This window comes from Cervus canadensis, chromosome 26 (assembly GCF_019320065.1).
Source record: "Cervus canadensis isolate Bull #8, Minnesota chromosome 26, ASM1932006v1, whole genome shotgun sequence".
NCBI lineage: Eukaryota > Metazoa > Chordata > Mammalia > Artiodactyla > Cervidae > Cervus > Cervus canadensis.
This window is the reverse complement of record NC_057411.1, coordinates 31,187-175,365: the sequence shown is the minus strand read 5'-3', so window position 1 is coordinate 175,365 and position 144,179 is coordinate 31,187. Positions and strand designations below refer to the sequence as shown.

The 144,179-nt window shown below is 40.0% G+C and overlaps 4 protein-coding genes, 1 non-coding gene and 2 pseudogenes across 5 annotated transcripts; 2 read left to right on the top strand and 5 right to left on the bottom strand.

Annotated features, from left to right (window-relative positions):
* Window positions 1-26,354: 26,354 nt before the first annotated feature.
* On the top strand, window positions 26,355-106,199 carry LOC122427987 (kinesin-like protein KIF11). Its single transcript, XM_043447579.1, is given in 11 exon segments — window positions 26,355-26,492; window positions 64,386-64,462; window positions 68,904-69,036; window positions 69,260-69,357; window positions 69,444-69,522; window positions 70,616-70,801; window positions 70,938-71,061; window positions 73,338-73,429; window positions 73,987-74,088; window positions 75,543-75,638; window positions 106,117-106,199. Coding segments are annotated over 11 exon segments (1,191 nt in total). The 3' UTR covers window positions 106,183-106,199.
* LOC122428525 lies at window positions 52,644-52,781 on the top strand. Its single transcript, XR_006265743.1, has one exon. It is a non-coding gene; the product is annotated as a U4 spliceosomal RNA (small nuclear RNA).
* Window positions 101,099-104,307, bottom strand: LOC122428357 (probable ATP-dependent RNA helicase DDX23). The gene has a single exon (XM_043448332.1). It carries the CDS (start codon window positions 104,254-104,256, stop codon window positions 101,797-101,799), a length of 2,460 nt encoding a protein of 819 aa, XP_043304267.1. The 5' UTR covers window positions 104,257-104,307; the 3' UTR covers window positions 101,099-101,796.
* Window positions 106,200-110,378: 4,179 nt separating the features above from the next.
* LOC122427986 (olfactory receptor 5L1-like) lies at window positions 110,379-111,356 on the bottom strand. Its single transcript, XM_043447578.1, has one exon. It carries the CDS (start codon window positions 111,354-111,356, stop codon window positions 110,379-110,381), a length of 978 nt encoding a protein of 325 aa, XP_043303513.1.
* A 5,420-nt stretch (window positions 111,357-116,776) lies between these two features.
* LOC122428459 lies at window positions 116,777-117,715 on the bottom strand (annotated as a pseudogene).
* An 11,219-nt stretch (window positions 117,716-128,934) lies between these two features.
* LOC122427985 lies at window positions 128,935-132,211 on the bottom strand (annotated as a pseudogene).
* A 4,552-nt stretch (window positions 132,212-136,763) lies between these two features.
* On the bottom strand, window positions 136,764-137,708 carry LOC122427984 (olfactory receptor 5D13-like; the record flags this gene model as incomplete). The annotated part of the gene is made up of 1 exon (XM_043447577.1): window positions 136,764-137,708. A coding segment is annotated over one exon (945 nt), but the record flags the coding sequence as incomplete, so codon positions are not given.
* Window positions 137,709-144,179: the final 6,471 nt, after the last annotated feature.

The following is a 144,179-nucleotide window of genomic DNA, read 5'->3' as shown; positions in this document are numbered from 1 at the left end:
CCCTGCAAAGGAAACTCAAAGGATAGAATAATACTAAAGGAACTTCATATCTATAAATTTAATCCTACTGTAATCATTCAACATTGCATATTTTCTTTTAAACTAACTTTCATATTTGGTCTACTCTAACCTCTTCTGTGTTCACATTATGCTATACTTATTGCTAACAGTAAAAATACCATTGGAGCTCTAATTAATTTTTTTTTTACTTGCAATACTAGTGATAGAACCAAAGGCGGATATCTACATCAAACAGGAGAAATGTAATGGAAACTAAACAATTTTATGTAATAATATTGCTGTGCTCATATACAGTCAAATGGACATTCAAAAGGACATGATTTTTCTGAATGTTTATTTCAGAAAGTTAGAATTGGATGACTGCAAACAATAAAACTAATAATACATTAATACATAATGTTAATAATATACAGTTGGTCTTTCTTTTTCCTATTCTACCACAGCTAGCTGACTGGAAGTCAGTTTTAGTAACTACTACTAATATAAGACCCTCATCAATAAGTGAAGATATATAGGAAAATCCATAATATATCTAAAAAACATCAAAGATAAAGTGATGATAAAAAAATACAGTGACATCTTAGTTGCTATAAAAAACAGGATGATTATGAAAGCAAAGCCCGTGATCATGTACAGGCCATGGAAGCCTGTGACTGTCATGAGTGTTGCTTTCTTCTTCATCTGAGGTTGTAAAAAGTGCTTTGTAAAATCCTGAGGTTTGCAGCACTTGTAACCTCCTGAAGAGACTGCAACAAAAAGGGTTTCTAGAATATCCTGATGATTTCCATCCACCAGGCTGTGATGAGCTCAAGCAATACATACTCCAGAGGACAGAAGACAGACATGTTGGGAAGTGGGGATGACTTCTACTGCACTTAGGGAGAAAGGGCATGCTGCTACTCAGCCTAGTACAAGTGTAGAAGCAACACCTCAGTGACTGAACCTTTAAAGACTCAATAAAAATGACAACGACTGGTAGGAATAAACCTTCAGAAGTGCCTTCTCAGACCTCCTGTCATAAGCGCAAGCATAATAAAAGCACTGAGTTTTCATGGTCTCACACAAAATTAGACTCACTTATGACAATGGCCGGAGAGGCTCCTATAAGACATCAGGGCTGGGCTTTACTGGAGGATGCACATCGGTTGAGTGCATCACTATGTGTTATGGAAATATGTGTTACTGGCAGGGTGAAGGCATATTCTTGAATAACACAGCAAATAACACTACAAATTCAAGGAACTTGGCTACAATGACAATAGCTGATTTCGTGATGGCTACTGCTTGGTAGAGCTAGGATTGCCTCTCCCATTAAGTACCTCAATGGCCAGCTGTGACAGTAGCCATTCGTTTCTCACTGGAATTCTCACTTAGAAACCGAACCTAACACTTGCCATGTTGACTAGCGCAAGAACAGTGAAAGCTCCTTGGAGAAGCAAGTCAGACAGACATGCTTCTGTTTTCTCACAGAAGCTACTTATGACCGGTCCTGCTCACAGACAGATAGCTAATTCCAAATTGATAGACAGTTATGCAGATATTCTTTACCAACTGAGCCACCAGGGAAGCCCTAATAGCTCAGTTGGGAAAGAATCTGCCTGCAACGCAGGAGACCCCGCTTTGAGTCCTGGGTCGGGAAGATCCCCTGGAGAAGGGATAGGCTACCCACTCCAGTATTCTGGCCTAGAGAATTCCATGGACTGTATAGTTCATGAGACCGCAAGGAGTCAGGCACGACTGAGCCACTTTCACTTTCACATGCGGATATTACTTAAAAAAAAAAAAATGTGGTAACAGATCTAGTACCTTTGTCAAGCTGATGAATGAGTAACATAAATATGAATAATCAACTTCGTCCTTCATATTTATTACCATCTGGTATTTGCTTTGAGAGGAGTTGAACTACTCATTGTTAAAAAGAAATGATCCTTTCCTCTCTGAAACATTTGTGAATCATTCAGTTGGGTGTGGTGAATAAAATACTTAAGGATCTAATATATAAAAATGCAATAGGCAAAACACATAGATTTGCCACTCCCTTTCTCAAAGGATAGAATATTTTGTATTTGCCCTGATTTTATGTCGTGACTTCATGTACAATTGTATATTGATATTTTTAGTTGAAATGCAATAGGACTAAAAATATTGATATAATACTAATAAATCATGTTGGTATGTGTGGTTGTCACATAGTATTCACAGGAGATTTAAATTCACAGTTGTCAACGTAAAAGATTAATGCTATTTAGCTTCTTCATGAATCTATACCATGAATGAAGAGCTTTTCTCAACCTATCTCGCTGAGGGAACTACAAGTATGATAGGCATAATATTATGCTTCAACTCATGGATTTCTAAGCATCGCTCACAATACAGATCTGATTTTCAACATTAGGGTTCTTTCAGTGTCCTTGAACAGTATTTGTTTTTCTGTTCAGTTCAGTTCAGTTCAGTCGCTCAGTCGTGTCTGACTCTTTGCGACCCCATGAACCGCAGTACGCCAGGCCTCCCTGTCAATCACCAACTCCCAGAGTTTGCCCAAACTCGTGACCATTGAGTCAGTGATGCAATCCAACCATCTCATCCTCTGTCGTCCCCTTCTCCTGCCTTCAATCTTTCCCAACATCAGGGTCTTTTCAAACGAGTCAGCTCTTTGCATCAGGTGGCCAAAATATTGGAGTTTCAGCTTCAACATCAGTCCTTCCAATGAACACCCAGAACTGATTTCCTTTAGGATGGACTGGTTGGATTTCCTTGCAGTCCAAGGGACTCTCAAGAATCTTCTCCAACACCACAGTTCAAAAGCATTAATTCTTCAGTGCTCAGTTTCTTTATAGTCCAACTATATATTCTGTATACAGAAGAAAAAAACTCATAAGTATAAAACTTGTTCACATAAAACGAGTGTATGTATTGTTATCTTCCTGACCCAGGGATCAAACCCACATCACTTTCATCTCCTGCACTGGAAGGCAGATTATTTACCAACTGTGCCACCTAAGAATCAATATACATTTCAAGAACCACTGCCATCAGCTTCTCCTGTTCATGACTGAAGTAGGAGAAAGAACATTGGAAGAAGTACTCATAAGTGTATTATATAGTCAAGGAACTGTTATGCTGGGTACTACAGTTATTACTGGGACAAGTCAGTTCCTCCAATGATGATGGGTATAACTGAAAAATTATTACAAATTCATGGGATGCGATGTCTACATGATAAATGTGTTCATCTTATGCTACTGCTTCAGGTATGCCTACTTCAGCATGAAGGACTACACTTAAAGGGTTGCCTACTATTCCAGCTCAAGCAACAGATAGTGAAGTGCAGATCATTGTCCTTTGTTGAAAATAATCAGCAGTTTGTCAACATATGTAACATGCCAGAGCAAGCCTTGGGATGGAACTCTAAAAACAGTTTAGGCCCTCTTTTTACCAAGCCCTGTGATAAAATACAAATCAAAGAAAGAAAAATAGCAACGATTTTGCCAGGACTTCCTCACCTTTTCTTTCTGGATGTCATGAAGCAGACATTGAGGCCGGATGACTGCAGGATTTAATTGTGAGCTAACATTGGGTGGGGTGGAAGCTCATCCCTCTAGTAAGAATGTGGTTCCGTTAAACCATTTGACTTTCATTCGCTTCATGTACGTAGAGTTCTATAATCCTTCGTTAAGGAATTAAATAAGTTATACTTCCTTACACCTTCACAATCTCTTGGTTTACATGAATGTAAATTCCTAGTCCAGCACTTATACAATGAGTGTTACAGGTAGTAATAGTGCATAAATTATGATGAGCAATGACAGGAAGTTTATTTATTCTCTGTTTGAATTCTCTATTTTTATATAATCAAGCAGTGAAATATACTTAAGGATGTGAATATTTTAGTGGTGTGTATAAATACATGTTGGCTAGTGCTATGATAACTCATAGTATTGGCACAAAAATCATCATGGTATTATGTCTTTTTCATATATTCCTTTTGAGATTCTGTTCCATTATACATTATCATAAGATATTCAATACAGTTTCCTAAACTATACAATAGGTCCTTGTGGTTTCTTTCATATATAGTACTATGTATTTGTTAATAATTCAAACAAAAACTGGTACACAAATATTCATAGTGACATTATTCACAATAGCCCAAAGGTAGAACCCATTCAAGTGTCCATTGGTGGGTGAATGAATATGTAACACAGGGTATATTCAAAAGCTTTAACAGTATTCTACCATACAAAAAAATAAACTGAAATGGTTCTGCCACTGTGCAAGACGTTACAGAAATTACTCCAAAACTAACACATGGAATATAGTTCAATTCTAATTCATGCTATGTACCCAAAAGGTTTGGAAAAAGGGGCTGAAAAAAATGCTTATTTCTGCAGTCATATTCACAACAGCATGATTCACGCTGGCCAACAAACAAGCAATCTAAGTGTCCATGGACAGCCAATTCCATAAACAAACTGTGGTATACACACAATGGAATATGATTCCGCCCTTCAAAGACAGTAAATCTGACAGTGCTACAATGTGGACGAACCTTATGCTCATTTATATTAAGTGAAATAAACCAGACCAAAAAAGGAGAAACTTTCTGTGATTCCACTAGTATGAGATATCTAAACAAGTCAAATCCAAAGCCAGAAAAAGCAGAAAGTGATTCCCAGGGATCGAAGACAGTTCATGTTTCACAGAACCTACCCAGTTTCCCTTGGGGAAAGTGAATTCCCATGACATCTCCAAAACCAATTATTCAAATAATTGGAAGACATATCCAATCAAATGAATGTAGACATAATTTTACAATCGACACCAACCTCACTCAAACTTCTCAACAGACAAAAGGCAAAACTGTATCTAGGGTACCTCAGCTTTGCTTAAAACTGTATCTACAGTACCTCAATTTTGCTTATGAAATTTAACCAAAAAAGAAAAAAAAAATTAAGTCTATCCAAAAAAGAATATAAAATTTATAAAACGAACCTTAAAAAATTATAAATTTAAACTGTGAAAAACCTTATTTACAAAACTTAAACACAAGCCAAAGAAAAATATATTTACAAAATATATATTTGATAAAGGATTGTACTCCAACTGTACCAAAAAATTTGGAACAAATAACCTCATTAAAAAATGTATAAATCTGAATGCCTGGCCAAAGAAAATATACAGATAGTAAATAAACATATCAAAAACACTCAAAATCATATATCATTAGGAAATTACAAACTAAAACAACAGTGAAGTAACACTGTACACTATTAGATCCAGTAAACTAAAAAAAAGGAGGGGGGCAGGGCTTCTCTGGTGGCTCAGTGGTAAAGAATCTGCCTGACAATGCAAGACACTCAAGTTCAACCCCTTAGCCAGGAAGATCTCACATGCCAGAGAAACTTAGCTGGATTTTCCCACAGCTGAACAAGGCTCACCTGTGATCTGAACACTACACATTTAGCACTTAGTAAACAGCTTTGAAAAAGTGTCCAGACAAAAACTATCACACAATTATACACAGCAGCTCTACTTGTAATAGCTAAAAGCTTTCAAATATCAGGATGTCTTTTGTAGATGACTGTGTAAGCAAATTGGGATACATCCAAAGTGAAGGGGAGCAAATTTTACCCCAAAATATACCTCTTCAGCATGAGAATTAGTTGGACCTACTTAACTTTTTTATTTTATTTTATTTTTTCATTTATTTTTATTAGTTGGAGGCTAATTACTTTACAATATTGTAGTGGTTTTTGCCATACATTGACATGAATCAGCCATGGATTTACATGTGTTCCCCATCTTGAACCCCCCTCCCACCTCTCTCCCTATCCCATCCCTCTGGGTCATCCCAGTGCACCAGCCCTGAGCACTTGTCTCATGCATCCAACCTGGGCTGGTGAACTGTTTCACACTTGATAGTGTACATGTTTCAATGCTATTCTCTCAGATCATCCCACCCTTGCCTTTTCCCATAGAGTCCAAAAGTCTGTTCTATATATTTGTGTCTCTTTTTCTATCTTGCATATAGGGTTATCATTACCATCTTTCTAAATTCCATATATATGCATTAGTATGCTATATTGGTATTTATCTTTCTGGCTTACTCCACTCTGTATAATGGGCTCCAGTTTCATCCATCTCATTAGAAGGGATTCAATTGTATTCTTTTTAATGGCTGAATAATATTCCATTGTGTATATTTACCATAGCTTTCTTATCCATTCATCTGCTGATGGGCATCTAGCTTGCTTCCATGTTCTGGCTATTATGAATAGTGCAGCAATGAACATTGGGGTGCATGTGTCTCTTTCAGTTCTGGTTTCCTCAGTGTGTATGCCCAGGAGTGGGATTGCTAGGTCATATGGCAGTTCTATTTCCAGTTTTTAAAGGAATCTCCACACTGTTCTCCATAGTGGCTGTACTAGGTTGCATTCCCACCAACAGTGTAAAAGGGTTCCCTTTTCTCCACACCTTCTCCAGCTTTTATTGCTTGTAGACTTTTGGATATGACTGGCGTGTAATGGTACCCCACTGTGGGTTTCAATTTGCATTTCTCTGATAATGAATGATGTTGAGCATCTTTTCAAGTGTTTGTTAGCCATCTGTATGTCTTCTTTGGAGAAATGTCTGTTTAGTTCTTTGGCCCATTTTTTGATTGGGTCATTTATTTTTCTGGAATTGAGCTTCAAGAGTTGCTTGTATATTTTTGAGATTAATTCTTTTTCTGTTGCTTTGTTTGCTATTATTTTCTCCCATTCTGAAGGCTGTCTTTTCACCTTGCTTATAGTTTCCTTTGTTATGCAAAAGCTTTTAAGTTTCATTAGGTCCCATTTGTTTATTTTTGCTTTTATTTCCAATATTCTGGGAGGTGGGTCATAGAGGATCTTGCTGTGATTTATGTCGGAGAGTGTTTTGCCTATGTCCTCCTCTAGGAGTTTTATAGTTTCTGGTCTTACATTTAGATCTTTAATCCATTTTGAGTTTATTTTTGTGTATGGTGTTAGAAAGTGTTCTCGTTTCATTCTTTTACAAATGGTTGACCAGTTTTCCCAGCACCACTTGTTAAAGAGGTTGTCTTTTCTCCATTGTATATTCTTGCCCCCTTTGTTGAAGATAAGGTGTCCATAGGTTCGTGGATTTATTTCTGGGCTTCCTATTCTGTTCCGTTGATCTATATTTCTGTCTTTGTGCCAGTACCATACTGTCTTGATGACTGTGGCTTTGTAGTAGAGTCTGAAGTCAGGCAGGTTGATTCCTCCAGTTCCATTCTTCTTTCTCAAGATTGCTTTGGCTATTTGAGGTTTTTTGTATTTCCATACAAACTGTGAAATTATTTGTTCTAGTTCTGTGAAAAATACCATTGGTAGCTTGATAGAGATTGCATTGAAAATACAGATTGCTTTTGGTAGTATACTCATTTTCACAATATTGATTCTTCCAATCCATGAACACGGTACATTTCTCCATCTATTTGTGTCCTCTTTGATTTCTTTCATCAGTGTTTTATAGTTTTCTATGTATAGGTCTTTTGTTTCTTTAGGTAGATATACTCCTAGTATTTTATTCTTTTTGTTACAATGGTGAACGGTATTGTTTCCTTAATTTCTCTTTCTGTTTTCTCATTGTTAGTGTATAGGGATGCAAGGGATTTCTATGTGTTAATTTTATATCTTGCAACTTTACTATATTTATTGATTAGTTCTAGAAATTTTCTGGTGGAGTCTTTAGGGTTTTCTATGTAGAGGATTATGTTGTCTGCAAACAGTGAGAGTTTTACTTCTTCCTTTCCTATATGGATTCTTTTTATTTCTTTTTCTGCTCTGATTGCTGTGGCCAAAACTATGTTGGATAGTAGTGGTGAGAGTGGGCACCCTTGTCTTGTTCCTGACTTTAGGGGAAATGCTTTCAGTTTTTCACCATTGAGGGTAATGCTTTCTGTAGGTTTGTCATATATAGCTTTTATTATGTTGAGGTGTGTTCCTTCTATTCCTGCTTTCTGGAGAGTTTTTATCATAAATGGATGTTGAATTTTGTCAAAGGCTTTTTCTGCATCTACTGAGATAATCATATGGTTTTTATCTTTCAATTTGTCAATGTGGTGTATTACATTGATTGATTTGTGGATATTAAAGAATCCTTGCATTCCTTGGATAAAGCCCACTTGGTCATGATGTATGATCTTTTTAATATGTTGTTGGATTCTGTTTGCCAGAATTTTGTTAAGGATTTTTGCATCTATCTTCATCAGTGAAATTGGCCTGTAGTTTTCTTTTTTTTTGTGACAACTTTGTCTGGTTTTGGTATTAGGGTTATGGCGGCCTCATAGAATGAGTTTGGAAGTTTACCTTCTTCTGAAATTTTCTGGAAGAGTTTGAGTAAGAGAGGTGTTAACTCTTCTCTAAATTTTTGGTAGAATTCATCTGTGAAGCCAACTGGTCCTGGGCTGTTGTTTCTGGAAGATTTCTGATTACAGTTTTGATTTCCGTGCTTGTGATGGGTCTGTTAAGATCTTCTACTTCTTCCCAGTTCAGTTTTGGAAAGTTATGCTTTTCTAAGAATTTGTCCGTTTCTTCCAAGTTGTCCTTTTTATTGTCATATAGCTGCTGGTAGTAGTCTCTTATGATCCTTTGTATTTCAGTGTTGTCTGTTGTGATCTCTCCATTTTCATTTCTAATTTTGTTCATATGGTTCTTCTTCCTTTGTTTCTTGATGAGTCTAGCTAACAGTTTGTCAATTTTATTTACCTTTTCAAAAAACCAGCTTTTAGATTTGTTGATTTTTGCTATGGTCTCTTTTGTTTCTTTTGCATTTATTTCTGCCTTAATTTTTAAGAATTCTTTCCTTCTATGAACCCTGGGGTTCTTCATTTCTTCCTTCTCTAGTTGCTTTAGGTGTAGAGTTAGGTTATTTATTTGACTTTTTTTCTTGTTTCTTGAGGTAAGCCTGTATTGCTATGAGCCTTCCCCTTAGCACTGCTTTTACAGTGTCCCTTAGGTTTTGGGTTGTTGTGTTTTCATTTTCATTCATTTCTATGCATATTTTGATTTCTTTTTTGACTTCTTCTATGATATGTTGGTTATTCAGAAGCGTGTTATTTAGCCTCCAAATATTTGAATTTTTAATATTTTTTTTCCCTGTAATTGAGATCTAATCTTACTGCATTGTGGTCAGAAAAGATGACTGGAATGATTTCAATTTTTTTTAAATTTACCAAGGCTAGATTTATGGCCCAGAATGTGATCTATTCTGGGGAAGGTTCCATGTGCACTTGAGAAAAAGGTGAAAGTGATTGTTTTGGGGTGAAATGTCCTATAGATATCAATTAGGTCTAGCTGGTCCATTGTGTCATTTAAAGTTTGTGTTTCCTTGTTAAATTTCTGTTTAGTTGATCTATCCATAGGTGTGAGTGGGGTATTAAAGTCTCCCACTATAATTATGTTATTGTTAATTTCCCCTTTCATACTTGTTAGCCTTTGCCTTACATATTGCGGTGCTCCTATGTTGGGTTCATATATATTTATAATTGTTATATCTTCTTGGATTGATCCTTTGATCATTATGTAGTGTCCTTCTTTGTCTCTTTTCACAGCCTTTATTTTAAAGTCTATTTTATCTGATATGAGTATTGCGACTCCTGCTTTCTTTTGATCTCTGTTTGCGTGAAATATTTTTTTCCAGCCCTTCACTTTCAGTCTGTATGTGTCCCTTGCTTTGAGGTGGGTCTCTTGTAGACAGCATATATAGGAGTCTTACTTTTGTATCCATTCAGCCAGTCTTTGTCTTTTGGTTGGGGCATTAAACCCATTTACATTTAAGGTAATTATTGATAAGAATGGGACTGAAGCGACTTAGCAGCAGCAGCAGCAGCATGGTCCTGTTGCCATTTGCTTTGTTGTTTTGGGTTCACATTTATTCAACCTTTCTGTGTTTCCTGTCTAGAGAAGATCCTTTAGCATTTGTTGAAGAGCTGTTTGGTGGTGCTGAATTCTCTCAACTTTTGCTTGTCTGTAAAGCTTTTGAATTCTCCTTCATATCTGAATGAGATCCTTGCTGGGTACAGCAATCTAGGTTGTAGATTATTCTCTTTCATTACTTTAAGTATGTCCTGCCATTCCCTTCTGGCCTGAAGAGTTTCTATTGAAAGATCAGCTGTTATCCTTATGGGAATACCTTTGTGTGTTATTTGTTGTTTCTCCCTTGCTGCGTTTAATATTTGTTCTTTGTGTTTGATCTTTGTTAATTTGATTAATATGTGTCTTGGGGTGTTTCGCCTTGGGTTCATCCTGTTTGGGACTCTCTGGGTTTCTTGGTCTTGTGTGACTATTTCCTTCCCCATTTTAGGGAATTTTTCAGCTATTATCTCCTCGAGTAATTTTTCATGGCCTTTCTTTTTGTCTTCTCCTTCTGGGACTCCTATGACTCGAATGTTGGGGCATTTCACATTGTCCCAGAGGTCCCTGAGGTTGTCCTCATTTCTTTTGATTCTTCTTTTTTCCTCTCTGCTTCATTTATTTCCACCATTTTATCTTCTACCCCACTTATCCTATCTTCTGCCTCCATTATTCTACTGTTGGTTCCCTCCAGAGTGTTTTTGATCTCATTTATTGCATTATTCTTTTTCAATTGACTCTTTTTTTATTTCTTCTAGGTCCTTGTTAAACATTTCTTGCATCTTCTCAATCCTTGTCTCCAGGCTATTTATTTGTAACTCCATTTTGTTTTCAAGATTTTGGATCATTTTTATTATCATTATTCTAAATTCTTTTTCGGGTAGATTCCCTATCTCCTCCTCTTTTGTTTGGCTTGGTGGGCATTTTTCATGTTCCTTTACCTGTTGGGTATTTCTCTGCCTTTTCATCTTATTTAGATTACTGTGTTTGGGGTGGCCTTTCTGTGTTCTGGTAGACTGTGGTTCCTTTTTATTGTGGAGGTTTCTCCCAGTGGGTAGGGTTGGACGATTGGCTTGTTAAGGTTTCCTGGTTAGGGAAGCTTGCGTCGGTGTTCTGGTGCATGGAGCTGGATTTCTTCTCTCTGGAGTGCAATGGAGGGTCCAGTAGTGAGTTTTGAGATGGGTCTATGGGTTTGGTGTGACTTTGGGCAGCCTGTATATTGACGCTCAGGGTTATGTTCTTGCTTTGCTGGAGAATTTGCATGGTATGTCTTGCTCTGGAACTTAGTGGCTCTTGGGTGGTGGTTGGTTTCAGTGTAGGTATGGAGGCTTTTGGATGATCTCTTATTAATTAATGTTCCCTGTAGTCAGGAGTTTTCTGGTGTTCTCAGGTTTTGGGTTTAAGCCTCTTGCCTCTGGATTTCAGTCTTATTCTTCCAGTAGCCTCAAGACTTCTCCATCCATACAGCAATCCTTTTGAAGACAATGGGCTGCTTTTCTGGGTGCTTGATGTCCTCTGCTAGCGATCAGAAGTTGTTTTGTGGAGTTTGCTCAGCGTTCAAATGTTCTTTCAATGAACTTGTGGAGGAGAAAGTGGTCTCCCTGTCCTATTCCTCTGCCATCTTAGCTCCCTCCAACATTTTTTTTTAAAGAGGACACATGATCATCTCTGAAACCCAAGTTCAAGATGGCTTTTCTGTGAGTCACATTTACAAAAGAAATCTCATTTCAAAGGAATCCTCAGTATCTGCCAGATTGAAGGATGACAGTCTTGTGAAACTCTTATTTTTATCAATAGGGAAAGCTAAGACTTAAATCTGTACAACAACCATATCTTTCCTTTCCTTTGGTTTTATTTATTTATTTGTTTGTTTTATTTGACTGCACCAGGTCGACCTTCGTTGAGGCAAGCCAGATATTTAGTGACAGCATGCAAACTTTTCATTGTGGCATGGAAGATGTAGTTCTTGGATCAGGGATTGAACCTAGGCCTCCTTCTTTGGGAGTGTCCAGTCTTAGCCACTGGACCACCAGGAAACCCCTGTTTTGTTTTTAGATGAAGATGGTATCTAAAGTGATATCTTGGGCCATTTCAGTCACTGACTCAGTTTCCTGAGTTTCTCCAAAGCATGCACAAGGTACACATTATTAAACTGGTTTGCAAAACAAGTAAAGGTAGTTCATACTACAACACTGTATGCTTACAAATATCTACATGGTAAATGGCATGTTATTTATTTTTAATTACTATGGGGAAAAAAAAAGAATGCAGAATTCATACATGTTACAACATGAATAAACATTAAAACCATCTTTAGTGAAAAAAATACATATAGATAAGGCAACCCAGATCCCATATTCACCATGTCTGCCTTAAATCCATCAAGTCTGTCCAAATAACTGAAAATCTCAGTAACAAAAAAAAAAAAAAAAAAGGATGTGGAAAAGGATGGGAAGAAAAGATATATTCATACAATTGAACAATTGCTGAAAGGGAAGTGGGGCTATGGATTACATTATAATGTAGAAACCATATGGTTTCCTGATTTGGGAGGTTATGTGCTGGTTCTGCAGGAGAATGCACCCATTTTGGATAAAACACATGGAGTATTTTAGATGATGTGGCAAATGCAAGCACTTTTTCCCATTGCTAGGAGTTTTCTGTACATTTTAAATTACCGGAAAGTAAATTATGTTTCAGAACAATCATGTCAATTCCATAAAAGAAAATCAGATTAGATAGGCTTGAAACTTTCTTATAGAGGCCAACACTTACCTAGACGAAGTTCAAGGGAAGCTGTGATGCTCACTGCCGTTGAAGGAGTCCACATGGAATGAAGAAGTACTGTGGGAAGTTTATTAGTAACCACCAAGTCTTGGGTCCTCTGGATGACCTATTGCAGGAGAAACATATTTTACAAATAAAAAGTTCCCCATGACTTCACGAAAAGTTGTTAGACTACATTCAGTAAAGTTGAATAATTTCGGATCAATTTACAATCACTTAAAATACTACAGTTTATAATCCCAATCAATATACAAAAATCAGTTATGTTTCTATATACTAATAACAATCAGAAACAAAAATTATGAAAATCCCACTTACAATTGCATCAAAAAGAATAAAACATCTAGCAACAAACTTAATCAAGGACATAAAAGACCAGTAGTTAGAAAACTAGAAAGCACTGATAAAGAAACCAAAGAAAACACAAATAAACAGAAAACTATTCCAGCTCATGCACTGGAACAATGAGGAATTAAAAGGTCCATTCCACCCAAAATCATCAACAAATACACTGACTGCAATCACAAAATAATATTCAATGGCATTTTTCACAGAAATAGAAATATTCCTAATATTAGGCTGCTAATATTAGGACCTTAAACAGCCAAAAAGACTGAAAGAAGAACACAGCTGGATGCATCTTCCTCTCCAACTTCAAACTACATCACGGAGCGGTAGGAAGCACCACAGTGAGGACCTGGCACGAACACAGACACGTGGACTCGAGGAAGGCATAGAGAGCCCAGGAGTGAACCCACATGTGCGCGGTCAGTTCATGAACATCAAACCAGGAACGAGAGAAGAGGAAAGGACAGATTTCTCAAGGAACAGTGTCAGGAAAACTGGCCACCTGCACTGAAGAATATCACTGGTCATGCTCTAGATCATCTAACAGAAATCTAACTGAAAACCCGCCGTTTTGCACATGGAGCTCTCCCCCCGCGCCCCAAGTCCTCTGAGATGGCCCTCCGGTCAGCACTCAGCTGGACACAGGAAACGTCTACTTCGTCCTCATTTTTCCCTCCTGCAGCGCCTCCCTGCTGGGGCACTGAGGCAAGCCCGCTCCTCTCAGCCTGGACGCAGCCCCGTTTCCAGAAGCCCGAGCCCTGACGGCCCTGAGGAGAGAAAGCTCCCGCCAGCTGGTCACCCAGCCCAGTCTGAGGGCAGAGCGTCCTGCGCCCGCGGGTCAGAGGGGGCTTTGGCGCCCCCTGCGGGCCGCCGGAGAAGAGCGGGCAGCTCCGCGCTCACACAGCCCAGAGGGCTCACCCAGAAGCAGCTCTGAGGGAGCGCTCAGACTGGAAGCCCAAACCCAAATGGAGCCGAATAGCTCCACGACCCTCCTCAAAACACGGTAAGGAACAGTCAGAGCCTGTATGGAATGCGGCCATAAAAAGGATCACATTTGAGGCACTTCTCATGAAGTGGATGAACCTAGAGCATATGAAACAGGGAAGTCAGTCAGAAAGAGAAAAACCTGGACTCTAGAAGGATGGTCCTGACGAATCTGTTCACGGAGCAGCAGTGGAGATGCAGACATAGAGAACAGACTTACGGACAAGGGTGGGGAACAAGAGGGAGAGGGTGAGATGAATGGGGAGACCAGCACGGATGCATGGACACCATTGTAACTACACAACCAGTGGGAATTTGCTGTCTGACTCAGGGAACTCAAACTGGGGCTCTCTGAGCCTGGAGAGGTGGGAATGGGTGGGACGTGGGAGGGAGATTCAAGAGTGAGGGGCCACATGTACCCCTATGTTTAATTCATGTTGATGTATGACCAATCAAATCAATATTGTAAAGCAATGATCAATCAGCTAAAAAGAAATAACTGTTAAAAAAAAGAGAAAGAAAACCAAACAGATGGAATGAAATGAACAGAAACACAAACTTTGCAACTAACACCGTAATTCAATTTAAAAAACTATAAAATTTTAGAAAACAACAAAAGATCTACATGACCTTTTGTCTGGTGATAAGTTCTAACACACAACAAAAAAGCCAACTTACAAAATTATGAATATAAATTATTTAAAACATTGACTTTTACAATTTTATACATTTACTCTGTGAAGGACCTTATTTGAGAGAACCAAAAGACAAACTGTTAAATGAACCACTGACCACGCACCCTTGCCAGGCAAGAGAGAAGAGAAAACACTTGCAGAAGTCATCTTACAATAGGAGGTCCTGGTAAGGATCAAGGAACTCACAAGCTACCACCAACCAGGATTCTGGAGAGGTCAAAAAGAGATGGGAGACTCCAGTCCAGAGGTCCTACCAACACCCCAGGATCCTCCTCGCTGGAATCCAGCTTGGCTGAGGGATGCGTGTGCCCCCAGGAAGGATCCCAATTCAGAATGACTGGCAAGAGATAAACCAGGAAGGAACCCAATGACCATAAAACCTGAGACTGTGAGGCATGTGGCAGAGCAGTTCTCTCTGTTTCCCTCGCCCTCCTGCCCTCCGCACCAGCAGCCCTTCCCAAGAGAGTCTCTTGCTTGGACAGCACTCCTCTCCTCAGACAATTCATTTCCAAGTGTCAGACAAGAACTCACTCTGAAGCCCTGGAAGGGATCCCCCTTTCTTCATCAAAACCACAATCCAGGAGAAAATATCTTCAAAATGTTATCTTGTAGAGAAGGAAATGGCACCCCCTCCAGAATTCTGGCCTCAGAAATCCCAGGGAGAGAGGAGCTTGGTGGGCTACAGTCCCACAGCAACGCATTTCTGAGGGGAGGAAACAGTCCTAGGGAAGTTGAGGTGCTCGCCAAAGGCCCCAGAGCTTTCAATGGCACAGCCAGAACTATGGCTGAGGACTGCCAGCTGCCAGGCCTCTTGATCCTGGCCTCTCTCACCAGGTACATGTGTGGGAAACTAGAATCAAAAATATGCCCGAGGGCTTCCCTGGAGGCTCCATGGTAAAGAATCCGCCTGCCAGTGCTGGAGATGCAGGTGTGATCCCTGGTGTGGGAAGATCCCACATGCTATGGAGCCTGTGTGCCACAACTGCTGAGCCTATGTGCTAGATCCTGGAAGCCACAACGCCGAGCTGACATACTGCAACTGCTGAAGCCCGTGAGCCTGTGCCCCACAACAAGAGGAGCAGCTGCAGTGAGAAGCCCGCACACCACTAGTTATGTCCCACGCTCACCCAAACTAGGGAAAAGCCCACACACGAAGACCCAACACAGCCAAAAATAAATAAAATTGTTTTCCTAAAAAATGCTTATCTGACAAAGAACCTGTACTCAAATTGCCCAAGAACACTAGAGCAAACAAGCCCATTCATAACTGGTAAAGATTGAAATAGACACCGGGCCACGGAGGGTATACTGATAGTAAACTCTCCTATAGAAACATACTCAAGATACTGGTGGGATGCATGCACAGCCCCCTTTGGAATGAAAGGTTGTTGCTGAACGATAAGACGCCAGGATTCTTGGCCTCTGGAGGAGACGAATTCAATCCGGGGCCAGAGACGAGGCTGGATCGCTCAGAGCTTTTGTGTAATAAAGTTTTATTAGAGTATAAAGGAGATAGAGAAAGCTTCTGACATAGGCATCAGAAGGGGGCAGAAAGAGTACCCCCCTGCTAGTCTTCAGCTGGATGTTATACAGTCACTAGCAGTCTGTTAATGAAAGAAAGGAATGTCTTAAAACTCAGGATGGCACCAGGCCCCTCATCCATAAATTGCATTTTGTGATAATCTTGACACCAGATGATTCATCCCAGGCCATAAAACGATTGACTTGAATCTTGTAGAAGGGCAGATTATCATACAAATAGTTTCATTTATATAGATTAGGGGAACAATATCTGAGTATAACATACTGGTTTGTGAAGTAGGTTCTGAGCCATTTGGTGGAACCCACTTGAAGACAGAGTCTGGGGTAAATGCATAGCACATTAACATAGCTTAAGACAAATATTTCCATAAGAAAAATGTATTGGTTAACTCAAGGTTTGAAAATAGTTAGCTTCAGGTGAAACCAGTTGTCATGGCAACACAGTATTTTAAGAGAAACCTCCTTTTAAATTTCTATAGAGAAGGAAAAAAATATAGCTAGTTTGTTTCCTCCTGCCGCTTAAGAGAGATAAAAATGTCTGGCACTTGCAGCCTATTTCCTCTGTTTGGAGACCCCTGGCCTTCCTGCCTGTTACCCTCTCGGGAAGACAGTCTGACAGTTTTTTCAGTAACCACATGGGACAAGCACTGAATTCTATACATGACAAGTGGTGGAAGCCAGGTATCTTACCATTGGAATGGGAAGTTATGGATAAACAAAAGGAAAGTTTACAAGATCCATGGAGACATTATCACAAATTACTTTTAACTGAATATGTTCAAAGGTAAGCTGGAATACATGTATATATTTCCAAGTATTGTCAGCTGAGCATATTTAGCTCCTACATGTATGTTTTAAATATCATTCTCTAATGAAAGGGAACAGGAAATGTCCCTGGTGGTCCAGTGCAAAGGATCTGCCTACCAATGCAGGGAACACAGGTTTAATCCTTGGTCCTAGAAGATTCCACATGCCCAGTGGCAACTAAGCCCCTGTACGACTATTGAAGTATTTGCATGCTCCAGAACCCAAGTTCTGCAACTAGAGAAAGAGCTGCAATGAGAAGCCATGGCACGGCAACTAGAGGGTAGCCTCTGCTCACTACAACTAGACATCTAGCAACAAAGACCCAGCATAGTCAAAAATAATTCAATGTTAGAAAAAAAGGACAGAAGTTCTTTGAATAAATGACTGAGACTAGGGGTGAGACAGTAAATATATGAGTCAGGATAATCTTAAAGTATGAGAAAGTAAAGAAAATAAAGACAACTATCAAGCTGTCCAAACTGATAAAAATGAATGATTACACAGTTTTATCTGTATACACTAGCAAATAATAATCTGAAAAGGAATTTAAAAAAACAATTCCCTTTCAATAATGTCAACATTAATAAAATACTTTGCCATGGATTTAATGAGGATGACAAGACTGGCACACTGGAAATTATACACGATTGCTGAAAAATATCCTGAATACACGTACAGATATTTCATAGCTATGGAAAGACTTAAGATGGCAATACCATGGAATGCATCTTCAATCTGAAATGAAGATTCAGTATGAATTACAAAAGACTGAAAGGTTGTTGCTGAACCATGAAAGGCACCAGGATTCTTGGCCTCCAGAGAAGAATTCAATCCAGGGCCAGTTGATGAACCTTGATCGCTCAGAGCTTTTGTGTCATAAAGTTTTATTAAAGTATAAAAGAGATAGAGAAAGCTGCTGACACAGACATCAGATGGGGGCAGTAAGAGTACCCCCTGCTAGTCTGTAGCCAGATGTTATACAGCCACTAGCAGTCTGCTAATGAAAGAAAGGCAATGTCTCAGGGAATGGCACCAGGCCCCTCACCCACAACATGCATTGAGATAACATTGGCAGCAGGTGAGTCACCCCGGGCCATAAAATGATTGACATGAATCTTGAAGAAAGGCAGATTTCCAAGCAAATATATTGTTTCATTAACATAGATTAGGCAAACAAGGTATGAGTAAAACATACTGGTTTGTCAAGTCGGTTCTGAGCCTTTAGGGGGAACTGACCTGAAGACAGAGTCTATCGGAAATACATAGTATATTAACATAGCTTAAAACAAACATTTCCTTAAGAAAAAATGCATTGCTTAGCTCAAGTTTTGAGAAAAGTTAAGTGCAGGTGGAGCCAGGAGTCGTCATGGCAACACAGAATTTTAAGAGAAACCTCCTTTTAAATTTGTATCGAGAAGGGGAAAAAATGTAACACTAGTTTGTTTCCTCTGGCTGCTTAAGAGAGATAAAGAAACGTCTGACACTTGCAGCCTATTCCCTCTGTCTGGAGACCCCTGGTCTTCCTGCCTGTTACCACTAGGGGCCTTTAGGAATCAATACACAAGCTGACCCTAACATACACGTGGAATGACAAGGGACTCCAAAGAGCCAAAACAATCACGTGAGTGTGCAGTTCAAAGGTCCTCTGGTATGCTGTGCTAAGTCGCTTCAGTCACGGTGGACTGTCAGAGCCCGCCAGGCTCCTCTGTCCGTGGGAATTTTCCAGGCAAGAATACTGGAGTGGGTTGCTGTGCCCGCCTCCAGGGGAATCTTCCCAACCCAGGGATAAGATTCCTGCATTGGCAGGTAGGTTCTTTACCACTAGCACCGCCTGGGGCAAAAGTGCCTAAATGGAGATCAGGGAAACCCAGTTTCCCTGAGTCTGAGAAGGGACTCAGAGGAAAGGCAGTAAGGGGAGGAGACACTTCGTCACACTCAGAGAAGCCCGGCAGGTCATTCTGCAGGTGGGAGAGGAGGAGGAAGCAGGCTGGAGCTGTGTAGAAGATGAAAGAGGGAACTAAAGCAGGGGCTCCCAACCTCTAGGATCTAATGCCTGATGATCTGAGGTGGAGCTGGTGAAATAATAATAGAAATAAGTGTTCGGTCACTCAGTCGTGTCCAACCAGGCTCCTCAGTCCATTGAATTCTTCAGGCAAGAATACTGGAGTGGGCTGTCATTTCCTTCTCCAGATCTTCCCGACCCAGGGATTGAACCCGGGTCTCCTGCATTGCAGGCAGACTCTTTACCAACTGAGCCACCAGGGAACAGAAATAGAAATAGAATGCACAATAAATGGACTGCACTTGAAACACCCCGAGACCTCCCCCCACCCCTGTCTGTCAAAAAATTGTCTTCCAGAAAAACTCCCGAGGTCAAGGAACGAACTTCAAGTGTACTCAGCTGTCCCAGGTTGCTGGCTTAGGGAGATGCTGAAGCAGGGGTGTCCCAAGAGGCAGAACCTCCCTTGCGTGGGGTCCTAAACCCACCTCCGATAGCCTTGGTGATGATCGGAGAGATTTGTTTCATTTTAAAAAAATATCCTTGTGGGATAAACTTAAAACTTAGCAATTCTCTTACAGTCTTCCTAATAAAAAGTTTTCTTTCTTTACTGATCTGTGAAGTACCAACTGTGACAATCAGGGTTCTAATATACCTCATAGTGTTGCTGACACTGTGGATATAACTATGTGAAATTGAACTTATTCAATAAAAATGATGAAGCATCTGCCCTGTGCCCAGCACTTTGCAAGGGTTGGGGAGTACAGTGAAAATACTCCATAAGATGCACAGCTGGTAGGCACATTCTTTAAAAAAGCCTTTTACATTTCCACCAACAGTATATTCTCAATGTCAACACTTGCCAATTAATGACCATGCTGGGTAGGAAGCTCATTAAAAACCCAGGAGCCAGGGTTCCTGGAAGGATATCCCATTTGCCCTTGGACAGTCCTCCACCCTCTCTGGCTCTCAGTTTCCTCATCTGCAAAATCATGGACAACTGACTATAATTCATCCCTGGAACCCAAGCCTATTGAGGGGGAGGGGAAATATTACTCAAGGCCTGGATGATAGACTAGATTGAAAGAAAAATATCATTGCTGGTTTTCAGTCAAACAGACAAATACAATGAAGAAAGGAGCCCCTGGCCCTGAGGGATTTGCCTAGGGGTCTAGTCTGGGAAATTCTTACACATCAGGAGATGGCTCCGAGCTGGATTTCCACAAACAAGAACAGCCATGCAAAGGACAAGCCTGTGGAGCTCTGTGCCCATCACAGGTCACAGGAAGAGACTGCCTCCCGATTAGTCAGCAGCATTTACAAGTGACCTCCTAAGGCCTTCGCCAAACTACAGGGGCACCTCTGGGTTTTCTGTTTCCCTCACTTTTCTGATGCTTTTCTTAAAAAAATGCACATTTCTTTAGAGAATGCCACAGTGGAAGGAAAATAGGCCTTCAATTTTTAGACCTCAATTTGCAAAAAACTTGGAGCTTGTTTTTTTTTTTTTTAATTAAAGCACCACATAATTTAAAATTTTTACACGTTCTAATTATTCAGTTCCAAAACACCACACTTATTGCACGGTGTCCCCATGGAAAGGCCCCCTTTCAGCAGAACAGCCACAGATTCCCCCAGGAAAGGGCAGCAAGGTGCCCTCCTCCCTTCTTTTCCGCCTGGGTGGACACCAGGTTTTTAAATCCATGCACCTTACTAAGTTTCTAGGGTGCAATTCGTGGACCATTCCCTTTCCCATCCCAGCAAGTGATCAAGGGCCTGCTGGGCTGCAAAGTGCCGGAAACAGGGCTGGGCCAGCCGGCCAGACTAAGCGTTGTGGCGTCCCTGCAGGTGAAATCATCAGGCAGGATAAATCCCTTGGACTTCCAGCAGGCACTAGGCTGCTTGGGAAAACCGAGCGGGTCTGAGCTTTATGCGAAGGGGTAAAGCGGTAAAGGCCTTGACCCCAAAGGCGAGGCCTTTCTGCGATGGCCAGGTTAGGGGGCTCCGAGACTGTGCCAATAGAGAGGGCGGAATATGTGGCTGCCTGCTCCACCGAGCCCAAGTTCCCTCACCTGTGGTCACAACCCTCTGCTCTGCTACTGGATGCCCATCGTTGGGGACCCAGGAGCCCACGAAATGGGCGTTCCCAGCCACAATGGCGACCCCTGAGAGCCGAGCTGGGACCCAGCCCCCCCTTCCCCGCCCCAGACGCGCTCCTGGTGTGCCCTGCCCCCACGCCCACTTCGGCCTCGCTACTGCCTCCAGATGCAACACAAAGATGACCAAATCCACCCCACAGAGACAATCCAAGCTCTTTATCAGCTGATCTGTCTATAATTTAGGGATAAATCTATGACTACAGAAAGGAAAGATGCCCTGACCTAGGACGGCGATGATATTCTACACAACCAGAGAAAATTGGTTACAATGAAACTTTTTTTTTTGTTGGAAATGGTAAAGCTGGTTCTTTTGCATATGCTATTAAAAACAATTAGCTTGTTACAAAGGCCTGCCTAGGGCAATTAACCCTTTCCATAGCCTTGAAGGGCTTCCCTGGTGGCTCAGACGGTAAAGTGTCTGGTTACAATGTGGGAGACCTGGGTTCAATCGGTCGGGAAGATCTCAGGGAAAAGCAAGTGGCAACCCACTCCAGTATTCTTGCCCCCCCAAAAAAATGGGTTCAAAGAAATATTTTAAATCTCACATGGAAAACTAGAAGATCTCTGTCTGTCTCTCTGGATTTATGTATGTCTCAGTGTGAGGCTTCTGTTTTTTGATAATATTGCTGAAGTTGTGAGTTCTTACTGAAATGGTTTAAAGAAAAGGAAGCCCTTACAAATCAAACAGTTGTAAATACAAGAAAAAATTGACCTAAATGAATTTCAGATGCACGTGAACTGGGAAATAGTCAATATTAAATATCTAGTATTTTTTTTTCGCTACTGTATTATAGACATGTCTAAGAGTCATTAACATTAAGCACAAAATTTTCATAGTGCCTAGGTTTATTGTAAGTTAAAAATTGCTATATTGTTATATCTGTCACAAGCTTATCAACAAAGAAAGTACTTCTAAAAGCAACAAAAACACTCCTAAAAAATGTAAATGTGATATAAGCTTTTAGATAAACTATTAACAATAATTATACTCTAACATATCTGTCTGTAATAGTCTCGACTGAAGGCAGAGGAGAAGGGGACGACAGAGGATAAGATGGCTGATGGCATCGCTGACTCGATGGGCATGAGTTTGAGCAAGCCCCTGGAGTTGGTGATGGACAGGGAAGCCTGGCGTCCTGCAGTCCACGGGGTCACAAAGAGTCAGACACGACTGAGCAACTGAACTGAACTGAACTGACAGTAGTTTCTGCAGATTTTGGTTACCTGAGTTTATATTGTTGTGCTAAACTAAGTGATGACAGTGTATTAAATAGCTAAGTCATTTCCAAATAAATTAGGGTTCTGAAACACTCTCTACTTGACAGGACCTTCCTCTTACACAGAAATTAAAGAGAGTTTTGACTATCCGTGAATAGTGTCTGGTGCCATCCTGAGACGTTCAGTGTAAGAGAGCAATTTTTTAAAAAAGATATTATCACTGATATGTATGTTCACCAATCTGTAGAATGCCAATATAAAGGTCAGTTCTTGGTTCCTTAAGGAAAATGTATGACTTGTTATTAAAGAAGGTATGAGGAATGAAATCGCATTTGATGAAGGAAAACGAAGTAGTTCTGACTTACAGGTGGCAGTTTCAGGATGGGAGAAGCAAAGCAATGGGTACAGAATGGGATAAGGAGGTTTTATGGAAAGTGGACCCCCAGAAAAGAGTTTTATGCCTAGTACAAGTTTTCTTGAGATGTTGAACTGCCTTTGCTAATGGATTTTAAGTTTCTTTACCTCTTAAGTGATCTGTTCTAGGTTTACCTTTGAAATCTTTTGTTAACTTTGGCTAAGTGGATAAGTATTGTTTCATGGTGGCTTATGTGATCCTGCCTGACTTATAAACCCTTTTGATATTTATGAACAAACCTTCCTAAATAATTGACTTCTAGCTAACTTTGAGATATTTCAGAGGGCCCCTGAGACCTCCCAAAGAGAGATATTAAACAACCTGAGTTCATTTGGCATGTTAAACTACACGGGAAGTGGTGTCAGAAGGAGTGATGAATCTTCCCAAGTTATATTATATGGTGGATGTTGCTGTAAGATATAGTTCAGACCAAGACAGAAAAGAAGGAGAGAGATCACATTTGTCCTTGGGCAGGGGGTGATAAGTCCCAGATAGATACAATGGGTCTGGAGCCTCAGGGCGGGACCTAAAGTTCGGTTTTATTTTCTTCAAAGTTAGATGATTCAGCAAGGGCCTTTGAGACTGTTGTTTTCTTTTCTAGGCCCAAAGACTCCTTCAGTTACTAATATAGGTATCCTAGAAATTATGTGACATCCATGAAAATCTGACATGTCCTGGTCAAATGCTGTCAGTTATAATTCTAGTTATCATATTAAAGTGTTTCAAGTCACAGCAGTGACCAGATTACTTTATCAATTTCTATCTAATCAGGTTTTAAACATGCCTTCTATGGTTTCACACTGATGCCTTTGCAAAAATACTGCTACTTCAAGATATATGGAAAAGACTTTTCTAAGCTTACCCATAAACAATTTTTTAAATTTGTTATCCAGTAAGCTGGTACCAGACTGGAATTTAGTCTCCCCTCTAGGTTAAGAGAACAAAGTTTTCTTAGAATGCAGCTTTTGATCACAGATGATGAATTTCTTTACCTTTCAGTGATTTATATTTGTTTTTATCATCTGTTTTTTTACTTTGGTAAAGTAGATAAGCATTATTTAAGATTATGGTACATGTAGGATGAACCAAGCTTTCCCCACTCCTGCAAATTCCCTTAAACCCTCAGATTCTTCTCATGGGACCAAGGTCTCACTTCCCTCCAGAGGGACAATCCAAGCTTTTTATTAGCTGATCTGCCCCTGATATCAGAGTCAATTTGAGCACGAGTTGGCCTATAATTTAGGCATGAAACTATGGCTACATAAAGGAAAGATGATTTTTGATGCAGGATGGCCATGATATTCCTTGGACTTCAGAGAAAATTGGTTAAAATGAAACTTTTTTCCCTTGGAAACTGCAAAGCCAGTTCTTTTAGCATATGCAATTGAAAACACCTAGGTTGTTAGGTCAGTTTTCATTTCAGTCCCAAAGAAAGGCAATGCCAAAGAATGTTCAAACTGCCGCACAACTGGACTCATCTCACACGTTAGTAAAGTAATGCTCAAAATTCTCCAAGCCAGGCTTCAGCAATACATGAACCGTGAACTTCCAGATGTTCAAGCTGGTTTTAGAAAAGGCAGAGGAAACAGAGATCAAATTGCCAACATCCATTGGATCATTGAAAAAGCAAGAGAGTTTCAGAAAAACATTTATTTCTGCTTTATTGACTATGCCAAAGCCTTTGACTGCGTGTATCACAATAAACTAGGGAAAATTCTTAAAGAGATGGGAATACCAGACCACCTGACCTGCCTCTTGAGAAACCTGTATGCAGGTCAGGAAGAAACAGTTAGAACTGGACCTGGAACAACAGACTGGTTCCAAATAGGAAAAGGAGTACGTCAAGGCTGTATATTGTCACCTGCTTATTTAACTTATATGTAGAGTACATCATAAGAAACGCTGGGCTGGATGAAGCACAAGCTGGAATCAAGATTGCCAGGAGAAATATCAATAATCTCAGATACGTAGATGACACCACCCTTAAGGCAGAAAGTGAAGAAGTAAAGAGTCTCTTGATGAAAGTGAAAGAGGAGAGTGGAAAAGTTAGCTTAAAGCTCAACATTCAGAAAACTAAGATCATTGTGTCCAGTCTCATCAGTTCATGGCAAATAGATGGGAAAACAGTGGAAACAGCAGCAGACTTTATTTTGGGGGCTTGGAAATCACTGCAGCCATGAAATTAAAAGACTTGGAAGGAAAGTGATGACCAAACTAGACAGCATATTAAAAAGCTGAGACGTTGCTTTGCCAACAAAGGTCCATCTAATCAAGGCTATGGTTTTTCCATATGTCATGTATGGATGTGAAAGATGGACTATAAAGAAAGTTGACAGCCATAGATTTGATGATTTTGAACTGTGGTGTTGAAGAAGATGCTTGAAGGTCACTTAGACTACAAGGAGACCCAACCACTCCATCCTAAAGGAAATCAGGTCTGAATATACATTAGAAAGACTAATATTGAACCTGAAACTCCAATACTTTGGCCACTAGATGCAAAGAGCTGACTCATTTGGAAGTTGCTTTGATTTGCTTGTGAGTGTGGGAGCCCTACCTGGACACAGGGCCTCACTTGCCATTGCCACTGAATCATGACCTCCACGCAAGCGCATTCCAGCTGTGTGACACTCAGCACGCAGGAGACTGAGAAAGCTATGTTCCTTGGAGGAAGGAAAGGCATCCACAGAGAGTGTGTTTTCAGGCCTCTATTTGCAGCAAGTGTTTTGCTTCTCAGACGTCAGACCTGCAGGCCTGCTCCAAGGACCTCAATTCCAGAGTCAGGGCGGTGTGTCTCCCTGCACATTCCGAGCCTTGCAAACACATTCGTGGGTCAGAGCAGTGCTGCCCATGAGGAAGAAGGCTGCAGGAGTGTCTGAGGGGGCCGGGTGCCATGCTGGGGTCACTGGGTAGAGGGCACCTTGCACATCTAATGGGCCCCAGGTGAGGAGTTATGGACCGGCCCCTTGCTGGAGATATCCCAACGCAAGAAGCAAAGAAAGCTCTGTCAGAAGGAGGAAAACAGCAGTGGGATGGATTTTCAAGCAGTTGCTAGGTCACACCGTGTTAGAGCTCCCCGGAGGGTCATGCGAATTTTGGCTCCTAGGTCTGGTATCCAGGGGCGTGCAGAGGGTGTTTTCACCGCAGGATCCAAGAATGTTCCAGACAGATGTAGGCTCACTAGCTGTTGCTAGGCAGCACCACTTCAGGCACTCCCGAGAGAAACAGGCGCCCTGTGGCCCCTAGGTCCAGTGTACAGGTTCACACACAGGGTATGTCCCTGTAGGAGCCAAGAATTTTCCTGACAGTCCTAGGCTCACTAAAGCTCTCCCACAGAACAATGGGAACGGAACAGACGTGTGGAGGTGGCTCTGCCTTTGCTTGTGGGTGTGGGGCCCCTCCCTACAGCCCCAGTCTTAGAGGAAACTGCCTCTGAGAAAGGACCCCCAAGAAGCCTTTTCCAGCAGGCTGGGACGCGGAGTTTGCAGGATGCGGGGAAAGCGCGCCTCCTTCAGGAAAGAAGAGGCAGTCACCCGGCGTGTGTTTGCAAGCCTGTATTTGGAAGGAACGGGTTCGCTTATGCAACGGGAGACCTCCAGATCTGCTCAGAGGACCGAAGTTCCAGAGGCAAGGCTGTGTATCTCCCCTTCCCTTTGCGATCCTTGCAAAGACATTCCTAGCTGCTAGCGGTACTGCCCATGAAGAAGCAAGCACCGGGAGAGTGTTTGACATGACTGGGTACCTTCCTGGGCTCAGCTCCTCAAGGGGCCTTTGCTCTCGAAGTGGGCCCCTTGTCCCCCTGCGGAGGGGCTTGGCCCTCTTCCTTCCACACTGCCAAAGGGTGGACCAAAGCTGGCTCTGTCAGAGGTACAAAAAGAGCAATTGGATGGATCTTCAAGCTCTTGCTAGTCTGCACCACTTCAGGCCCCACTCGAGAGAAACAGGCGCCCTGTGGCCCCTAGGTCGGGGATGCAGGTTCACACACAGGCTGTGTTCCCTTAAAAGCCAAGAATGTTCCCGATAGACCTAGGCTCACTAGAGGTCTCCTCCAGAGCAAAGGGGACGGAAGAGATGTGTGGAGGTGGCTCTGCCTTTCCCTGTGAGTGTGGGGCTACTCCCTACGACCCTGCTGGAACTTCGGTCCTCAGAGCAGATCTGGAGGTCTCCCTTTGTATAAGTGAACCTGTTCCTTTCAAACAGAGGCTTCCAAACACAGGCCGGGTGGCTGCCTCTTCTTCCCAAAGGAGGCTCATTTAGAACATACGTATGTATGCATACCTGCCTAAATATGGATAATAAAATGCCTCTGCATGCATGCTAAGTCACTTCAGTCATGTCTGACTCTTAGCGGCCCTATGGACTGTAGCCTGCCAGGCTCCTCTGTCAGTGGGAGTCTCCAGGCAAGAATACTGGAGTGGGTTGCCATGCCCTCCTTCAGGTGATCTTCTTGACCTAGGGATCAAACCCACATCTCTTGCATAGTCAGATGGGTTCTTTATGACTAGGGCCACCTGGGAAGCCCCCAAACACCTCTAGATGTGTTTAAAAATGGTAAGAATCCCCTCTCAGAGGTGGGAGTGGGACTGGGGTTCTAGGGGCTGGAGGGGAAAGGAAGGGACTTTTCTCTGCAATACTGTTTTCTACCTTTTCTATTTTATATGTATTCAAGGAAGCAAAAATAAAAAATAAACTTAGAACATTTAAGAAAATAATTTTATTTTTTTGGCTGTGCTGTGTCTTTGCTACTGCAAGAGCCTTTTTCTCTAGTTGCGGTGAGCAGGGGCTCCTCTTGAGTTGTGGTGTGCAGACTTCTCATCCTGGTGTCCTGTCTTACTTGGGAGCACAGGCTCTAGGGCGCCTGGGCTTCAGTTGTTGCAGCATGCTGACTCAGCAGCTGCGCCTCTGGGCTCTAGAGCACAGGCTCGATAGGTGTGGCTTGTAGGCTCAGTTGCCCCACAGCTCGTGGAATCTTCCTGGATCAGGGATCAAATCTGTGTCTTCCTGCATTGGCAGGTGGATCCTTTCCCACTGAGCCACCAGGGAAGCCCCTAGGACATTTAAGAAAAGAAAGAAAAATTTTTTTCTCTTCAAAGATAGAAGGTCAGAAGAAGGAAATGGATGGCTTTCTTAGTACACTGTGTAATAATCTACATGAACTAAAAGAAAATACAGTTTCTTCCTTGGCTGAATCACAGAAGGAGTGTGAAAACTTAACTGAAGACATGAAGAAAAGAAAGAAAATCCATCCACAGGTATATAGCCGATTTGAGTGTAAAAAGAAAGCTTTATGATCTTTAGATCCCTGTTACAGACTGAATGCTCTATAACTGAATTAGAAACCTGAAAATACTGCCAGCACTTTTGCTTATAACAGTAATTAATATGAAGTAACCAAGAGGACTTCTCTTGGTCAGTTAATACTTGATGATTTGCTACATTCAGAGCACAGGGAGACAAGACAGTCCTTTCTTCATATCAGGAAGAAAGAGGAAGCTGCAGAAATATGCCATTGGGAGTACAGTTAGAAGAAGATGATTATAACATTTAAAGTGAACTTGTATCTGCATTATAACCAAGGTGACTCTCGTGGTCCCGGCAGCAGCAGTAGCTGTAGCCATGGCAGAAGGAGACAAAGCTTAGCAGGAGACGAGAGCCAGAGAAGTGACAGGGAAAGCTGTAGGTTGCAATAGATTTATGAACTCAGCCAATAACAGTGGTGGCAGAGCCTATCTGCTTCAAAGAAGACACGTTTTAGGCAGTACTTATGTGTATGGGCAGAAAAACTTGAGGACTATATTTGTGACTGATTGTGTAACAGTTTATTTTAGTTTCTGTTCTGTGGAAAGTGTAGAGCATTCCAACAGAGGGTTTTAATGTAGATTTTATTTTTTTGCACCTATTCTGTTGATTGCTAGATGTAATAGTCTGATCATGACACTGGATAAATGTGTCTTTTTAAAAACAGTCTGCTATGAAGCCATTTTGGTAAACTACCCCAACAGTGTGAAGTCAGATTTCCTGCAGGGCGATGCTGGATTCCGATTTTATTTACAGCCTGCTTGGGTGGAGAAGCCCTTGTCTTCAGAAAGCTTGGTGTAGTTGAACTAACAGTTACTGTGTTATGACCTGGCATTCACAGCTAAAAAGGTCACTCAACCAAAGTCATGGAGTTTTTAGGTTACTAATACGATTGTTGGCACATCCTATGCAATATATCTAACTTGAATTATGGTGCCATGTAAGTTCTAAATGGGAGTGAAGCTTGTGAATCATCTGTTATCACACGTAATCATTTAATAACCTCTTGAGAGAATTCTTTGGTGGTATAGTGCTTCAGACACATGCTTTTACTGTTGTGGCCTGGGTTCAATCCCTGACCAGGGAACTAAGATCCCACTGCTGTTCACTGTGACCAAAGAAACCAAACCAACCAAAAACAAAACAAAACAAAACAAAACAAAAAACCCAACACCCCTCTTGGATGGAGTGAAAAAAAAAATTAAAGCAACTTTAAAATAAGATTGTTTCCCTAACTGATAAGCATAAAACTTTTCACACAAAAGGTTAATATTGAAATTCGTACAAGTAATAGTTAACATTTATTGGGCAACTCACTATGTATTTATTCCTCCCACCAGCATAGATACAGGTTCTATTACTAGCTCAGTTTTCTAATGAGGAAACTGAATCCTTGAGAACATCTGACAATATTTAGATCCCTTTATAGCTATGGTGGTGATTATACTGCCCGAAAGGAATCCATTTTTGGAGGAAATTTTCTATATGTTTCTAGAACATATTCTTGAAATTTGAAATTGCAGCAATTTCTTATACCTCTTCATAGAGTGTTTGCCTTAAACCTGTCTAGATCTTTTTAGGTATCTATTCTGAGGAACACCTAGGGTGTGAGAAGTATTTTAGCATGAGTGACTTGACTTCCCTGGCTTAAAAGAAGCAGGTTTACTAACTGAGCTGTTTCTTAGATGTTCTAGAACTGAGGTTAGCAGTGACAAACCTGTGTACATGTAGATAAATCTAATACCTGCATTTTCCTCTACTTTGAGGTTAGCAGAAATACTGACATTTTATTCAAAATCAATGGGTTCAATGTGTATTGTCAGCTGCTGTATTATTCAGAGATGTGTTTCAAGATGCCACATATGAGAAAATGATAAGTTCTTTTGACATTAAAATGATCCAACTAGGTTCTATAAAATGATTCAGCTATATTAGTTGATAATATTTTTGGATGGCTTGATCCATTAGATTTTCAGCATTCCTTTTCCTTCTAGGAGTGTTATCAGTTAAGAAGCAACTATGTGTATCTGTCAAAATGTTTCTCTTTTTGGTATATTTAGTTAGTTCTGGGGTACACTGAAAGTAACTTGTTACTTATAGTTAAAATAGCTTGCTAATTTAAAAGTTTGCTAATTATTTACTTTAAAAAAATGCCTGTAATATGATTATTCCTTTAACATCACTTCTGCTGCCTTCCTCTGTCAGAGGTGGGATTAAAGGTCTCTCATCAGGGATGTGCGTCATTCTCAACTATGGGAAAATACTTTATATCAGCATGGAGTGAAAAGGTTAACCAGTATAATTTCAGTCTTTTCCCTCCCCACGCCTTTCTTACAAGAATTTACCAGTTATTCAGTCTTTGGGAGGAGAGATTCTGTGATTTGGAGGAAAAGTGTAAAAACATCCAGAAACCAGTTAGCAGTATTCAAGAAAATACAGAGCAGTAAGTTGTTTTTAAATTTGCTTTAGCTTTTCTCTACCTGAAATTCTTTCTGAATAAAAAGTTTAAATTGTACAAATACGATCAACCCACTTTCTCATATATTTTATTATGTTCATTTTATCATCCTCATTTCCTCTCTCCCCCGTCTCTGTAATATTATATATTATATTAAATAATTATATAATACTATATAGTATGTTGAAGTGATGTGAAGTGAAAGTTGCTCAGTCGTGTCTGACTCTTTGTGACCCCATGGACTGTAGCCCACCAGGCTTCTCTGTCCATGGAATTCTCCAGGCCAGAATATGGGAGTGAGTAGCTGTTCCCTTCTCCAGGCGAACTTCCCAGCCCAGGGATCGAACCTAGGTCACCCACATTGCAGGTGGATTCTTTACTGTCTGAGCCACCAGGGAAGCCCATATAGTTGGTATATTGTATTAGATAATATTGCCTGTAGATGAACAATCTTTTGAATGACAGTGGATACAGATATATATATTATATAATATATAATACTAATATATACATATAATTCTCTGAATAAGTTAGGGTCTTTGTAATCTCCACTTTCCCCCAAATACTTCAGTGTATATCCTAAAAATATAAGATACTGTCTTATATAATAATTATTTTATTAAAAATTTTATGGAATATAGCTGGTTTACAGTGTTGTGTTAGTTTCACATGTAGAGCAAAGTGAATCTGTTATACACATACATATATCCCATTTCTTTTTAGATTCTTTTCTTGTGTAGGTTATTACAGAATATTAACTAGAATTCCCTGTGTATACAGTAGGTTCTTATTAGTTATCTGTTGTAACAATTATCTTAAATTGAGAACTACTCTTATCTAATATACATACCTAATTCAAATTTTGCCAATTCTCTCACTAATGTTTTTATAAGAAAAAAAAAAAAGATTTTCCTCCTGGTCCAGGATTTAATTCAGAATCACACATTGCAATTAATTGTCATGTCTCTTTGAGTCTCTTTTAATCTGGAGCAGTTGCTTAGTCTTTGTCTTTCATAGCCTTTTCTTTTTCCAGGAGCATAGAATATCTATTTAGTAGAGTGTCCCTCATTTGGGGTGGCCTTCATGGTTAGTTGGAGTTGTCAAGAATAACACAAAAGTAGTGTGTTCTTAGTGCATCTCAGATATCAAGAGGTTTACTTTAACTTTGATAATTTGGGTATAGTGTTGTCCTCTAGATTTCTCCCCGGTAAAGTTCCTTTGCAATTAATAAAGAACTTAAGGAGAGATACTTTGAAACTATATAAGTATGCTGTTCTTCTTAGAATCCATTGATATGTATGTCTGAAATAATTATGATAGTGGTTGTCAAATGATCTTTTTCTAACCCCATCATTCCTTCTACATGTATTAGCTGGCATTCTACTGAGAGGAAGAGCTCTTCCTTTCCCTTGCCATTTATTCTTATTCATTTATGTTATCATGTACTCATGGCTTCTTTTATCCTCTGGATTATCATCCACTATTTTTTTATTTTGATGCTCAAATTATCTCAGATTTTTGTTTTGTTGTTATCTTTTTTTTTTTTTTTTTTGGCTGTGCAGCGTGGCATGTCAGATCTTAGTTCCCTGAACAGGGATCAAACCGGTGCCCCCTGCAGTAGAAGCATGGAGCCCTAACCACCGGGCAGCCAGGGAGCTCCCTGTCCCAGTTTTGACTAGTGAGAGCCTCTTCAAGTTGTCTTCTGATATGATCTGTCTTTTTTGAGGGGTCGCCAAGAATCAGACACAACTGAGCAACTAACAGACACAATCATGGCATGGTGTTCCAGTAATCTTGTACTTTCTCAGCTCCAGCTCTACAATCACAGTAATATAAACCAAGATCTGGGCACTAGATGTTCTTACTGCTACTGGGGTGTCGTTTCTTCTAAGGCTTCTCAGGTGGACATAGCTGGAAATATATGTGTGAATGTGTACATATATGTGCACATAAGTATCTTTTCAGTCCATAGCCGTGCTGCTTTTTCAAACTGTGAGAAATTTGGCTTTCACCCACAATATGTTTACATATTTGCTTAATTTGAGAATACACATTAAGTAATTTAACAATGTCCAGCTCATATTCATGATGAGATATGTGTTTACTAATTAGAGCAGGGCTTGGCAAGCTATGACTCTGGGCTGGATGCCTGCTACTGCAGATAATTCTATGGACATAACCATGTTTGTTTACTCCATCTGCCAGTTCATTTATGTGTTGCCTTTGGCTGTATTTAGCTGCTTTTGCACCACAAAGAGTATATCAAAGACTACTTGTAAGTCTAAAATATTTGCTATCTGGATGTTAAAGAAAATTTGCTGATTCCTGCATTAGTGTTTAATGTTACTTTATAGTTCATTGCTTGCAAGTCTCATATCCTTATCATATAGCTCAATCAGACTTATGCTTTCTTTTACAAGTTTTATAATTTTATGTTAGATTTAAATCCGTGAGTTTTTTTTTTAAAAAAAAACTTTGGTCATACCACGTGGTTTGCAGTAACTTAGTTCCCTGACCAGGGATCAAATCTGAGTCCTTGGCAGTGAAAGTATGAAGTCCTAACCATTGGACTGCTAGGGAATTCCTCATGATCTGGATTTTAATTTTTTGTGTAAGGGATGGGGTTTGTCAAGATTTTTGCCTGTAGATATTATAAACTCACAAGGATAAGTATATTCTGATATCTACCCCTATTTTTGCCCATTAAATTGTTCCTTCCTGAAGTTTCGAGCTTTCTTCTGTTTGGAGAACTTCCTTTAGTCTTTAGGGTAGGTCTGCTGCCCACAAATGCTATTTTGCTTTGTCTGACAATATCTTCATTTTCCTTTCATTCCTAAACAATATTTTCACTGGCTATAGAATTCAGGGTTGACAAGTCTTTTCTTTCAGCACCTGGAATATGTTGTTTCATTTCCTTTTGGTCTCCAAGAGATGAGAAATCCATAGTTATTCAATTCTTGTTCATATATAGGCAGTTTCTCTGTAGCTGCTTTCAAGATATTTCCTTTGTCCTTAGTTTTTAAACGTTTGATTATATTGTGTTTGCTTATGGATTTCTTTGATTTAATCATCTTTCAGTTTGGCTCAGTTTCTTGAAAGTGGCACTAGTGGTAAAGACCTGGTAAGAGATGTGGGTTTGATCCCTGGGTCAGGAACATCCCCTGGAAGAGGGCATGGCAACCCACTTCAGTATTCTTGCCTGGAGAATCCCATCAACAGAGGAGCCTGGTGGGCTATGGTCCGTGGGATTGCAAAAAGTCAGACATGACTGAAGCAGCAGCTTCTTGAATCTGTAGACTTATGTCTTCCACCAGACTTTGAAATTTTCATCCTTTTTTTTTTTTTTTTTAAAACCAAGATTGATCGATTGATTTTTTGGCCTTGGCACACAGCTTGTGTGATCTTAGTTCTCCAACCAGGGATTGAACCCCAGGCCATGGCAGCACCAAGTCCTTACCATTTGCCTACCAGGGAACTCCCTCCATTATGTCTTTGAACATTTTTCAGCACTGTGTTTTTTCTCCTCTGATTCTAGAACTTTGATGACAGAAATGTTCAGGTTTTTTTTTTTTTTTTCATTTATTTTTATTAGTTGGCGGCTAATTACTTTACAATATTGTAGTGGTTTTTGCCATACATTGACATGAATCAGCCATGGATTTACATGTATTCCCCATCCCGATACCCCCTCCCACCTCCCTCTCCACCCGATCCCTCTGGGTCTTCCCAGTGCACCAGGCCCGAGCACTTGTCTCATGCATCCAACCTGGGCTGGTGATCTGTTTCACCCTTGATAATATACATGTTTTGATGCTGTTCTCTCGAAACATCCCACCCTCGCCTTCTCCCACAGAGTCCAAAAGTCTGTTCTGTACATCTGTGTCTCTTTTTCTGTTTTGCATGTAGGGTTATCATTACCATCTTTCTAAATTCCATATATATGTGTTAGTATACTGTAATGTTCTTTATCTTTCTGGCTTACTTCACTCTGTATAATGGGCTCCAGTTTCATCCATCTCATTAGAACTTATTCAAATGAATTCTTTTTAATGGCTGAGTAATATTCCATGGTGTATATGTACCACAGCTTCCTTATCCATTCATCTGCTGATGGGCATCTAGGTTGCTTCCATGTCCTGGCTATTATAAACAGTGCTGCGATGAACACTGGGTTGCACGTGTCTCTTTCAGATCTGGTTTCCTCAGTGTGTATGCCCAGGAGTGGTATTGCTGGGTCATATGGCAGTTCTGTTTCCAGGTTTTAAGGAATCTCCACACTGTTCTCCATAGTGGCTGTACTAGTTTGCATTCCCACCAACAGTGTAAGAGGGTTCCCTTTTCTCCACACCCTCTCCAGCATTTATTGCTTGTAGACTTTTGGTTAGCAGCCATCCTGACTGGTGTATAATGGTACCTCATTGTGGTTTTGATTTGCATTTCTCTGATAATGAGTGATGTTGAGCATCTTTTCATGTGTTTGTTAGCCATCTGTATGTCTTCCTTGGAGAAATGTCTGTTTAGTTCTTTGGCCCATTTTGGATTGGGTCATCAGTTTTTTTTTTTTTAAATTTTTATTGTGGCCTCATAGTTCTCTGAGACTATAGATACATAGTCTATTTTCTCTTTGATAAGATTCAGTAAATTCCATAATCTGTCTTTATGCTCACTGACCCTTCTTTTGTCCTGTTTAATCTACTGTTGAACCCATTCAATGAGATGTTTTATTTCAGTTACTGCTTTTTTCAGTTTTATAATTTTCTTTTACTTCTTTTAAAAAACTCTTCTATTTCTTTGTTAAGATTCTCCTTCTCTTTTTTCTAGATGTATTTTAATTGCTCATTGAAAACGTTTTTATGATAGTTGATTAAAATCCTTATGAAATTGTTCCAACATTTGAATTATCTCAGTGTTGGTACCTGTTACCTTCACTCATTCAAAGTGTGATTTTCCAGAGTGGTTTTCAGTTGTTTCCTGACACTTTGTTTATTATGTTAGGTGATTCAGAACCCTGTTTAAATCTTTTTTAAGTGGGAAGGTCCTGGCCCACCTTTTGGGGCTGTGATTCCAATAACAATTTAATTTTCAGAGCCTTAGTAGTTTTATGGCATGCTTCATTCCTGTGCTACCTATATGAGAAAAATCTGTATTCTGCTTTTGATGAATGAAGTGTTCTAAACATGTCATTTAGGGCAATTGGTAGTGCTATTCAGGTCACCTATATCCTCACTGAATTTCTGTTTATTTGTTCTACTAATAAAGGGGTATTGAAATTGACTTTAATTGTAGATTTGTCTGTTTCTCTTTTCAGTTCTGTCAGGTTTTTGCCTCATACAGGTGATGCTCTGTTGTAGATGCATACGCAGTAGGGGTGATATATCTTGGAGAATTGACCTTTTATCATTATGTATTAATAGGGTCCCTTTTTATCCTTGATAATTTTCATTGTTCTGAAGTCTACTTTGTCTGAAATTAATTCAAAAACTTCTGGCTCAGACGGTAGTCTGCCTGCAGTGCAGGAGACCTGGGTTCAATTCCTGGGTCGGGAAGATCCCCTGGAGAAGGAAATGGCTACCCACTCCAGTATTCTTGCCTGGAAAATCCCATGGACAGAGGAGCCTGGCAGGCTACTGTCTGTGGGGTTGTAGGACTAAGCAACTTCACTTTACTTTCTTTCAACACAAACACGTCAGTTTTCCATTGACTGCTATTTGCATAATATAGCTTTCTCCATCTCTTTACTTTTGAAGTAAGTCTTTATATTTAAAGTGGATTTCTTATAGACAGCAAATAATTGGGTCTTGCTTTTTTTAAAATTAAATCTAATGATGTATGGCTTTTATCTGGTGTGATTAGACCATTCTCATTTAAATATTGGTATGGTTGGATTAAAACCTACCATTTTGTCATTTTCTATTTGTTGCATCATTTGTACTTTGTTTTCTTTTTTCCTTTCCTAATTTAAGTCAAGCATCTTTAAGTTTTCATTTTATCTCACATTGACTTGCTATTTATGCTTTTAAAATTACTTTTTAAAACTAGTTTTCCTAAGATTAATAATATATATTTTAAAATAATTTTAATCCACACTCAAATAGTTTGCTGTTTCATGTATAATGAAAGAACCTTAACAGTATATTCCCAATTCCTCCTTCCTATCTCATATGCGTTGTTTTCACGTATTTTACTTATACATATGCTATATTTAGCCAGTACATTGTTCCTCTGGTTTATCGTTTTTGGTTCTTAATATGACTTCTAGAAATTTTTAAGTTGTGTATATGACTCATGTTTCTATTGAATGACACAGCTCTAGAATTCTGGATGTTACCTATCCTACTGCTAACTCCTGTCATCAGTTTTTCAATTCTGTTGTTGATCCTAATCATTATAGCATGTTCCATTCTGAACTCTTCTTTCTAGATTCTGAATCTAGGAAGCATTTCCCCACTTTTTATTTCTAGTGGGTTGTGATTCCTTGAGGGGATGGATTTGTGTCAATAGCCTGCAAGCTTACCACTTAATTCTCTTTTCCTTTTTCAATTATTTCCACTTTATCTGTAGCTGAACTTTGGTTTGGGGCACATTTGCTTCCCCACTTGATTTGCTCATATGGTGTACCATCTAGTGGTAATAAAGGGTAACCTTCATTTCCCAAAGTTTAACTCTGCTTCTGTGAGATGACTTTGAATGCTATTGATAGTATAGGGAACTTTATGGAGAGAAGGAAGCCATTGATGAATTTTAAATATATATTTTGATGTTAGTTTTGTATCAGCATTATGTTACATTGCACTATATGTGTTGTATGTATAATTTGCCACACCTCAATATACTTGTCTTTTAATTATTAGAAAGTTTTATAATTGACTTTGTTCTATAATATTTATAATTTTTATGATTTATTTTGTGTCATAGACAAGGCAAAACTGCTAAGAACAGAATGACTTAACTGACTGTGGACAGTTTAGGGACTATAATCTCAAGGCTACAGGCAATAGGAGATGTTCTTAAGTAACATAATTCAATTGTTATTGTTTAGTTGCTAAAGTTGTGTCCAGCCTTTTTGCAACCCCTGGGACTGTAGCCCGCCAGGCTTCTCTGTCTATGGTATTTTCCAGGTAAGAATACTGGAGTGGATCTCCTTCTCCAGGGGATCTTTCCAACCCAGGAATTGAACACTCATCTCCTGCATTGCAGGTAGATTCTTAACCACTGAGCAACCTGGAAGGAGTAAAACACTTAGTCAGAGTTCACTTTAATAACCATACAGTTAATATTCTAAGAGTATTCTTAGAATTCTAGGATATTCTAGAATATTCTAGAGTATTCTTAGAATATATTCTAATATTCTAAGAAGTAAAGTGTCACATCTGGAAAAGGGCTGAAAAGGGTTTTATAAGAAAAGAGATATTTTCAAAAGTCATTTAGCCACAGATGTGATATCAGTCTGCTGTGAAAAGACAAGAACTTGAACTCTGGAATAAGAATACTTAGGTTTGAATATGCCATTTTTGAGCTGTGTGATCTTGGGCAAGATATGTATCCTTTGAGTCTTAGTTTTTCATTTTAACAGTGTTATTCTCTTTTCCTAAAGGAAATCTAAAGATATAATTATCAAAACAACTTCTCACGGTGAAAAATTTTGTGCTGATTTTGATGATTTGTCAGAGGACCTCAGACAATTTAACCAAGAAGGTAGAAAATTGATTGAAGAGTCTAAGAAACACTGTGATAAACTCAGTAGCAACCTTGAAATAATTTCTAAAAAGACCAAACAGAGATGTGAAGCTCTGAACACAAGCACACTTTGTTTTTCTGAACAGTGGGTATCTTGGTTAAGTAAAAGGCAAGAGGAACTTCAGAATTTACTGAAGGTAATTACTTTGTAACTGGAACCTCCCTTGGGGAGAACAGGTGATCATCAGGAAATTTTATATTCTTGGCTAAGTATTGTCTTCAAAACACATGAATTACTTAAAATTGTAAGGCTAACAGTTGTATGCTTATACATGATCTTGTTTCACATATATGTTTCCTAGATCTCCAGATGATTTAACATTTCTCTGATCTGTCCTATATCTATCTTTGGTTTTTCATTTGTTAGTTACTTTGGTTTAGAGCATGCTGTCTCTTGGTGTATAATACTTTTCACTTATAAATGATTTTTACTTTTGTCCGGGTACATTCAAACCTGTTATTGCTTTAAGTATTTAGAATATTGTTCTGATTACCCAGAATATATCTGATAAGTTTGTGGGTTTGCTTGAACTTAACATTTGAATGAGCCCTTTGTGGGTTGGTTTTTCTTCTGTGCAATGAAAGGATTTTACTACTATTCTTAGAAATTAGGTAAAAGAACTTAAGTGTTTTAAGCTATTTAACCTATTTTCACAAAAAGGAACTATGACTAGTAAAGAAATAAGTAATTTCAGGTTTGGGGCAGGAAATATACTAGGTGAGCCTATAGATCTTGTCATACCAGAAAGTAAAGATGTTGTTAAAGATTAATGGAATTATCTCAAAAAGATTCAGGAGCCGACCTGAGACACTCCCTTACTTGGAGGTGGTACAATTTGAGCATCATGAGGAATAATTGCTACAATAGATTAAGATATATCAAATATGTTAAAATTTATAAATTCATAAAAATTTCATTAGTCTCCTTTGGCTCATGCTAGGGAAGCGGCAAATTATTTTAAGAAGTGGTAAATGAAGGGAAACAATTGAAAGGTCATTTGACTTTCCTGAAAGAACTCTGTCTTGGTTTAGCAGGGTAATGGATAAAGGGTTTCAAAGAAGAATTCCAGCTAGAAAAATGCAGAAAAAATGATAGAATTATGATATCACCATCTTGCAAAACCCCTAGTGAAATAATCCTTGTGGACATTAGTGAGTGTGTACACCATTTGAGCAAAAGCTGATGAGAGATCTTTATAACTAAGAAGGTGACCATACTCAAACACACTGGTTGATTTTTTTCCATGCAGCTTGTGAGATTTTAGTTTCCCGACCAGGGATTGAACCTTGGCCCTTCGCAGTGAAATCACAGCATCCTAACCACTAGATGACCAGGGAATTCCCCACACCGATTAACCTTAATGTGAGAGACACAACCAGGCATTATATACTTTCAGTACCACCTATGAAATATTCTTGCCAAAAAGTTAAAACCTGGTCTAGATCAAGCCTTTAGATCTAACTAATTTGTAGAAAATACAGAGGACAAATGAATATGTGAAAATAACAGAGGTGCAATTGAACATATCTAATAATTGAGATAATCAATAGAGCACAAATACCTGGTTTCTTCAATGAAATTTTCTTTCAAAGCAGAAAATATGAATAACCTATATCAAAAGAGAGTTAAGACCTAGAGGGCCTTGAGGCCTGGTTTGCCTAGGATAGATCTTGTTGATATTTATGGCACTGGGGTAATTATTATTAATGGCCCTTTTTACTCTTAGAATTTCTCAGTTTTGATGAGAAATTATATAGTCACTTACTTAGACATAACAGTTCAGTTCAGTTATTCAGTCGTGTCTGACTCTTTGCAACCCCATGAATCGCAGCACGCCAGGGCTCCCTGTCCATCACAAACTCCCGGAGTCTACACAAACCCATGTCCATCGAGTCAGTGATGCCATCCAGCCATCTCATCCTCTGTCGTCTGCTTCTCCTCCTGCCCCCAATCCGTCCCAGCATTAGGGTCTTTTCCACTGAGTCAACTCTTCACATGAGGTGGCCAACGTATTGGAGTATCAGCTTCAACATCAGTCCTTCCAATGAACACCCAGGACTGACCTCCTTTAGGATGGACTGGTTGGATCTCCTTGCAGTCCAAGGGACTCTCAAGAGTCTTCTCCAACACCACAGTTCAAAAGCATCAATTTTTCGGCACTCAGCTTTCTTCACTGTCCAACTCTCACATCCATACATGACTACTGGAAAAACCATAGCCTTGAGTAGATGGACGTTTGTTGGCAAAGTAATATCTCTGCTTTTTAATATGCTATCTAGGTTGGTCATAACTTTCCTTCCAAGGAGTGAGCGTCTTTTAATTTCATAGCTACAATCGCCATCTGCAGTGATTTTGGAGCCCCCCAAAATAAAATCAGCCACTGTTTCCACTGTTTGCCCATCTATTTCCCATGAAGTGATGGGACCAGGTGCCATGATCTTAGTTTTCTGAATGTTAAGCTTTAAGCCAACTTTTTCACTCTCCTCTCTCACTTTCATCAAGAGGCTTTTTAGTTCCTCTTCACTTTGTGCCATAAAGGTGGTGTCATCTGCATATCTGAGGTTATTGATATCTCTCCCAGAAATCTTGATTCCAGCTTGTGCTTCATCCAGTCCAGCGTTTCTCAGGATGTACTCTGCATATAAGTTAAATAAGCAGGGTGACAATATACAGCCTTGACGTACTCCTTTTCCTATTTGGAACCAGTCTGTTGTCTCATGTCCAGTTCTAACTGTTGCTTCCTGACCTGCATACAGGTTTCTCAAGAGACAGGTCAGACGGTCTGGTATTCCCATCTCTTTCAGAATTTTCCACAGTTTATCGTGATCCACACAGTCAAAGGCTTTGGCATAGTCAATAAAACAGAAATAGATGTTTTTCTGAAACTCTCTTTTTCGATGATCCTGTGGATGTTGGCAATTTGATCTCTGGTTCCTCTGCCTTTTCTAACACCAGCTTGAACATCTGGAAGTTCACGGTTCATGTATTGCTGAAGCCTGGCTTGGAGAATTTTGAGCATTATTTTACTAGTGTGTGAGATGAGTGCAATTGTGTGATAGTTTGAGCATTCTTTGGCATTGCCTTCCTTTGGGATTGGAATGAAAACTGACCTTTTCCAGTCCTGTGGCCACTGCTGAGTTTTCCAAATTTGCTGGCATACTGCATTCAGCACTTTCACACATCACCTTTCAGGATTTGAAATAGCTCAACTGGAATTCCATCACCTCCACTGGCTTTGTTCATAGTGATGCTTTCTAAGGTCCACTTGACCTCACATTCCAGGATGTCTGGCTCTAGATGAGTGATCACACCATCGTGATTATCTGGGTCATGAAGATCTTTTTTTATACAGTTCTTCTGTGTATTCTTGCCTCCTCTTCTTAATATCTTCTGCCTCTGTTAGGTCCATACCATTTCTGTCCTTTATTGAGCCCATCGTTGCATGAAATGTTTCCTTGGTATCTTGAATTTTCTTGAAGAGACCTCTAGTCTTTCCCATTCTGTTGTTTTCCTCTTTTTCTTTGCATTGATCTCTGAGGAAGGGCTTCTTATCTCTCCTTGCTATTCTTTGGAACTCTGCATTCAGATGGGAATATCTTTCCTTTTCTCCTTTGCTTTTCGCTTGTCTTCTTTTCACAGCTATTTGTAAGGCCTCCTCAGACAGCCATTTTGCTTTTTTGCATTTCTTTTCCATGGGGATGGTCTTGATCCCTGTCTCCTGTACAATGTCACGAACCTCCGTCCATAGTTCATCACTCTGTCTATCAGATCTAGTCCCTTAAATCTATTTGTAGCTTCCACTGTATAATCACACCTGAATGGTCTAGTAGTTTTCCCTAATTTCTTCAATTTAAGTCCCTTAAATCTATTTGTAGCTTCCACTGTATAATCACACCTGAATGGTCTAGTAGTTTTCCCTAATTTCTTCAATTTAAGTCTGAATTTGGCAATAAGGAGTTCATGATCTGAGCCACAGTCAGCTCCCCATCTTGTTTTTGCTGACTGTATAGAGCTTCTCCATCTTTGGCTGCAAAGAATATAATCAATCTGATAAGACATATCAACCAAATCTAATGATGAATTCTGATTCAAACAAGTCTGAAAAACATGAGAGAACTCGTGAAATTTAAACACTGACAGGACATTTGATGTAAAGAAAGGAATGCTAAATTTTTAAAATGTGAGTTCAGTTCAGTTCAGTCGCTCCGTTGTGTCCGACTCTTTGCGACCCCATGGACCGCAGCACGCCAGGCCTCCCTGTCCATCACCAACTCCCGGAGTTTACCGAAACTCATGTCCCTTGAGTTGGTGATGCCATTTAGATATGAGAGTGGTCTTAAAAAGTTCTTAACTCTTGGAGAAATACGTGATGTAAAAGGATAAAATGATACAGAAATTGCTTCCAAACTGTCCTGGTGCAGAGCAGGAGTAACTGGCAAGTCTTAACTGATCTATATCCCATGTAGTAATAAACGGTGAGGGTGGGTAGTGAATATAAAAGGGTTATTAGTATTACTATTTATACTTTGACGTGTGTTTCTAAAAGCTTTGTTATTCAAAATTTCAAGGTAAGGAGAAGTTAAAATGTTGCATAAAGGACAGGCAATTTTGATCTTAGTAATGAAGTCTCATTTGCATCATTTACAGATTGTAAACCAAGGATGTGACACTTCAAGTTGAGAGATTACTCAACAATTAAGTGAGCATAAAGCAGCTAATGAGAACCAGCAAAACTTTTTTCTCTGTCAGATAACTATTGATGAAGAAGAATTAATGACACGAAGTCAAGCACTTAATAAAACTGTAAAAATAAGTTTGACTGCTAACTTTAACTGCTTTCTACAATAGGATCTGAAACTGGATATCCCAACTGGTACATTTAAAGGGAAATTGAATTAAAAAAACTTTGAAGTTGAATTCAACTGTATACAGTACTACTTGTTCCTAGAAACTAGGTCCTGCCATTCCCTGACACAGATTTACCATCTCACTTGATTAACTCAAAAATGGAAAAACTGGAATCCTAAACTAGGTTTAATCAAGCATTAGATGATATACATGGCATATACTCCCAGAAACTTGGGCAAGCATAATTCAGTAAAAGTTTCCAAACCTTCAGGGAACTGGCTTTATTAAGAGATCACATTTTAGAAGTGTGCTAAAGAGAGCATAAAAAGAAAGCCTACCATCTATCTAGCACTGTTTATAAAAGGACATTTTAATACCCAAAATGGAGGAATGTAATTCATAAATCTAGTTTAATGCAAGCTTTACCACATTGTCCATTTTTTATGTGTACCTCTCCTTTTGTCATGGACCATTTATTTTTTATTTTTTATTATTTTTTTAATTTTTATTTTTTTTATTAGTTGGAGGCTAATTACTTCACAACATTTCAGTGGGTTTTGTCATACATTGATATGAATCAGCCATAGAGTTACACGTATTCCCCATCCCGATCCCCCCCCCACCTCCCTCTCCACCCAATTCCTCTGGGTCTTCCCAGTGCACCAGGCCCGAGCACTTGTCTCATGTCATGGACCATTTAGATTGGCATTCAAGAATTACCATTTTTGGGAGGTCAGAGCAGCATAAGCTATAATGTATTCAGGGAAGCCTCCATGAAAGAAGGTGTAACAAATTATTTAACACAGGCTGAGTAATTGAGTTATTCATTAGGTTGCGTTAGTGGTGACAACCTGTAAATTTACTAAAAATCATTGAGTTTCTTTTGTGGTATGTAAATTATACTTTAAAGTTGTTCTTGTTTTTTTTTTTTAAGCATTTATAAAAGGAGATGGCACTAATGGATGCTAGTTAATTTTTTTCCCCAAGACTCTTGATGTTTATTATCCATTTTTCAATGAAATTAGGAATATAAATGTTAAGTGAAAAGGCCAGAGCCTGTGTAAATTATGAGAATATGAATTATTGTAAAGAAGTGTAACTGGTTAATATTTACTTTCCACCAAATTTACAGTAAAATGATTATTCCTATCTAACTGATCATGCTGAGAAAATTGTGTCTTATTCCAATAATATTGCCATTTTTTTTTAGAATACTCTGAATCATTTTAGAGCCTACAATACATCTTCTGTAGGTGGAAAATTTCATGTTTTGGCGTAGGTTGGATCTTGCAATTGGTTGAGTTGTCAATTTAGGAAATATTTTAAGCAACCTATGCCTGACAGAAAACAAAATTGATTCTCATATGTGGCAGTGGTTATATTTTTGGAAGGCAAAGACTTATTGGGAAGTATAAGTTTTAGCATTAAAAAAAATGCTGGGAGAGTAGTCTAAGAGGGAGTGGACTTATGTATAACTATGACTGATTCATGTTGATGTATGGCAGAAACCAGTACAATATTATAAAATAATTATCTTTAATTTAAAAAAAAACAACCTTTACTCATATGCCACATTTCAATTTTTACCACTTACATCCACTAAAGGTATGACCCCACAGAGGAAAAATTATGTGTACGCATAAACACTGGTGAGAACTCAGCCCCATCAACAGCTCTTTGATCAGCTGAAAATGAAACAGCCTGAGCTGTTAAGGATGCTAAACCATTCAGAAAACAACAAAGAGACTAGCCAGGTAAGAGTTATTTTAGGCCTCATAATTTTAGAACTCTTCCATAAACTTTTTTTCAATTTACCTTTATTTATTTATTGCATTACTTATTTTGGCTGTGCTAGGTCATCGTTGCTGTATGAGGGCTCTCTCTAATTGTGACAATCAGGGGCTGCTCTCTAGTTGCGGTGGCTTCTCTTGTCGAAGAGCCACGCTCTAGGTGTATGGTCTTCAAAAGTTGGGGCACACGGGCTTAGTTGCTCCTTGGCATGCAGGATCTTCCTGAACCAGCGATCCACCTGGTGTCCCTGCATTGCAAGGCGAACTCCTAGCCACTGGACCACCAGGGAAGTGCTAGACAGTGTTTATGTTGTGTTTATTCATGTGCTGGACATTGTTCTGAGCATTCTGCATATATATATATTTACTCAGTTAATTCTCTCAGTAACTCCATAAGGTGATGCTAGTGCTATCCCCATTTTAACAGGTGCGGAAACTAAGAATTACCTTGTCCAAAATCACAAGGCTGGAGCTGAAAGTAGAACCTAGAGAATCTCCACAATCTGTGCATTTAACTATAGTAATTATAGAAAAGTTGGGAAATGGGAAAGTAACAAAGAAGAAAGTAAAATGTAAACTGTAATCTCTTTATTCTGAGGTTATCACATTTAACATTTTATTATAGGTCCTTCTCTATGTAGACTTCCCCAGGGGCTCAGATGGTAAAGCGTCTGCCTACAATTCGGGAGACCTGGGTTAGATCCCTGGGTCAGGAAGATCCTCTGGAGAAGGAAATGGCAACCCACTCTAGTACTCTTGCCTGGAAAATCCCACGGATGGAAGAACCTGGTAGTCTACAGTCCGTGGGCTCGCAAAGAGTCGGACACGACTGAGCGACTTCACCTTCATCTCTCTATGTGAAAACATAACAGGAATTATTTTTATTATTTTGTAGACTTTCTGCTAATTTTGTTGAGATTTAACTTTTAAATAATGGACATTGTGTTATTTTTCAAAGAAGAAAACTGCCTTGTGTGATTTTTTTTTAACCCCGCCCCCACCATGTGAAGATTTTTAAGCTTTGGGGTTTTATCAGTTCATCTAGCTTCTTATTTTAGGACTTGGATGAAGAAAATGCAGTTCTGGTGCTCACTGTTGAAGAACCTGTAACTTGGGAACCATCTGTAGATACTAGCTTGGATTGTTCATCAAGTGGTGGTGTTCCATTTTTCCAGGTACCTAATTGTATCTTGTTAGCTAACCTTTCCACATCTAACGTAAATCTGTCATTTACTATTCAGTATAAAGGCATTGCTCTTGATGGATGGAACAGGAAAAGTATTTTAGTCATTCCATTGGGATGGCTTGTTAACTTTTCTGGTTTAAAGAATTCACACAAGTATGATAATTGATTAGGGTTTTTTTGGTAGGATAAATAAAAGCAAAATTTGACTTATCCCATCCTTGGCTGGTAATCCTCTGTTGTTATCCTTACCCCTTTTCTGCTTCCTCCATACTCAGAGTGATAACAAAAGCAGTCATTTCGCTCTTTCCTCCACCTTTGATGTGGATGTCCTGGAGCCTATCTCTGCCCACAGTCAGACTTTGAAGACTAAGACACTTAAATTGAGACTGAATGCCTCTCTGGTTTAATGAGTGAGTCTCCTGCCTGAGGCTTTTCTCCTATTAACTATTCCCCCAGGTAGCCTGCACTTCTCACCTGCCTTGATCTTGAACATTTACGTCCTGTGCCCTCTCCTTCCCCCTTTTCACCACTTTTGGGAGTATGACACTCTAAACTGTCTAGTTTTTCCCACTCATTTAAAGGCATAAGCCTAGACAGAGTCTGTGAAGTAAGAATTTCCTTACATAGGATGTTGATGTCTACATTTTATATCATAGTTGAAGGGCAGTTTCTGATGTCTCTATGCTTCCACCATGATCTAAAGATTCTCCATTCCTATTAAGCTATTAAAACTTCTAGTTCAGATTCTATCAAATTCCCCTCTGTCTGCATCAAGGCAATTTTATCCCCCAAATCTTCCTACCTTTTGCTTTATTCTTTACTATTAGAAAACGCTAGATATATTTCTGTTTCTCAACCTTCTCTTCTATTTTATAAAATTAAGAAAAGAGGGAAAGTTAAGAGAACTTTACTGTCTGAGCCTCCAAGGAAGCCCAAGAGAACTTCAGTGACTGCTTAATCCCTATTTGAAAATTCTTTCATTACAGCATGTGATGTTCTGAAGGCCAGGCTTAGTGGTTCAGTTATGGCAAGGAAGTTCCTCCAGTACGAGAAAAGACTTGGGATTGGATTTTAGACCTCTAGCTAGAGTCCAGAAATTATTTTGTTCTCTCATGTCTATCTGATTTGGGGAAGTTTTCTAGGCTAGAAATTCTAAAGTTGCTTTACAATTTGTCTAAGAATAGATGAGTGGGTCTGAAAGGAAAGTCATCAGTTACCTAAAGCTTTCTAAGGGCAAGTTCAAGGATTCCAATGAAGTATTTCCAAATGAGAAACATGAAATAAGTTTTTTAAAAGATAAAATATAGGTTAAATAAAAAGTATCTTGAGATAGCCTGTAGATCTATGCTTAAAATAGAATTACCTCTTTTTTTTTGGCTACATCTTGCAGCCTGTGGGATCTTAGTTCCCTGACCAGGGATTGAACCCTGGCTCTGGCAGTGAAAGCACAGAGTCCTAACCCCTGGACTGCCAGGGAAGTCCCAGAATTGCCATTTTGGTACAGTAGCCCATCTTTGTTTCCCTAGAGCAAGATTTCCAGCAGCAGCACTGTTGGCATTTTGGCTAGTTCTTTGTTGTGTGACCTGGCCTGTGTATTGTGTGGTGTTTATCAGCAGCTTCCCTTGCTCCTCTCCACCGAAAGCTAGCAGTGTCCCTCAGTTTTAACAACCAAAAACGTCTGCAGACAGAAGCCAATGTCCCAAGAGGCACAAGCCTCCCTGTTGGTAACCATGGCCCTACAGTAAATCTGTAATTATTTTTCTGGAAAACCATACAGAAAATTAACATTTCCTTCTCACACACACCCCCCACTTGGTGATAAAATAAGAAGGCATTCATTTCTGCTTTCCAGGCAAAGTGTTGGCTCAAATTTGTGCTGAGTATTTAAAGTTTTCCACACCTAATTTCTTCCCTATATCCCAGAGAATTTTGAAAATAGAATATGATTAATATGTGTCGCGTTTTTCTCCCTTAAATCCACAGCTTAGAAAATCACATGGGAAAGACAAAGCAAAGAGATGTGCTGGCCCACTGGAGAGTCTAAAGCAGGAGAGATCGCAGAGAGATCTGATGAGAGCAGATCACCTCTGCGAGCACAGAACAAGTTTAGTTAACTTGAGGATTGGTGACTTCACTTTTTAAGGAGAATGAAAAATAAAACCTGTAGCCCCAGAACTTGAGCCTTGTGGGTAGATTGAAAACGAGTAGAAAATATCAAGGCAGTACTCTAAATGTAGTTGAATTTACTGTCTGCCTATTTTTCTGTCATTGCTGTAGTTTCCTCTATGTTAAGTTGGATTTCATTTGGGATATTCATGGAGTAAATATGTATTTCTAGCTTTTGATATAAAATAGATCTTTTAGAACAAATGAAAAATATTTTCTTGTATATTACTAAATAGCAGATAGATAGACGCTGCAGTGTTCTTTTAGGCTTGAACTTATATGGGTAAATATCACTAGCACTTGGTTTTAGGAAGGCCATATCCTTTCTCTTCTTGCTATGATTGAATTATGTTTATCTCTCCTTGCCTGCTTCCCTAGACTTTTTCATTCTGCCTGCTCAGCTCACTTTCTCCCTTTTTATTTGTCACCAAACCATTTGTAGAGCTAGAAAATAGTATCTATCCATTGTTGTTATGAGATAGCCAGAGTTTTATCTAGAAATCTTTGACACTTTTCTGTGGTTATCTCTAAAATCACTGTCAACAGTAAACATAACCCTGGAAATAGCCCGTCAATATTTTTGTTTCCCCCCAGATGTGAAAAAGCATTTCATTCCTTTATGAGGCCTAACACATTAGCCCCTACAGAGTTCACAAAAAGCTATCCTCTCCAGAATATAGATTGCTATTATGGGAGGAAAACCCTGAGTTCTGATTAATGGCTGTGTGACCCCATTTTGAGGCCTATATCTTGTGCAGAAGGTCACACTGACTTAAAGGCTTTTTGAAGCTATTGATTATGAGTGTAATTTATATTCTTTTGTTTACTTGGTGAAACTTTTTGTTGTTCTTTGTATATAATAAAATATGTATGTATATATTTTTCTCTACTGAAATCTTAACCCTTAATTGAAGGTCCCTTATATTTTGTTTGATCTAGCAGCCAAATTTCTGGAAGTTGGGACGTTTCAGCATCAAGAACCAGAGCACTTAGAATATATGCAAAGAATAAATTTTGTGCCCACATCAAATTAACTGTAGAAATTCAGAGTTTGATTTTGATAACTAAGTAAAACCAAGCCCTGTTGGAGAATTAGAAAATGTGCTGCTTCAAGGAACTCAATTTGCCTTGCAGAGTATTAATTATCTTAATAAAAATGATCTTATAATTTCTCTGCAAAATCAGATGTCAACACGCTAGCTATGAATAATATCTAATAAAAATAAGCTACCCTTGGTATATCCATGATTAATAAGCTTGATCTCTACATTAACTTGCTTGTCTCATTATTTCTTACTTTGCAGTGGGTATGTTTACAGAGTTAAGCAAGTTGTATTAAAACTCCTAAAATAAACTTCTGCACAGGTACTAGCAAGGAAGAAAGGCCTTGGTAAACATCCCAGCTTTCAGTTGCACTCCACAGGGCTACACCTTAGTGTGAGATGAAGGAGAAACAGATTGGCCCTCACAGGGCCTGAAGTCCAGCTTAAGTCATCTCATTCCCAAACTGTTTTAAGGTTATCTAGGAATGCTAATGCTGCTGGTTGAACAGCCTACAAAAGTAAAAATAAATCAGGAGAATTTTAACAGCTAGAGCCTTTAATTAACTCAGTACATTTTAATATATGGTGTGAAGCACTCAAAAAGTAGCCCTCAGCAAAAAGAGTAGGTAGCTTCAAGGACCCATCATTCCTCCTCAGAGATGAAAATATTCAGAAATAATTTTGTCATATCTTGGAAAAACAGAAGTTTATAGAACCAAGCAAATGTTGCATCAGGAACAGAGTAACCTAAAAATTAGGAAAGCCTTTTGGCGTTTTACTTGCCCTTCATCCATCCCCCTTCCCAGCTCTGTGGTAGTCTTGAAGACAGGCAGAAGCCCATGGTTCTCAGAGTGGGACCTTGTTCCCTGGTCCTGGAGAAGCTGAGGCAGTTTTAGTCCCCAAAAGTTGTTGAAATCTGTTTAGGCCAGCATGAAGGACTGAAGCAAGGCACTTTCCTTTGTTTCGGCTAACTCTGAACTCAGGTTGGAAAATGGTAGGCATTTCTCGAAAATATTAGGCAAATAACCTGCTGCCATGTTTGGCAAAAGATTACAGTTGAGGTAAATAAAGGTGTGCCCAAAACCTGAGAGGAAATAATGAGAGAGAATTTCCTAGGGAAATCAAGATGTTCAAAAACAACAGTGTATACTAGGGAACTGAGAAAGCCAATCTATGTTTAGGGCAAGTTGCATGCTTTGAGAAGACCTAAGTGTTCACTGCTGGCTGAACTCTGGGCTCAGCACAAGTAGGAAGTAAAGGCTAAGCAGATTTTAAAATGATCTAGCTAAGCACTAAAGGAATGCTCCAATATAGCCACTCTACAAAGACTGGGAGGAGGTTTTTTTCCCTTTTGTTTTCTTTTAATTCTTGTCTTATATATATATATTTGCCACTGGCATTCAAGGAAATCTGTCAATACTAGCTGAATACAAGCCAAAAAGTCTTCAAAGAAAAGTCAAGTGAGACTTTACAAAAATGTTGAGAAAAGTCACTAAACTGCTACAGTTCACAGCAGGAACAAAAACAAACCAGGAGGCATGAAGAATCTGATTGCCAAACTTACCATATTATAATATTCAAATGTTCAGTTTTCAACAAAAAACTGGGAATTATGCAAAGTATGGCTCATTCACAAAAGAAATTAACAGAGGGAGCATAAACTTTGGACTTTCAATCAACTGTCTCAAATATGCTCACAGAGCTAAAGGAATCCAGTAAGTTGTCTCAAGAAATAGAGAATATCAGTGAAGAAACTGTAAAAAGGAACCATACAAATCTGGAGCTAGAAAGTAACTGAAGTGAAAAAAAATCACTAGAGGCTTCCAATATGAACAGGCAATTGAAAGCCAGTAAACCTGAAGCTAAGTCAGTTGAAATTGTCCAGTTGAAGAAGCAGGAGGGAAAAAGAATGAAGGACAAATAGAAATTAAGAGACCTGTAGAACATAATGAAACATAACATTTGCAAAAAGGAAGTACCAGAAGGATGGAGAAAGAAAGGAGCAGAAAGAATACTTGAAGAAATAGTGGCTGAAAACTTCTCAGATTTGCTAAAACACTTAAACCTGCATATCCAAGATGCTCAACAAGTCCAAACAGTATATATAAACTCAAGAGATCCACAAGACACATTATAACTGAACTGTTAAAACTGAAGACAGAATCTTGAAAGCAGCAAGAGTGTAGTTTTCAGGAAAGTGCAAATCAAAACCACAGTGAGATATCGCTTCACATCCACAAGAATAGCTGTTGTAAAAACAAAATAACAAAGACAAAAACAACAAAATAACTTCCCTGTTGGTCCAGTGGCTAAGACACTGCACTTTCACCACAGGGGGCCCCAGGTTAGATTCCTGGTTGGGGAACCTCAGATCCTGCCTGCTGCACAGTGCCACCCAAAACAAAAACTAATAAGTGCTGGTGAAGACGGTCAGTGGAAACCCTCATATACTGCTTATGGGAATGAAAATTGTCAGCCACTGTTTAAAAAGAGCTTGGTGGTTCCTAAACAAGGTAAGTGTAGAATTACCATTTGACCCAGCAAATCTACTCCTAGATAGCTATCCAAGAGAAAAGAAACAATTTATCCACACACATTTGTACACAGATGTTCATGTTAGTACTGTAAATGCTATAAACAATCGAAGTGTCCATCAACATAAAATGGACAAATAAAATACATATAATGGATTATTACTTAGCCATAAAAATAATGAAGTGCTGAGACCTGCTACTGTGTGGATAAACCTTGAAAAAAATGCTAAGTGAAAGAAGTCAGATGCAAAAATTCATATATTGTATGTTTAATTTGTATGAAATATCCAGGATAGGTAAATTCATAGAAACAGATTGGTGGTTGCCAAGGTTGTTTTGAGTTGGGGGAAAGGGAGCGACTGCTTAGCGAATGTGGACTTTTGTGATGTTGGAAATGTGTTGGAGCCAGGTAGATGTGGTGGTTGTACAACACTGTGAATATACTAAATGCCATGGAGTTATTTTTTTAATTAAAAATTTTGAGGTATAATTGGCACATATTAGTTTAGTTGTACAACAATTTGATATTTGTATACATTGTAAGATCACCACTGTAATTCTCACAATTATTCATTTTATGTGATTTTGACCTAAAAATAAAAGCCATGGAAAATATAAAGTGAGTCCTATCATTTGTTAAAGAAGAAGTACTTGAATCATAAAGGCATTAACATTGTAGGCAGAACTGATAGCAAAATGTTCTTAAAGAAACATGACAGCTTTGCGCAGTGGCAGTATCATAGTCAATGAGGTTTATCCGAGGCGTGATTATTGCTAATTGAAAACTTTTCCCAAAGAAACATGACAATGTAAACATATGTTGTATACATCGTGTGCCATAAACCCCAGCTGTTTATACTCCTTTAAAAATAAGCTGGACTTTCCTGGTGGCTCAAACAGTAAAGAATCTGCCTGCAATGCAGGAGACCTAGGTTTTTTTTTTTTTTTTTTATCCTTGAATTTATTTATTTATTTATTTTTCATCAATATTCTTTTTTTTTTTTTTTAATTAGTTGGAGGCTAATTACTTCACAACATTTCAGTGGGTTTTGTCATACATTGATATGAATCAGCCATGGATTTACACGTATTCCCCATCCCGATCCCCCCTCCCACCTCCCTCTCCACCCGATTCCTCTGGGTCTTCCCAGTGCACCAGGCCCGAGCACTTGTCTCATGCATCCCACCTGGGCTGGTGATCTGTTTCACCATAGATAGTATACATGCTGTTCTTTTGAAACATCCCACCCTCACCTTCTCCCACAGAGTTCAAAAGTCTGTTCTGTATTTCTGTGTCTCTTTTTCTGTTTTGCATATAGGGTTATCGTTACCATCTTTCTAAATTCCATATATATGTGTTAGTATGCTGTAATGTTCTTTATCTTTCTGGCTTACTTCACTCTGTATAAAGGGCTCCAGTTTCATCCATCTCATTAGGACTGGTTCAAATGAATTCTTTTTGACGGCTGAGTAAAATTCCATGGTGTATATGTACCACAGCTTCCTTATCCATTCATCTGCTGATGGGCATCTAGGTTGCTTCCATGTCCTGGCTATTATAAACAGTGCAGCGATGAACATTGGGGTGCACGTGTCTCTTTCAGATCTGGTTTCCTCAGTGTGTATGCCCAGAAGTGGGATTGCTGGGTCATATGGCAGTTCTATTTCCAGTTTTTTAAGAAATCTCCACACTGTTCTCCATAGTGGCTGTACTAGTTTGCATTCCCACCAACAGTGTAAGAGGTTCCCTTTTCTCCACACCCTCTCCAGCATTTATTGCTTGTAGACTTTTGGATAGCAGCCATCCTGACTGGCGTGTCATGGTACCTCATTGTGGTTTTGATTTGCATTTCTCTAATAATGAGTGATGTTGAGCATCTTTTCATGTCAAACAAGATATTTTAAAATCAAACATTTAAAGAATTTATAGACACAATGAAATATTTTGGATGAAAACTGGAAGTTATTTTACAGAGAATCAATTGAAATTCTAGAACTGAAAAGATATAATCAATTATGAACACAGGGAATGGGTTTAGTTGCTGAGTAGACCTCGTTAAGAGAGTTTTAAAAAGTAGATGATAGGGACTTCCCTGGTGGTCCAGTGGCTGGGACTTGGTGCTCCCAGTGCAGGTGGTCCGGGTTTTGATCCCCGGTCAGGAAATTAGATCCAGTAGGCTGCAGCTAAGACCCAGTGCAGCCAAATAAATACATAGTTTAAAAAGAGTGGATGATAGGTTGGAAGAAAATCGCTACACTGAAGCATAGCAAGACGAAAGGATAAGAAACATGAAAGAAACAGGCCATGGTGAAGAGATTAAACGTGCACATAACTAGTGCCTCACAAGGAAGAAGAGAGAATAGGACTAAAGCTTTATAATCCTGAACAGGATAAGTGCAAAATCACACCTAGGTACACCAAAGGCAAACTGCTAAAAGGATAAATGAAATAAGGAAGTAAAAACAGTAGGGATAATTAAACTGCTGAAACAAAATAACTGATTGCCACCACAATGAAAATATTTTTTAGGAATGATGGTGCATTAAAGGCTTTTTATGTGTCTAAGAAATGAAAATTGATTTTTGCCATCACCAATTTGGCACTAAAGGAAACACTAAAGGCTGTTCTTTAGGCAAAAATAAATTGATATCAAATGGCCTCTCAGAGATGTAGGAAAGAATAAAGAACAATAAAAAATAGAAATGCATCAGAAAGGTAAATTACCACTGTAAAACAATAACAGTGTCTTATAAGAATCTAAACACCCTCAAGAATAACACATAAGATGGAAGAAAGTTAGGAGGAGTTAAAACAGTCAAAGATTCTTTGATTATCGGGGAGGTAGTCAAGACTCTAATATTAGACTTTGATAAGTAAAGTCTAAGTAAAATATTAAATATTAAACTTGAATATATTCTATCATTGGATAATTTTCTTGGTAAATGTCAGTAGGGCCAAGTTGATTGATAGGGTTGCAGGTCTTCTATAACATTAGTAATCCTCTGTGTGGTGCTTCTGTTAATTAAAATGTTAAAAGTCTCAGAAATTCTCTGGTGGTCCAGTGGTTAAGATTCTGTGCTTTCACTGCCACGGGGTCTAGTGAACTAAGATTCCACAAGCACTCAAGGCAGCCAGAAAAAAAAAAAAAATGCTGAACTCTCTAACTATAATTGTAAATTTAAAAATTTCTCCTTTCAGTTCTTTCTACTTCTAGCACTTGTGCTATGAAAGTGAAAGTGAAAGTCGCTCAGTCCTATCTGACGCTGTGACCCCACGGACTATACTGTCCATGGAATTCCCCAGGCCAGAACACTGGAGTGGATAGCCTTTCCCTTCTCCAGGGGATCTACCCAACCCAGGGATCGAATCCAGGTCTCCCACATTGCAGGCGGATTCTTTACCAGGTGATCCACTTGTGCTGTGAAGTACATATATATTTAGAATTGTTATACTTGATGAATCAACGCCTTTATCAGTATTGTCCCCCCCTCCCTTTTTTTGGTCCCTTTTTATTCTTGGTGACATTCCTTAAAGTGAAAGTGTTGGTCCCTTCAGTCGTGTCGGACTCTTTGCGACCCTACGGACTGTAGCCCATTGCTCCTCTGCCCGTGGGATTCTCCAGGCAAGAATATTGGAGTAGGTTACCATGCCCTCCTCCAGGGGATCTTTCCAACCCAGGGATCGAACCCACCTCTGTTATGTCTCTTGCCTCGCCACCGGGGAAGCCCAGTGGGGTGGGTAGTCATTCCCTTCTCCAGGGAATCTTTAAAAATTGAGGTATAGTTGATTTACAACTCCAGCTTTCTCTTTCTTAATGTTTGTAGACTTTCTGATGATGGCCATTCTGATCAGTGTGAGGTGATACTTTATTGTAGTTTTGATTTGCATTTCCTTAATAATTATGTTTTTTTTCCCCTTTATTTCTACCTCCTTTAGAAATAATTAAATGTTTTTATGAGTCCATTTTATCTCCATTAAAACTTTAGTTTTCTTCCCAAAGGCTTACTAAATATATACATATATATGTGTGTGTGTATATATATATACATATATATACACATATATACATACATATATATATATATGTGTGTGTGTATATTGAACTAATCATAATCTGCCCTCAAAAAATTATACTGAATCATATATAGCTTCAGAACCTAACAACAGCATACTTCTAATTATTCTCTCTCATCTTTTCTGTGGTTTTCATTTTACTCTTATATTTCCAATAAAACCACAATCCATTGTTACTGTATTTCATCTTGAAAGATAATTATCTTTGGAGAGATTAAAAATAGGAATGTCTTTCTATTTATTTTCATTTTAACCATTTCCAAAGATCTTTGTTTATTTTTATAGATTTGTCTTTGTGTATGATACCATATTCTCTAAAACACTCTTATTGAAGAGCTTCCTTTAATATTTCTTACAGTATAGGACTGCTGGTAATGAATTCTGTCACTTTTGTTTTCTAAAATATTCTTTGTCTTCATTTTTGAAAGATATTTCATCGTCTGTATAATTCTGGTTTGGCAGTTATTTTCTTTCAGCACATTAAAAATGTCACTGCATTGTCCTCTGGTTTGCACAGTTTCTATGAAGAAGCCTATGGGCTCAATACAGGACAGAAATGGTATGGACCTAACAGAAGCAGAAGATATTAAGAAGAGGTGGCAAGAATACACAGAAGAACTATACAAAAAAGATCTTCACGACCCAGATAATCATGATGGTGTGATCACTCACACTCACCTAGAGCCAGACATCCTGGAATGTGAAGTCAAGTGGGCCTTAGGAAGCATCACTCCAAACAAAGCTAGTGGAGGTGATGGAATTCCAGTTGAGCTATTTCAAATCCTGAAAGATGATGCAGTGAAAGTGTTGCACTCAACGTGTCAGCAAATTTGGAAAACTCAGCAGTGGCCACAGGACTGGAAAAGGTCAGTTTTCATTCCAATCCCAAAGAAAGGCAATGCCAAAGAGTGCTCAAACTACCACACATTTGCACTCATCTCACATGCTATAAAGTAATGCTCGAAATTCTTCAAGCCAGGCTTCAGCAATACATGAACTGTGAACTTCCAGATGTTCAAGCTGGTTTTAGAAAAGGCAGAGGAACCAGAGATCAAATTGCCAACATCTGCTGGATCATCGAAAAAGCAAGAGAGTTCCAGAAAAACATCTATTTCTGCTTTATTGACTATGCCAAAGCCTTTGACTGTGTGGATCACAATAAACTGTGGAAAATTCTGAAGGAAATGGGAATACCAGATCGCCTGACCTGCCTCCCGAGAAACCTGTATGCAGGTCAGGAAGCAACAGTTAGAACCGGGCATGGAACAACAGACTGGTTCCAAATAGGAAAACTAGTACGTTAAGGGTGTATATTGTCACCCTGCTTGTTTAACTTCTATGCAGAGTACATCATGAGAAATGCTGGGCTGGAAGAAGCACAAGCTGGAATCAAGATTGCCAGGAGCAATATCAATAATGTCAGATATGCAGATGACACCACCCTTATGGCACAAAGTGAAGAAGAACTAAAGAGCCTCTTGAGGAAAGTGAAAGAGGAGAGTGAAAAAGTTAGCTTAAAGCTCAACATTCAGAAAACTTTCATGGCATCTGGTCCCATCACTTCATGGCAAATAGATGGGGAAACAGTGGGGACAGTGGCTGACTTTATATTTGGGGGCTCTAAAATCACTGCAGATGGTGGTTGCAGCCATGAAATTAAAAGATGCTTACTCCTTGGAAGGAAAGTTATGACCAACCTAGATAGCATATTAAAAAGCAGAGACATTATGTTGTCTACAAAGGTCCATCTAATCAAGGCTATGGTTTTTCCAGTAGTCATGTATGAATATGAGACTTGGACTATAAAGAAAGCTGAGCACCGAAGAATTGATGCTTTTGAACTGTGGTGTTGGAGAAGACTCTTGAGAGTCCCTTGGACTGCAAGCACATCCAACCAGTCCTTCCTAAAGCAGATCGGTCCTGGGTGTTCATTGGAAGGACTGATGTTGAAGCTGAAACTCCAATACTTTGGCCACCTAATGTGAAAGGCTGACTCATTTGAAAAGACTCTGCTACTGGGAAAGATTGAGGGTAGGAGGAGAAGGGGACGATAGAGGATGAGATAGTTGGATGGCATCACTGACTCAATGGACATGGGTTTGGGTAAACTCTGGCAGTTTGTGATGGACAGGGAGGCCTGGCATGCTGTGGTTCATGGGGTCGCAAAGACTGAACTGAACTGAATATGATGATAAGGATCTACAATAGAGAGACAGGAGGCTGGAAAAAAATAAGTTATAAAACTTGTAGCTGTGAGATGTCACAGAAGATTTAGTATGGTCTGAACTACAATTCTGATGGATGATAAAGTTTACTGCAAGAAACTTTAGGATGAAAGATTCAAGAGTCTGATCTTGGGACTAGGCAGTGAAGTGCCGGGAGCCAACACACGAGATCCCACCCATGATAAGGTCATGAGGAGAAAATCTGACAGGCAAGGCAGATCAGGTTTTCAGGGATGCTGAAAAGCTGCCCCTAGCACTCACCTTAAAAATGATATCTGTCTTTCTGATGCTTGCTTCAATAGACTAATCCTTAATTTCTGTGACACAGGCAGAAGGCCTTCCCCAATCTCTTCTCAAATAAGAATCAATTTAGAACTTTAATCAATAAGTTTCCCAGGTGGTGGTATCTTATGAGATTATCCAGGGTGAAAGGAGTATTTTAATTTAAACTCCTTTGCTGGTATTTTAGTTTGTTTGGCAAATGCGTTTATGCCCTTGGTACTAATGTGCATGACTGCTTATAATACCTTAATCATAAAATAGCATAAAGAACCTGATCATGTAAAGGCCCTCATAGACATAGAGCCCTTCAGGGAGTGAGGAAGCCCTATTAGAATACACAGGAAAAATTATTCTAAAAGTGGTTATTGGGTTAACATTTGCATGCTGTGTTTTTGCTCTTAATGTGATAAGGTTGTGTTATGGAAACCATTTTTAATATAGTTAAAGATCTAGAAAAATAAGAGCCTAGCCCTAGTGTAGTAATAATGAGATGGTTGTTAATTGTCAGCCAGGAGTGCTAGGCAGAGGCTGCCTCACTGAAGCCGCAGAGTCTGTGTGGGGTAAACCTCTTAGATAAATTCAACTGACAACTTCTGCAGAAGAATTGACTTTTATGTTAACAAGGTTATACTTCTACTATGTTGTGACATGCTGTACTGTTGCCCTATGAGACTGTAACTTTTCTGTTAAGGTCACCATAGAAACAGAAAATAGGTTTACATTCACCTGACTTGCATAAAATGTTAATAGGCCCCAAAGCCAGAAGATAATGTACAAGACCCTTATAAACAAAGAAGTATGCAGAAAACACTCTGGTTTCATGAAGAACAAGCTGATGTAATGTTAAACTATCTTCCCCTTAGAAATGTACTAACTTAGGGTATAAAAGCTATGGTAAAAAATAAAGCATTGCCAGACTCTGCTGCACCCCCCATCTGGACACTCTCTCCCTCCATCTCTCTTTCTCTCTCTCTCCCTCACAGACTTGGCCCCATCAAGGCTGGTCTCTTGTGTCTTCTCTCACTGACGCCGTTCATCCCGAGGGTACCCCCTGGATCCTGCCGAGGCTGGATGCTGGCAGTGAAGGGGAAAGAGATTCAAAGATTACTCCAATTTTCAAGCTAAACTAAGTAATGATAACATCAACATATGCAAAACTAGGAAAATCAACAGAGAAAACCAGCTTTGAAGGAAGACCACTGATTCATTCATGGGATAAAAGTCAGGCAGTGTGATAGCTTCCCCTCAGGGAACAGCTCGTGAGTCACACTTCTTTTTAAGTAACATATTCTTAATAGGCAAAGAGAAAATATTTAATACATAGTTCTTTGGGAGGAATAAAAGCTGTTATAGCTTTTAACTCTACAAGAATTTTACAAGTACCATTTTAAAAGAACACTGTTATAATACTACTGAGTTGCTTTTCAAAATAAACTGAAAGAAGGAACAGAACACAAAAGTAGAGATGTTCAGTAAAATGTCAGAGATGAAGGAGTGAAACTACTCAATCCAATTTGACTGAATGCTCCTTGAGGACAGAATTGATCTGCTGTCCCTGCATCCCCACAGCACTGAGCACAGTGAATGATCACTACAGAATATTGATACTTAAGTAAGGCTGAATGAACAGTCAGAAAAGAGTGAGGGCAAAGACAAGCCAATTAGGAATACCCTACCCGAGCCTCCAGAACCCAACATACCTTAAAGGAGCTAACGCTATGTAAGGAGAGTGCTTTAGCCTTATCATCCTGGCTGAAAGGTAGGCTGAGCCTGTGGTACCTGATTTAGGAGAGCTAAAACACCAAACCAAAAATGGAAAGGAAACCAATTCTCAAGGAAACATACAGTGAGTTTCTGCTCCCCACATTACTACCTAATGAGACCATGCCCAACTCTAACCTTTAAGGCAGATAGTAGAATGCAACTTTTTAAGTGTGTGGCCAAAGATATTCAAGGGCATCCTGTCCTTTTAAACTGTTAAAAAGTCATTGCTTTGGTTGAAAGTGGTTTAAAAGTCTGAATCTCAATAGGTAGTCCCACCTTGCATACCATTGTTTCTTAAGCCTGTAGAACAGAGAAATGCAAATAGAGCTACTGGTAAAGTGAGATGATTGACGCTCAGGTGTTTCAAGTGGTTGCCAGTGACTGGGCTATGACCTGCAGGTTCCCCCAGGTTAAGATAATTTGGCAGAGTCCCAACTTATCCAATATGGCTACAAAGGGAACAACGAGGCTGCTTTCTAAATGAACTGATCTTATATAAATGTCTTAAGACCACCTCTTTCTCAAGAGGTTAGAACAGAAAAGAAAAGTCCAAACACTGGCAGTTGTTGTTCAGTCACTAAGTAGTGTCCAACTCTTTGAGACCCCAAGGACTGCAGCAGACCAGGCTTCCCTGTCCTTAACTCTCTCCTGGAGTTTGGTCAAACTCATGTCCATCGCAGAGAAGGCAATGGTAACCCACTCTAGTACTCTTGCCTGGAAAACCCCATGGACAGAGGAGCCTGGTAGGCTGCGGCCCATGGTGTCGCAGAAAGTCCGACACGACTGAGCTACTTCACTTTCACGCAATGGAGAAGGAAATGGCAACCCACTTGTGTTCTTGCCTGGAGAATCCCGGGGACGGGGGAGCCTGGTGGGCTGCCATCTATCGCACAGAGTTGGACACGACTGAAGCGACGCAGCAGCAGCAGCATGTCCATTGAGTCAGTGCTGCCATCCAACCATCTCATCCTCTGTCGCCCCCTTTTCCACCTGCCTTCAATCTTTCCCAGCATCAGGGTCTTTTCCAATGAGTCAGCTCTTCGCATCAGGTGGCCAAAATATCAGAGCTTCAGCTTCAGCATCAATCCTTCCAATGAATATTAAGGGTTAATTTCCTTTAGGATTGACTGGTTTGATCTTCCTTCTGTCCAAGGAACTCTCAAGAGTCTTCTCCAATACCACAGTTCAGAGGCAGGATAAAATAACAGTTCAGAGCTCATGCTCTGGCACCATACAGACATGGGTTAAATCCCAGTTCTTCCAGTAAACAGCTGTATAACTGTATCTTTTAACATATTCCTATTACGCAAAGTAGGATCGATTACCTTCCTTAAGATTTAAATATATGGTAACTTCAGATGTTAGTATGTTCCTTCCTAAAACTACACCATGACCCCTTTGACTGGACCTGCATTTTCCTTACAAGCCTCAGCCAGTAATTTCTAGTGAAGAGCTTTCTAGATGGATGATCTCAATTATTGTGCTTTGAATCTCCAATTTCCCTCTCTGAGAACCACTTTATTTTGAAGTTCTTGTTCTTCAACCCACACCCTGGGCTTCATCAGTGAAAGTGAAAAACAGGAGAAGAAAATACAAAGACTCTCAAATTATAAGTAGAACTTAAAAATTTGTAGTTGTGTAAACTTAAAATTGATGCTTTCTTTAAAAATCACAAATTCTGTACAACCTATTAGCAATAATTTTAAAAAGTGTTCTTACATGTAGGAGGCCCAGGGAGGTACCCTGTCTGTGTTCAGCACCCCGACTTCCCTCTCTCAACTCAGGGATCTTTCTGTATGTTGTAGTGGAATCTGTGGTGTAGTGGGAAACAGAAAAGGGAAAAGTTCCACAGATTCTTCATTTGCATTTGGCCTCCTTTAGAACCATTACTACTCTCCTAGTTCAGGCAGTAAAGACTAAGTCCCAACCAGTTTCAACTCTGTTACAATCCTGCACACAGCCAACAAATTAAATCCTAAACTAGCAGTCTTCATGAAGATCCCTTCCCACCTCAAAAACTCTTAATGGCTCCCTACCTTTTATTCACTAGAAAGAGCCCAACTCAAATCCAAAGGCCAGGCAGGCTAACCTCATCGTACTTTTTATAGCACAGTACTTGTTTCCTCTTAATTCCAGAAGGAAATTCTTTAAGGCTCTGACTAATCTGCTCATTGTGCACCCAGCACAGACAAACCTGCACACCCAGGAAATATTACACCCATCCCCACACACCTTTCCTTCAAAGGCTAGCCCAGACCGCTGCCCCCCACCCCCCCACATCTTTGCCCCACAACCGTGCTCCTCAAATACACTGCCCAGACTTCTGACCCTCTCAATTACACCCCTTTTTACTGGCTATACTCTCGTGGCATCTCAATCCATTCCAACCACTTTGAAGGCAGGCCACATTCATTACACAGAGGGTCATCACTGGGCCCTGCACTTTTTTAAACCAGAGGAGGAGTTCAAATAGTGTATCTAAGTAGGGCAAGACATACTGCCCATCTTTGATAATTCTCCTTTATTCACAGTAAAGGGTATTCAGCGTTCACTACAAAGCTGAAAATTACCTGTTAAGGAGTTTATTAAGCATAGTTATTCAGGGTAGAGATAAAAGAGACTTGGACTAGAGTGGAGGGCAGAAGTGATAAAACCAACAGGTCTGCAATGGACAAGGAGAACAAAGGAATCAAAGGTCTGGTTAGAACTACGTGTCTAAAGGAGGAAGATCAGGGGGGAGGTAAGGGGGGTTAGGGTGAAGAGTTCCATTTTGGATAGGTTCATTCAGATGCTGGTGAGCCAACTAAGAGGAGATATCAGTAGACAACCGGCTATGCAAGATGAGATGACCGTTCATCTAAGCTGTAGATGTGTCGATTCCTTGGGGGAAGAAGGTAGGTTAATAAGCAGAGGAACACTTAAGGAGTCCTGCAAAATTTCCACCCCATCTGGCCATCATCACATCATCACTTAGGAAACTACAAAGATACCTAGGTTCCTGTGGGCTAAGGACGGTCCCAAAGAGAAGTTCCCAAGGCCGAGTATAGCACAGGCCCATGATTCTTTATTTCCTGGGTCTGCGACCCACATCTAATCTGGTCGAGTAACCGTAAACACCGCCCAAATGCCCAGAGTACTCCTACAGAAGCAAGCGGTCACTGAGCGGGAGACCAGCCGGTAGCACTGCCTGCAGGGAGTTGTAGGCTGATGGCCGCAGGCGTTTGCGCAACCTCTTTGAGAGGCCTGCGGGATGCTGCGCCACGTAGATTGAGCCTGCAACAGCTACTGCAGGACCGTGGTCAGAAAAACGCAAATCTGACCTTGCTTTCTTGCTTGGAATCATTTGGCGAGGAGGAGTTCTCATCACTCAAGGGATAAATTCATAGTCCTAAAGTAACATTCAGTGTCTTTTTCATCATGATTTAGTACCCAAGGTAGCCTTAACGTTTCCTAATTATTCTTCAAGAGGATTCTGGACGCTTCCTGCGAGAAAGGGGCTTGCTTTGGACCTCTCTTTTCAGTGCTTCCATAGCACTATCTTACAGTTCTCTAATATCATTTACAATCACGGCTAGGTTTCCCGAGCACTTACATGGTTGTTCGAGCCTAAACTATTTACCTTCACTGGCTCATTAATTTTCACACAACTGTCTGAGACAGTTGCTATCAGTCCCATTCTGCAGATGAGGAAACTCTGGCCTAGAGACATTCATTCACTACTCAGGGACAGTTTCCCACTAGACTACCAGTTCCAGGCTGGCACCAAAGGACCAGCTTTTCCGCAGGCCACGCCCCGGGGCGGGGTCTGGTGACGACACAGCATCCCATGGTGCTTTGCGCGCCAGCGCTGCCATTGGCCAGGCCAATCGGCTCATGTTTAAAAGTGAGGCCCCCGGAGTGGTTGCTCGGTTTCCTGGGCTTGGGACAGAGACTAGATTTGTGACTGGAAGGCTCGGGCTAGTGCGGGGCAGACCTCACCGTCAGTCACGGTTCCTGGGCGATAGCCATTTCCGCGGGCACGCCAGCACCCGGCAGGGGAGGAGGGCATCCAGGTCCGCGAGCCGAGCCGCTCCAGGCCCCACTTCGCCCCAGTCCACGACCCGGCCTTCTTAGGGGACAGTGGCGTCTCTGCTGAATTCATCTGCGAAAGATGAAAAGGGGAAGAACATCCAGGTGGTGGTGAGATGCAGGTAGGGCGAAGTGCCAGATTCCTTCCTGCGCGGTCCCAGGAGAGGGATTTTGTTTGCAATTTTCTGAAGGAACCAGACCTTCCTGTTTCCCAGTTTCCTGCGTTCTGTTAGAGAAAAATGACACCAGGTTACTGTGAGGAGTCAATTAAGTGTTTTGTTTTGTTTTGCTTTTGTTTTTTCAGAAGAAAGGATATTTGTATCTGAGTTTATAGTTTAAACTGCTATTGAGGAGAAGTCCGTCGCCGTTTTTTAGTGAAATGTGTTTTTAAAAAAATACTGTCGACAAAGATTTAGGTGTCATTCTGTATGCCAATCCTTGCAGTTGATCAGTTTGGAAAGGACTGCACACAGATGTTTAGCACTTAAGTTGTTATTACCATCCTCTCCATCATCCCTAAAGAAGTAATCATTTACCTCTTCACTTTATTCTAGAAGCAGCATTTTCTTAATCTTTAGTAAACAAATAAATATCATTATTTTTGAAATATAAGTTGTAGAATGAGTTTATGTTTTAAAAAATCAGGGAGACAACTAAAGTTGTGCTACATTTTCCAGTGGGTGGGTGAAAGTGTTCAGCTCTCTCCTGATTAGTTTCCGCATCATTTCTCAGCTTTAAAATGCAGTAGGAGAGGAAGAACATACTTTAAAATGCAGTAGGAGAGGAAGAACATACTTGTACAATCTATTGCTTAACCAAATATTGGATTGATTTGGCTTTTTAGACGCCCTGCACAGTTTGCTGGTATATGTGTATTTTGTGTGTCTATTTTTGTTGCTGTGATATTAAAAAGTCTACCAGCTCTCAGAAACTTTTCTGTAAATCCAAACGTATTCTAAAATTAAGAGATTATTTAAAAAGTGTATTAACAAACTTAGTTAGGTTACTGCCTACACAGCTTTGGTGGCTTAAGTTGTATATATCAAAGGTAATAGCTAACTCTAAAGTAGGTAGGTGCCTGAGAGGACACTTGGTGTTAGCCCGAAGTCTAGCCAACTACCAATTGCACTCTGGGGCATCTGTTGATAGTTACTTGTCTTGAAGATTTAAAAAACCAGTCCATATTCAAATACAAATTTTTATATGATTTTGATCGTTTAATAAAGTTAGGCAGTATTACCTTTTCTGTGTGGCTTTATTTTCTTTAATTTCATTTTTATTGTTAGTTAAAAAACAGGTCAGACCTATGAAAAATTATAAAGAACAATATACCAAGCATCTGTGTTTAGAAACAGAAGAATCATTACAGCTAGAATCCCACTGTATCCCTCTGCATCCCTCTCCTCTCCCTCAAGAGTTGAACATTATCCTGAATTTCATGGTTATTATCTCCATATGTCTAAAGCCTTAACTTAAAAGAGATATCTTTTACTTTATCGCTAATGAAAAGTGCTTAGGTAGTGTCCAATGTTGACAATAATTTCAGTATAAAGAGATGTTTTTCTTTTCAGGTTAGCCTTTTCTTCTTCAAATAGCCCTCCTACTGCAAAGATTTCTGTTCTTGGTGTGGTGGTGGTGTGTGTGTGTGCTCAATTGTGTCCAAATCTTTGCAACCTCATGGACTGTAGCCCACCAGGCTCCTCTGCTCATGGGATTTCCCAGGCTAGAATACTGGGGTGGGTTGCCGTTTCCTTCTCCATGGGATCTTCCTGACCCAGAGATTGAACGAACCTATGTCTCTGCCGTTTCCTGCCTTGGCAGGTGGATTCTTTACCACTGCGCCACCTGGGGAGCCCAATGTGTCCTTAAACTTTACTAAATAAACAACTTATGCCCTTGAGAGTTATCAAATCTTTTCTCAAAGGGCCCAGATAGTAAATAGTTTAGGCTTTTCAGATTACATGTGGTTTCTGTCACATACTCTTCTCTGATTTTTTCCCCCAGTTTTAAACTTTTAATGGCAAGTTTGTGATAACCTAAGAGATCAGCCTAAGGGCTTCCCTTGTAGCTCAGTTGGTAAAGAATCTGCCTACAATGCAGGAGACCTGGGTTTGATCCCAGGGTCAGGAAGATCCTCTGGAGAAGGAAATGGCAATCAGTCCAGTATTCTTGCCTGGAGAATCTCATGGACAGAGGAGCCTGGCAGGCTATAGTCCATGGGGTCCCAAGAGTTGGACACGACTTAGCGACTACACCACCAAGAGATCAGCAAAATTTTCAGAGAGATGACTTCAGTTTTTGATTACAATGAATGCAATCTTTATGATGTTCTTTACTTGTACAGTAGCTATATGAATATTTATGGAGTGAATGAATGAATTTAGTGGACAGGACATTTTTTTAATCCTTAGTCTTTCTTTACCATTTTGGTTGTTTGTATTTTAATATGACTGTAGTGAAGGCATTAGTGATAGTCACTTAGTTGTGTGTGCCTCTGCGATTGCTTGGACTGTAGCCTGCCAGACTCCTCTGTTCATGGAACTCTCCAGGCAAGAATACTCGAGTGAATAGCCATTCCCTTCTTCAGGTTATCTGAAGAAATTGAACCCTGGTCTCCTGCATTGCAGGCAGATTCTTTACTGTCTGAACCACCAGGGAAGGCCAACTACAATTGATGATTTTGCTAGTGTCGTCAGCAACAACCTTGCAATTTCTAATTAAAGAAGTCTGGACAGGAAAATAGCTGGTTGACAGTACTCTTTATTGCAGTATAAACAGTCCCTAAAGCTCCTTTGTGAGAGCGTTGATAACTTTTAGAAATGTGTAGTTTGTGGGAATTTCTACTACTTTGCCCAAACAACTTGAATGGTATTCATTTGGTAACTTAGTCACACATCCAGACAAGAGATTAGACCAATTGGAAAAGCTTTAACCACAGGAGAGCAATTCTGCATACTGTGACTTGTGCATTGTTAGGAGTCAGTACATTTAACAAATGACAGCATGACAAGATATTACTTGGAAGTTAGTTAAATTTCTCAGGATCACAAATCTGGTCTGATGAGTCAAACATGGGGGTGGGGCATGCCAGAGGACATTGAGGTATCCTTCTTAACACAAATAGCAGTTTGGTTAGTCTAGTGATGAGGGGAAAGATAACTTCCTATTTGGCATTTCCTGTCACAGTATGTGATATTCAATTGGAAAAGTGAACTCAGGGCAAGAATACCTCTCCGTTAGGCTCAGACTTGTGTTAGGTATGTCAGTATCTTATGGATGCTACTCTGTGGACTGTGGTTCTTTTTAGCTTTCCTTTCGTTCCCCTAAGGATGACATTTATTAAGCAGTGTAGTATAACAGATATTAATATTTGAGTGTCTGCTAAGCAGAGGAGTAGATGCTGGGGAAACAGTAAATTACATAGGACTTGTGTCCCCACATTTTGAGGTTGGTACTGTTACTAGCCTTTTAATTTTCAAATGAGGAGACAGGCACAAAGGGCTCCATTGCCCGGGCAGACGGGATGAAGAGCCCGCCTTCTACTGAAATGCCTAAGGAGGCTTTTATCTTACTCTACTTCACATGGAGTCTTTCCCATCATGCCTCCTCTATCCTGCTCTGTCCTAATCAAGGCCCCATTAAGTTCCTGCTGTATGTTCCTACAGCACCTTTTACTTCCCCGTACTAAACATCATCTCTCATAATCACTTGTTTTATGTTCCCCAGGAGACCTCAGTGTCTTGAGGACAAACTGAATTAACACATGTGAAACACTTGGAACAGTGAGTACCTGGCACGTAGTAAGCACTCTATGTATTAGTCATTATTTTAATGTATTGTTTATTTTGTGCCAGTTATCCCTTGGCAGGTTAGTACTTTGGATGTAAATTTGTTATGTTCTTTCTACTACATTGTAACCTAACTTGGCTGGATTCTAGAAACAGTGGAAATAAGATTCTGAAAAATAAGTTTCACATTTTTTACAAATTAATTCTCTTAGCGTCTACTCCAAGAAACTGTCAGAATTGTACATATCTTTCAAAACTTATAAAGCTAATTTTATTTCTGGCAATTGAAACCCTTAAAATCCTGCTGTCTACTTTAACAGTGTCACTTACGCCCCATTTAATCTCTGTCACCAACAGTGTAGTTAAAACTTCCCATTGTTCTTCTCTGAGATATTAACAGAAATGTCGTCAGTAACCTGATAACTAAGAGTTCTTAATTCTTAAGTGAACTTACTTACAAAACAGACAGACTTCGAGAACGAACTTATGGTTGCTGGGGAGAAGGGATAGTTAGGGAGTTGGGGATCGACAGGGACACACTGCTATATTTAAAATGGATAACCACAAGAACATGGAACTCTGCTTAATGTTGAGTGGCAGCCTGGATAGGAGAGGAGTTTGGGGGAGAATGGATACATTTATATGTATGGTTGAGTCCCTTAGTTGTTCACCTGAAACTATAACAGTTTTAATTGGTTACATATACCCCAATACAAAATAAAAAGGTTAAAAAAAAAAAGAGTTCTTGAATAACCTTGTGTGTTTCCTTTTACAGACCATTTAATTTGACAGAGTGGAAAGCTAATGCCCATTTGGTAGTAGAATGTGATCATGTGCGGAAGGAAGTTAGTGTTCGAACTGGAGGACTGGCGGAAAAAAGCTCAAGGAAAACATACACTTTTGATATGGTACTTACTTCCTAAAGTGCTGCTACTTCTTATTATCCACCAATGTAAAATTATCCTAGTATGTATATTTTCTGTAGGTTCTGGTGTAGTTAGAAATTTCAGTCGATCCTTTGAGGTGTCAAATGGTTTCTAGTGGGCTGGATAGGTTAATATATTAAAAACAATTATTAAGGTAATTTTGAAGTTTTTTTTTTTTAAGAAATGCCTTTTGTTTTTTGGCTAGGTTTTTGGAGCAAATACTAAACAAATTAACATTTACTGAAGTGTTATTTGTCCAATTCTGGATGAAGTTATTATGGGTTATAATTGCACTATTTTTGCGTGAGTGAAACACTTTTCAAATTGATGAAAAGTTTTAGATGCATGTAATCATCCTTTTTGTTTAACACTTCTGTTAATTTTGACAGATGTGGCCGAACCAGCACTGGAAAAACCTTTACAATGGAAGGTGAAAGGTCCCCTAATGAAGAGTATACTTGGGAGGAGGTATTTATTGTTTATATCAGAATTCTGTCTCTAAAGTGGCTCAAGTGCAGTTGACTAAAACTTGGTTGGATGCCTCTGTCTGAAATAGATCAGAGTACTATGTCAAACATGAATTTAGGATAAACTACTAGTATAATGATATTGAAGTACATGTAATGGCTTCTGTTTAAGAAACATAAAGTCTTACTGGGGGAGAGTGGAGCAATACATATGGTTCAGTTAGGTGATGAGAGAAGGGTCTCTTTGGGGCAGAAAGTTGGAGCAGACTATTGTGGGGAAGTGGAATGTGAGTAGGACTTGAAGGGGAAGGCTTTGCAGTGAGGGAGTGAGTCTTGTAAAGTTAGCACAACCACGGGAGTAGTATGGTACTTTATTAATGATGACTTTGAGTGTGAAATTAAGATCACTGTATTGTTGAAGATTGTAGGAAGCACATAGTACATTTCACAAAGAAATGTGTTTAAGCCTAAATGAGTTTAATGATTAATATTTTCCAAATTACCAACATTTAGGTAGATCCTTTCTTCTAGTGGTTGGGGCATTAACTTACTTTATGCATGGGTAATAGTGTTATGAAATTGTAATCACAGAAAATATGAAATAGGCTTAAAGCACAGTTTCAAAATTTATAGAGTCATAATAGTTTTATTAAGGATACTTATACATTTGAGAAACAACTTTTGTTTTATGTTAGGATTAGGGAATATACTGTTAGATGAGCCACTTTTCTGATTAAAAGAATGGTACTATGTTCTCATGAGAAAAGTTGGAGAGGATTATTGAACTTGGCCTTATAAGGAACTTGATTCAGTTGGTTTCTGTATAATGCTGAGGCATGAAGTAGCTGACTGGAATGACAGATTTGAGGAAGGTGTAAGGAAGAATAATTGTTATTGAACAGATTGTTGTTTGGCTTCTCTAACATTAGATTAGCTTTTTTTTTTTTTTTTAGATTAGCTTTTTAATTTTTTTTTAAACCTGTTTTGACATATTTATGTTTAAATATACTATAAAGGAGGCCCTTGTTATATATGAGTTTTAACTATTGCAGTAAATGGTATTCTTTAAGTCTTTATTAATATTATAATTTCAGGATCCTTTGGCTGGTATCATTCCATGTACTCTTCATCAGATTTTTGAGAAACTTACTGATAATGGTACTGAATTTTCAGTGAAAGTGTCGCTATTGGAAATCTATAATGAAGAGCTCTTTGATCTCCTTAATCCATCTTCTGATGTTTCTGAGAGACTGCAGATGTTTGATGATCCCCATAGCAAGGTAACTTGAGTCTCTGACAATGAAATGTCTCCAAATGTTAATGTGTGATAATTTGAGAAATATATATATATATATATGTATATATATATATATATTTTAAACCAATTTAATGGATGCTCTTCTGGTATTTGGTCAGAGGGGAGTGATAATCAAAGGTTTAGAAGAAATTACAGTACACAACAAGGATGAAGTCTATCAAGTTTTGGAGAAGGGGGCAGCAAAAAGGACAACCACAGCAACTTTGATGAACGCCTACTCTAGGTAAGAAAGCCCTTGTTTCCCCCACTGCTCCATTTTGTTTTCAAGAAGAATATCCAAACTTGGGAAATAAAATTGGAGCATGTCAAGGTATGTGAGTCACACGTCTAGATTGTGTGCTGGATTGCTTGCCTTAGTAATTGGCTTGAGGTTTATAAGGAGAGCACCAGTATTGGGATAATGTTGAAAGGAGGACAAAGACAAGTTGAACTTTAGCAGTATTATTAAGTTTTTTTAAGTAGAAGATTTTTTTTCCCAGATGAAATTATACATGGGGGCCTGATTAAAATGTGGCTGGGGTAGTTGATTTGGCAGTGGGATACTCAGGGTCTTACCTCCTCAGCCTTCAGGAGATTTGCCCTGAGTACTTTTCTGGAGCCCCTAAGGATACTTAGAATACAGTTTGAAAATCCCTTATTTGAGTAAAGATTAGAAGAAAACCAAATGGCCTGTTTTTTTTTCCCCCAGCTTAATAGAGATATAAATGACAAAATTTTATATATTTAGGTTGTACAAGATGACTTTTTTCTTCCCAAATGGCTTCATTTTAATGTAGGAAGACACGTGATCACTAACAGAATACACATGATCACTAATACAGGCTGTCAATGGGCGAAAGAGGCATATTTGATAGTATCCCTTATAAGAATTCATCCCTTATGAATCCCAGACTCTACAAATGCACTTTACCAAATCAGAGATAATTTTTTTTTTTGCTCGTCTTTGAAGGAAACATCAGAATGTAATTGGAGGAGTTGTAGATTAGGAGTTAGATGTTTGTGCTTAGTTCCAATTCCGAAGTTAATTAAATATGTTACTTCAGGTAGTTAAACTTACCTGAATATCATTTTCCCCGAACTGCAAAATGACTTTGAAGTCTTGATCTCTTATAGTTGCTCTCTTATAGTCAGACATTTCTATAATATGCTATAGCAATTATAGTTGTAGCTCTATACAAATATGGATGTTTTTAAAGAAAGAAGAAAAATAGCATAACATGAAAATAATCAGTTTAATGGAATTATGGGTTGTTTTATAATTTAAATTTCCTATAATACCTTTCCATTAAAAATGGAGTTATAAACAAATCATAGAATGAAGTTTCCATTTGAATTAAATGTTTGCTTTATAACTTAACTTGATTTAGACTTCAGAAGAATGAATTTAAGAAAATTTCTTTCTCTAAATACTTTTCTCTGAAATATAAAATTCCCATTATTCTGTAAATTTGAATAATTTAAAATTTCCTAAATTTCACTGAAGGCTGGAGAAAAGATATCTTCTTATCAATGTATGTGATAAAGAAAAGAAATGTGATTCAGTTTTCCAAAATCAGAGTTGACTTTTATGCTTAATAGCATTAATTCTATTATCTTGGATTAGGAATGGGCAAATAATGGTAGGAAAACATGAGATATATTTTATAATTCAAATTTATAGTTTATATTTTTCCCTGTGTCCCTCCCCTTTTCTGTTATTTAAAATAACTTAAATAATTTTGTAAAAATGATACTTATAAAATTTTCCAAGTCATATGAGAAGTACAAATGAGAAAATTAGAAATTACCATATTCCAACCATCAATGACATTAACAAACAGAATGTTCTTCATCAGATATTGATACAGAAAGGAATGCTGTCTTTGGTTGTCTGTATTGTTTTTTATATCCCTAAGATAAAAGTTGAGTGTCAGTATACAGCATAAGATGGACTTTGGAAAACCTTGTAGTCTAGCAGTGATTACTTGTGGTGTTTCAGTGAACACTACTATTTACTATTTGTGCTGTTCAGAGGAAGGACCTGTCTGTCTCTGGTGACTTTCTCAAAGCAAAGCAATGTACTTTTAGGACAGTTGACACTGAGGGGGCGTGATCTGGTGGCTTGCGTGATGCTGTTCGAGTTTAAGGTAAGGATGTATTTCAAGTGGTTCTTATAAATAGATCAATTGCAGGCCATCTCTTCGGACACACCAGGCAGATGTTCAAACACTATTCCACATCCAGCTCTCGGAGGTGCCTGAGGATTCTAAGTCATTTAAGCGGTTTTCAGGTAGATTATTATTGGGTTCTTCTGTGCAGGCAGCAGGAGCAAGAAAGCCAAAACCTAGCATCATTCTGTCTATCCACTGTCTTCCAAAATCTTACTGATATCCTGTCTGATAATATCTTTCTCCACCCTGGTGGATTTAGATCTTTCTTTGCTGTTTTCATTATGTTACAGGAAGAAAACAAATAATGTTTTACATTATAATGATTGGGCAACTTGGTCTTGTTTTCTGGTCGATCCCGCTCAGATTTCTCCATTACAATACATATGAAAGAAACTGCAGTTGATGGAGAGGCGCTTGTTAAAATTGGAAAGTTGAACTTGGTAAGCATCAACTGTAATACCACTGTTCATTCTTTCAGTTTTTGTTGTTGTTGTCATTTTATTGAGGCATAATTGACAAATAAAATTATGTATTTAAAATGTACAGTATAGCAGGATATCCTTTCTCATGGCTGAATAATATTTGAGTGTGTGTGTGTGCATGCACATCATGTCACATCTTCATTCATTCGTCAGTGGGTACTTAGACTGTTTCCATACCTTATTTATTATTAACAGTGCAGTGAACGTGGGAATGTAGATATTTCTTTGAGATAGTGATTTCATTTTCTTTGCATACATACCCAGAAGTGGGATTGCTAGGTCAAATGATAGTTCTATTCCACTGTTTCTTCTTTATCACCTCATAGAGCAGTTTGAAAATTGTGTATTTAGAGGCAGTACTTTTGTAGTCCCTGGGTTACTGGTTTTGTAGTGGGTTGTTATTTGTAGAAAATTATTTTACTGGCTATTTAATATCTTTATGTACAATATGAGAATGAAAGTCTTCTATTCCAAATCCAGAGACTGAGGACTTATTTTTATTTTTAAAATTCAAGGTTGATCTCGCAGGCAGTGAGAACATTGGCCGTTCTGGAGCAGTTGACAGGAGAGCTCGGGAAGCTGGAAATATCAATCAGTCCCTGTTGACTCTGGGAAGGGTAATTACTGCTCTTGTAGAAAGAACACCTCATGTTCCTTATCGAGAATGTAAACTGACTAGAATCTTACAGGACTCTCTTGGGGGGATGTACAAGAACATCTATCATTGCAACAGTTTCTCCTGCATCTCTCAATCTGGAGGGAGGGTCTTAACTATCACTTTTTTTGGCTGTGGTGTGTGGTTTGTGGGATTTTAGTTTTCAACAAGGGATTGAACCTGGGCCCTCAGCAGTGAAAATTTGGAGTCCTAAACACTAGACTGCCAGAGAATCCCCTGACTATCATGTATAATATTTTTAGAGTTCACTAATTGACTTCATTCATTCTATACTACAGTAAAAATAATCTGGACGTTGTATGTGGTGGACACACAGAGGAGAACACCACTGAAAAATTGTCTTTCTCCTAGCTGGCAGTTTTCAATCTTAAAAAGCTAGTTACTTAGTTGTATTTTTCCAGTCTTCAAAGATAATTGCTGTGGTCATTAGCAGTGGGTGGTTTAATTGAGGCCTTAGAAGTGGGTTAAGCGAATACTAGTGCTTCAGAGGCTGCTTAGAGATCCCTAAAGATGGGGCTGGATGTGGGGGTACAGGTAGGAAAACCAAGAGAAACAACAAAGATGGTGAAGTCTACTTTAATTTTACTGGATTATCTTCTTTAAACAGAATTAGAAAAGCTTTTGTAAAGTCTCTTAACTCCTCTTTCATTTTAAAAACTATTTTTGTTGAGAAATGATTTGTATACTATAAAATTCATCCACTGAAAGTATATAATTAGGTGATTTTACTATATTCATCGAGCTAGGCAACTGTCACCAAAAATCTAAACATTTTTATCCTAGAAAGAAACCCTGTAACCTATTAGCAGTCACTCCCCATCAGTTTCCATTTCCAGCCCTAGGTCACTATTAATCTACTTTCTTTAATCTATACCTTTGCCTATTCTGAATATTTTATATAAATGGAATCACACAATAAGTGTTCTTCCGTGACTGGCTTCTTTCACTTGGCATAATGTTTTCAATGTTCATCCACGTTGCAGCAGGTATCAGAACTCATTCCTTCTTGTGGGTGAATAATATGGATATAGGACATTTTGTTTATTCATCAGTTGATGAAATTCATTGAGGTTTTTTTTTTAAAAAAAGAACTAAGACTAAAGCAAAAAAAATTATTAGATTAAATTATAGTAAAGACCCTGAAACTTGAAGAGTGACAAATAAGGATGTTTTTAACAGTCCTCTATCGTATTTATTTGCTTAATTGGAGTATAGTTGCTTTAAGAACATTCCTCATTTTTAAAGGTTGGGTATAGTAGTATTAATGGGTAAATGTTTATATTAGATATAACCAAAAATTATTATGTTATTGTATAGTACATTTTGGGTAACAGAACTACATTATTCTCAATTATTCTCATATCTTCAGTAATTGGCCTTTTCATTTCATCACAGGAAACTCTGAGTTCCTTGGAGTATGCTCATAGAGTAAAGAACATAGTCAATAAGCCTGAGGTTAACCAGAAACTCACCAAGAAAGCTCTGATTAAGGTAATTGTGAATTTTTATGGAGTAATATAAATTTGTTTGACAAATGTGAAAATGAGGAACTGAAATAGATAATTGTTTTTTTTTAATTCATTAAATTACCTTTGTGATAAGGCTTTTCATTTAATGGTTTGAACCGAATACCCTTTGTGTTAAAATGCTTTTTCTAATACTAATAGATGACCTTTCAAGCTCTATCCAGTCAGTAAAATTTAAGCATATAATGGTACTTCAGTGCAGTTTTAATTAGCATTTCCTTAATGAATAGTGATATTCAGCATCTTTTCACATGCTTATTATCCATATGTATATCTTGTGAAATGTCTATTTAAATCCTTTGCCAGTTTTTAATTGGGTAGTCCTTTTATGAAGTTGTAAAGGATTGTTCATCTTTTCTAGATTTGATCCTTTATGAAATAATTTGTAAATATTTCCTCCCAGTCTGGCTTGTCTTTTCCTTTTATTGGTAGTGTGTTTTTTTTTTGTTTGTTTGTTTCTATTGAGACAACTATAGATTCACATGCAGGTGAAAGAAGTAATACAGAGAGATCCTTTGTACATTTTATTAAACTATATAGTAAAATCACTGAAGGGACACTGTTAATAGCAATCCATTGGTCTTATCCCTCAATTTTCCTGGTACTCATGTGTGTGTGTTTAGTCAGTTCTATACAGTTTTGTCATGTGTAGGTTCATAGAGCCACTACCGCAATCAAGATACTGAACAGTCCCATCTCAGCAAGGATTCCTCATTGGCCCTTTATAATCACTTCCTTCCCACTCTGACCTCCCGTCCATAATCTTTGCTATCCAATGATCTGTCCTCTATTTCTAAACATTTGTCATTTTAAGAGTCTTATTGAGTGGAATCATACAGTATGTAAACTTTGGGGATTGCTTTTATCACTCAAGCATAATTCCCTGGAGGTTAACCTGAATGGTGCATATCAATAGATCTTTACTTTTTAATGCTGAGGAATATTCCATGGTATGTATATACCACCCGCCTGCAATGCAGGAGACCCCAGTTCAATTCCTGGGTCAGGAAGAGCCCCTGGAGAAGGGATAGGCTCCTACTCCAGTATTCTTGGGCTTCCCTGCTGGCTCACACTGAAGAATTCACCTGAAATGCGGGAGACCTGGGTTTGATCCCTGGGTTGGGAAGATCCCCTGGAGGAGGCCCTGGCAACCTCCGCCAGTATTCTTGCCTGGAGAATCCCCAAGGACAGAGGAGCCTGGTGGGCTACAGTCCATGGGGTAGCAAAGAGTCGGACGCGACTGAGCGACTAAGCACAGCACAGCACGGCACGTGTATATTCCACACAGTTTGTTGTCAGAGTCACCTGTGAAAGACGTATTGGCTGATTTCAGTTTCTCACAATTGAAAGTAAAACTGCTCTGATCATATTTGTTTATAGTAATTTGTGTACATGTAAATTTTCATTTTTCTGAGATAATTGCCAAAGAATATAATTGTTGTGTTGTATGGTGATTGAATGTAAGCTTTCTTTCTTTTTTTTTTTTAAGGAACTGCCAAGTTGTTTTCCCAAATGGCTGGGCTTTCTATTCTGTTGCATTGATTTATGTCTGTCCCTCACTAATACCACATTTTTAATAATTGTCACTTTAGAATAACTGTTGGAATCAGACTGTTTAAAAGGAAGCTTATATGAGCAAACCTCTCTTGATAAAGGGTGTCAAAATTGTCAGGATCTGAGAAAAACTAGTGATTTTTATATTCATTATTTTTTTATAAGCATTCATTTTATTTTAGACACTTGAATTTTTGAACCCTATTGCTATTATTCACGTGGCCCCGGCACCTGCCCGGCATCCTGCCCGAGCCCCCCTTTCCCCCACACTGTCTTCCAGTCTGTCTCTGAACCTTCCTCTTTTTCTGCTTCTGTCTCTCCAGACACCCGGCCTCCCGGCCCTTCCTCTGGCCCCGGCCTCTCACAGGTGCTATGGCTCTGGCTCTGGCTGACGAGCGTGCGCCGGCCGGCTGTCTCACTTCGCGTGGGTGCATGCAAGTGTCTGTGTGTCTGTCCGTGTGCCTGCCTGTCGCTCGTCTGCTCTCAGGAAGGTCCTGTGCTTGGCGGGCGGTGTGGGGGCAAGGCGGGCCTCAGTAGGGCGAAGGTGCGGGGCTGACGCGCTCCGGTCGACCGCGCTGGTGGCTCCTGGTGGGTTAGGCACCAGGCCGGATGGGCGCTCAGGGCCTCGGCTGGGCTGCGCCTAGGCCCGCAGGAGGCTCAGAGGACCGCGGGCCGGGCCGCGAGTTGCGGCCCACCGAAGCCAGACACCTCTGGGGCCACGTGGCCCTGAGCAGCTAACGGGATGGGGTAGGGGGGCGAGGCCGCCGAGCGGGGGAGGGCCTGGAGAGGCCCAGGGGGGGAGGGCGCAGAGACCTCCGCGCCCCTCACCCCACTCCCAGCCCCCGCACGCACGCCCGGCCAGCCGCTCCGGGTCCTGGAAGCCCTCCTGGTCCCGGGCCGGGCCAGGCGGGTTAGGGCCGGGGGTGGCGGTGTGCGGGCGCAGGGCAGCGTCGGGCCGGCCGCCGGGCTGCGGGCTCTGGCCGACCCGAGTCTGGTCGCGAGTCGTGCGGCTCAAGTGCAGCGTGCGCCCCGTGGAGAGCTGCGGCCGGCTGGCCCGACTGGCAGGTCAGAGCGAAAGGGAGGCGCAGCGCAGGGCTCTTAGGGCGCCTGGCGGCAGCCGCGTCCATCTAAAGCCATACCACCCTGAACGCCCCGATCTCCTCTGATCCAGGAAACTAAGCAGGGTCAGGCCTGGTTAGTACTTAGATGGGAGACACCCTAGTAGTTAGGAGCTCCAGGCCTTTGCACAAAGTAGATGACAAGCCAACGTATAGGTGATGAAAAATTTATAGTGAAAAATTCAATTAGATCTAAATTCAAAGATGGTTTATGGAGTAAAAGCAAGTCTTTTCCTTTAGCTTTTTTCCCCCCATTAACTTCCATAATGCTTTTCTAGTAGCATAATGCTTCCTTTTTATTCCTTCTATTTCCTTGTCTATATCTATCTTTTTGCACCATAATGTGGTGCCTTATTGGTATAATTTTCTGCCTTATTGTCTTCCCGTAACGGTGATGTAGAAGATAGATGGACTCCAGGTTAGACATTTACAACTAGCCTGTTTACATGTCCTGAGACAAGAGATAGGTGGGCTCCAGTTGAGGCATTTACAATCAGCTTCCTCTTTGCCCTCTGAAATGGAAGTAACAACAGAAAGAGGGTAAATAGCCAGTGTTTGTCTCTTTTTTTTTTAAACTTTTAAAATTCATTTTAATTGGAGGCTAATTACCTTACAATGTTGCAGTGGTTTTTGTCATACATTGACATGAATCAGCCATGGGTTTACATGTGTTCCCCATCCTGAACCCCCCTCCCACCTCCCTCCCCACCCCATCCCTCTGGGTCATCCCAGTGCACCAGCCCTGAACAGCCTGTCTCATGCATTGAACCTGGACTGGCGATCTGTTTCACATATGATAATATACATGTTGCAATGCTATTCTCTCAGATCATCCCACCCTTGCCTTCTCCCACAGAGTCCAAAAGACTGTTCTATACATCTGTGTCTGTTTTGCTGTCTGACATATAGGGTTATCATTACCATCTTTCTAAATTCCATATATATGCGTTAGTGTACTGTATTGGTGTTTTTCTTTCTGGCTTACTTCACTCTGTATAATAGGCTCCAGTTTCATCCACCTCATTAGAACTGATTCAAATGTATTTTTTTTTTAATGGCTGAGTAATATCCCATTGTGTATATGTATCACAGCTTCCTTATCCATTCATCTGCTGACGGACATCTAGGTTGCTTCCATGTCCTGGCTATTGTAAACAGTGCTTCGATGAACATTGGGGTACGTGTGTCTCTTTCAATTCTGGTTTCCTCGGTGTGTATGCCCAGCAGTGGGATTGCTGGGTCATATGACTCATTGGAAAAGACCCTGATGCTGGGAGGGACTGGAGGCAGGAAAAGAAGGGGACAACGGAGGATGAGATGGCCAGATGGCATCACCGACTCAATGGACATGAGCCTGAGCAATCTCCAGGAGCTGGTGATGGACAGAGAGGCCCGGCGTGCTGCGACTCATGGGGTCACAAAGAGTCGGACACGACTGAGCGACCGAACTGAACTGATGGCAGTTCTATTTCCAGTTTTTTAAGGAATCTCCACACTGTTCCCCATAGTGGCTATACTAGTTTTCATTCCCACCAACAGTGTAAGAGGGTTCCTTTTTCTCCACACCCTTTCCAGCATTTATTGTTTGTAGACTTTTGGATAGAGGCCATTCTGACCTGCGTGAGATGGTACCTCATTGTGGTTTTGATTTGCATTCCTCTGATAATGAGTGATGTTGAGCATCTTTTCATGTGTTTGTTAGCCATCTGTATGTCGTCTTTGGAGAAATGTCTGTTTAGTTCTTTGGCCCATTGTTTGATTGGGTCACTTATTTTTCTGGAATTGAGCTGCAGGAGTTGGTTATATATTTTTGAGATTAAATCTTTGTCAGTTGTGTCATTTGCTATTATTTTCTCCCATTCTGAAGGCTGTATTTTCACTTTGCTTATAGTTTCCTCCGTTGTGTAAAAGCTTTTAAGTTTAATTAGGTCCCATTTTTTTTATTTTTGCTTTTATTTCCATTACTCTCGGAGGTGGGTCATAGAGGATCCTGCTGTGATTTATGTCGGAGAGGGTTTTGCCTATGTTTTCCTCTAGGAGTTTTATAGTTTCTGGTCTTACGTTTAGATCTTTAATCCATTTTGAGTTTATTTTTGTGTATGGTGTTAGAAAGTGTTCTAGTTTCATTCTTTTACAAGTGGTTGACCAGTTTTCCCAGCACCACTTGTTCTGTCTTTTCTCCATTGTATATTCTTGCCTCCTTTGTCAAAGATAAAGTGTCCATAGGTGCGTGGATTTATCTCTGGGCTTTCTATTTTGTTCCATTGATCTATATTTCTGTCTTTGTGCCTAGACTATACTGTCTTGATGACTGTAGCTTTGTAGTATAGCCTGAAGTCAGGCAGGTTGATTCCTCCAGTTCCATTCTTCTGGAGGCTCTGGGAAAAAACTGTTTTCCCAGGTACTCAGTTTCTTGTAGCTGTAGAATTGAGGTTCCTGCTTTCTTTTCTGGCTGTCTCCAGTGTTTGTCTCTTATAAACACTTTAATAGTCATGGCAAGGATGAAGAGGGACAAAATCCTGCTTGAGTAAAGGATTAAAAGATCTCCCCTCCCCCCACCCCCTTTTGGGACAAGAGAAACACTACACATGCGCAGAAAGGCTCCTTGTGGGTTAAAAGTCAGGCGAAAATGCCAGACCATAATGAGTCTTACTTCTCCCAGAAGCCTCCACTTGGAGATCCATCTTAGCTGAGGAGTGTGTGCCCACTGGGGGAGAGTCCCAGGAATGGTCAGATGTGAAAAAAAAAAGTCAGAAAATTGGCAGAAAGGAAGACAAAGACCCAGAAGAACTGGCCTATAGAAATGACTTAACCACCTCTTTATTGTGCTCCTTCTCACTAGGGGGGCGCCCATAACCTTTCTCTCCAGGTGTGTATATCTGTTTTGCTTCTGTCTTAACTAAACCACGGAGAAGGCAGTGGCACCCCACTCCAGTAGTCTTGCCTGGAAAATCCCATGGACGGAGGAGCCTGGTAGGCTGCAGTCCATGGGGTCGTGAAGAGTTGGACATGACTGAGCAACTTCACTTTCACTTTTCACTTTTATGCATTGGAGAAGGAAATGGCAATCCACTCCAGTGTTCTTGCCTGGAGAATCCCAGGGACAGGGGGTCCTGGTGGGCTGCCGTCTATGGGGCTGCACAGAGTCAGACACGACTGAAGCAACTTAGCAGCAGCAGCATGGACTATTAGACTATAGACATAGAGAGTTTATCACGTTTCCTCCTGTGACACTCAAAAGAGAGTACAACAGAGCTATTTATACCACAATGGTTTGGAATTATGTGTGAGAAAGATGTGGGCGATACAAGGCAGGAGCACATCTAGAAAACATACATGTGAAGGAAGAACAAAACCACAGTTTTTCCTCTACTGGATTATTGCTTTCAGGCTAAAAATATGCTGTTGATTCCTCCATAAAAAAAAATCCTTCACTCCTTCCCCCGCCAGCAAGACCTTCTTTCTCTGCTGACCTCCAAGTGTACTGGCTCCTCCAGAAAGCTGCCCATCATCCTCTTCTCCTGCACCCATCTGACCAGGCATCTGTCACTGACTACCTAATGGTGGCTGCCCTTGTGCAGACACCGATTTTTCCTTCTGTGAGCACAACAGCATGTCACATGGCTCTGGTTTACACCCTTCTTCTGGACCTCTTCCACGTGGCCCACCAGGCTCCACGATCTGGCCCAGCACACCTCTGTACGGTCGTCTTCCACCCCTTTCCTCCTGCTCACTCTGTTCAGGATGCTCACTGCATCTGCCTCCCTCAGGCTTTGCACTTGCCACTCTCCCTGGCTGGAATGTTCTATCGCCATAGCCCTTCACTTCCTTCAAGTCCCTGCTTACCCATCACTTCTCACAGAATACCTCCTTCAACTCTCTCTTCCCTTTGCCCTGAGTCCCCAGAGGATAGGGCAGGCCTCTCTCCTCACTGAGCACTAACACAGCACACCTCACTCCCCGCTGAGCCTTAGTTTTCATGTTGTCAAGTGTCACCTCTGGACAACACGAGGGCTCACGCTGGGACAGTGCCCCTGCCCTGTGAGTGAAGGCAGAGTGGCCAGGGCTTGGTGGGGGAGGTGGGGAGAAAGCTGGTGGGTTCTCCAGAGAGCCAACACTGCTCAGTAAGATAAAACGGCAGATGAGACTGATGAACGTTTTCAAACTTAGAAAGATGCTCAAAACAAAAGAAAAAACAAAAAAACAAAAGAAAGATGCTCAAAGTATCGGGGATCCTGGGTGTTTTATTACTGATTTTAACAAACAAACAAACAAACAAAACATCCAGAAGCAAAATAAATCAAAATAGAATGAAATGAAATAAAATGCTCATGGGCCTCACATAAGACAACATTCAGAAAGAGCAAGCATGAGTTGGTGTAGTCACCATGGAGAACAGTATGGAGGTTCCTCAGAAAAACAGAGCTACCAGAAGATCCAGCAATCCCACTTCTGGGCATAGATTCAGGGAAAACTGTGATTCAGAAAGATACATGCACCCCAGTGTGCACCCAACAGCAGCACTACTTATAGTGGTCAGGACACGGAGACAACCTGAGTGCCCGCAGACAGAGGGACGGGTAAACATGCGGTGCATGTACATTCAATACAGTGGAGTTCTACCATTCTCTAGGTCCATCTAGGAGCATGCATGGGTGAATCCAGGGATGGGTGAATCCATACTAAATGACGTACATCAGATGGAGAAAGACAAATATCATATGAAATCACTTATATGTAGAATCTAAAATAAGACACAAAGGAACATATATATGAAACAGAAATACATTTACATAGAGAACAGACTTGTGGTTGCTAAGAAGGAGGGGGCTGGAGGACAGATGGAGTGGAAGGTTGGGACTAGCAGATGCAAACTATTATGTATAAAATGGATAAACAACAAGGTCCTACCATATAGCACAGAGAACTGTATAGCACTGAGTATATATCTCAGGATATATATTCAATATCCTGAGATAAATCATATTGGAAAAGAATATATATATATATATATATATGTATGACTGAATTACTTTGCTGTACAGCAGAAATTAGTATATTATAAATCAACTATACTTCAGTTAAAAATATAAAAAATAAAAAAGAGGAAGCAGACAAAAGCATCTGAATTTGAGTTTGATATGGATATGGAATTATAATATGCAGATAAGAAATATTATGCATGTATAATAACTTTGATGATGATGATGACAACCATGATCTAAAGCTCCTTTTAAGGAGGAACAAATTATAAACAAGAGCTTTCCACAGAAACTAAGGAGCCTAGACTGGAGGACATTTATTTGCCACGATGGCTGTTCACCTGGACAGCTGAATAGACTAGAAATGCCTGTGTCCAAGGCCATGCTGCACTTCCATGGCCAGTTCCACAGCACCAGGATGGCCAGTCCTCACTGAGTGCCCACTGGCTAGGAAGCACCATATAAAAGATCTGTCCTTGCCGCAAGAAATGTCTGCTTTCTTCACAAGGGCTTAGACTTCCTCTCCTAACCTAGGAGTTGCCCATGGTTCATGCTTCTAAGCCTGTTTATGATGAGTAGAAGCAAAGATCTTGAGCAGCGGCCTGGTCAGGGGCCCTTGGGGAGGGGTCCTAAGTGAAGATTCAGATGCCAGGCAAGGGCCCAGTGGGCAGTAGATGGGGACATTCTGGAGAGAGGGTGGAGGCCCAAGAAAACAGAAGTGAGAGATGGGGCTTTACCCCAGAGCAAAGGCGAACACACTTCTTCCTCCTTTTAATTTTTTTAGCCATTATCATAGCCACTCTTTGTTCCTAAGGATTTATCTCTTCTCCATTAGAACTACAGATTGAGAAAACTTGGACAATCTGACTTCTCTCATGGAGATTAGATCTGAAAAAAGTTTATTTGGAATAGATGAGCTATTTCAGATCACATACACACATATTACCTATTTTGTATATGTGTGTGTGTTTTAACATGACTTAAGATTTCCTGAACCTGACGTTTATACAGAGAAATACTGCTTATTTCATCACTACAGAGTCATTATTTAAACAGATGGAGATCTTTTAAATTTTGGAATGAACTCTGCTACTTGTTTTCCTACAAATTTGTGCCAGCAGAGCTATCTCTCAAATTTTGATTTAGCTCATTTAGTCATATTAGTAATTGAAAGACTTGGTTTCCTTGAGTGTATCTCCTGAGCACAGGGGAAATGGCCAGGACAATTTGAAAACTGTGACCAACCTGAACAAATTGCTGATGTTCAGTTGTGGTCCATGATTAGGCCTAGTGGCTAATGTGAGAAATTCTATTTACTTGCTTTTTTTTTTTTTAAAAAATAGCTTTATTAAGATATCATTAACATATTATTAAATGCCCACTTAAAGTGGACAGCTCACAGGACTGAACAGGGAATTTACTGGTAGTCTAGTGGTTAGGACTCAGCGGAGTCACTGCTGAGGGATGGGGAAGGATGAAGGGACTAAGAGGCCATAAGCCGCATGATGTGGCCAAAAAACCAAATAACAAAACAAAACAAACAACAGAAAAATCCATACCCACACCCCACAAGGCTGTGCAGCTATCTATTCTCAGAACATTCCACCCACCAAAGGAAGCTTGTCAGAGGTCAATCCCCATTCCTTTCTGTCCCCAGCCCTCAACAAGGGCTACTCTACTTCCAGATCCTATATAAATACATGCCAATTTTGGGTGTTTCATATAAATAAAATCACACCATACAGTCTTCTCCTGTGACCGTCTTCTTTCACTTAGCACAGCGTTTTGAAGACTTACCCATTTTATTGCATATATCAGTGCTTCATGTCTTTTCATCGTTGAGGGCTGTTCCATTGTAAGGATGTGCTGTGTTTTATCTGTCCATTCATCTGCTGATGGACATTTGAGTTTGTTTCCAGTGTTCAGACGTTATGAGTAACACTGCTATGTGTCTTCTTCCTCAGATCCCAGGAGGGAGCTGTGGACCTCATGGCAACTCTAGACTGACCTTTTAAAAAATATTTCGGCCGTGTCCTTCCAGCATGTGAGAGTCACAGACATTCAAAACTGAGTTTGATGTCTTGTAACAGTTGCTTCTTAAGTGTTAATCAGACTTCAGCAGGCAAAACAGTGAGTTAACTGCTCTTTGTCAAATAAAATGACCCAGCATGGCTGGGTCTAATGCTGCCATCAGCTCCAAATCTGTGGTAGAGACTAATACCTATGTCTTGGAGACGATCCTGCCCACCCCCATCTCTCACAACTAGCTTCTGGATACCCCCATGATCCCAAACTTTTTAAATTTTATTTTTACTTGGAGGATAATTGCTTCACAATGCTGTGTTGGTTTCTGCCACACAACAACGTCTATCAGCCGTAAGTGCACACGTGTCCCGTCCCTCTTTCTGCCATACAACAATGTCTGTCAGCTCTAAGTGTACACATGTCCCCTCCCTCTTTCTGCCATAGGAGAATGTCTATCAGCTCTAAGTGCACACATGTCCCCTCCCTCTTTCTGCCCCACAACAATATCTATCAGCTGTAAGTGCACACATGTCCCCTCCCTCTTTCTGCCATAGGAGAATGTCTATCAGCTCTAAGTGCACACATGTCCCCTCCTGCTGGGGTCCAGCCTCGGCAGGATCCAGGGGATACCCTCAGGATGAACGGCGTCAGCGAGAGAAAGAGAAGGCACGTGAGACCAGCCTTGATAGGGCCATGTCTGTGAGAGAGAGAGAGAGAGAGAGAGAGAGAGAGAGAGAGAATGACCAGACGGGGGTGTTTGCAGGGTCTGGCAGAGTCTGGCAATGCTTTATTTTTTACCGTGGCTTTTATACCCTAAATTAGTACATTTCTAAGGGGAAGATAGTTTGACATTACATCAGCTTGTTCTTCACGAAACCAGGGTGTTTTCTGCATACTTCTTTGTTTACGAGGGTCTTGTACATTATCTTCTGGCCTTGGGGCCTATTGACACTTTATGACCTAGGTGAATGCAAAGCTGTTTTCCGTAATCTATTCTTTAATGAACACAAAGGTCAGTCCTTTTGCAGAAGTTATCAGTTAAGTTTATCTAAAAGGTTTACCACACAAAGACTCTGCAGCTCCAGTGAGGCAGCCCCTGTTTAGCATTCCTGGTTAAAATTAACAATTTTAAACTCTTATTTTTCTAAATCTTTAACTATAACCACTTTTAGAATAATATTTTATGTTCTCTAATAGGACTTTCTCACCCCCGAAGGGCTCTGTGCCTATTAGGGCCTTTTGTGTGATCAGGTTCTTTATGCTGGTTATGATTAAGGTGTTGTGAGCAGTCATGTGCATTAGTACGCATTTGCCAAGCAGGCTAGAATGCCAGCAAAGGGGTCTAGATTGAAACACTCCTTTCATCCTGGATAATCTTATAGGAAAGCACCGTCCGGCAGACATATTAATTAAAGTTCTAAGTTGATTCTGTTTGGAAAGAGATCGGGGAAGGCCTTCTGCCTGTGTCACAGAAGTTAGGGAGTAGTCTATAGAAGCAAGCATCAGAAAGACAGAGATCATCTTTAAGGTGAGCGCCGGGGGCAGCTTTTTGGAATCCCTGAAAACCTGATCCGCCTTGCCCATCAGGTTTTCTCCCTCATGACCTTGTCATGGGTGGGATCTCATGTGCCAGCTCCTGGCACCCTCCCTCTTTCTGCCATACAACAATGTCTATCAGCTCTAAGTGTACACATGTCCCCTCCCTCTTTCTGCCATAGGAGAATGTCTATCAGCTCTAAGTGCACACATGTCCCCTCCCTCTTTCTGCAATACAATAATGTCTATCAGCCATAAGTGCACACATGTCCCCTCCCTCTTTCTGCCCCACAACAACATCTATCAGCTCTAAGTGCACACATGTCCCCTCCTTCCTAAACTTCTCTCCCATCCCCACTCCATCCCACCTCTCCAGGTCGTCACAGAGCACTAGATTGAGCCCCCTGTGTTAGACAGCAACTTCCCACTAGCTATCTGTTTTACATATGATTTACACACATGTGTTTCAGTGCTGCTCTCTCAGCCCTTTCCATTTCTCTCAGTTCCCCACTGCTCCACCATGTCTGAGTGTGCAGTGCCAAGCAGACAGGAAGAAGGATGTTTGGCCAGTGGGCTCCTCTGCTTGGGGGGCTCAGAGCCAGTCAGGAAGATGTCACAGGGGTTGACTGGTGGGGCCCCTGACTTTCTACATTTTTCACTACCTAAAAAATCCAGGCTCCAGTGAAGTCCACACAAACCTAAGAATTTAGTTTTAGACAAATCTGGCCTTCCTTTTCCCACAGGTTATAACCATCACATTGAGAGGCTCCTAAAGAAATTGAAAATGAACCCCAAAATAATAGCTTGCTGGTAAAGGAATAGCTTACTTTAGGAATTATTTTCAGTTCACTGTTGTTTAGTCACTAGGTCGTGTCCAATTCTTTTGCGACCCCATGGACTGTAGACTGCCAGGCTCCTCTATCCATGGGATTTCCCAGGACTAATAATGGATTGGGTTGCCATGTCCTCCTCCAGGGTATCTTCCTAACCCAGGGATTGAAACTGTGTCTCCTGCATTGACAGGGGTGTTCTTTACCACTGAGCCACCAAGGAAGCCCATTTTCAGCTCTTGTAAGCTGCATAATGTTATTCCGTTATTTCTAATGAGGAATTTTAAATTTCTTTACTCCATGAACCATAATTTGATCCAAATATATTATACTAAAAACTTTGCTAATACATTGTTATAGCCACGCTTTCCGGGAAACAGACTCACTCAGAAGGACAATGCAGATAGTGGAGTGCAGTTTATTACGCCGGCGGGCCCAAGGCAGAGTCTCCTCTTATCCAAGGACCCCGTCCAGCATTTGTGAAAATCTTTTATACCCCATGCGTACGTGCCTAAACCCACCACCTACCCCATGTGTACGTGTCTAAACCCACCACCTGCCCCATGTGTACGTGTCTAAACCCACCACCTACCCCATGTGTACGTATCTAAACCCACCACCTGCCCCATGTGTACGTGTCTAAACCCACCACCTGCCCCATGTGTACGTGTCTAAACCCACCACCTACCCCATGTGTACGTATCTAAACCCACCACCTGCCCCATGTGTACGTGTCTTAAACAGTCAATAGTCAATAAGCCCGCAGTTACATTCCAACCAGTTAATAATCGATAAGCCTGTGATTACATCTTGACAGATACGAAAAAAAGTTTATGACCTGTCCGGAGACAGGTGTGATTACGGTATGCTTCCTCTTAGGCAATGAGTAGCCTGGATGTGATCTTCAGGATTCCTCTGTCTGGAGGGGGTCTTATCCTTCCATTGTCGTCCTCACAGGCACTAAGCAGAGAGTTCAGAGTCCACTGGAGAGGCAGTCGAGCACAGCCAGCATGGACAGGCCTGAGATGGAGTTCAGGCCCTATGAATTCCTTCTTCAACATCAAAAAAACTTTTTAGCAAATGCTGAAGAGAAATTAATAATTGCTCAGATACCTTCATAAGTCTCTACAAACTCACCAGAAATGTTTAAGTCCTTTTTCAAAGCAAAAAATATCTGTGGACAAGCTCGAACCAGAACATTTCAGGGTGAGTTTTTTCCATTTTTGAGCATGAGGCTTTGAGAAAGGATTTTCCCCAAATTTAAAAATATCTCTTGAAACATGATAAGATAAAGAATCAAGTGCAATGACTTTTTTCCATCTAACCTTTGCCTTAGAGTTTTACATCATTTTTGGAGAACTAAGTTTTAGAAAATAAATTTTCTGATATCCACAGTTTCAGATCTTTTCTTAGCCATGGCTTTTTATAAATCATTTTAGGAGAAAGAAAGGGGGAAGTCTGCTTTCCTGATCTCTAAAATCTGGTTAACATAAGCTTGTCATGATGCAGCTGAGACTTAGACTTTTCTGACTGCCAAAGTTGCTCCAGTCAGGAACTTAAGATAATGTGTGTGCAGAAGGTCCACTTCCTGCCACCTCTTGCTGCCTCTCCTGGTCCAGATCATCGCACCTTTCACCTGGGCCACCTCAGTGACTCCCAACTCATTTCTCAATACCGTGGTCCCCCACCTCCTACCCACTTGGCTCAACCATCTCTTTTGTGCATGAATCACATCAGGCCATTCTCTTTCAAAAGCCTTGCAAGAACTTTTGCTGTACCCACAATAAAAGTCAGTCTGTTTGCATGACTGCAAGGGCCTGAATGGTCAGGCCCCTGCCTGTTCCCTCAGATTCATCTCATGACCTGGAGAGCAGTCAGTCTTTTCTGTCAGGTTCTGTGACCTTCCCACACCTCTGCCATCCAGGCTCACCATCCTGCCCCCCTCACCAGCCTCAAGTTCTTAATCATAAATGTTGCCTCTTCAGAAAGGCCTCGTTTGACCACACTTTCTAAGTGAAACTCTTCTGCTTTTCATTCTGCAAAATTGGTTCACTCTTTATTTTCCTCATAGTGCTAATTTCCAGCTATAATTTAAAAAATGTGTGTGTTCACATTTTTATTTTCTGCCTCTCTCACTAGAGGGTAAGATATACATGGCCAGGAAACTTGCTGAGCACACAGTAGGATGTAAATATTTGCTGAATTAATAAATTCATTAATTTAATTGCCTATTATATCTTAATGCATATGAATTACTCCTTTAATGAGTGTACGTCATATTCCTTACACATTCCCAGGCTCCACTGGCCACTGTTCTGTCTTGTCATTTTCCAGCCAAGATGTCTGCTACACGGATCAGAACTAGGAAGGTTTCTTTATAGGTCGTTTCTCTAGAAACTGACGCCTGAATTAAAGGGGTAAGTGGTTGGTCAACTTCATGTACTGCTCCGTATGACAGTGCTGAGTGGAGGTGCAAGAGGCAGCTCCACTTAGGTGTCCAACGAACACATGATTACAGAACAGTAAGTCTGTCTCTTTAGCTCAAGTTTATTTTTCCTTGCTTTGAAAATGGTTGCTTCCTTCTACTCTGATGACATCCCATTTCAATCTGAATACACAGCTCATATGCATACAAATGATAGAAAAAGGAGTGTTAACAGCGTATGAGGTACCTTCAGTTTAATGTGCAGTATCCTAAGGCAGGGAACACAGACACTTCTCCTCCAAGCACAGACCAGTGGGGTTGAGACCAGATCTCACTGCCCCTTGCCTGCACAGTGGGAGGAGTAGCTGCCCTTTTCCCTGGTTCCTTAGAGTAAATTAAACCAGCAAATTTAGTTAGATAGCACTTTAAGTACAACCCTTGCTAATGACATCACTGATTTATTAAATTAAAATGTCTTAAGCTGACTACAAATGAAATGGTGACAGGCCTCACTGCATGATGGGGCTTGAGGCCTGGCTCCTGGAGATGGGTCTCCAAGTCCAGGACACTCTTACCCCCAGGACCGCCTGGTATGCTCCTAGTCAGATCTGTGTGAACAGAATTCTGGAGGAACTGATCCCTCCTTGTTGCTTCCCCCGCCTGTCACATTGTACCAGGGCTAGGCTCTCAGCTCCAGAGAGACAGGGTCGCCATCAAATGACTGAAGGTCTCCTGGGCCTGGAAACTCAACATGGAATGAGACAATGACCACACATCACACAACTGGACTCTGCCTAAAACCCGAGTCCAGCTATAACAGAGCATTTTCCGGCAATGAAGCTGTCTTGGGCACAGCTGCCTCCCCTAGGACCGTGGTCCCTCCATCACTGTGGAAAAGCATGTGTCAACAGAGGGGATATATTATATAAACATACATATATATATACACACACACACATATAGCTGGTTCACTTTGCTGTATAGCAGAAACTAACACAACATTGCACAGTAACTATACGCCAATACAAATTTTTTTAAATAAAAAAAAAAAAAAAGAAAAGCACCAGTGCCTCCATCACCCTGTACTAAGTCACCTAGCTCCTATCACATGAGCTCCCTGGGCCTCCCGAGTGGTCGGTGATGCTGACGGCCTCCTGGAGATGAGATGGGTCCTCACACATGGACGATGTGCTTGAGCAGCATTCATGTCAGTTTGTCCCCATCCTCTGAATAGAGTCAAGCTGACATTTAAAAAAATTATTTTTCATATTTTGTGTTGCTCAATAATGATGAGTCCAGATTTCTCTGGAGATGGACCTCTAATTAATAAGTGTACAAGCCTAGTTCCACATACTAGGATTCCACATGAAGAATTTTTTTTTCTGACTCAAGGCAAAACCAATGGGTCAGGTGTCTAAAGCATCAAGAGTAGAGCATGATTTAAAACCAAGAAAGGACAGGTCACTTCAGCATCTTCAAACAAAAGTTCATCCTTGGACTCAGAATCAAGACATTTTACCAACCAAGAAGGCAACTGCATCACAATAATGCATTACATTTACAGATATGTTCCTAACATGCCTTGTCAGAATGTCACATGACCTTGTGGGTCATCATAATCAGGAGGTCATTTATATTAAATGATGGACAACAGCCACTGAATATTGATCATGGAGACACTGCCTTACATACTCTAATATAGCACCTTGTTCAGTTATAGTCTCTCTGCAGGACAGCTATTACTATCTCCACTTTGCTAACTCTGAAGCCATGCCTGCTTGGGCTCAAGCCAGCAAGCGTGTGTGCATGCTAAGTCACTTTAGTCATGTCCAACTCTTTAAGACCCCATGGACTGTAGCCCACCAAGCTCCTGTTCAAGGGATTCTCCAGGCAAGAATACTGGAGTGGGTTCCCATGCCCTTTTCCATGGGATCTAGCTGACCCAGGGATCAAACCTGAGTCTCTTACATCTCCTGCCTTGGAGGTGGATTCTTTACCACTAGCACTTACCTGGGAAGCCAATAAAAACTGTGGTCTGGAAATGCTTGTGTTTTCCACACCCCACTGATTAGAAATACAGCAGACCTTTTCCCCATAGACTAGTAACTCACCATTTCAATAAATATATCTATTAAATCATATAAGTCATCAGAAAAAGCCAAAAATACACTACTACCACTCCATACTCAAACAACAATTAGTAATGACTTTTATAGAGTATTTACAACCTTAAAATATTATTCAATGTATACATTACAAATTAGAGCAAGGAAAACTTGATCAGAAAGGAAAATTTCAACCACGCCATTAAAGCATCTTTTGAGTTTAAGACTTGCTAAGACATTCTGGTAATTACACAGGTTATTTTTAAAGGCTTAATAAATTAGGGCTAGTAGATTATCATTTACTTGCTCTTCCCTAACTCCAGTGACAGTGCCAAGAAGGGGGTTGTCACTCATGGCAATCCTCCTCTCTGGCTGTAGGACTGCTGAGCCAATCACAGTCCCCACAGAACCAACCTCTGGCCACTGTGGCTGATCCAAAGAGGAACATGACTCATCAGGAATTCCTCTCTGGGATTTCTCTAGAAGCTCGAGAATGCCCTCTTGTCCTGAGTTGGGAGAATGTGAGCCAGGGCCGGACTGGTGGCCAGGGGTCCACCCTTAAAGAAACAGCCTGGCCTGGAAATGGTGCTAAAGCACAGAGTGATTGGAGGGAGTGAGTTGAAAGGTGAGAGGAGGTGAGAATGCAGATGAGAGAGAGAAAGAGAGGAGAAGAGGGAAGACAGGAGGAGGAGAGGACACTGAAAAGACAGGTGGAGGGTGGCAGGTACAGACACACGTGACCAACGCCCCCACCCAACCCCAGGCTGCGGTTGGCATTTCTGCAGTGAGGCATCCACAGACACCTTCTGTCCTGTCCTCTGGAGGGCGAAGGAGCTCTCTCCCCTGCCCCTGCTCCTCCTCAGCCCTCTGTGAAGAGCAAACGAGCAGTGTGCATTGGACAGCACCTGTCACCTGCCCGTTAACATCACTACAAGATGAAATGAAGTCACCTCCAGTGAGTCAAAAAGCCCACTGTATTCTTTTAAGCACAGGAGGAAGTATAACAAAAGGATTGGGTTGATTGTATGAGATAGTCAGTGAGCATGTCCAATGCCTAAGATCTCATAAATAGTGGACTGTTGTTAACAGTGTTACCTGGAAACCCAGCTCTATCTCAGGGACAAGGCCTTCACCATTTCTGACAGTGAATGACTTGCTCCGGGCGAACATCATCTCCATGGGAGCTGCTCAGCACTTCTGGACAGGCCACGTGGTGAAGAGAGCTTGGATGAGAGACCCCCTGCGATCTCATGCCAGGACCTTAGCTAAGAATCCCTTGCTCACTTATGTGCCCTCAGGCCCTCTCCACTCCTGCTCTGTCCATGCCTACCTCTCGCCATTTCCACTCTGTCAGTATTGAGGTAGGAGATAGCGGGCCTCTGGGCCAGACACGTGGTATTTGTCAAGTGGAGTAAAATTCAACCTTTGTTCTCACCCAGACACTCCAAGGACAAAGCTAGTGGTAAAAGCAAAGTTCTGCTGAAGCAAAGAGAAGAAGTGCCCACTCCTGAGGTCAAGGAAGACTTCCCTGTCTGCACATATTCAGGAAGTCTTCTTTGGGGTTGAAAAGGGAAGGGACCCCACCTCATAATAAGAGTGGAAATGCACCCATAGGCCTCTATGGAGGGATACATCTTAGAAGAAAGTTGCACACACATCTTTGGGAAGGTGCGTGGACCAGTCAGGTGTGAAGAAAGAGACAAGATAAGTGGCCAAAGGTAAACAAAGACCTGGCAGGGCTGCCCCATATGAGTGATTCGAACACGTCCAGACTGTGCTCCTCCTCACACAGGACATCTGCACTCCTCTCCAGGAGTGTGTCTCTGTCCTCCTCCTGAGCGGGATGAACAAACTGTTTCCTGTGTGCTCTCCCATGCGTTGTGCTAGGCATCTAATCATCAATGCTGGACCTGCTTTTACAGCTGTTGCCTCCTTGACACAGTCCTGCTTACAAACAGGGCCAAGAGCCTGGGCCACTTTTGCTTCTCGCCTCTAGTCCCTGGTGGTCTAGTGGCTAGGACTCTTGGTTTTCATCCAGGCTCCCCAGGTTTAATTCCTGGGCAGGGAACCAGGATCTCTCCCTCTGAGATCAGCATCGTCCCAGCTGCTGTGCAAAGTGAAACACTGGTCTTTCCATATTGCTTCCCAGTGTGACTGAGCCCCAGGCCCTTCCCAGGCTTAGGGCAGAGCTGAAAGGAGGCATGCGTGGAAGCAGGGAGCACCAGGAAGGGAGGCTGTCTGCGACATGCCAAAGTTCAAAACAGTTTCCTCCTCACCATTTTCCAAACCGAGCAAGCCTTGCTCAGTGGAAAGCTGGAAACATCCACGTCTGAACAGTGGTCCAGACAGGCCCATGTTCACCCAGTTCTCTCTCCTGCCTCACCAACCTGGGCTCCTGGCAAATGTCCTATACATTAACCTGGGTAGTGCATCTTGAGGTAGAACAAGTTCACTATCTACAAGTAGATGTTCACAGTGTTTCCCTTCCATTCAGACTGCTCTCTTTTCCATCCACTAGTCACTGAGGCAGACTTCCTGCTCTGATGGAGTCGCGGGCTCTAGGTAGGTAATTCTGTTAGTGAGAACAGTCCACTTGCTCAGCAGTGTCAGCAGTTAATCTCACCTGATTTAAAGATTGATTGAAATCTACTTACAAGTGAAAACTAGATGAGCCAGCATGGTTTTGTATATAAGCAAGACCAAAATGAAGACGATAAGAAAAAAAATTGTGGAACTTTGTTCTATGATGAATAAAGTCCCTTAAGAGGTACGTTTTCTAAAGCAAAGTCCTTGTTAGGGTCAGGATGTGGGAAGCGCACTAATAGGCTCAGGATTAGGGTTTGGTTTCCCTTTTATTCTCCCTTCAGACCCCACAATTTGGGGACGTGCTTCTCAACTTGGTAATAATGCACTTGTGTAAGCTTCATAATCGAGGGACAGAGACTCTATTCCATGTACTTAAGAAGGGAAATTTCCCTTCATTTCTAAAGATATAATTAAGGAAATGTGATATGATCTGATAAGAGTCTTGAAAATATCTCTTAAGAATATTGATCATCTTTTTCTTGGTGACACCTGGGAGAATGGTGAAATGGTGACGTGTGAAATGAATGGTGAAATGTGTGACAAAATCCCATGAATTGAGCAAAAATTAAACCAAACTGATTCATCTTACCTTCTTAAGGTTTTTTGGAAATGAGTGGGCCTGTCATCTCAGCAGGGTTCTTTCACTCCTCTTCTTACCTGTCTGCTTCTGTGTGTCTTCCTCACCACATAATCTGGTCTACCAGACAGTGGTCCTGGCAAACCATCACCCCAGCTGCCCTTTGCAGCTTCACAGCCACTGCGCTGACTCTTCTTACTTGAACTCCAAGTACTGCCCAACCTCAGCACCCTCTTAGACTGGAAACCCAGAGTGAGGACCTAGTTTTTCATTCAGGCTGTGAAAGTTGACAGGTCACACCTGAGAAAACACTAGTTTTAAAATGCCACTGTGTAAATGAGAAACACCTACTTTTCTTGTAGAAAAAGTTTGTTTTCTTTCTTCCATAAATCTTTAAAGTGAGAGCTGAATTCATGCCAGGTACTGAAGAAAACATTTGGGGACACTTCCTTCTTTCCAATTTTTGGTCTCATGGAGAAATAGGCTATAGTCTCCAAAAAGCTGTGAAAGCATGCACACACACACACACACACACACACACACACACACACACACACACACACACACACGCGCGTATAAAAGCTATAATTACTTTCCAATATGGGGTATTCTTTCTCTGTCCAAAGGCTTATTTCATTCAGGCAGTTACTATTACCAAGAGGACTCAACTCCTCAGGCACCAACAGGAGTTCTCTTAAGGTTTCATGTTAGAGTTTTTGGACACAGATGTTAGCAGCGGATAAAATTCCTCCATATACTGCTAACTATGCCTGGTCTATCCATTTTCAAAATTAATCACTATGTGTCTGACCTATTTCAGAAATGAACCTGTAATCAAGATGGGACATAAGGGAAGTTGTGGGTCTATATCTCTTTTCTAGACTCTAAACAAATGAAGTATCAGCCCTCTGCCCCTAAACTAACATGTATCTATATGTGTATTGTACTGCTTCTATACTCTTTGACTTCCTATGTTGCTGATGGGGGAAAATCAACAGCCCTGGGAGACACTGACAGAGGCTCCCCCTGAAGATCACGGTAACACAGCTGAGTGGGTGTGAGCAGGGCGGCCAGCGTCCTGACAGTGGCAACAGTGCCCATCTCCAGAACGCGCCCTCAAGGCCGCCTCATATTACACGTACACGATGCTCAGAAGAGTTCCAAAGTGTTGACAGGCAGCACACACTAGTAGATCATAGATTTATGCTGCATCTTGACGTGGACCTCCCAGACTCCAGAAGTGTTCATTGTTTAAGCCATCCAGTCCATGGGTATTTTGTGATAACACTAAGAACTAAGGCAAATGATCTAGATTTTTAAATACATAAATTTCAGGGGGCAAAATCTATTATAAACACTTAAAAGACACTGTCTAATTAAAATGGTTTGAACTTCTTTGTATCTTGCTCCAAACAAACTGTGAGAAAATTAAATCATTTATTACATATATGGACTAATTGGAGTTTTGAAAAGAAACTGGGTATTTGATGAGATTAGAGATTATTATTATTGTTGAGGATGAAACTGCTGGTGGTTATTTTTTAAAGGGAATCTTTTAGAGATACATACTAAAATGTACATGAATGACATTATACCTGTTGAAGACTTGCTTCAAAAACAGTGTGGGAGGGGGCAAGCAGGCAGGGGTATAGATGAAACCAATTCAGGAACTGCTGAAACTGTGTGATGAATGCATGATGATCATTGTACATTGTTTACTGTCTCTGAATCACAGTTAAGCTCTTCACCTGCATGGTGTTTAATTTACCTACCCCTGCTTCCTTTAGCAAAGTATCAAATCATTGTCCTCTATTTCTGGCATCCCAGATGTCTTATTATTGGATTTTCCTCCAGATCTAAGAGCATATGCAGATTTCTGCATCTATAAATAATATTCTCTCAGCCATGCAGACTCACTGAAAGACACCATTATTTATATACAAATGTTATTTGTATTCAATGTTCCCACGTCCTCACTCATTTTAAAATCTGGCTTCATAGATCACCATTCCACTACTTCTCTCTCAAGAGTCTCTGTCTAAACCTATAATTTTTAGCAATTTTCCTTCTCTTGATCTAAAATAATGGAACCATTACTGTCTTGTTTACTTGAACTTGAAAGCGAGAAATTATTAACAGCTTTCTTTTGCTCCTTTAGGTTAAACTGATGCAAACTGAATTAAATATATTCCATTTTCCCCTTACAAAAGTCTCAGGAGTTTACAGGAGACAGTTGACATAATGATCACCTATTTCATGGCCTAACTTTGTATTAACTTTAGATTAAAAAAAAAAGTTGAAAAGATAACATAGAGAATTCCAATATAGCCTCCATTCAGCTTCTCCTAATATTAACGTCTCACACAACCACTAAGAGATAACAATGAAGATAAGAGGATTCTCTTGTTAGGAGCCGTTGCAAACTATCTTCTGAGTAAAGTGAGTGAAACTGTATAGATGAGTAGGGAGGACAGGTAAGGGTGGTCACCCCAATGTGGTGCTGGCCTGCTGACCCTAAGAGACACAGCCAGCCACACAAAAGTATATATATTTAATTGAAGTATAGTATTGTGCTAATCTCAGGTATACATCATAGTGACCCAGTTATTTTTTCAGATTCTTTTCCATTATAGGTTATCACAAAATACTGACTATAATTTCTAAAATACTGACTATAAAGTAGGTCCTTGTTGCTAACCTATTTTATGCACAGTGGCTGTATCTGCTAATCCAAAACTTCTAATTACTTATACTACATGTAGGTAAGACCATAATAGTATTTGCCTTACTCCGCCTGACTGATTTCAATAGGTGCAATATTCTCTAGTCATGTCTAGCTCTTTGAAACAAGGACTGCAACACGCCAGGCTCCTGTTATTCACCATCTCCTGGAGTTTCCTCAAATTCATGTCCATTGAATCGATGATGCCATCCAACCATCTCATCCTTGTGAGGCTGTCACGGCTAACGCCATGACAGGCAGCCTAGATTAGGAGTAGGCCTGGTTTCCTGGGGTAACATAATTATCAGGCCTCCTGGAGCCAGCGAATCAACATATGCCTAGCAAGAAAAACGGGAACCTATCAGGGGAAAGCTGAAAGCCCCACGTTGGGCCAACAAAAATTACCTTGCAACTGTGTAACCAATCTGCTTGAGCCAACTACCTATTGTGTAACCAATCTGCTTGCGCCAACTACCTGCTGTTTTTTTTTACCTAATAAATACCCGAGAGAACTGGGGCTCGGGGCCTTTCGTCCTCACACACTTGGTGAGGGCGGGAGGCCCTGGCTCGAGTCAGTAATAAATTCCCCTATTGCAAGTTGCATTGTTTCAAGGAGTCTTCTTTCCCGACCGGGGACTCAGACTACGGGCAGAACAATCCTCTGTCACCCACTTCTCCTCCTGCCTTCAAACTTTCCCAGCATCAGTGTGTTTTCCAATGAGTTGGCTCTTAAAATCAAGTAGCCGAAGTATTGGAGTTTCAGCTTCAGCATCAGTCCTTTCAATGAATATTCAAGATTGGTTTCCTTTAGGATTGACTCATTTGATGTCCCTGCTGTCCAAGGCACTTGTAAGAGTCTTCTCCAGCACCACAGTTCAAAAGCATCAATTCTTTGGCACTCAGTCTTCTTTATGGTCCAACTCATATCCATACTTCCGATGATTACTGGGAAAACCATAACTTTGGCTATACAGAGTTTTGTCAGCAAAGTGATATCTGTGCTTTTTAATATGGTATCTAGGTTTGTCACATCTTTTCTTCCAAGGAGCAAGCATCCTTTAATTTCGTGGCTGCAGTCACCATCCGCAGAGATTTTGGAGCCCAAGAAGATAAAGTCCATCACTGTTTCCACTTTCCACTATTTTCCCATCTATTTGCTACTCTTTCCACTTTCCCCCCATCTATCAGGCAAAATAATGGGCTGGATAAAGCACAAGCTGGAATCAAGACTGCCAGGAGATACAGATGACACCACCCTTATGGCAGAAAGCAAAGAGGAACTACAGAGCCTCTTAATGAAGGTGAAAGAGGAGAATGAAAAAGCTGGCTTAAAACTCAGCATTCAGAAAACTAAGATCATGGCATCCAGTCCCATCACTTCATTGCAAATAGATGTGGAAACAGTGGAAACAGTGACAGACTTTATTTTCTTGGGTTCCAAAATCACTGCAAGATGGTGACTGCAGCCATGAAATTAAAAGACACTTGCTCCTTGGAAGGAAAGCTTTGACAAACCTATTGTGATAATCTCTCAGTGGCACCCAACTCTTTGTGACTCCATGGACTCTAAGCCACCAGGCTTCTCTGTCCATGGAATTCTCTAGGCAAGAATACTGGAGTGAGTTGTCATGCCCTTCTCCAGGGGATCTTTCTGACCTAGGGATCGAACCGGGGTCTCCAGCATTGCAAGCAGATTCTTTACCGGTGACAAACATAGACAGTGCATTAAAAAGCTGAGACATTACTTTGCTGACAAAGGTCTGTATAGTCAAAGCTATGGTTTTTCCAGTAATCAAGTATGGATGTGAGAGTTGGACCATAAAGAAGACTGAGTGCCAAAAAACTGATGCTTTTGAACTGTGCTGTTGGAGGAGACTCTTGAGAGTCCCTTGTACTGTAAGATCAAATCAGTCCACCCTAAAGGAAACCAATCCTGTATACTCATTGGAAGAACTGATGTTGAAATTGAAGCTCCAATATTTTGGCCGCCTGAGGCGAAGAGATGACTCATTAGAAAAGACCCTGATGCTGGGAAAGATTGAAGGCAGGAGGGGAAGGGAATGACAAATAATGGGATAGTTGGATGGCATCATTGACTCAATGGACATGAGTTTGAGCAAGCTCCGGGAGATGGTGAAGGTCAGGGAAGCCTGGTGTGCTGCAGTCCATGGGGTCACAAAGAGTCGAACAGGACTGAATAACAACATTTGCCATGAGGTGATGGGACCGGATGCCATGATCCTAGTTTTTTGAATGTTGAGTTTTAAGTCAGCTTTTTCATTCTCATCTTTCACCCTCATCAAGAGGCTCTTGAGTTCCTCTTTACTTTCGGCCATGGGTGGTGTCATCCGCACATCTGTGGTTATTGACGTTTCTCCCGGCAATCTTAGTTCCAGCTTGATCTTCATCCAGCCTGGGATTTTGCATGATGTGTTCTGCATAAAAGTTAAATAAGCAGGGTGACAAATATAGCTTTGACCTATATTTTTAAGTTTTAAGTTTTCCCAACTTTTAATCAGTTTGTTGTTCCATATCTAGTTTTAACTATTGCTTCTTGACTTGCATACAGGTTACTCAGGAGACAGGTAAGTTGCTCTTGTAACCCCATCCCTTTAAGAATTTCCCACAGTTTGTTGTGATCCACACAGTCAAAGACTTTAGCATAGTGAATGAAGCAGAAGTAGGTGTTTTTTTCTGGAATTCTCTTGCTTTTTCTATGATCCAGTGGATGTTGGCAACGTGATCTCTGGTTCCTCTGCCTTTTTAAAATCCAGCTTGAACATCTGTAAGTTTTCGGTTCACATACTGTTGAAGCTTAGCTTGAAAGATTTTGAGTGTAACCTTACTAACATGTGAAATGAGTGCAGTAGTTTGAACATTCTTTGGCATTGCCCTTCGTTGGGATTGGAATGAAAACTGACCATTTCCAATCCTGTGGCCACTGCTGAGTTTTTTCTTTCTTTCTTTCTTTTTTTTTTTTTTTTTTTAATATTTGTGTGTTTATTCTCAGAACATACAAACTCATCTTCTCAGAGAATAGAAAACAGAAATTTCACTGACTTCAAGATGGACTCAGCCAGCTCACCCTGTCCCCTCATCTACTATAAAAATTCCCTGGGTGAGGGACGCCTTGAGTGCACAACACCCCTTGGCACAGGGGCCATGCACAACTCTAAACAAGGCTCTCGACTTGTTTTATAATCCAAAAGGGCAAACGGCTGTCAAAATGATGGTAGGAGTCCAAGGTCCATAATCCTCAGTACCCGATTCCCTGGGTCATCTAGGGCAACAATGGTGCCATAGCTTAGGCAGTCAAGTCTGTGCCAAAGAAGTCCCAGCCCAGCAGCCAGGTTTTTGATCAGTCTGGGAGGCGATGCCAGTTGGCTGCCCCTTTAACTGGCAAGAGAGGATGGCCCGATGCAATCCCAAAGCCCGCCTGAGGGGCAGAGCTGGGCCAAAACCCTGGTAGTTTGTTCTGCCTGCCTCCTGGAGCAGCTTCCTCCCCTTTGACAGATCTGCATTCAGGCCTTCAGACCTGAGGGCCTGGGCCAGGAGTCTGATTGCTTCCTAAGCCCCTGGAAGAGTGAGGACCTGGGAAGAGATGTGAGGGTCCTGAAGAACAGGCTCCAGAGCATGGCCCTGAACCCCGGGGCGAGTGCTGTGTCAGGCAAAGATGGTCTCTTCCCGGCGCTTCTTGGTGAGGATGGTGCCTGGTTTGTGCTGGGCGTCAGGATGGTTGGCTAGCTCTGGCGGGCAGGAGGATACTGGGCTCTCCAGAATGGCTTGCTTCAGCTCATAGAACACAGCAGAATCCTCTTTGGTGAGGAAGGTGATGGCCACACCACTCTTGCCTGCTCGTCCCGTGCAGCCAATGCGGTGGATGTAATCCTCAATGTTCTTGGCCTTGTCATAGTTGACGACCATAGATACATCTTGTGTGTCAATACCACGACCCGCCACATTTGTAGCCACCAAAATATCCTTGGCCCCAGCCTTGAGGTTGGATAGTGCAAACTCTCGCTGCTCCTGGCCTTTTCCACCGTGCAGCATACAAGCGTTGTACCCCATCTTCTCCAGGGATTTAGCCAAAACATCACAGCCCTTCTGGTGGACAAAAATGATGATGGGTGGATCAAAGCCTTGCTCCAAGATTGCCAGCAGCTTTTTCCTCTTTTTGGACTCTGACATGAGGAAGACTTTCTGTTCCACACGTTCATGGGGCTTGCCTGCAGAACCAATGTATACCACAGCAGGTCGCTGAAGATAGCTCCGGGCCAGACGCTTTACCGCTGGGGGCATGGTGGCCGTGAACATGACTGTTTGGCGGTACTTGTGTTTTCCTGACTCAAAGTTGGCCAGCATCTTCTCAGGGTCCTCAGCCTCATCTGTGTCCGGCTTCTGATTGCTGACAGGCATGTGCTCCAGGATCTTCTGGACGTCTGGCTCAAAGCCCATGTCAATCATCCTGTCTGCCTCGTCCAGAACCACATAGGTACAGCGGCTCAGCACCAGGTAGCGGTTCTCTAGCACATCGATCAGACATCCCGGGGTAGCAATCACTATCTCACAGCCCATGCGCAGCCGGAAGCCCTGGTCTTCCCTGGAGATGCCGCCGATGACGGCCACGGTGCGGATGCTCAGCGGCTTCCCAAACTTGATGGTCTCTTCCTCAATCTGCTGCGCCAGCTCACGAGTGGGGGCCAGGATGATAGCGTAAGGGCCCTGGTCGGACTCTTGGATCCTGTCAATTTTGGGGAGAGTGGTAATCCAGACTAGCAACGGGATGAGGAAGGCTGCTGTCTTGCCGCTGCCAGTCTCAGCCACTCCAATGATGTCACGATTCTGTAGCCCAATGGGGATTGCCTGACGCTGGATAGGTGTTGGCTCCTTGTAGCCACACTTATCGATGACCTCCAAGATGTGTGGAGGCAGAGAAGAGTCTTTCCAGGATCGGATGGGATTGGGGATCTTGCCACCTTTGGTGGTGATGCTGTAGTCCTCTCGGAAGATCCACCAGTCCCTGTCTGTCATCTCATCCAACTTTTTCTGGGACCAATGCCGATCATCCCAGCGTTGCTTGGCTTCCTTCTTCCGAAGTTTGCGGAGTCTTGCCTCCTCCTGCTCCTTTTCTTCCCGTGTCCGCCTCTTCTCCATTAGGTCTCCATAGAAACGCGACTGCTCTCGTTTCTGCTGCTTCAGGTCAATGCCTGCAATGAAGCCTCGCCCCAACAACTGTACCTGGTGCCATTCTTTGTACAAGGGGTTGTAGTCGATGGAAGTGTCCTCAGACGCATCCCACTCAAAGACAAACTTGCGGTCGTTGAGATGCCTTGTCCGGCGCCGCTTCTTGATGCCACCGAGGTAACGCTCCTTAATGGCGTGCAGCTCCTTGCTCTTATCCTTCTCCTCCCGGATCTTCTGCCGCCCTTCCTCATCTTCATTCCCATTGGTCTCTCTCTCCATCCTCTCCCTGCGCTCCCGACGTTCCCGTTCCTGAGGGTCTTCCAACATTTTCCGGCCCAAGTCTTGGAACTGTTTCCTTTTCTTCCTCTCTTCTTCAAGCATCCTCTGCCGCTCCTCCACCTCCTGTTGCCGTCGCTTCAGGGCTTCAGCCTCCCGTTTTGCTTTGGAGAGGAACTTGGGCTTGGCCTCGGCTTCCTCCTCGGCCTTTTTCTTGGCCAGAAGTTCCTCCAGGGATAATGGCTGGGCCTTAGGCTTCTTATCACCATGTTCATCCTCTTCATCCTTTCTAGAGTCTCTGTCTTTCCGAGATTTAAAATCTTTTCCTCGGCCAGGAGATAAACTGGATCGCTTGCGGTCCTTGTCCCTTCGGTGCCCATCCTTATCCCGGTCTCGGTCTTTCTCATTCCGATCTCGTTCCTTATCTCGCTCTCGCTCTTTGTGCCGACTATCTCTTTCCGTAGACTTGGATCGGGAACGGGAGCAAGAGCAGCTGATTCCTCTACGCCTATCCCTTGAACGATGCCGTTTCCTGTCTTTAGATGGGGAAGACTTCCGGTCTCGGTCTCTATCGCGGTCTCTGTCAGGAGTCCGAGATCGCTTCCTTTCCTCCTTGGAAGGTGATGCATCACGGTCCTTCTTATCAGCCAGCTCTCCTGCCATCACTCTTGAGCCCAAACCGCCCAACGCGGCCTCAACGTCACCGAGTAGTCGCCATCTTTCAGTTTTTTCTTTCATATTGAATGCAGGACAGCATTATCTTTTAGGATTTGAAATCATATGGTAACCCTGTTTTTAGTTTTCTAAGGAACCACCATAATGTTTCCCATAGAAGCTGCACCAGTTTACACTCCCACCAACAGTGTAGGAGGGTTCTCTTTTCTCTATACTTTCTCCAGCATTTATTATTTGTCAACTTTTTAAAAGTGGCCATTTTGACTACTTCACTGTAGTTTTGATTTATGTCTCTCTAGTAATTAGCCACAGTGAGCATTTTTCATGTGCTGTTGGCCACCTGTAAGTCTTCTTTGGAGAAATGCCTGTTTAGGTTTTCTGCCTACTTCTTGGCTGGGTTGTTTGTTTCTTTAATACTGGGTTATATGAGCTATTTTTATATTTTCCATGATAGTACCCTGTTGGTTACATTATTTGAAGATATTTTCTCTCCTGTAGGTAGCCTTTTCATTTTTTTTTAAATTTTTATGTTTTCCTTTGTTGTGTGAAAGCTTTTAAATTTGATTAGGCCTCATTTATTTTTTTAAATATTTACTTATTTCTGGCTATGCTGCCTCCTTGTTAGTGGACGCAGGCTTTCTCTAGTGGAGCGAATGGGGACTGCTCTCCAGTTTGGTGATAGGTTTGTCCCTGTGGCGGCTGCTCTTTGGTGCAGAATGGGCTCTAGAGCACGGGCTCGGTAGCTGTGGTACATGAGACTACTTGCTCTGCAGCAGATGGGGTCTCCCCAGACCAGGGATCAAACCTAGTACCCTGCATTGGCAGGTGAATTCTTCTTTTTTTTATTTTTTAATTTTTATTTATTTATTTTTTTTGCAACAGGACTTTTATTCAGTAAAAATGAGTGTGACAAACCCCAGACGGGCCAGGGGGCCCCACCCGCCCTCCCGCATGCCCACCCTTCCCTAGGGGAGGGGTTCCAGGAGGAAGGGGGTGTGGAGATGCCACCGCAGGGACCAAGGGGCACCGCCTGGAAGGGCTGAGGCACCCTGGACAATGCCCTTCTCCAAACCCACATGGACGGGACTTCAGTCTTTCAGGAACACACCACCAAGTGTACTTTCTCCAGCTAATTCACTAAAGTTTGGGGTGGGGAGTCCCTAGAGGGTTGGGAGTCAGGGACTTTATGGTCTAATCTCATACTTAAGGAATAAAGTTTTTTTTTTCCTTTCTTTCAAACAAAAGTTTTCTTTCTGCTATTTAAAAAAATGTTTGCGTGTAACCAAAAATACGTATTTGTTTCCTTTTCCTTTTTTCTCCATCTTTAACTAAGTCTTTCGAAGAACACAACAGAAAAGAGAAACAAGAAATCACAAGAACATAAATCCTTAAACACACCTTGTATAAAACTAGTTTCCGGCTGTATCTGCTGACAGTGGTTGTGCCACTGCCCGGGGGTGGGGTCAGGCTGGCAGTGTCCCAGGGAACAGAGGGCTGGGGACCCCCCCCCACCCCAACATGCACACAGCCAGCACACACAGTACATTCCAGGGGCCAGTCTGCTCCAGCGGCTGTGGGCAGGATAGCAGGCAGGCAGGCCGCGGGCTGACGGCCCACCCTCCCAAGGCCCAGGTACACAGAGGGCCCTTGGGGTCCCAGTCGAGGATGAGTTGGCTGAGCGGGTCAAAATGGGAGTGGACAGGCCGACGAGACACAGCACCAGTAGTGTGCCGAGAAGCGGCTAGTCTGGAGCAACGATTTATACTCCCAGGAGCAAATTTTCCTCTTATTTTTGGCTTCCCCCCCCCCCCACCTTTTATTTGACCAATTCCATCTTTATTTCTGCAGGCCCCAAGAGGCCCACCCTTGGTGAGGAGCCAGGAGGGACGGTCCAGTGATACAACACAGGCCTGAGAGCCAGCAAACTTCAAGGTAGACATTTTCTTTCACACCTAGAAATGGGGAAGTGCTTTTTAAATTTTTTTTCTTTTTTCCTTTTTTTTAAACTCTGGGCAATAATGTAGGGAGGGAGAAGGGTGCCGCCTAAAGGGGATTGAGGTAGGAGTGCATTCGGGGTTCTGCTCCCCCGAGGACATTCATTCCGGCTGAGGTAGGTGCTGAAAGCCAAAACGGCAAAACTCCGTCCTGAGAAAACAAGGTCGTGGAGGGTGACAGTGTCAAGCGCCCAGCCACAGCAGGGGCTTATTTTTGGAGCCTAATTCACCTTCTTCTCTCTTCTCTTTCTCTCTCGCTTTTTTTTTTTTTCTTTAAAGGAAAACATTAGCTCGGTTCCAAGTCATGTGGGTACAAACAGAGGTGAAGGGGAGCCTTGGCCCAAGGCGGGGGCTCCTGCAGGAACCCCTCTGGCTCCTTGGAGGGGTTCTTGCTGAGGCTACTGTAGGTCTTGAGAATCGGAGGATCAGTCAGGACAGAAGTGCCTGGGAAGCCCCTACCTGAATCCTACATGACAGGAAAAATCTTACCTTTGACCTAAGACTGGGGGGCTGCTCCCTGCCGAGCTGGCCGGACACTGGCTACGGTCCTGAGGGAGCTGGCTGGGCAGCCGGTCCTTCACTCGGGAGACCAGGGCCTATGTCGTGGGGTGGCAGGGCCTCCGACGGCATCTCCCCCAGGAGGCTGAGCCCCCGAAGCGGCAGCATGGAGAGCTGGGTCACCTCACACAGGGCAGGGGCCTCGGGGTCTGTAGGTCTGGGGTGAGGCTGCACAGCTCCTGCTCAGGCGAATAGCTGCTCCAGTTCCTTCATGTCCACACGTTTCCCATCTCGGCCCAGCTGGCCCCTCTCTGGCAGGTGAATTCTTAACTACTGAACCACCAGGAAAGTCCAGGTCTCATTTATTTTTTATTTGTCATTTTTATTTAGTTAATTAATTTTAAATTTTTATTTATTTTTAAAATTTATTTACTTTTAATTAAGTTATTTTATTTATTTTGAATTTTTTATTTTAAAATTTAATTACTTTTATATTATTATTTTCATTTTATTTATTTTAATTTAATAAACTATTAAAAAAATTTTATTTGGCTGTGGTGGGTCTTAGCTGTAGCACACAGAATCTTAGTTGCAGCATGTGGGATCCCTGACCGCAGATCAAACCTGGGACCTCTGCATTGGGAAGTCGGAGTCTTAACTACTGGACCACTAGGAAGTCCTGTGTCTCATTTATTTTTGCTTTTATTTCTTTTGCCTTGGAAGACTGACCTAAGAAAATGTTGCTGTGATTTATGTCTGAGAATGTTTCACCTATGTTCTCTTCTAGGAGTTTTATGATGTCATATCGTATATTTCAGTCTTTAAACAATTTTGAGTTTATTTTTGTATATGGTGTGAGGGAGTGCTCTAAAAAACACAAATTAGTAATGTATATAATGAAAGAAGGGTTGCCACTACTAATTCCATGGACATTTAAAGAAATGCTATGAATAATTCTTTGACAAAAATTTTGATAACTTAGATAAAATAAGTCAAATCTTGGAAAGACACTAACTACCAGAAATCTCACAGTAGAAATAATCTGAAAACATGTACATCTATTAAAGAAATTAAGTCAATAATTTATAACCTTCCAGAAAACAAACCACAAGGCCTAGGTGATTTCCCTAGAGAATTCCATCACATCCTTATAGGGGAAAAAAAAATGAATCTCTCTCAGAAAGTAGCAGCAGAAGAAAGAGTTCCTAACTCATTCTATGAAGCCAGAAATTGTCTCATACCCAAACAAGATAATGGCATTACAAGAAAAAAAAAGTGCAGGCTAATATGCCTCTTTAAAATAGATCTAAAAATTCACAACAAAATTAGCCAATAGAATCCAACATGAATAAAAAGAGTTATACACCATGACCAAGTGATGTTTATTCAAGTTATGCAAATAAGTTAATATTCAAATTTAAAAATGTAATCTATTGCATCAATAAACTAAAGAAAAAATCATACAATGATACTAACTTATGCAGGAAAGATATTTGACAAAATACTCTCAGCAAACCAGGGATAGGGAATTTCCTTGACTTAAGAAGGAACATCTACAAAAGAACCCCTATAGCTAGCACCATACTAAATGTTAAGAGACTGAATGTTTTCCTCCTAAGAGTGGTTATAAGTTTAGGGTGCCCTCTCTTTTACTTCTATTTCACATCACACTGGAAGTTGTAGCTAATGCAATAAGACAAGAAAAGTAAATAAGGTTTACATATTGGGAGGGAAGAAATAAAACTGTATTTGCAGATGAATATGCCTATGTAGGGGCTTCCCTGGTAGCTCAGCTGGTAAAGAATCCACCTGCTATGCAGGAATCAAATTGACCCAGTTAGATTCCTGGGTCAGGAAGATCCCCTGGAGAAGGAGTAGGCTACCCACTCCAGTATTCTTGGGCTTCCCTGGTGGTTCAGACGGTCAAGAATCTGCCTGCAACACAGAAGACCTAGGTTCAATCCCTGGGTCTGGAAGATTCTCTGGAGGAGGGCATGGCAACCCACTCCAGTATTCTTGCCTGAGAATCCCAATGGACAGAGGAGCCTGGAGGGTTACAGTCCTTGGGGTCACAAAAAGTCAGACATGAGTGAACAATGAAGCATACAGCACAGCATGTCTATGTAGAAGTGCCAAAGAATCTACAAAATAATTCCTGGAACTAATAAACATATATAGCAACATTGAAGGATACAGGTCAATAAACAAAACTCTGAAGTTTTCTGATATACCAGCACTGAACAATTAAATTTTGAAATTAAAAACATAATTTCCTATAGCACAAAACATGGAAAACTAAGGTATAGATTTAGTTACAGATATAAAATCTATGAGGAAAATTACAAAACTATGATGAAAATATCAAATAAAATCTAAATAAATGGAGATATATACTATGAACATGGGTTGTTGTTGTTCAGTTGCTAAGTTGTGTCTGACTCTTTGTGACCCCATGAACTGCAACACACCAGGATTCTCTGTCCATCACTATCTCCCTAAGTTCAAGCAAACTCATGTCCATTGAGTCAGTGGTGCCATCTAACCATCTCATTCTTTGTCATCCCCATCTCTTCTTTCCCTCAATTTTGTCCAGTATCAGAGCCTTTTCCAGTGAGTTAGCACTTCACATCAGGTGGCCAAGTATCCGAGCTTCAGCATTGGTTCTTCCAATGAATATTTAGCAATTGTCACCTTCTCACCAAACCCCATTATCATTCCCAGAGACTCCAAAACTGTTGGATAATGACATCATAGCAAAAGTTACCTAGATTGCACAGCAAACATTTCTCTTTTTTAAGTACATTGTTTTATGCTTTTAATTTCTTTTAGATTTACCAAGGTATAATTGACAAACAGAATTTATATATATATAAAGTATAAATTTGATGTATGTGTGTATATATATATATATATATGGTAGATTTGTCTAAAATCACATGCAATGACACAGACAAAATATGCAATAAAACTAGTGTTTTTCTTATTGCTTGCCTGTTTGCTTCTCAATTCATATATTTCTCAGCTAAATATTACCTAATGACCTAAAAAATCCAAAAGAAGCTAACAAAGAAGCACTGAATTAAAAGCTCTTGATGTTAGAATTATAAATTATAATTTTCTGTATGACAAAAATATCCTGAACAAGGTCTAATTCCTGTAATTTGAAAGATGGTTCTGCTTAGAATGTGTATTCCATCAAAACAATCTAAAGGAATTAAACAAGCTACTGGAGTGAAACAGAAATTCAGAATATGTTCATTTGTGCATAAGATCAAACATGTGCTCTTCACTGCAAAATAACAGCAATTCAATTTTGAAATAAATCATGGTTTCCATAATGGATAGAGAAATAAAATGTGAGTTCTTTAATAAGCTTATGGAAGTTTTACAGCAGACTAAATGTGTGTTTTAACAGTCCATTGCCCAGAACCATTTAAAGAAATTTAGATTGAATAAGAGCAAGGAAACAGACTGTGAATTTTGATATATGCTCAACACAAATTGACAGGATACAAGGTACAAAGAAAAATGAGTCAAAAAGACTCATTCATAGCTACCCACTTCTGTACACCCTTTCCAACATTACAGCACATCATCACCCTTTCATCTGCCTCCAATTTAGAACCCTGAGTCCTGCTTGGAGAATATTATCTGGGAAAATATTTTGGAGCTCACCACTTTTCTGAGAGCTTCTTTCACATCCTTGTTCCTCAAACTGTAGATAAGGGGGCTCAGCATGGGGATCACTACAGTGTAGAACACTGTGGCCACTTTGTCGGTATCCATGCTGTTGCTAGATTGGGGCCGGCAATAAATGAAAAGGATTGTTCCATGAAAGACAAGGATGGCTTCAGGGTGGGAAGCACAGGTGGAAAAGGCTTTGCACTTCCCCTCTGCAGAGTGCATCCTCAGGATGGTGGTGAGAATAAACAAATAGGAGGTGAAGATGACCATGGTGGTGATGATCTCACTGAAAGTGGCCACAATGTAGGGCACCAATTGACTCACAGTGACATCAGAGCAAGCAAGATACAAGAGACGGGGGAGATCACAAAAGAAATCACAAAAGTGGTTGATCAGATTTGATCTGTAGGATGGGATCTGAAGAGCTAAACACAAGTGAATCAGAGAACATACAGTACCATTGAAGTAGCAACAAAACACCAACTCCATGCAGAGATTCTGGGACATGGTGACCATGTAGAGCAGTGGGTCACAGATGGCCACAAGGCGGTCACAGGCCATCACTGCCAGCAGAATGACCTCAGTTACCACAAATGTGCAAAACATGTAGTATTGCACAGCACATTCCAGGAAGGAAATGGCCTTGTCATCATTTAAGATGTTAGCTAGAATCTTCAGCATGATGGTCGTGGAGTAACAGAAATCCACAAAGGACAAGTGGCTGAGGAAAAAGTACATGGGGGTGTGGAGTCGAGAGCTGACCTGAATCAGGGCAATCATGCCCAGGTTTCCCAAAACTGTGGCTCCATAGATGGAAAGAAACAGCAGGAAGAGGAAGACTCTGAGCTCCAGGGCATCTGAGAATCCGAGGAGGGTGGAGTCTGTCACAGCAGTGCAGTTTTCCTTTTCCATGTTCCTAATTTACTGGGTATGGAGTAAAATATTAATAGCTATTCTGCATTATATCATCCTTGATTCAGTTTCGCCTCTCTTAAAAAAGACATGATAATGCATACTTTTCTATAAAGTTAGTGTAGTGATTTTGTTCATTACATTATACAATTCACTATGCAAATTCACTGCTTTAGATTTATCTGAAGTTCTAAACAAAGAAAAAGAAAGTGTTAGTCGCTCAGTTGTGTCTGAATCTTTGCCACCCCATGGACAAGACTTTTTTGTCTATGGGATTCTTCAGGCAAGAATACTGGAGTGGGTTGCCATTCCCTTCTCCAGGGGATCTTCCCCACTCAGAGATCTAAGCTGGGTCTCCGGCATTGCAGGCAGACCTTTACCATCTGAGTCACCAGGGACAACAAAGATGTGAATATGAAATTAACAGAAATGCTTGCTGCTGCACTGCACCATTATTTATGAAAGCAAAACTTAGGAATACAGTGTAAATCTGAAAGAAATAATCAGAATTATGGTATACATTTATATACAGGACTTCCCTGATGGCTCAGATGGTAGAGAATCTGCCTGCAATGTGGGAAGTCCGGGTTCCATCCCTGAGTTGTGAAGATCCCCTGGAGAAGGGGATGGCTACCCACGCTAGTATTCTTGCCTAGAGAATTTCGTGAGCAGAGGAACCTGTGGGGTTACAGTCCATGGAGTTGCTAAGAGTTGTACATAATTGAGTGACTAACATATATATATATATATATATATATATATATGCTAGATTTTCATATTTATACCATATATCTGGTTTTTCATATATATAGGCATATATATATATAAATTATGCAGATTTTTGATGAATTGTTAAGGACCTTATTAATGACCATGAAAAGTGGCAAGTGGCAAATGCTAAGCCAGATTGCACAGATAAAATATTATATATGTACATAAATTTCATCATATATCCAATCATTAAAACATCAATGAAACATTATTTTATAACAATTTTTTACAAAGAAAAAACAATGGAGAATCTTGTTATGGGCTGCATTGGAGAAGGAAGGTGGGATTTTTTAAAGAAAAGAAGGCATGTGATACATAGAAAATGCCAACAGAGGACAAGAATGTGCTCATTTCCTCTCCCTCCTGACCCTCGGTAATTTTAAATGCTTTAGAGGCATGAGTTGGTATATCTTGGATGAAAGAGGCTCTGGACTAAAACTCAAAATGTCATTTGTACCAGGGATAAGAAACCTGCTATGGAGAGACACCTCTGTTCCACTCGTGTCTGCTTCAGAGGTTGGTCTCATGTTTCTGTTTTTCCATGAACAGTTCTGGGACTTCACTGGTGGCTCAGCAGTAAAGAATCTGCCTGCAATGCAGAAGATGTGGAGACACATGTCCAATCTCTGGGTCAGGGAAATCCCCTGGAGGAGGAAATGGAAACCCGCTTCAGTGTTCTTGCCTGGGGAATCCCATGGACAAAGTGGCTTGGAGGGCTACAGTCCATGGGGTCTCAAAAGGATTGGACACAACTGAGCGATTAAACAACAACAACAAAAACAGTCTTGAGGACCCCTCACTGCCATTCTCAGCCTCTGAGTGGCTGTCCGGAGAATCTCCCTGTGGTCTTTCCCAGGTTCCCTGGAGGGAGTTAACGTGACAGAGGAGGAAGTGTGAAGGTGGGAGAAATCAAACATTCTTCCCACTTTGTTCACACTCGTTTTCCTCTTACACTAATAGCTATTACAAGATATTTGGTTTTGCAGATTAAATTTCTATCATTTCTCTTTGATATTGTTCCTCCAAAGCTTTAAATACTTTCATAAAAGAGTGTCTGCAACATGACATTTCTTAAAACACCCTCTAAGAGAGAACTAAATACAGAAGCTTAAAAATAAATCAGTACCACTGCTCTCCAACTCCCCCCAAATCAGAGTGTCATCCTACCAACCAACCTATGGGACAGACATTGCTTCTTTTGTTTCTGAAGAGGGTAGGAGGCAAAATGATACAGACTCTATGTTTTTATTTGTGTTTGTCTCTGGGGCCCATACTCCTTAAGCTTCTGAGACCAATCATTGATTTCTGTAGGCCCTCAGCAGAATATCAAGAAAGCATCATCATCTTGGGACTCAAATAATTAATGAGTTTTTTGAGATAAAAGAGGGGTAAAACTATCCCAAGTGGGTACATGTTATTATCAATATAATCAAACATGATTCACTCCAAAGGTCACGATGAACTGCAGACCACCATAGGCTGCATTCAAACATTGCTCTGTTCACCAGGACCTACATTGTCATTATGAAATATAATATAGTAGGACTTCTAAACTTTGCCTGTATATACAAAATCTTCATCCTTGAGGGCTTAGTGTCTGAAGTCACACCAGAGTTTTGCCAAATATCAGAGAAGGTTAAGAATATTGAGCCTCCTTTCCTGAGAAGAATAATAGCTGATCACACGTACTTTGCACATTTTGAATACAACTATTAACACGTTTGGTTTTTATTAAAATAAGTTAGGTAAGTACAGTTATGTACTGTTGGGGTCCTTTAATGGACCGGAACCTTGTGGTGCGGAGTCGACGATAAGAAAGTGAAAGAGAGAAAGAGAGAGAGAGAAAGAGAGAGAGAGAGAGACAAAAAAGACCCGGGGACCTAAGCTCTGATGGAGCAAAGGTGCTTTAATGATTTTTCTATGAGTATATATAGGCTGCAGTACAAGAAACTTCTTTCGGGAATGATAGAGATCAGAAAACCAAAAGTACAGCAACCGTTACCAAGGGACCAAGGGGTAACGTTAGTCACAAGGTCAGGACACATCCATATCTCAAGTAAGGGGAAGGAGATTAAGCTGTTTTGTCCTAAGGAGAATGTTTACTAAAGGAGACTCATGCTTGCCTCACATAATGACCTCAGTCCCTGGGAGCAGCGTGCTGTTCCACTTGAAGAGGGACAAAGGACTCATGAGAGACAGCACGTAGGAATCCTCCCGTCAAACATTCCCTGACAATGTACCTTTACTAATAAGGTGACTGAGGCAAAGACAGCTGTCGCTTGCACAAAATCGTAAGTGGAATCCCTGATAGGAGGAGCCTACATACTGCATTTGGGTTTCTGCCATCCATGTGATTCTGTGTGGAAGAGCAGAGCTACTACACAGTTCTGAATGGCATCCCTCCTGCTCAGTGCCAAGACCATTTAATGGGTTTGCCTGACGGATCTCTCCCAGGTCTGCTCCTTCTCTAACTATATGAATGATGTCCCTAAACCAACAGTGTTCAAAGGAAAGGCTGTGGTTTGTGTCTTTGGATATACAAAATGTTTCAAAAATTCCTAGCATATAATTAGCTAAAATAATTGGTTTCCAAATTCTTGACAATTTATATGGCCTTTCCTAAATTGATCCATCTGATAAGTTCCTGAGTTTGAGGAGTGTTTCTGTATCTTCTTTCTATCTGGCACTGTCACTATTCCTTTTCTGTCATTTTTTTCAAAAGCAAAGATTCCTCTTTTCCATTCACATAATACCCTGTGAACTATCTCAATTAGAAAAGCAAAATCAATTTTCCAAAACCTAAACACAAGAACACTGTGGAATATTACTTTCCAAGAAGCCTAAACTGTGCTTCAAACCTATGGTTTGACTTCTTATTTCTCTCTGATACATATATATATATATATATATATGTATATATATATATATATTCATGGAAAATTATGACATTAGATGTGTTTTACCCCCAATACAGTGATGTTATGAAATTGAATATTAATAGATTGTTATTAGTTTGAAATTCTTAATACACCATAAACTTGTTTTCACAAAGTGTATCATCTGAAGAAGGCTGTATATTGTCAAGGCTATATATTGTCACCCTGCTTATTTAACTTATATGCAGAATGCATCATGAGAAACGCTGGGCTGGAAGAAGCACAAGCTAGAATCAAGATTGCTGGGAAAGATATCAATAACCTCAGATATGCAGATGACACCACCCTTATGGCAGAAAGTGAAGAAGAACCAAAGAGCCTCTTGATGAAAGTGAAAGAGGAGAGTGAAAAAGTTGGCTTAAAGCTCAACATTCAGAAAACTAAGATCATGGCATCTGGTCCCATCACTTCATGATAAATAAATGGGGAAACAGTGGCAACAGTGGCTGACTTTATTTTCTGGGCTCCAAAATCACTGCATATGGTGATTGCAGCCATGAAATTAAAAGATGCTTACTCCTTGGAAGGAAAGTTATGACCAACCTAGACAGCAAATTAAAAAGCAGAGACATTACTTTGTCAACAAAGGTCCATCTAGTCAAAGCTATGGCCTTTCCAGTGGTCATGTATGGATGTGAGAGTTGGACTGTAAAGGAAGCTGAGTGCTGAAGAATTGACACTTTTGAACTGTGGTGTTGGAGAAGACTCTTGAGAGTCCCTTGGACTGCAAGGAGATTCAACCAGTCCATCCTAAAGGAGATCAGTCCTGGCTGTTCATTGGTAGGACTGATGGCTGAAGCTGAAACTCCAATACTTTGGCCACCTGATGCGAAGAGTTGACTCACTGGAAAAGACCCTGATGCTGGGAAAGATTGAGGGCAGGAGGAGAAGGGGACGGCAGAGGATGAGACGGTTGGATGGCATCACTGACTCGATGGACACGGGTTTGGGTAGACTCCGGGAGCTGGTGATGCTGGGAGTTAGGGAGGCCTGGCATGTGTGGTTCATGGGGTCGCAAAGAGTCGGACACGACTGAGTGACTGAACTGAACTGAAGAAGGGAGTCTCGTGACAAAAACACAAAACCAAAATCTATAAAGAGCATCATTGTCAGTGGCCCTTTATATGTCCGGGAAACACATTCACAGGAAAGCTACTTTGCATGGCAGGTGTTTTACATAAATTATTTAAATATAAAAATTTATTGAAATGTATTTCATAGTCATTAGTCATAAATTGAGTAACATAAATATGCAGTTTTGTTTGATGAACTGTATTTAAACCACATAAAACAACATTTTAGAAGAATATCAGGTGGAATGACATCAACAATATGTTAAATTTTCTAACTTTCAAATTTCATTGTTTTAATCAATTTTTTATTCTATGTGGAAGAATAGCAGTCATGTTTAATTGTTATATAATAAGCAGTACTTAATACTAAGTACATAATGAGGATACATAATTACTCATTCATTTATTCACTCATGTTTAAACATATTTATTATAGGCTTGCTCAGAGATAAGTACTATTTTAGGTACTGCAGGAAGAATAAAAAAATGTTCCTTTGTCACAAATTTATATTTAAGGGGAACAGTTTAATAGATTAATGTCTTAGTCATCTATAAAAACTTCATGTAAATATATGCTACACGTCTTGGAAGGCTCTTTTCCCATTGTTAATGGGAATTGAAGACTTCTTTGGACATTGGTTCAGTGAAATGAGGCTTTTGTGTCTATTAATTTTCAGAAGGCATCATTCACATCTTTATTCCTCAGGCTGTAGATCAGAGGGTTCAGCATGGGGTTGACCACTGTATAGAACACAGAGGCCACCTTGACAGTTTGTCACAAGTTCTTGGAATTGGGCACACAGTAGAGAGAAAGGATGGTCCCATGGAAGATGGTAATGGCAGTCAGGTGAGACGCACAGGTGGAGAAAGCTTTGAGACATCCACTGGCAGAACGGATGTTTAGCACAGTGACAAAAATAAAGACATAGGAAGTGAGGATGATCAGAAGTGTACTCACCTTGTTGAAGGTGGCGAAGCCAAAGAGCAGCAGGTTGGGGGTGTGTATATGGGAGCTTGAGACAGCAATGAGAGCAGTGTATTCACAGAAAAAGTGGTTGATCACCTTATGTCCAGAAAAGTTTAGTTGGAGGGCATAGCAAAGGAGTACCAATGGGCCAAACATGCCCCAGAGATATGACCCAGCCACCAGCAGGGCACACAGCCTCTGTGACATGACCACTGTGTAAAGCAGAGGGTTACAGGTGGCCACGAAGTGGTCATAGGCCATCACTGCCAGCAAGAAGGACTCAGTCACCACAGCAATGCAGGACAGGAAGAACTGCAGCATGCAGCTACTGTAGAAGATGTTCTTATCGGTCATGACCAAGTTCTCGAGCAGCTTGGGAGTAATGATGGAAGAGTAACAAAAATCAACAAAAGAAAAATGACTAAGGAAAAAGTACATGGGGGTGTGAAACTTAGGGTTAATTTTGATGATTACCATCATGCCCAGATTTCCTACCACGGTGATAATGTACATGATTGGAAACATGAGGAAGAGAGGAATCTGAAGCTCTGGATAATCTGTGAAACCCAAGAGGGCAAACGTTGTTTCCAGACTAAGATTTTTTGTAGTCATCACTATGATGCCTTTGAAAAGAAAGGATGGGAGAAGGGAGTTTTTCTTGACAAAGAGGAGATTTACAGAAATAAGTGAAAATCATACTATGACTTTCTGTGATGGACTAAATAAAATGAAAGGAGTTATTAGTTCTAACTTTTTCCATTTACAACATTCCTTATATAGATAACTACTGTGGATGGATCTACTAATCCAACTGAGTCTCTGAACAGTTTTTGCATATCCATTGCAGCTGGTATTTTCCTAGAAATACTTAACACATTGAAGTGAGTACATTCACTCATCAGCTAGTAGCATAGTATGCACATAACATAGAAAATATTTGCACATGAATGCATAATCAAATGAAGGTGTCTAAGAAAAATGTGAGATGTTTGCCTCAAATAACAACATACACTGTTACTGTATTTTGCTTGCATACACAAATCAATTAAAGCCTTGAAGAGAATATGTTTGTCTTCTAAGTACCAAAAAAATAATAGAGACATCTAAGAAGAGAGCATCAGTTCAGTCAGTTCAGTTCAGTTACTCAGTCGTGTCCGACTCTTTGCGATCCCATGAATCGCAGCACGCCAGGCCTCCCTGTTCATCACAAACTCCCTGAGTTTACTCAAACTCATGCCCATCGAGTCGGTGATGCCATCCAGCCATCTCATCCTCTGTTGTCCCCTTCTCCTCCTGCCCCCAAATCCCTCCCAGCATCAGGGTCTTTTCCAGTGAGTCAACTCTTCGCATGAGGTGGCCAAAGTATTGGAGTTTCAGCTTCAGCCATCAGTCCTTCCAATGAACACCCAGGACTTATCTCCTTCAGGATGGGCTGGCTGGATCTCCTTGCAGTCCAAGGGACTCTCAAGAGTCTTCTCCAACAACACAGTTCAAAAGCATCAATTTTTCAGTGCTCAGCTTTCTTCACAGTCCAACTCTCATATCCATACATGACCACTGGAAAAACTATAGCTTTGACCAGACGGACCTTTGTTGGCAAAGTAACATCTCTGCTTTTTAATATGCTATCTAGGTTGGTCATAACTTTCCTTCCAAGGAGTAAGCATCTTTAATTTCAAGAAGAGAGCATAGCAATCCCATTTTAGCATGTTTTGTTCAGTAAAGGATACTTCTCTCCTGGGACAGCTTCACTGCTGAGGAGGACAATAACTCGTTTTGAATTCTAAGTGGAGTGGACACTTTATCAGGATTTATAGCTTATGGCTTAACTTCTATTATAGACCTAAACATTGCATACATGTCTCTTAAGGGTCTCAAGATTTATCAGGTAAGAGTTCTCTCAGAATTAACTACTTCTCATTTTTGTAAAAGTTTATATACCAATTTAAACTACACATAAATAAATATGTATAAATGCCCATTTCCCAGTAGCAAGTTTATTCTCTTCTTTGTGAAATAGTTGTCAGGGGTCTTGAAGCATGGTTGCTAATTTGTTTCTTTAATATTATTGGACTCAGAATTGGCTAGCATTTACAGTGATTTAACATAAAAAGAAAAGTGAAAAGAAAACCTCAGTTACCATTTCAAGAAAATAATATTTTTACTGTGTCATAAACAACTACAAAAACTTACCTGCAATAGAGAAGCAGGTCTCCACCATCTTGTTTTTCTGTGGGCTGAGTGTAACTAGGAGACCAGTACACTTACATCTGACTCTGTAGCCCTGGAGACTCAAACCCAGGAGGACCACTAGCAACATTTTCCTCACAAGCATCAAAACAGATCATTAAGGCAAAAGGTAGGTCTCATATCATTTTTTATGACTAGCACTTTTTTGGAATTACACAGAAATGTGTGGCTTGAAATTGGCTGCTCGGCTTTGTTTCCATGTAATTAAAATGCCCCCTGGAATGAATGACACTAAAATAAAGCTAAGGGACAAGATCCTTAATGATGTCTAAAATTGGAAGTTTACTTACATAGTTTTCTTTGCAATTTGGTTTGTCTGTTTCTTGAGTATATGTTTAATATTTATTCTTTCTTGGATTTACTTACTGTTTGCCAAAAAATTTAAAAGATTTAGATATAATTTTCCAACTTTTTTTCACACCTGATATGCCCAGTGTTGCAATTATTTTCCTAGAAAGCATCCTGTCAGAAATATATTTCATGTTTTAGTTATAATGAACAGGACACAAGTCAATGCACAGTCAGCTACATCAGCAATAAGTGAACAATGAACTTCCAGATGCTCCAGCTGGTTTTAGAAAAGGCAGGGGAACAAGAGATCAAATTGCCAATATCTGCTGGATCATTGAAAAAGCAAGAATTCAAAAAAAAAAAATTTATTTCTGCTTTATTGACTATGCCAAAACATTTAACTGTATGGATCACAATAAACTGTGGAAAATTCTGAAAGAGATGGGAATACCAGACCACCTGCCCTGCCTCTTGAGAAACCTGTATGCAGGTCAGGAAGCAACAGTTAGAACTGGACATGAGACAACAAACTGGTTCCAAACAGGAAAAGGAATATGTCAAGGCTATATATTGTCACCCTTCTTATTTAACTTGTATGCAGAGTACATCATGAGAAACACTGGGCTGGAAGAAGCACAAGCTAGAATCAAGATTGCCGGGAGAAATATCAATAACCTCAGATATGCAGATGACACCACGCTTATGGCAGAAAGTGAAGAAGAACTAAAAAGCCTCTTGATGACAGTGAAAGAGGAGAGTGAAAAAGTTGGCTTAAAGCTCAACATTCAGAAAACTAAGATCATGGCATCCAGTCTCATCACTTCATGACAAATAGATAGGGAAACAGTGGAAACAGTGGCTGACTTTATTTTTCTGGACTCCAAAATCACTGTAAATGGTGACTGCAGCCATGAAATTAAAAAGACACTCTTTGGAAGGAGAATTATGACCAACCTAGACAGCATATTAAAAAGCAGAGACATTACTTTGTCAACAAAGGTCCATCTAGTCAAGGCTATGGTTTTTCCAGTGGTCATGTATGGATGTGAGAGTTGGACTATAAAGAAAGCTGAGCACAGAAGAATTGATGGTTTTGAACTGTGGTGTTGAAGACTCTTGAGAGTCCCTTGGACTGCAAAGACATCCAACCAGTCCATCCTACAGGAGATCAGTCCTGGGTGTTCATTGGTAGGACTGATGGCTGAAGCTGAAACTCGAATACTTTGGCCACCTCATGCGAGGAGCTGTCTCATTTGAAAAGACCCTGATGCTGGGAAAGATTGAGGGCGGAAGGAGAAGGGGACGACAGAGGATGAGGTGGTTGCATGGTATCACCGACTCAATGGACATGGGTTTGGGTGGACTCCAGGAGTTGGTGATGGACAGGGAGGCCTGGCGTGCTGCAGTTCATGGGCTCGCAAAGAGTCGGACACAACTGAGCAACTGAACTAAACTGAACTGACTCTGTGTGTCATGCCATCTCCTATGATGTACAGGGAAGGCTGACTTGCTGCAGTCCATTGGTCGCACAGTCAGACACAAATGAGTGACTGAACTGAACTGATGATGGAATCATTAATATTTGATTTCCACCCAATTGAAATCAGACAAAGACACTACCCTGATCTCTCTGTCTTCATGGCTGAACTCACTGTTGACCTCTTCCCTCATCTGTTTGTATAAAATATCTAATACATACATTGCATCTTCCATATAGCTCAGATAACAATTTGCCAGTTCTGTGAAACTGTACCCCTTTTATTTGTAAATCAGTTTGTGAAAAGTGGTCTAGGTGATTTTTTAATAATACTCAAATAAGCCTTTATCTTACATTTCAATAAAATTTTGTCACTTTTAATTGACAAATGAGAGAGGAATTTAGGTTTACCTCTGTCAATTTTCTGAAACAGTGTAGTTTACCCTCCTCTAGTGTAACTGCATCCAGAATAACTAGATTGCTTTCCTCTAGTATAGTATAACTATAACCTATAACATTACCCTTGTAGGATTAAGAGAAAGCTCCAGAGGCATCCAAACCATGACTACTTTTTCCCATGATTTTCCTAGAGTGAGGTTAGTCTAAGTAATACAGAGCTACTTTGAAAATACTAATGTCCTGGATTTCTGCTTTTCTTGTGATATTCTTGCCCCATATGTTTGGCTAAGAGATTAATCAATGTATTAAGTTGCGGTCATATGTTTTAGCCTCTGATCGTGCATCTTTAAAAGGTTCAATATTCCTATTGTTACTGTTAAAAATTTTCCACAAACTTAGTGGTCTATAGCAATTCATAATTATTATCTTGCTGGCAAGAAGTCCACAATGAGTCTTATGGGGCTTGAGACAAGGAATGAGTACAGCTCTCTCCTTCAGGGGATTCCAGGAACCATTCATCCTTCTTTTCTTCGTGCTTCTGGAGGCTGCTGGCACTCCTTGACTTGCAGCAGCCTCACTTCAGTCTCTGGTCCATTGTCACATTTTCATCTCCTCTGTAACAAACCTCCCCACCGGCCTCTTATAAAGACACTTATATTTAGTACTCAGATCATCTTCCTGTCTCAAAGTCCTTATCACAGCTGTAAAGTCCCCTTGTAATAGAAGGTCACACTCACAGATTCCAGAGTTTAGAGCCTGAGTGACTTTGGGGGATATTATTCAGTCTCTCACAGTTATTTTCTAATTTTGTCCTGAGAAGACTTTTGAAGTATGTATGTATTTGTGTGTATCCATATGTATGTATTTGTGTATGCTCACACTGTCAGGCATGTATTTATCTATCTTCCTCTTCCACTAAGCTATACAAAGTATTGGACAGTGATACTCATTATGAGGAAATAATCAACCCCACCTCTCAGGACTTTGCTGCTGTTATAGTCCTCTACTGTTTCTGCACTTATTTGAAAATTTTGTCTTCTGTTTGTATCATCTTCTCCATTTAAGACATGAAATTTGCTACTTTCTTCTATTTCCCACCTTTATTGAGGCATACTATTTTCTAGCTTTATTAGCTTAAAACACTACATAATTTTATGTGTACAATGGGATGATTTGATATACACATGTATTGGGAAACATTACATTAAAGTTAGTTAACATATCTGTCATCTCACGTAGTTACAAGTGTGTGTGTGATGAGAGCATTAAGATCAACTCTTTAGAAACTTTCAAGTGTACACTAGAGTACTTTTTTTTTCTTATGAACATCAATGTATATTTCTTTTTTTTTTAAATTTATTTATTTAATTTTTCAGTGGGTTTTGTCATACATTGACATGAATCAGCAATAAATAAAAGCAAAACTAAACAAATGGGACCTAATGAAACTTAAAAGCTTTTGCACTACAAAGGAAACTATAAGTAAGGTGAAAAGACAGCCCTCAGATTGGGAGAAAATAATAGCAAACGAAGCAACAGACAAAGGATTAATATCAAAAATATACAAGCAACTCTTGAAGCTCAATTCCAGAAAAATAAATGACCCAATCAAAAAATGGGCCAAAGAACTAAACAGACATTTCTCCAAAGAAGACTAGAGTACTTTTTAACTATAGTCACGATGCTGTACATTAGATCTTCAGAACTTATGGCCTTCTTTTTTTTCTGAAAAACTTTATTTTAATTGAAGGCTAATTATTTTACAATATTGTAGTGTTTTTTGCCATACATTGACATGAATCAGCCATGGGTGCACACGCGTTCCCCATCCTGAACCCCCCTCCCACCTCCCTCCCCATCCCGTCCCTCAGGGTCATCCCAGTGCACCAGCCCCGAACACCTTGTATCATGCATCGAACCTGGACTGGTGAACTTATTGTCTTATAACTGGAAGTTGCACCCTTAGACCAATATCTCCCTGCTTCCCTCACTCCCTAACCCTTGCAAACCACTATTAAACTTTGCTTCTATGAGCTCATTTTTTCTGATTCCACATATAAGTGAGATGACATGGCATTTGTCTTTCTTTGTCTTAGTTTACTTAGCATGTTGCCCTCAAGATTCATCCATGTTGTTGCAAATGGCAGGATTTCCTTCTTTTCTATACCTGAATAATATTATATATTATTATACATATTCATAAAATTCTTAATCCTTTCATTTGTCAATGGACACTTATGATACTTGTATGGTTTCCATGTCTTGGATATTGTGAATAATGCTGCAATGAATGTAGGGGTGCAGATATCTCTTCAAGGTAAATTGATTTCATTTCCTTTGGACGTGTACTCAAAAGTGAGATTACCAGATCATATGGTAGTTCTATGTTCATTATTATGTGCGTTTTTCTATACAGTCATCAACAGTGCACCAAGATTCTGTTTTCTCTTCACTAGTAGCAAATTCTTGCTAGCATTTTCTCTCCTCTCTCTCTCTCTTTTTTTGGTCTTTCTGTTTAGTTTTTGGATAATAGCCATTCTTAAAAAGTTGTTGCTGCTGCTGAGTCGCTTCAGCCGTGTCCGACTCTGTGCAACCCCATAGACAGCAGCCTACCAGGCTCCCCCGTCCCTGGGATTCTCCAGGCAAGAACACTGGAGTGGGTTGCCATTTCCTTCTCCAATGCGTGAAAGTGAAGTCTCTCAGTTGTGTCCAACTCTTAACGACCCCATGGACTATAGCCTACCAGGCTCCTCTGTCCATGGGATTTTCCAGGCAAGAGTACTGGAGTGGGTTACCACTTTCTTCTCCAAAAGGTGTTAGGTGACATTTCATTTTGGGTTTAATTTGTATTTCCCTAGTTATCAGTGATTTTGAACATGTCTTCATGTATCTTTTGGCTATGTGTATGTTTTCTTTGGAAATAAGCTGCTTCTCTTCTGGAAAAAAAATATCATTATAATTATGTTGTAAATCAAGGTGACTCTGCCTTTTGGCTAGGACTTTAATTTTTTCAGTGAGTTAAACATTTCAGAATACTAAATAGTAAGGTCAGTTAAAGAGCAATTTCATCTTTTAATTTTCTAGAGCCTGCTTTTTTCTTTACCAATATATCATTGGATAAAAACCATTTACCATTCACAGCACTTCTAAATCTTCCACATGTGAAATGTCTAAATGGTTTTGGATTTACACCAGAGATTTATGTCACACTGGTTATAAACAAGAAAATGAAGACAGGTTGCTTTATCTACTCCAAACTCCCTGAGCATCAAAAGGTAATTGCTTCCTAGAAAAAGATATTTTGGTAGTTTTAATGATCTCCCTTGGGGAAGAAACAAAGAACACTGAAATTTTCAATTTTGACTTTTCTTTCCCTTTGAAACACTGAGAGGTCGATCTAAATAATAATAATAATAATAAACATTTGCTTATTTATTTTTCCTAGAACACTACATCATAGATCAAAGATCCTTTCATAACTTCCTGGCCGTCCAGTTCTGTTCAGTTCAGTCACTCAGTCGTGTCCGACTCCTCGCAACCCCATGAACCGCAGCATGCCAGGCCTCCCTGTCCATACCAGCTCCCGGAGTCCACCCAAACCTATGTCCATTGAGTCTGTGATGCCATCCTACCATCTCATCCTCTGTTGTCCCCTTCTCCTCCTGCCCTCAATCTCTCCCAGCATCAAGGTCTTTTCAAATGAGTCTGCTCTTCGCATGAGGTGGCCAAAGTATTGGAGTTTCAGCTTCAACATCAGTCCTTCCAATGAACACCCAGGACTGATCTCCTTTAGGATGGCATTTCATTCCCCTCTTATTCCTTGGTGATTAACTTCATCTGTAATTTGGTTATTTTCACTCCCATGATATTGTTTATTTTGTACCTATGTGAATATTTATAAACAAGATATATAGCATTCACTGTACTTTTGGATATAAATGAGATTGAAGGATATTTATGCTAACTAGTACATTTTTCTAATGTAGTAATTTTAATTTGTACAGTATTTAATTGTGTGACTAAAGCATTTTTTTAAATGTCCTTTAGGGCTATTTCCATTTTTTGTTATTGCAATCTATATGCAGCTGAATGTTTTTGCACATTTTTTTCATTTATTTTTATTAGTTGGAGGCTAATTACTTTACAATATTGTAGTGGTTTTTGCCATCTTTTTGTGTATATTTGAGTTTCTCCAGAGCAGTGATTTGCTATGATTTTTCATGTAATGACATACACAGAAAAAATATCCCTATTGGATACACAAGGAAAAACTGAAGATGATTTGTTTTCTCAGTTTTATCACCTCTTTATTGTAGTTTCCTAATTATTTTGTCATAGATATTATAATATTGATATTTAGTAGATACTTATTGTAGATATTGATCTTCAGCTTCTTAAATATATTTATTTTTTTTCTCTCATTCTGAGGTTTCTTTTTAATGTTTCCATGTGCTTCAATAGAACATACTTTAATTCTAACATGGTGCATTTATTTTGATTTTTAATATTTACTTACTCTGAATTCATAGTTTGTTCATTACCTTAAGAGAGACCAACTTTTATAAGAATTTTTAATTGAAACATTAGCATAAAAAGTAAGTATAGTTGCTTAAAGAGAGATTTTCACAGACTTTCTACAGGGTATTTACATATTTCAGACACTTTTTCTTGTGACTCATACATGATTTTTCTGGAACCTAAATATTTTTGAGGTGCTATACTTCAGGAATGCAAGTAGCACTATTTCAAGCTTTCCAGTAAGCACAATTATCACTTGGTAGGCACCCTAAAGCAGTTTATCTAGAAATAAGTGGAATGATCCAGTATCATTCTGGCTTTTAATCCAAGTTATAAACAAATTTCTCCACTTGTGATGGACCAGAATCAACCTAATCAGGAATATTATTTATCAATTATATCTAGCACTCTACAAGTTTGAATTTCTGCATCCAAGTAATTCAAATGAACTAATATTACCTAAACTATTAACTACATTACTGAATAAACTCTTCAGATTTTCTGAAATCTGTATTAGCTTAGAAAGGGCAAGATCCCTAAATTTAACATGATCAGTTTTAATAAACTATATTCAAGGCCTAATTATGAGACACTTTTGATAATGGAAGTGTCATTTCTGTGATTCTGAAAACTGCAAGAGTCAAATGTTTATAGAATATGTAACTACAACTAAATATTTAAAATTAGACAAAAAATATATTCCAAGGTACAGTATTCAGCAATAGAAACATTTATATAAGTATGGTTATTTTTTATCTTTGAGTGTATTATTTATGCTATTTTACCTTTTTAAATTTCAGGTGACAACTATATTCATTAAAGAGACATCACCTAGGTGAAGTGCTAGTCACTTAGTCGTGTCCATCTCTTTGTGACCCCATGGACTGTAGCCAGGCTACTCTGTCCATGGGATTCTCCAGACAAACATAGTGGAGTGGGTTGCCATTTCCTTCTCCAGGGGATCTTCCCAACCCAGGGATCGAACCTGGGTCTTCTGCATTGCAGGAGGATTCTTTACAATCTGAGCCACCAGGGAAGCTCCCTTACCTAGGTCAGCACAGTACTAATTATTATGAATTTAGTCAAAATTTTTCATTTCTTTTCATCTTTTATTCATCTGGCAAGTATTCACTGAAGGCCAAACATGTTTCTAGGTAATTTTTTAGGCATTAGAGGTATAAGATGCAATAATAAAACCAGAAATTTCTTCTCTCTTGGAGTGTATATAGGGAGAAGGAAATAAGAGACAAATAAATTGTTGCATGTATTAAACATATCATCTATTTCTAGGAAAAAATATAAATCAACAAATCAAGTTAAGGGAATAATGAGTGATTATCTCATTATATTAGGTTTTCAGAAAAGAATTTTCTTGGAAAGTGATAGTTGAATAGGCACATACATGATTTCATTGTATTATTATTATTAGTGCTAAATATTTTGGAGTCTATTAACTTCCTTACAAGGTGTTTCATGTTTTCGTATTTCAAGTATTATGTCAGTGAGTATATAAGTATGTATACTGTATGTCAATGAGTTCAGCATGAGGATTAGCATAGTTTAAAAGAGACTCTACTTGAACAATTATTTATGAGAATTTGGAACTGAGAATACTATAGAGGGGCTTCCCAGGTGGCTCTAGGGTAAGGTACCTGCAGGAGACATAAGTGACTCGGGTTCAGTCCCTGTGTCCAGAAGATCCCCTGGAGGAGGGCATGGCGACCCACTCCAATATTCTTGCGTTGAGAATCCCATGGGCCGAGGAGACTGGCAGCTACAGTTCAGGGTCTCAAAGAGTCAGATACGAGTGAAGTGACTTAGCACACAGCAAGCACATACTATAGACAGAAAGGATGATGATGTGTGGGAGGCAAAGTAGACAGGACTCTGTGATGCCCACAGATAGAAATTATCTTTAAAATAGTGACTGAAGAGAAAGCTAGGAAATGATGACTTTGAGCTTTTTTAATTCATTGAATTGGCTAAAGTAAAACAAGATCCAAAAGGGCAACAGAATATGCATATCAATTATGTTAACTATGTTGGACTCACAGTAGGCAATACAACTTAAAGGATGAATGCAAGAAATAGTCTATGCTCAGCTGTAGCATCAGCCAGAAGGATGGAACACAGCTTCTGGGGCACAACAGCTGTGTAAAGTGCAGGATTACAAACAGCCAGGAAGCAGTTATGTACCAACAATACTAAAAATGAGGTGTTTTTTTTTTTTTTTTAAAAGAATTGTGTGTGGTTTAGGAGGAAAGAGAGAGAAGTGGAATTCACACATCCTCCTTCCCTGTGTGTCTCTGTGTATCTTTTTCTGTCTCTTAAAAGGACACTCATTGGATGGGTCCACTTTAAGCTCATCTTGACTCTTACCTTAATTACATCTGCAAAGATCTTATTTTCAAATAAGGTGACATTCTGAGTTCTGGGTGACATGGATATTTGGGGGACAATATTCATCCACATCACTTCCATGGTGGCTCAGAAGGTAAAGAATCTCCCTGAAATGCAGGAAACGCAGGTTCAGACCCTAGGTTAGGAAGATCCCCTGGAGAAGGCAATGGCTACCCACTATATTATTCTTTCCTGGAGAGTTCCATTGACAGAGGAACCTGGCAAGCTATAGTCCATGGGGTGGCTAAGAGTCAGACATGACTGAACAACTCACATTTTCACTTTTCATACACCCACAACACACATCATTTTACACATGATATACAGTTATTTTATTTGACATTGAACTGAACAGAAACTAAAAGATGAAATAGCCAATTTACGACTCTAAATTTATGATCTAGTGAGCTGACTACATAATTTGAGTCATCATCTCTACAAGAAGATTTAATCAATAGTACATAATAGATCAAATTTCTTTTGGACATACAGATCATCAACTAAATTGTATTAAGTGATTAATTAATTTCCTGACACTCTCTTTCACATCTTTGTTCCTGAGACTATAGATCAGAGGGTTCAGCAAGGGACTTACCACTGTATAAAATACAGAACGTACTTTGACCATGAGCCATGAATTTTTGGAGCTGGGTACACAATAAAGGAACAGGACAGTCCCATGGAACATGGTGATGGTGGTCAGATGGGGGAGCACAAATAGAGAAGGCTTTTTGGTGAATCCCAGCAGAAGGCATTTTTATGATAGTGAAAAAAATGGAAATATAAGTAGTGAGGACAATTGCCAGGCTGCAAACCTCATTGCATTTGGTGATGGCAAAATAGAGCACTTGGCTGATGAAGGGGTCAGAGCAGGAGACAGAGACAATGACAGAGTGCTCACAGAGGAAATTATTTATGATGTTAGACCCACAGAAGGATAATGTCTGGAGAAAACAGGTGAGTGTCAGGGAAGAGACTACACCCCACATGTAGGGACAGGCCACTAACGATGCACAGAGCTTTGGGGACATGACCACTGTGTAGAGTGGAGGCTTACAAATGGCCACAAATGGTGATAGGCCATCACTGTCAACATGAATGCCTCTGCCACTGCAAACATACAAGCTGAGAAGAATTGCATGATGCATCCCGTGAAAGAGATGGTTCTGTCTTCCACAACCAAATCTCCAGGAGTTTGGGTGTAACTGTGGTGGAATAGTAGAAATCAACAAAGGACAAGTGGCTGAGAAAAAAGCACATGGGGTTGTGGAGTTTGGGACTGATCCTGATGATGGTGATCATGCCCAGGTTCCCCACCACGGTGACTGCATAGACGGTGAGGAAAACTAGGAAAAAGGGAACTTGGAGGTCGGGACATTCTGAGAAGCCTAAGAGGGTGGCTTAGGCTTAGCCTAAGTGGCTTAGCCACTCTCTTAGCCTAAGAGAGTGGTTCTGGCACTCTGATTTCCTTCAGCAAACCACATAATTGTTGTTGGAGAAAATCTGAAATAGTGATAATAAAATGATAACAATGATGATAGTCCATGGATATCATATTTATTGTGTGTCAGACATTGTGTTAAAATATTGGTACATTAGTTTTGAGCACTAAATAAGATTTATGAATTTCAAAACAAGCAGTTTCATATTTTACAAAGGGGAATGGAAGCATATATGAGTTAAGAAACTTGTTTGAATTAACACAGCCTGCTGGTGATGAGTTAGGTTTGAAGTGACCATGAGTGACAGAAATTGAATTTAGTTTAGAGTCAGAGAGAAATAGTTTCTATAATGTCATAGAAAAACATGTCTTTCACAGTTCCATCATTCTCAAGGTCTGTGCTGTTTAATGGGAGTAACATAACAATAAATGAAAACATAGCACTCAAATTTATTTTAAAAAGCAGGAGGAGTGATATTTTTAGAGGCAGTAATACTTCTAACATTATGTTCAAACTGAAGATCATTGAAAAGGCAGAGGTCATGAGTCACCACAAGAATTTTCACATTTTGAAAAACATAAATGGACATTGAGGGAAATAAAGCCCTATCTTCAAGTTTTCCAGTGATTCCAGTTTGATGCTAAAATTATTGGCATTGTGTTCAATGCAGCCACCCGGTAAAGTAATGGAGCTGTATTATAACTTCTGGTACCCTCACTTTTGTTTTCCTATTTCAGTATTTATCATTTGTCTCACATAGTGCCACTGATGCTCTCAATATAGTCTTTTAAAATTTTTGATCAATATCTCTTAACTTGCTATCAATATTTCCAATCTAATAAATTTATTAGGAATATTATAGCATTACATGCTTATAGAATATCTGAATTATAGAGTAACTTAAAATATATTTTGCTCAACTCTTCCATATTCTATACTGTTTCTCAAGAAAATCAGAGAATACAGTAATAAACACAAGGTTACATTATGACCCACAAAACTTCTGTGACAGGAATATTGAGTTTGATTAAAACCACAGGTGAAAAAAAAAACACAGGTGATAATCTTGCTTTGAGCTATACAATTATTTGTATACATTATTTTGAGAAAGCAAAAGCATCTTGTACTGGTAAGCAGTTTATAGCAACAGAAGTATATTTATTTAGCAAATGTTTTAAAATAAGTTAACCAATAACAAGCACACATCTGAAATATTCAGATTAATAAAGGGACTATTAGTTCAACTCTCATAAATACAGATGCAATTTTAGTTTTGTCTGACCATGTGAAGGGAGAAATAATTCATTATTTCTTGAATAGCTTTGTGGTACTTTTGACACTCAAAAAATGTATTTCCTATATGCAGAAAAGGGAATGGTTGGGGAGTGGAAAAGAGTTAGTGACAGACAGACTGGCACAATGAAAGAAGCAAGGAGTTGGAAACATAGATTTAAATTCAGTTGCAAGCTTTGGCATTCACTGTATGATCTTTGGTGAATCACTCAGATTTTATAAGCCTCAACTTCTTTATCAGTAATAGTGACATGATAATGTATATTTTATAGATGTATAAATATTAAGTTAGGAAATGACATTAATATAATTAGTACAAAGTCTGATAGTTGTGGAGTTCAAAATATATAAGTTTTCCCACCCTCATCCCTTTTAATTCTTAATACTCTGAATAACTGGTATTATTTTTAAACACATATTATTTTAAACAATCTAAGAAACAGGTCAAGGTCCAAAGTTGGCAGCAACAAAAATGCAGGAACAATTTGTGATGTCGAAGAATAGCTCAACTTTTTTTTTTTCTGAATTTCCTCTTGGCCCTGTTCATGTTAATTCATCAGTCACTGTCCTTCAATAAATTGTCTCTGTTTCCCCTTTGTTTTCTCTTTATTATCTGACTCTTACTAATCATCCAATTTTAATCTCATGGTCACCTAGGTTTAGGTAGGTGACCTAAACTTCCCTGTAGTGGTGCTACCCTGAACTGTGAGAAAATTAATCTCTTCTTGATTACTTTATCTGTTATGACAGTTTCTGTCTCTTAAAAACTTTAATTTCTCCCTATCAACTAATTTATCAAGTCTAAATTTCTCTGCTCAGTTTTACATAAAGCCTTATCCTAGCTATATTCTTCAATTTTCAACCTTCTTTAATCAAGTCAGTATTCTTAGAATATAATGCCTGTAATTTCCTCTTTTCTTACATACTGATGCAGTGATGAACAATATACAAAACATTTCATGAAAATTACTATCATAAGGACACTTTTCCTTTTCACTTCAACCATATTTCCTATACCCTTGACATACCTGCAGACATTACTGTCAGAAAAATGGAATTGTATATTATGGTGTTCATTATTATTATCTACATATGATTCTTACCTTCTTTTGACTCAGTTTTGAGGTGTTGAGGAATTCTCAGGCATTATAATATTTTTAAAAATTTCATTGTGACTATTCTGCTAAGCACAATGTGGATATCCTCAGAGCAAAAATCAGGATGATACCCCAGTGAAGGAGGAGGAGATCAAAGCTCAGCCTTCAGGAAAATGGACTCAACAGACATCACTACACAAAGACTGACAAAGAGTGTTCACTGCTTTAGAGGTTTCAGGATCTCAGAGTTCCCCAAAGGAGAGAAAAGAAACACGATAGAACATCCCACCTGAAACCAACTCACCTGAAGATCCTGTTTCTACTATTGATTGTCTCCAGGGGAGTTCCCACTCTGAATTCAAATATCATGTAAAATATTAAGGAGTTGGTTAATGTAGCAGGAGCCCACAAAACTTTAATGGGACTGGAATATAATTCTTTCTTAGTATCCAGGAAAACTCAGAGAAAGGAAGAGAAAGAGAGAGAGATTTGGAAGCTGAATCTGATTCCTATGAACAAAATGTAGGGCTTATGCATGCTTCCATGACCTTGGGGATTTAGACTCCAGAGAGTATTTCTTGAGCTATTTCTTTTTATATCCCACATCCAGAAATTAGCTGGAATGCTTTCCTGCGTGGCAAGTTGCAAGAAGGTAATTTCTTCTAAATCACTGGAGATAGTGCCTCAATAGCCTCTTTCATGGATTTCTTTAAAAAATAATTATAGAAAAATATATGAACTGAATAAGAAAACATGGTGACTACAGTAAAACCCAAAATGAAAGATAAATAAGCTAATCTTTCAGAGATATTAATAACTGCTATTATATATATTTACTGTATGATTTTTCTGTCCCATTCTGTGTATGAAATGCCATGTGTTTTGAGATGTATGAACAACATAACTTGGTCTCTGGTTTTATTGCCTAACCTAAATGAATATTGTCTGCAGAAACAATGATGTTCTTTATTGAAACTAAATTGTCTTTCCTTCTAAATATGAGCTATACACACTTCCAAGCATATATTAATACAATTAAATCATATAATCTCTTAAAAATGCTGAATGCATCTTGGTGATGAATGGTGAATGTTTAAGTCTCTAAAACCTATGGGTGTCAATCAATCCACTGGTTTCACTACACTGAAATGTCACACAATTAGATCCACTGACTTGCCTTGTGGCTCAGCAGTTAAAAACAAGTTGCCTGAAATGCGATGTAGGTTCTATCCCTGGGGTCGGGGAGAAACCCTGGAGAAGGAAATGGGTGCCCCCTCCAGCATTCTTGCCTGGGAAATACATTGGACAGAAGAGCCTGGTGGGCTGCCATCCGTGTATTTGCAAAAGATTTGGACATAGCTTATTAACTAAACAACAACAACAAATGCTTTCCCTAGGCTCCTGACAACCTGACTAACCCTTGCCAGACTCTCCCAGGAAGCCATAACACACCAGAGGCTGTTTCCCATCAGGCACAGAATTATTGTACATAGTGTGATGTTGATACAAAGTCCCACAAGTCATCATGGCTATTCTTTCACTGAGATAAGTTTGAGGTCCACAATGCATCTTCCCCCATTTCTGACACCTCTGTACCCTGGACTAACTTTTGAGCCAATATCTACACTCTAGCCACCCAGAGTTAGCAACCTTGTTGGATATTAGTTTTCCATGCTGTACAACAAATTGCCACCAACTTAGAGACTTCAACTGCTATCACAGTTTCTGTAGCATAATAGTCTGGGAAGTGTTTGCATAACTTTATAAGATACTGCTCAAGTATTTTCAAAGTTATTTAACCTTGTATTCTTATTTGAAATGCATAAGCATTCAACTTGTTCCACATTTCACCAAGATTTGAAACTCTTATTCATATTAGCTATTCTAAATAGAGTACAGTAGTTTCTCTTTGTGGTTTAAGTTGTAATTTTAATAAGAATGTCATTGATGACTAATGATGCTTAGTATTTTTTCACGTGTTTATAGGTGGTTTGTGTGTTTTGTTTTGTCAAATGTGTGCTCAGATAGGTCATCAAACCTTTAAGTGTTTTTTTTCTTGTTGTTTTGACTATAAAGACTTCTCTGTATGTTTTATATAGAAATAATTGATCAAATATAAGTTTTGCAAATATTTACTCACAGTCTATAGCTTACATTCTCATTTTATTAATGGTGTCATTTATGATTAAGAAACTTTTATCAAATATTCTTAATGGTAATGGAGTTCCTTTTATTGTTTTTTAAAGATCCATCATTTTTATGTTCTTTCAAAAAACTCTCACCCCAAATTTTGAAAGATATTTTGTTTTATGCTAAATTTTTTAGTTTTAATTTTTATGTCTACATCTATGATTCATTCATCTATGACTTCTTGGAAGGAAAACCATGACAAACCTAGACAGTGTATTAAAAAGTACAGACACAGCTTTGCTGACAAAGCTATGTTATTTTTTTCAGTAGTCACGCTCAGGTGTGAGGGTTGGGCCATAAAGAAGGCTGAGTGACAAAGAATTGTTACTTTTGAATTGTGGTGCTAGAGAAGACTCTTGAGAGTCTCTTGGATAGCAAGGGGATCAAAACAGTCAACCCCAAAGGAGATCAACCATGAATAGTCGTTGGAAGAACTGATGTTGAAGCCGAAGCTCCAATACTTTGGCCATCAGGTGAGAAGAGCCAACTCATTGGAAAAGACCCTGATGTTGGGAAAGGTTGAGGACAGATGAAGGGGGCAACAGAGGATGAGATTGTTGAATAGCATCACTGACTCAATGGACATGAGTTTGAGCAAACTCTGGGAGATGGTGAAGGCTAGAGAAGCCTGGTGAGCTGCAATCCATGGGGTGGCAAAGAGTTGGAAACAACTTAGTGACTGAACAACAGCAACGATTCATTTCATTTCATTCATGTTAATAGTTGTGTATGCTCTGAAATAAAAATTAGAGCTTATTCCTCCATGTGGATACTCAATTATCTCAGCCTTCTTTATTGAAAATTATCATTTCTCTATTGAATTATAATAACAGGTATTTTTGAAATTTAAATGACCAGAGACACTTGAGTCCATTTTGGTACCCTATTAGTCTAGTATCCTATTGCCTTGATTACTGGAAAAGCTTTTGTAATAAAATAATGATATGAACATGGGGAAAGTAGAATGATATTTTAATTTTGTTTGCTGGTCAGCAGGCTATACATTTCATGAATAGAAATTGATTTCCACCATTTATTATGCAATGATTAGCAAATGATTCTTTATAAGCTACAATATGCTGAAACATTTGCTTAAGCCAGCTCTGGAGTATGATTATTAGTCTAGGGACTTATGTTTGACTTGCACATATCTGATGAGCTGAGAATAAGTTTTTCTTTGGAAGGGAAAGTTGCTCAGTCTTGTAGAACTCTTTGAGACCCCTTTGGAATTCTCCAGGCCAGAATATTGGAGTGGGTAGCCTTTCCCATCTCCAGGGGATCTTCCAAACCCAGGGATCAACCCAGGTCTCCAGCATTGCAGGTGGTTTCTTTACCAGCTGAGCCACAAGGGAAGCCATTTCTTTGGAAACACACATATAAAATTATACTATATATGGTAAAGAATTCATAAAGCAATTGTATTCCAATAATAAAATAAAATAAAGTAATTAATTAATAACAGTCACTGAAAAGTTTTGTTTAACAAGACATTTTTATTATCAATAGCAAAACACATGAAGTAAAATTGCTTTTCATGGGCTGTGAACTCTAACTGATGGTACCTAATTGTTTTCAGAATGTACGAGTTTGAATCCTAAAAAAATAATAAAGAAACAGGGTTACCAGGGGCCAAAGTGGGAACAAAACCTAATACATTTCATCAGGCTCTCTTCTCCCTGCTGACTCCAGGTGTCTTCTTTTCTAGATTGCTGTCATGCGTGCCTAAACACTAGTCTAAGATAACATTTGGTCATTGTATGATTAGCATAATTGTGTTATTGGTTGATTACTCATATTTTATTGCTATTGTGTGTTCAGTTGATTAGTTCTTGGAGTCCACATTGCCCTCCTGTCTTTAATTTTCCCAGACTTGTGTTTTGAAAAGGGAGTCATAAACAGTTTAATGTCTTCTTTGCATGAAACTTGAACTTTCTCCTTAGTCATCTTTCTTATGACATTCATGCCAACTGGCTAAGGCAGAAAAAAAAATAGCTTATTTCACCCTGTACCCATAAACTTTTAATAAATTTGAATTCACTCAAAAGCAATTTACAAATATTACAAAAAACAGTCAAAAATTTTGTTTGTTTTGGTTTACATGTGGTTTACAGCTATTTTACTAAACATTGATGTATGCAACAATCAATAATCAACTATCAATAAAAAGTTATCCTGTCATAGGTATATTAACTAAAAGCTTATTTATTAAAAGATTTGAATAATCAATTTCACTACAGGAATTGAACAATCTGTAGCATAGTAAATCAGCTTTTTTCAGAAATAGAATAATGAGTCTAAGAATATTAGGTGGCATGACAAAGTGATTTTGTGAAAACTAATCTTGTGAATGTATTTTTTACTTCTTTGTTCCTCAAGCTGTAGATCAAGGGGTTCAGCATAGGAATCACTATTGTGTAAAACACAGAAGTCACTTTAACTGTGAGCCAAGAAGTTTTTGGATTAGGAATGCAGTAAAGGAAAAGGATGGTTCCATGGAAGATGCTGATGGCTGTCAGGTGGGAAGCACAGGTGGAGAAGGTTTTCCAGCACGCACTTGCAGAAGGCATCCTCATAACAGTGATAAAAATGAATACATAGGACATCAGAATAATCACCAGGCTGCTTGCCTCATTGAATATGGCAATAATAGAACATAACATCTGACTGATATAGGGATCTGAGCAGGGGACAGAAACAATTACAGAGTGGTCACAGATAAAATTATTTATGGTGCTAGACTTGCAATAGGATAATGCAAGAAGAAAGTATGTGAGTGTCATGGAGCACACTACACCCCATGAGTAGGAGCCAGGCACCAGGAGAGCACAGCGCTTCGGAGACATCGCAGGGGCATAGAGCAAGGGGTTGCAGACTGCCAAAAAGTGGTCATAGGCCATCGCTGCTAACATGAACGTTTCTGCTACACCAAATAGGCAAGCAAAACAAAACTGCACAATGCAACCAGAGAAAGAAATGGTTCTGTCCTCCACCATAAAATTCTCCAACAGTTTGGGTGTAACTACAGCAGAAAAACAGAAATCGACAAAGGACAAGTGCCTAAGGGAAAAGTACATGATCATGTGGAGTTTTGAATTGATCTTGATGATTATGATCATGCCTAAATTCCCTACCACAGTGACCATGTAGACAGAAAAGGAAACAAGGAAAAATGGGACCTGAAGTTCTGGATATTCTGAAAAACGCAGGAGAATAAATGTGGGTATGATACTCTGATTTCCTTCTGATAGCAGAATGATTATTGTTGAACAAAGGACCAAACATTATTCGTGAAAAATAGAGATGAATAGAAAAGAGAAACAGAGAAGGCAGAAGCTTCATATGTTTCTGGGGAGTTGGTATATATTCTCCAGGTATGGTCTTCAAACCAGCAGCAGCAGGGACACCTAAGAATATGTCAGGGATGAAAATTCTAAAGCCCCATCTCCAACTTCCTGAATCAAAAACTCTGGAATGGAGCCCACAATTTGTGATTTATCCAACCCTCCAGGTGATTTCTGATGCATGATAAATTATGAGAACCACTAAAATACAGACTATTCATGCTATCATTTAAAATTTAGCCCTTAGCTAGTATTTTTAATATACAACTAAAATATAAATTTGGAACACAAAACAAATTGTAAATCTCAAAATTTTGAGACGCCAAAAAGAAGCAGAGTACTTTGTTATGGTTCTAACAGTTACACTAAGGATCACGGAGATCACATGATATGTAAAAGGTGCCATATAAATCTTAGTATAATTTTTTTAATATTCTACTCATATTAAACAATTAAGCACCATAAAGTTTGTGAATTGGCATACATCTTAAGTTGTAACTAGTTCATGCCTTCTATCTTGTGCTTAAATTAATTATAGAATCTTATTCATGAAATAATCATGTACCTTCCATCAAAACCTCCATTAAGGTTATAGTGCCTCCTGGGATAATTTTTGGGCTTTTTATATTAACATTTTGCTTAACATTGATTCATTCATTAATTGAAGCTAATTAACTTTTATTAATTATTTTTAAATGTGATTTTAGATAATCTATTTTAATATAAAATACTTCCACAATGGCTTAACAGTAAAGAATCCACCTTCAATGTAGGAGGCACAGGTTCGATTCCTGAGTGGGGAAGATTCCCTGGAGAAAGAAATGGGAACCCACCCCAGTATTGCTATGGGCCTTTTTGGTGGCTGAGTCAGTAAATAGTCTACCTGCAATGCAGGAGACCACCTGCAATGCAGGAGACCTGAGTTCAATCCCTAGGTTGGGAAGATCCCCTGGAGAAGGAGATGGCAACCCACTCCAATATGACTTAGCAGCTAAACTTTTTTGATATACACCTAAAATTATAAGTGAGTGTTAGTTGCTCTCTTATGTCTGACTCTTTGAAAACCCACAGACTGTAGCCCACTGGGTTTCTCTGTCCATGTCATTCTCCAGGTAAGAATACTGGAGTGGATTGCCATTCCCTTCTACAGGGGATCTTCCCAACTCAGAGATCAAACCCAGGTTTACTGCAGACAGATTCTTTACCATCTCAGCCACCAATATATGGTTAAATATATCATATAAAGTATATATAATATTATGAGAAACAGAAAGATATATTTACCAACAATAATTTTATGCAAAATGCATTCAAAGACAATGAAAGTTACATATTTTCTCTACCAATGAGTAAATCTCTGCTATGATGAGGCAAACTTGGACAAGATGGGGAAGCAAGAGCTGCAATGCCTTAAAATGAATGACCCCGAGACACAGACATAACTTCAGTAAAATTAGATGGATGGTCTGTTTCATCTTAGTTTTGTCTAGATCAAGTATCAGGCTACAGACTCAGCTCCATGAAGGCCTGCTTGATATCCACTACAAACAACCCTAGAAATAAATATTGTGTCATCAGAATATTTTTTCCAATAGCAAGTGGTACTGGGCAGATACATTGTAAATACCCATTATTGTTCAGATTATTTTAATAAATGACTCTCCTTTGACATTTGAAAATATTAGCAACATCTTGGTATATTAGGAAGACTGGAACCACTGTTTTAGTTTATTGATGCAATACTCACATCAATAACAAAATAGACTGAAAAATTGATTTGGTGTTCAACCTTAGCAATTTTAAATGATTTTGGAGAAAATCAGTGGATTAATGGTAGGTTTGTATTCAAATTGGAACTAGGTTTATGGAATTACAGAATTCTGTGTATTTTTGCAATTTCCCTATTGCTCATTGCTGCCAGTTTCAGTAATACAAATCTTAATTGTCAAAACCACTTCATGCCATATTAGTACAAACTGAAATGTCTCTGATCATAGAAGGGGATCCTCTATAGTTTGTGGAATAATCTATATGAGCTGTAGCTCTATCTTTTCCACTTAATTTGAAAGACACAGAAAGTAACATAAACCAGATGTTCTTGATTAATTTACTGAGAATTTATTTTTAGGATTAATTAATCTCAGGTATATTTCTTCTCAGTATTCAAACATTCTTTAAGATATTAAAAGACTTTAGGCTTGCAAAATTGATAATATATTTCAATGAGCATGCCAACAAAATGGCATTTTATTTCTAGGGACATAAGAGGTATCAAAAAACACAAAGAAAAATTTAAAAGCTGAATTCACAGTCTAAATTCTGCGAAACCCTGGGACTTATATTTCCCCCCATGACCATGAATATATGAAGTACACAGAATTGTAATTGGAGTATTACTCAGTTCAGTTCAGTTCAGTTCAGTCACTCAGTCGTGTCCAACTCCTTGCGACCCCATGAACTGCAGCATGCCAGGCCTCCCTGTCCATCATGAATTCCTAGAGTTCACCCAAACCCATCCAACCATCCAACCATCTCATCCTCTGTTGTCCACTTCTCCTCCTGCCCTCAATCTTTCCCAGCATCAGGGTCTTTTCAAATAAGCCAGTTCATCTCATCAGGTGGCCAAAGTATTGGAGCTTCAGCCTCAACATCAGTCCTTCCAATGAACACCCAGGACTGATCTACCTCAGGATGGACTGGTTGGATCTTCTTGCAGTCCAAGGGACTCTCAAGAGTCATCTCCAACACCACAGTCCAAAAGCATCAATTCTTTGGCGCTCAACTTTCTTTATAGTTCAACTCTTACATCCATACATGACCACTGGAAAAACCATAGCCTTGACTAGACGGACCTTTGTTGGCAAAGTAATGTCTCTGCTTTTCAATATTCTGTCTGGGTTGGTCATAACTTTCCTTCCAAGGAGTAAGCATCTTTTAAAATCATGGCTACAATCACCATCTGCAGTGATTTTGGAGCCCAGAAAAATAAAGTCAGCCACTGAGTATTACTCAGTGGGCCACAAACCATGTAATTAGTAAAAACACTGTCTCTTTGTGTCATTTCAGTAGATGCATTTTCTTCTAAATCATTAAAGATAATTACATCACCACATCTATCACATTAATTACTATTTTGACATTGAACTTTTGAAATAATAAGTATTCACCTAATAAACATGAAATGTAGACTTCGAAATATGAAAAAAATATAGAAATAATTGTTATCAATGGCATTTCAAATCCAGTTTTCAAGTTTAGAGTAGAGAAACTTGGCCAGCTCTGCATTAAACAAAAGATAAAGGTAGTCTTCTCCAGTGATGTAATGTGGATATCATTCGCCCCTGATATTATGTCATGAGAAAAGCTTCACCTCTGTGATAAAACCATATTGAAAATCTACAATCCCAGTTTAATGTGACAGAATCATTAGGTAAACCCATATCCAGGTTTTTTAGGATACCTCACCAATATTCCTTAGAATTGTCAAAGTCAAGAAAAAAACAAGAAAGGAGTCAAACACTGTTTCAGACCAGAGGATACTGAAGAGATGTGAAAACTAATCCAATATGGTACCCTGGATTACATCTCAGAAAGGAAAGAGTGTATTAGTGGGAAAAAACAAACCAGATGGAATCCAAATAAAATTTAAATTTTAGTCATCATGACATACCATTAATTCTTTCTTATATTTTATTTTACTGTGGCAAGAACACAGTATGAGATCTACCCTCTTAAGATATTATTCAGTGTACTGTTGACTACACATATAATTTTGTACAGTACAACTGTGTGTGTCTTGCTAAACTGAAACTTCTTAACCATTGATTTGTAAATTCTTGCTTCCCTCTCCACTAGCTTCTGGTAACTATTATTCCGCTCCTTGATTCTGATATATCATATAAGTGGAATCATGCAGTATTTGTCATTCTATGACTGACATTTTAATTTAGCATAATGTCCTCAAGTTTCATCCATGTAGTCACATATTACACAATTTCCTTCTTTATAAAGATCAGATTGTATTCTACTGTTTACATACGCACCACATTATTTTATCCAACTATCTGTCTATAGACATTTCAGTTGTTTCCACACCCTGGCTATTGTGAATGGTTCTACAGTGAATGTAGGAATGCTAGCATATTTTTGAAAGCTTGATCTCAAATTTTTAGGATAATACCCATAAGCAGGATTTCTGGATCATGTACAATTCAATTTCCAACTTAATAAAGAACCTCTAGACCATTTTCCATAGCAGCTGCAACATTTTGCATTCCCACTAACAATGTACAGTGAGGTGTGATGAAAACTCTGAAATATCTTTGCAACTTATTTTTTAAATTAAAAATTATGTAATTTATTTTTAAAATGTCATCATTTAAAATGTCTTCATCAATTAGTAGTCCCATTTTATTGTATCTCCAATACTACAGCCAGCTCTGCTTTATGCCAACATACTATCAATTCTGAACTGAAAAAGTGTAAATGTAATAAGTAGCTCTCAGTATCTCCACTTTGCATCATTTTGCTACAACATTTGCCAGACTTTGCTTTTAGTATTTGTGACTGTCAGTGTGTTGGGTCCAGGTTGAGAGGTAGTTTTTGGAAGTAGTAAGCAATATTTTTTCAACTTATTATTAAGTAAATAACAACTAATTAGTGAATGCAAACTTACAATTTCCTAATAATGTTGGGCTGGGCATAAAAGTTCATTCCAGTTTTTCCATAATATGTTACAGAAAAACCAGAACAAACTTTTTGGCTAACACAATATACACATTTCACAAAGAAGTAAGCAAGACACAACAAATCTAATTTCCTGGGCCAGAAAATTGGTATGTGAAGTCAGGGTTTGAACACTATATTCTTCACATAAATAGATACTAGAATATCACAGAAGCTTTAGAGTCTCCTCCCCTAATAGGTTTCCTGGTGGCTCAGACAGTAAAGAATCTGCCTGCAAGGTGGAAGAAATGGGTCCAATCCCTGGGTGAGGAAGAACACCTGGAGGAGGGCATTGAATCCACTTGAGTATTCTTGCCTGGAGAATACCATGGACAAAGGATCCTGGTGGGCTACAGTCTCTGAGGTCAAAGAGAGTCAGACACAACCAAGCAACTCAGCACACCAGCAATAGCTATTACTGGAGTAACTGCTTGGAGTACAGTAACTGGCCTTGGGGTACGGAACGAAGCAGGGCAAAGGCAAATAGAGTTCTGCCAGGAGAACACACTGGTCATTGTAAACACCCTCTTCCAACAACACAAGAGAAGATTCTACACATGGACATCACCAGATGGGCAATACCTAAATCAGACTGATTATATTCTTTGCAGCCAAAGATGGAGAAGCTCTATAAAGTCAGCAAGAAAAGACTGGGGGCTGACTGTGGCTCACATCATGAAGTCCTTATTGTGAAATTCAGACTGAAAATGAAGAAAGTAGGGAAAAAATCACTGGACCATTCAGGTATGACCTAAATCAAATCCCTTGTGATTATACAGTGGAAGTGACAAAAAGATTCAAGGGATTAGATCTGATGGACAGAGTGCCTGATGAACTATAGACAGAGGTCTGAGACATTGTACAGGAGACAGGGATCAAGACCATCTCCAAGAAAAAGAAATGCAAAAAAGCAAAATGATTGTCTGAGGAGGCCTTACAAATGGCTGTGAGAAGAAGAGAAGTGAAAAGCAAAGGAGAAAAAGAAAGATATACCCATTTTAATGCAGAGTCCCAAAGAATAGCAAGGAGAAATAACAAAGCCTTCCTCACTAATCAGTGTAAAGAAATAGAGGAAAACAATAGAATAGGAAAGGCTAGAGATCACTTCAAGAAAATTAGAGATACCAAGGGAGAATTTCATACAAAGATGGGCTCAAAAAGGACAGAAATTGTATGGACCTAACAGAAGCAGAAGATATTAAGAAGAGGTGGCAAGCATACACAGAAGAGTATACAAAAAAAGTTCTTCACAACTCAGAGAATAACAATGGCATGATCACTCACCTAGAGCCAGACATCCTGGAATGTGAAGTCAAGTGAGACTTAGGAAGCATCAGTATGAACAAAGCTAGTGGAGGTGATGGAATTCCAGCTGAACTGTTTCAAATTCTACAAGATGATGCTGTGAAAACGCTGCACTCAATATGCCCACAAATTTGGAAAACTCAGCAGTGGCCACAGGACTGGAAAAGGTCAGTTTTCATTCCAATCCCAAAGAAAGGCAATGCCAAAGAATGCCTGAACTACCTCACAATATCAGTCATCTCACACGCTAGTAATGTTCAAAATTCTCCAAGGCAGGCTTCAATAATATGTGAACTGTGAATTTCCAAATGTTCAAGATGCTTTTAGAAAAGGCAGAGGAACAAGAGG

Bases quoted from the DNA above. Each gene is read 5' to 3' on its own strand.
- LOC122428357 (XM_043448332.1), bottom strand. From the start codon at position 104,256: ATGGCAGGAGAGCTGGCTGATAAGAAGGACCGTGATGCATCACCTTCC.
- LOC122427986 (XM_043447578.1), bottom strand. From the start codon at position 111,356: ATGGAAAAGGAAAACTGCACTGCTGTGACAGACTCCACCCTCCTCGGA.